The sequence below is a fragment of the Ornithorhynchus anatinus genome, chromosome 7 (assembly GCF_004115215.2).
Source record: "Ornithorhynchus anatinus isolate Pmale09 chromosome 7, mOrnAna1.pri.v4, whole genome shotgun sequence".
In the NCBI taxonomy this organism is placed as follows: Eukaryota; Metazoa; Chordata; class Mammalia; order Monotremata; family Ornithorhynchidae; genus Ornithorhynchus; species Ornithorhynchus anatinus.
The window spans coordinates 55,501,861-55,646,039 of NC_041734.1; the positions used below are offsets into that span (position 1 = coordinate 55,501,861).

Below are 144,179 nucleotides of genomic sequence, written 5' to 3' on the forward strand. Positions count from 1 at the left end.
AGCACAGGCCTGGGAGTCAGGTCCTGAGTTCTAATTCTGGCTCGGCCACCTGTGCTCTGTGACCTTGGGCAAGTCGCTTTACTTCTCTGGGCCTCAGTTACCTCATCTGCAAAATGGGGGTTGAGAGTGTGAGCTATGTGGGACAGGTACTGTGTCCAACCTCATTACCTTGTACCTGTCCAAGCATTTAGAACAGTCCTTGGCACATAGGAAGTGCTTAACAAATACCATCATTATTATTATTTTTATAGACAAGACTGATCCTTAGGTTTGCCCCTCCCTTCCCTGACACCCACCCTACTGTGCCCGTGCCCCTCCACCTTCCTTTTTCCAGTGCCTCCATGTCATCTGGGAACTCAGTTCCTAACACCCCTTCCCTCCTAGCTGTATGTGCACCATTCACAGACAATACTCTTAATTAACTTGGGTTTAATGTTTAAAGGCGATGTTTTTCAAAGGGTCAGAGGACTCTGAATCAACTTGGATTTTTGGCATCTTCACTCCCAACTTCCTATGTAAAAAATAACCAGCAATAAAGTTCATTTTTTTTTATTCATCACACACACACAATGCAAAATGAAACAGGAAGAAAAGCCTAGGTTTGGAACACACCGAATCTCCTTCTTTCTGGACTGCTGGCACAGGGGCTAACAGTTTCTTCTTTGGTCCTTTCTGCCGCCTCACTCTGGCCCACCACTTATGCTCTAGTCCTTTAAAAAGTCCCTCCGAATCCCCTCAAAAGTCCCTGGAGACCTCACCTAATCAAACCCAACCGACCAACTCCTGTTTTTTGAAAACTAAAATAGCTTAAAATTTTGGTGTTTTAGATTATCTGTAGATGGAGTGTAGACCATGAACTCCTTGAGGACAGGGATCCTGTCTACTAATTCTACTGTACATTCCCAAGTGCTCAGTATACTGCTCTGCACACAATAATAATAATGATGTTAGTATTTGTTAAGTGCTTACTAGGTGCAGAGCACTGTTCTAAGCACTGGGGTAGATACAGGGTAATCAGGTTGTCCCAACATGAGGGTCACATTCTTCATCCCCCTTTCACAGAGGAGGGAACTGAGGCCCAGAGAAGTGAAGTGACTTGCCCACAGTCACACAGCTGACAAGTGGCAGAGCTGGGATTCAAACCCATGCCCTCTGACTCCCAAGCCCAGGTGCACAATGGGTGCTCAATAAAAACTATTCTTTAACTGAGGTACTATGAATGTACAGTACAGTTCTATATTTCTTTAGGTATTGTGTTAAATTTTCTGTGTGATTTTTATATCAATGATTACTATTTACAGTATAAAAGACATTGATTTAGCTTTTCTATCAATCTTAGATTGTGGTCTCAATTCTGGATGGTTTTGGGAAAAACTGAGTACCAGGGCTTAAATCAGGAACTCATAACCCACATGTAAAATTAGGTCTCAAAGATGGGAAAATCACTTCAATTTAGGTTTCAACTTAACTAGTTTCTGAAAATTATATTTTGATTTATAAGTCTGTGGCCTGCCTGTAAGAGCGATAGGGGGAGTGTGTTTATAGGACAGAGTGAGTTCCAGGTTCCTCACCCTGCAGTAACCACAGCCTTAGCCTGGGCATTCTGACTTTTGGGAAGGCTGAGAAGACCTCATCGATCTGTCAGTCATCCATCGACCATATTTATTGAGTGCTTCTTAGGTGCAGAGCATTGTACTAAATGCTTGGGAGAGTACAATATAACTGAGTTGGTAGATATGATGTATGCCCACGGTGAGCTTGATGAGAAGCAGCTTGGCCTAGTAGACAGAGCATGGGCCTGAGAGTCAGAAGAAGCAGTGTGGCTTAGTGGAAACGGCAAGGGCTTGGGTTATGGGTTCTAATCCCAGCTCCTCCACTTGTCAGCTGGGTGACTTTGGGCAAGTCACTTAACTTCTCTGTGCCTCAGTTACCTCATCTGTAAAATGGGGATTAAGACTGTGAGCCCCACGTGGGACCACCTGATTACCCTCTATCCACTCCAATGCTTAGAACAGTGCTTGGTACATAGTAAGTGCTTAACAAATGCCATTATTATTATTATTAGAAGGACCTGGGTTCTAAGCCTGGTTCCACTACTTGTCGGCTGTGTGACCTTGGGCAAGTCATTTCATTCCTCCGTGCCTCGGTAACCTCATCAGTAAAATGGGGATTAGGACTGTGAGCCCCATGTGGGTCATAGACTGTGTCCCACCTGATTACCATGTATCTACCCTAGTGCTTAGTACAGTGCCTGGGACAGAGTAAGGACTTAACCATTTGCTGTCCTTAATAATAATTGTGGTATTTGCTAAGTGCTTACTCTGTGCCAAGCACTGTCCTAAGCAGTGGGGGAGATATAAGATAATCAGGTTGTATCAATCAATCAGTGTATTTATTGAGCACTTACTCATAAGAGCACTGTACGAAGCATTTGAAAGAGCACAACAGAACAGAGTGCTTGGGCTCTGCACACTGTAAGCACTCAATAATTATGATTGATGGATTGATAGCTGGTAGGCACACTCCCTGCCCACAGGGAGTTTATAGTCTAGAGATTGTACACAGTCCCTGCCACGTAGGGCTCATAGTCTAAGGAAGAGGGGGAACAAGTATTTAATTGAGGAAACAGTTACAGAGAAGTGACATGCCCAAGACCACAGAGCAGGCAAGTGGCAGAGGCAGGATCAGAAGAACGTAGGCCAACTTTCAGACATCAGCTCTTTCCACTATGCCATGCCGCTTCGCCCTTCCTAGACTGGAGTAGAGGCTGATGAGACGCGCCATGGTGCGGTGGCTAGGTCAGAATATCTTCTAACTACTGCTGGGCTTAACACAGTGTTTGGCACAGAGTATGCACTTAATATCACAATTGAAATTAACAGAAAGTTCACCCCCTTGATTGCCTAACCCAACCATTCCCTCAAAAGTTTACCAATTCAACCAGTTAAAGCCACTCTCACCATGTGACTGGACCTTTTAAAAGGGCCATTCCTAGGGACAAAGGCAGCAAGAGTGGATTCAAGATAGGCTCAGTCAGAAGGCAGAGGCAGGACTGAAGTCCCAGGTGGCAGCTTTGAAACCACCTACCTCAGGAATAAGAGTAAAGATCTTCTGAGAGATTTTGCCATTGCTGGTTCCTGTTGAGAAACTGGAAACTGTCTTTTTTCTCCTAATTCACTAAAATTTTTACTTCAGTTCCTTACTCCATCCAACAAGAGGTTTGAATGACTGTTTCAGAGACACTGCGACCCAACAGGGAGACAATTTATTTGAAAATGAATGATGGTGGTACTGCTGACTTAACCTAAGAATCTCTGTCCAAGAACCTCATCTAATTTTGATTATCTGATGTGTCACTGAAAGTTGCCAAAAAGATGCCTCCATCTTAAAATCTTAGGATGAAAATTAATGCATTTTTTTTAAAAGATTAATTTTGAAATACGACTGAAGAAACTCTGACAGAGGAGTTCAAAGGTAATCAATTGATCATGTTTATTGAGCGCTTACTGTGTGCAGAACACTGTACTTGGCGAGGACAATATAACCGAGTTGGTAAACACATTCCCTGCCCACAGTGAATTTAAAGTCTAGAATCTCCAATCCTCAGTCACAGATGTCGAGCAATCTACGATTATCTTTCCTACTCAAAGAACATGCAATTACAGAGATGGATGCATGTGTAACTAGAAAGCCATAGTCCTGGCTGCACTGTGCACATAAAGACTTGTAACTCTTTGTTATTGCCTTCGTGTTCCCAAGCGTCACAAAACTCAGGCTCAAAAAGAGCCCTTCTTTTCTTAATGGCAGTGCATCATTTTGGGCTTTCTGCCAAAATTGACTGTTTTCAGCTGTGATATAGCATATTCTGAGGTTTTGCTTTGCAGTATAAGGTAAAACCTTTCCTGTTTTCCTTCTTTTGAGTGACCCAATTTCAGCCCATCAAACAACTTCTCTGTGCCTCAGTTACCTCATCTGTAAAATGGGGATTAACTGTGAGCCTCACTGGGACAACCCGATTACCCTGTATCTACCCCAGTGCTTAGAACAGTGCTCGGAACATAGTACTTAACAAATACCAACTTTTTTTTTTTTTAGCTCTTTAGCCATCCTATCATTTTTCTCTCGTGCCCAACTTAATGTGTGTTCAAGTGAGTATCATTTCAATGTGAGGAGACTGACTTCATTTCAGGAGTTGGATGTTTGTGACCCTGCCTTGCCATCTGATGCTGAGTATAGCCCATAAGTGACACTGATGGACTTGCATGTGGGACTGTGTGGATTCAGGTAGGACAGAAAGTGGGCCAGGACTACAGCTCTCTTGACTTTTTGTTTGCTTTGAAGGATGATACAGTGTTGCTACCAGATTCTGACAGCCTCTCAAAGATGTGCTGGTCATCTTCATTCATTAATAATTATGGTATTACTACATGCCATGCCCTCTACTAAACACTGGGGTGGATACAAGCAAATCGGGTTGAATACAATTCCTTATAATGATAATGTTAAGCTCGGGTTCAATACAATTCCTTATAATAATAATGTTAAGCCCTTACTATGTGCCAAGCACTGTTCTAAGCACTGGGGTAGATATGGGGTAATCAGATTGTCCCACATGAGGCTCACAGTCTTAATCTGTAAAATGCTTAGAACAGTGCTTGGCACATCGTAAGCCTTAACAAATACCAACATTATTATTAATCCCCATTTTACAGATGAGGTAACTGAGGCACAGAGAAGTTATGTGACTTGCCCAAAGTTGCACAGCAGACAGGTGTGGCGGGGATAGGAATCCATGACCTTCTGGCTTCCAGGCCCCCACTCTATCCACTATACCACGCTGCTTCTTGTCATTCATTTATTCCTTCAATCATTTTTTTTGGAGCACTTATGTGTGCAAAGCAGTGTAATAAGCACTTGGGAGACTATAAGGTAACACCACATTCCCTGCCCAGAATGAGCTGTCTGGGGAGGGGACATTAATATACATAAATAAATGACAGATATATACATATGTGCTATCAGGATGGGAGGGAGGATGAATGAAGGCAGCAAGTCAGGGCAACGCAGAAGGGAGTGGGAGAAGGATGTAGTCAGGAAGGCTTCTTGGAACAGGTGTGCCTCCAATAAGGCTTTGAAGGGGGGGAGACGAATTACCCGTCTGATAGGAGGGAGGAAATCTTGACTCTGTTTTGACTCTCTTGTCTACCGTTGCATCATTTGTCTGTGGGCTGCCTTGGCAACGGAATTCCGAGGCATTATTTAACTGTTTTGCTAACGTGGAGTTTTGGCTTGGTGTAGACTGATGAATCATTTTGGTTTTCTTTGGACTTACCGTTAGCCTGAAACACCTGGGTGATTCGACCAAGTGTGGCCTTTAACCCCCTGGGGAGATTCAGCCAAGAAGTTTACAATCATTTGCATGTCTTCTTGGATGTGTACTTCTAGGTGGCAGATATCTGCCTACAGCAACTCTCAAATGACTGTTTTATGACTTTGGATAATGTCTGAAGTCTGTTGAGTTAGGAGAAATTATTCCAGCCAAAGCATATTCTAGCACCTGAATCCAAGTTTCTAAGTGCATTTTCCAACATGGCTGCATAGACTAAGTTGAACAGGACTGATCTCATTATGCATCTCTGCTTTACTTCACTGACAGGGCGATATGGATTGGACAGGGTTACTTTGGCTCAGACCCCGCTGGCCCCGTTGTCATGAAGTAGTCTTAGAATCTTAATGAACTTTTCATGGCATACAAATCTGCTAAGCCATTTCCAGATATGTTGATGGTACCAAATGCTTGTTATTACTACTACTGGGATTTCTGTTAAGCGTTTATTAAGTGCCAGGTGGTGGGGTGGCTACACCCAAATGAGGTTGGATCCGGTCCCTGTCCCGCACGGGACTCACAATCTTAATCCCCATTTTACAGATGAGGTAACTGAGGTACAGAGAAGTGAAGTGACTTGCCCAAGGTCATACAGCAGACAAGTGGTGAGCTCTTTGTGGGCAGGGAATGTGTCTGTTGTACTGTACTCTCCCAACTGCTTAGTGCAGCGCTTTGCAAACAGTAAGTGCTCAACACATATGACTGAATGAAGTTATGGAGCTGGAATTGGAACCCATGATCTTCTGATTCCCAGGCCCAAGCTCTATACACTGTGCCATGCTGCTTCAGTCTCACTGCACACCCCTTGCCCACGTCCTCCCTTTGGCTCGGAACTCCCCCCCTTCCTCCATACGACAGACCACTACTCTCCCCAACTTCGAAGCTTATTAAAATCATATCTCCTCCACAAGGCCTTCCCCACTTTAGCCCTCTTTTCTCCTATTCCCTCACCCTTCTGTGTCACACTTGGATCTGTCTGCACCCTTTAAGCACCTGATATTCAGTCCACCCCTAGCCCCAAAGCACTTATGTACATATCCATACTTTTTTTAAAACTAACGTCTGCCTCCCCCTCTAGAGTGTAAGCTCCTTATGGGCAGTGAAGGTGTCTACCAACACTACTGTACTGTACTCACTTAAGTGCACACAATAAGAGCTCAATAAATACCACTGATTGACTGACAAAAGTCTTGGCGCTCTTCCCTGCACTTTGCCTGTACCTGATGTTGTAAAAATGATGTCTGAGGTGCCAAGTTGTGATCTGTAGCCCCTCTGCAATTCCAGGAGCATTGAGCTGACAATATTCTTCAGTAGTTGTTCCAGAAGTTCTTTGGCAGGACTCTTGCTGGCAGTGGAGGGTAACGTGGTATACAACAGATGACACCAGACCTAAAAAGAGTCTTCAAGAGGAGTCAGAAATAGAAAGCTGGCAAGGGAATTGGTGAGACCACTTGATGATGATGGTATAAAAGGTGCATGCAGGAATGCAAAGGCGATAACTGCGGCATTTGTTAAGCGCTTACTACGTGCCAAGCACTGTGCTAGCCAACGAGGTAGACACAAGACACACATACAGTCCCTATCCCACCTGGAATTCACAGTCTGAGGGCAAGGGAGAACAGGTAGTTAACCCTGATTTTACAGATGAGGAAACTAAGTGACCTGCTCAAGGTCACACAGCAAGCAAGTGGTGAGCTGGGATTAGAACCCAAATTCTCTGATTCCCAGGCCCATGCTACTTTCTACTAGGTCACAGTGCTTCCCTGAATCAGTTTTTATTGAGGAAGGTAATAGGGAGAGTCCACAGCCCAACTTTTCTCCACAGCTGACAAGTCAAACTGATGGATCAAATTGTGATTTACACACGGTATTTTAGACCAGAGATTGTTTGCCCAATCTCTCATCCTCAGGGGAGCTACAGAACCCTAAAGAGGGTACAACCATTATGGTAACCCTGGTTTTTCCTTAACATCTGGAACACTGAGGAAATGCCACAGGATATGAAGGATGTCATCATCATCATCTTCAAGAAGAAAGGAGACTCCCCGAATTGTCAGTGAGCCAGAGTGGACAGTGGCGACCCTGAGTGTACCTTTCTCCTCTCTCCCTTCCTCTACCCTTCCCTTCCTCCCTCTCCCCCCCTTCCTCTCTCCCTTTCTCTCCACCTAAGAGTTCTGAAGATATCTGGAAGGCAAATTAAGAGTACTGAGAAAATGTGGATGCTCCATTGTTATGAACTGCCTCTTTCCCTGAGGCCTGGCAAATTGTCATTGGAGAAACGACCCTGGGCAAGATGGAAAACTGCACAACCGATCAGGGAGCTTTTGGAAAAATGAGGGGAGGAAGGTGAGTACCCAAGGACTTGAGTGACACCGAGGTGCTGAGGTGGCAGATGGGGCAAACCGGTTGGGGAGATGAGCGATTAATCAGGGAAGGCATCTGGGAGATGTAATTTCAGAAGGGCCTTGAAGATGGCAACTGCAGCGATCTGAAGGGGGAGGGCGTGCCGGGCAGAAGCGAGGGCATGGGCAAGAGTCTGGCCAGAACAAGGAGGAGGCCTTCAGGCTGCTACGCCGATGGACCATAGGATAGGGTGGGTGTGGACAGATTTCTGATAAATTGCGTCCTGTCCAGGTTCCTTGTTGCATTCTTGAGTGTGACTACAAATAGTAAATTAGCATAGGACCTACTTCACGTTCTTGGGTTCACCTCATTAGCTAAAGGCAGTGGATTGCACGGCGCTCTCCTAGATCTAACGTAGCCAGCTGTACCACTGTGAAGCAGTCTCAGAATTTTTAAGGGCTACCTCAGGACAGCCACTTCTACTGGGGATGTCGTGTCTGTGGGGGAGTGGGAAGAACCCGTGTTCTCAACTCCAGAGAAGGCTGGATGGATTTACAGTTCTGAAGACTTTTAGTTTTGACAAATCCTACCATTATACTGCTGCCACCCTCCTCGATAATCATCCACAAGCTACTGTAACCTCCCAAGTGCAGGGCTCTGGTACAGTAGGTCGATTGACTGCATTGCTGGTTTGATTAAATTCATATTACTTTTCCAGAGACTCTGGAGCCTATCTGAGTGAATAACAATTCCATACATACTTGTACCTTGGTTTTATATAGCGCTTTTGCTTTTTGTTAGGATGATGCCCAACCTTTTGTTGGCCTTTTTGGCTGCCGCTGCACAGTGGACTAACAATTTAATAGAACAATGGCCAGTGTCACCAGTATTTTTTTTTTTACAAATCCTCACTCATGGCTCTGGGTCTCTTGTGGAGTTGTGGCTTGGATTATTTTTCCCTTGTTCATATTGTCACAAAGAAGCTCATCTAAGAATTTTTTGTTCAGTGGCTCAGTTTGATCATTTTCTGCAGTTTATGTACATTAGTATTTCATCACGCATCATCTGCAAACCACTTATCATTTGCTTAGCAACATCTACAAATGTGGAGATTTCACTGCTCACTCTTCTTTATGAAAACGTTACATAAAATTGGTTCTGGCAATGGCACTTCGCCAGTGCTCCATGTTATGGGCTGTTGGATACAGGGTGTTTGGGTAAGTGTGGATGGCTCACCACAACCCATCGTCACTACTGAAAACCTCAAGTGCGGATATTACTGCACTTACCTTTCCCTTACCCTAAAAAATCCCTCCACAAGCAGAAAGTTCTAGATACGATTGAATGAATGGTTGGATGAATAAAGATGCCGCGGTGCTATTTGGCAATTTCCTGACTGACCCTATTTCAGAAGGAAAAACAGAAAAGGTGTCCGCACAATTGCCTGCTTCAATCAAGCTACATCCATAGTAGGCCACGACCGGTGAATCGCACAACTGCAGGGCCAAGACTTATGGAAATAACTTTTTTAAAAGAACGCCAGGTTGTGGAACATCAGGATCCTACATAAAGATAAAAAAAGTTAATCTTAAAAAATAACAAAGATTGTATCATAAGACCTCACTAGAATGGACAGTGCAGTGCTAGACTAGAAGCAGTGTGGCTCAGTGGAAAGGACCCGGGCTGGGGAGTCAGAGGTCATGGGTTCTAATTCTGACTCTGCCCCTTGTCAGCTGTGTGACTTTAGGCAAGTCACTTCACTTCTCTGGGCCTCAGTTACCTCATCTGTAAAATAGGGATTGAGACTGTGAGCCCCACGTGGGACAGGGACTGTGTCCAACTCGATGTGCTTGTCTCCACCCGAGCGTTTAGTACAGTGACTGGCACGCAGTTAAGCGCTTAACATAATTATTATTATTATTATAAAAGTTTCACCAATTACAGTGGCCTACCCGCTTTATAGCAATCCACTCGGGGATTGGTTTTGCAGTTTTGCCAGTCTTCTAGATGGTTCCTACGGAGGTGAGATTTTAATTATCAAATTTGTGAAATCTGTCGCCAGCCTGCAAACTCTTCCATAGAAAATGTAGGTGGCTTGTGGTCAGGGATGGTGTTTACCAATTCTATTGGTTTGTACTCTTTCAAGCGCTTAGTGCAGTGTTCTGCACATAGAATTTAATAAATGCCATCGATTGATTTACTGTTGGAAAACCATCTGGGACACTGAAGATGAATGACTTGTATTTTACATCACCTTGCCAGTTTTTTTCCTTCCTACTACATAATGTGTGCTTTTTCTTATTTATCATCTACTACAGTTTTATACTCCTGAGTTATGACCTGTAGTGATTGACATAATACCTCCTGAATTTTTTTTAAGAGTACTGGTAGGCTGCGTTTGCAGTTGCCAACATAGGAGAAATTACTGTTTGAAAAAAGGAAAATCCACTAGTGAAGCCCCCAGTGTTTGCTAAGTAACATGAATACTACTCTCATTTCTACTACTTCATTTTATTATCCTATGCTATGATCCACACCTCCTTGGTTCTATGGTAACAAACAGGTCAGAACTCGTCTTACAAAATATTAGCATTTGAGCCTAGGGACATACTAGGTATTTTGTGATTAACAGAATCACTTTTGCCATCCCTATGCACTTGGGTCTGTACTTCTTAGGCACTTAAATTTTCTTTCGTTTAGTTCTCTGTCTCCCCCATTTAGACTGTGAGCCCGTCGGTGTGCAGGGATTGTCTCTATCTGTTGCCGAATTGTCCATTCCAAGCGCTTAGTACAGTGCTCTGCACATAGTAAGCGCTCAATAAATACGATTGAATGAATGAAATCCTCATAATCTGCCACTTCCTTTACCTGTAATTTATTTTAATGTCAGTCTCCCTCGCTAGACTCCCTGAGGACAAGAATTGTGTTCACCAGGTCTGTCGTACTATACCCCCACGTGCTTAGAACAGTGCTTGGCACATAGTAAGCGCTTAACAAATAGCATCATCATTATTATTAGTACAGTGCTCTGCACCCAGAGTGCTCCATAAATATGGATGGATAACCTAAGGCTTAATGGAAAGAGCCTGGGCTTGGGAGTCGGAGGACGTGGGTTCTAATCCCGGCTCCGCCGCTTGCCTGCTGTGTGACCTTGGGCAAGTCACTTCACTTTTCTCAGTTACCTCTTCTGTAAAATGGGGATGAAGACTGTGAGCCTCACGTGGGTCAACCTGATTACCTTGTATCAGCGTGGCTCAGTGGAAAGAGCCCGGGCTTAGGAGTCAGAGGTCATGGGTTCTAATCCCGGCTCCACCACTTTTTAGCTGTGTGCCTTTGGGCAAGTCATTTCACTTGTCGATGCCTCAGTTACCTCATCTATAAAAAGAGGATGAAGACGGTGAGCCTCACGTGGGACAACCTGATTACTCTGTATCTACCCCAGTGCTTAGAACAGTGCTAGGCACATAGTAAGTGCTTAACAAATAACATCTTTATTACTGTATCTATCCCGGCGCTTATAACAGTGCCTGGCACATAGGAAGCGCTTAACAAATACCATGATTATTATATCTATCCTGATGCTTAGAACAGTGCCTGGCACCTAGGAAGTGCTTAACAAATACCATCATTATTATTGTATCTATCCCGGCGCTTAAAACAATGCCTAGAACATAGGAAGCGCTTAACAAATACCATCATTATTATTGTATGTATCCCAGTGCTTTGAACAGTGCCTGGCACATGGGAAGCAATTAACAAATACGATTATTATTGGATCTATCCCAGCGCTTCGAACAGTGCCTGGCACCTGGGAAGCGCTTAACAAATACCAATCATTATTATTGGATCTGTCCCAGAGCTTAGAACAGTGCCTGGCACCTAGGAAGCGCTTAACAAATACCATCATTATTACTGGATCTATCCCAGCGCTTCGAACAGTGCCCGGCACATGGGAAGCGCTTAACAAATACGATTATTATTGGATCTATCCCAGCGCTTAGAACAGTGCCTGGCATATAGGAAGCGCTTAACAAATACCATCATTATTATTGGATCTATCCCAGAGCTTAGAACAGTGCCTGGCATATAGGAAGCGCTTAACAAATACCATCATTATTATTGGATCTATCCCAGAGCTTAGAACAGTGCCTGGCACATAGGAAGCGCTTAACAAATACGATTATTATTGGATCTATCCCAGCGCTTAGAACAGTGCCTGGCATATAGGAAGCGCTTAACAAATACCATCATTATTATTGGATCTATCCCAGAGCTTAGAACAGTGCCTGGCACATAGGAAGCGCTTAACAAATACGATTATTATTGGATCTATCCCAGCGCTTAGAACAGTGCCTGGCATATAGGAAGCGCTTAACAAATACCATCATTATTATTGGATCTATCCCAGAGCTTAGAACAGTGCCTGGCATATAGGAAGCGCTTAACAAATACCATCATTATTATTGGATCTATCCCAGAGCTTAGAACAGTGCCTGGCACATAGGAAGCGCTTAACAAATACGATTATTATTGGATCTATCCCAGCGCTTCGAACAGTGCCTGGCACCTAGGAAGCAATTAACAAATACGATTATTATTGGATCTATCCCAGCGCTTCGAACAGTGCCTGGCACCTAGGAAGCGCTTAACAAATACGATTATTATTAGATCTACCCCAGCGCTTCGAACAGTGCCTGGCACCTAGGAAGCGCTTAACAAATACCATCATTATTAATAAACAATAACGATGGTATCTGTTAAGGGGCTCCGAGGTGCCAAGCACTGTTGTAAGCGCTATGTGCCCGGCCTGTTAGAGGAGCGAAGGCGCGCAAAAACAGCAAGTTTCCAGGACGCTTTTTAAAACTGTTCCCGGATTCGGCCTAACGGGGTGGGGGTCCTCGGTGCCGGGCTCCGTCCTCGGGTCCCCCGAGGGGGAGCGGACGCCGAGCCCGGGAAAACGGACAAATGGCGTCAGGGTGGAGGGAGGACCTGCCCGTCCTCGGGGCCTCCGTCCTCTTCCCTTACCTTCCTCCCCCAGCGCCCGCAAAACGGAGAGCTCCAGAAATGGGGGCTCGAAGGGCATCGAGTGGCGGCGGCAAGGGGGAGGCGGAGAGGAGGGGGGGGAGGAGGAGGAGGAGGAAGCGCGACGGGAGGCTGCGGCCGGGCGCCATGGCGGCAGCGACGGCCGAGGGGGAAGCGGCGCCTGCCTGGCGTCGGATGCCTCCCGCCCCCGCCCCCGCGGGCACCGATCGGGCACCTCGGACGCCGCCGTGCTCTCCGCGGTGCCGGATGGAAGGGCGGGCCTTCGCTCGGCCGCAGATGGGCGTCCGCCCGCCTCTCGTCAGGGCGGCGGCGGCCATTGCTCGGCGCTGAGGAGAAGACGGGAGGGGAAGGAGGGGAGGGGAGCGCGCGCCCCCGCCCCCTCTTACGTCCGTGCGTGCTCGCTCGCGTGCGGGGCGGAGGGGGGAAGGGTCGCCTCTGTGGCGCGCGCGCGCGCGCCCTCGCGCTCCCTCGCTCCCTCCCTCCCTCCCTCCCTGTCGGCGGCGGCGGCGGCGGCCGGGGCTGCGGCTGCGGCTGGGGCTGGGGGCGGCGGGCGGGCGGGCGACGCGGGGCGGTCCGGCGGGTTCAAAGAGGAAAACATGGCGGAAAACAAAGGCGGCGGTGAGGCCGAGGCTGGCGGCGGCGGCGGGGGGACCGGCGGCGCGGCGGGGCCCGCGGGGCCGGAGGCGGAGCCGCCGCTCGCTGCGGTGCTTGTGGAGGAGGGAGAGGAGGAGGAGGAGGAGGAGGGCGGCGGCGGCGCGGAGGAGGGCGGCCCGGCCGGGCCCGAGGACGCCGCGGCCTCCTCCTCCTCCACCTCCACCGCCGCCGCCGCCGCGTCGTCGTCGTCGTCGTCTTCGGCGGCGGCGGCGGCGGCGCCTCCAGGACCGGCGGCTCCGGCCCCGCCGGCGGGGCCTCCCCCCGGGCCCCCGGCCTCGCTGCTGGACACCTGCGCCGTGTGTCAGCAGAGCCTGCAGAGCCGACGCGAGGCGGAGCCCAAGCTGCTGCCCTGCCTGCACTCCTTCTGCCGCCGCTGCCTGCCCCAGCCCGAGCGCCAGCTCAGCGTCCCCATCCCCGGCGGCAACAACGGAGACATCCAGCAAGGTGAGCCCGGACCGCACTCCCGGACCCCGCACAATTGCGGGCCGGCCTCCCCCGGTCGCGGAGGGAGGACCCACCCGAGGCCTCGGGGCCGTGACATCCAAAGTCCGGCTCCCCGAAAAAATCACCTCTCGGGCACCTCTGACATGGTGAGGGGAGGGCGGGGAAAAAAAAAAATCCGCTTTTCACTCTTCCCCCTCCCCCCCTTCCAGCCTCTCCAGAAAGAGGGAGTGGAAGTGGAGGAAACGCAACTTGTCAATCGACCGCCCTGGATCCGGAACCACGCGTTTTAACGTGACCCGACCGGGCCCCTCTTCACATTTTGGGCCGGGATGGTCTCTGTCTGGTGCCGGATTGTCCGGTCCAAGCGCTCAGTATAGGGCTCTGCACATAGTAAGCGCTCGCCGATTACGATTGAATGAAATTGGGAGTGGCGGGCCTAGAAAGGAAAATAACCTTTTTTTTTTTTCCTCCTCCCCAGTCGATCAACACCAGGTATTGAATGCTTTGCGTGTGCGTGGAGCACTGTTCTAAGGGCTTGGATGAGCGCCGTGGAATTGGCGGACACGATCCCTGCCCTCACAGAGCTTACAATCTGATAGAAAAAGCAGGGGCCGGGAGCAGGATTTGAATCCTCCACCGACACCGCGTTGGATTTTGAGTCCCCCACCTTAGCCACTCAGCCATCAAAACAACCAGAATGAATTGCCTCCCTGTGTTCAGTTTTTCTGCCCACCTTTTTTTTTTTACGGGGATATCATTTTCTAGTTACTGTGTTAGGTTCGTGTCTCTAATCACTGGAGGAAGTCAGGGCTACAACATTAGGGAACCGAGAAAGGAATGGGGGGGGGGGGGGGCGTTCAACCTAAATTTCTTAGGCTTGTTCCTTTAGTTGAGACTTCAGAGAATTGCCTCTTCCAATTTCAGAGGTTGCCTTTTTCAGTTTTAGAGGTCTTTCAAAAAGTAAACAAATGCAACTGAGTCGATCATTTTACAGTCCCTATTATAACAGTAAATCTGGATGGCTCGATAGGGCCACCGCTAAAATCTGTTTTAGATTTCAACTTAGACCATCCCCAGGGGCCCATATACCTGCTAAAATAGTAGAGTATCTGAAGGTAAGGCTTTTGATCTCAAATGACTCTCACCAACTCTCAAGGACACATGGGAGAAAGGCCTTTATGGTGGTTGTATGACTCTGAAATGGTGCATTCCTCTTACACCTCTCACATCATACTCTCTTTACAGTCTTCAGTTTTCACAGATTCCCACTATAAAATATTATTTGCCCCCCCCCCCCAACTCTGCCCATACATTAACCTGTCACCTTAGGTTTATTGGGTGCAGGGTGGTGTAGAATCTTGAGAAAGAGGAAACTTGGATACTAAGGATCCCTCATCTCCCCCCACTCCCAAACACACATTATGTGCATAATCTTTCAGTCTCCAGTGGAATGGATGGGGCATCTGTCCCCTCTTCCCCCCACTTACACTGGGAGACCTGGGCAAACAGGTGGACACGGACTGTGTCCAATCTGATGATCTCATTTCTACCCGAGCAGTTAGAACAGGGCTGGGCACATAGGAAGCACTTAACAAATACCATCGTTATTATTCAGCAAGAGGTAGGTCTGGTCAAGTTCACCCAACTCTGGGTTCTCCAAGCTGCCTCCTTGACTGTATGTGCGTCCCCCACTTCCTGTATATTTTTTATGTGGGCATCTAGATCACTGGTTATGGTAAGGTGAGAGGTCGAGAAGGAAATAAATTGAAATGATCCCTCATCTTAAAAGAAGCCATAATAAAACTGAGAAAAATTGCTTGGGAATAGACTGCACAGAATTTAAAAATAACATGCAAACATTGCCCAGGTATGTTTGTGGACCTCCTAAGATTCAAATACCTAGGTCCTACCTTCAGGAAAAATCCTCCTGGAGAACCACAACTCTAGGAAGGTGGTTAGAATTTTAAAAAAAGAAATCAGTTTTAATTGCTTGATTGCTTTTGTTTCTCAAAATGTCATTTAAAACAAAAATATTTCAGTTGGGTTAAGTTGGAGTTGTTACTTTTGGAGTGCATTTCCTGAACTTCTGATTAGAACTTCTATAGTTTATTATCAGAGCTACTTGGAGTATTAAAACTGGGAACTTTTTCGTGCCACGTTTGGTTTAATAAAAAGAGGTTTATATGTTCTTTCTGGCTTTATAATTCATGTTTATGTAGTCATAAAGTTCTGTCAGTGTAGAAGGATTTGATCTCAGAAGCTGTCAGACTTTTTAGATACTTCGGATTTTGACTACACTAAGCTAGGATTTGCAAAAAAGTTTTTAATATGCCATTTGAATTTGGAGAACTTGCAGTTTTAAAGAGACTATTCATGAATTTTTGTAGGCACTCCCCTTTTATGCTTCCATTTTTTTATGGTGATGTTAGTATTTCAATTTAAAAAGTCCTATTTTCATGGCTTTTAAATTCCAAAAAATCAAAGACAGAGTCTGATGTGCTAAATTTTTGATTCCAGTATGAGTGCGTTGTCAGTTTAACTGCTTACTGTGAGTAAAATAAATGGGAATTTAATCATCCGGTAGCAGCCCTAATTATTGTTAAAGGATAAAATTATGCAGCCATATTTCTCAGGAACGTGCAACTGGAAAAATGTTCTTAGGTGAAATCCTCGAGGCTGGGGTGTTTCTCCAAGTTCACAGGGGACATTATTGTAAAAGTGCTTTTCTGTCGGTGGGGGAATTGAGGGTTAAAAGTGATTTTAATGGTCAGGCCTTCCTTAGGTTCATTTTTTGTATGGTATAACTTGCATTGTTTATCTCTCAAAATGCCTATCTTATGAAGAATTGATTTGCCCTTCCCTGAGGAAAAGTGCTCCCTCACGTGCTGAAGATTTTATTGGTACTTAAGTGGGAAGAAAATGACCCTAAGTATTTACTTTAGTATGCACACCCACTGATATAACTGCTGCATCGCTAATAACTCAGAGAAACAGCATCCATTTAGCTGGATTTTGACCACCTTCATTTCTCTCTCTCGGTCTTTACTTCTTGCCACTGTTCAGAGACAGTGGACACTCCTTATTTGTGTTGTGAGATTAATCCCTGAATGAGAATTTAGCTGCTGTGGCAGAGGTAGGCCCAGACGATTTTACTGCAAGTTGAAAACTTAGGGAATCCACATATTAATGAGCTGACTAGTTCATACTAATCAGCTCTGTTTAGAAAGATTTGATCCTGGTTGCAGTTCATGTTGGTAGGGCTTAAAAAGCATTTGGTTGAGCTGAGGGAGAGGTGGAATTTTTCCAGGAGATTGCAACCTTGAGGGTCCCTTATTATTGGCCCACCAGTTCCCTGGATTGACTGCTGATGTCTTGGGGTGTTGGAGAGGGTAACTAACAAATCAGGGGTACTTCTCCATCCCATCGTCAGCGTATCAGGACTCTCTGGACTACCTCGAGGGTAGTGGGGAGTCTCTGCAGGAAGTAGAGACAAGATGGAGACTGGAAAAGCCCAAACATCTGCCAGCCAAATAGAATGTTCTGGCATCAGAGTATTCCAGGAGGGTGGGGAGATGGAACTAATGGCTTAGATTCCAAACAATAAATCCTGTGTGGTATAATACATGCTAATGTCCAGTTGGCACCCAACTTTAGGTTTGCTCCATGCAGAAATCAGAAAAACATACAGGTTTTTTTGTGTTTTTTTTTTTTTTACCAGAAAATTCCTTTCCCAGGCAGATAGGGTCAGTGTATAAAACTTGAAACTGAAGGCTTATGAGGAGGGATATCAAACTATTGGAGATAGAGCCCTTTTTCCTATCCGATTCTTTCACCCTGAGATGGATTTATAAAAGAATCTATCAAATTCTTTTTTTTTCTTTTGAATACCACCCTCTCTCCTAAAGGGGCATTTCCTGAGCCCTTTCCCCCCACATACTCGTTGAAATTTTTTTTTTCTTATAGCAGATAAACTCTTCAGGGAAGGTTCATGTCTTTCAAGAAAGAGTCCGTCAAGCCTTTGTTCGGTCTTTGACAGACAAATTCTCAGAAGATCACCTTGTTAGGCGGAATTGTAATAATAAAAGTTAGTCTCCATATGGAAGAATTCTCTTTCTGTGAATACCGGGATTTTGGGGGTTGAAGAAATGGTGAAGGAATACTTTTTAGAAGCTACATTGGGGAGATGTTTCCTCTTTTATTACTCCTAAAAACTTGTACATTGAGATGTGTGAAAGGAATAGGTCTACCAGCATTGGACGGATTGATTTCCTGGCAAAGCCTTACTGCACCATCTCATGCAGTACCTCTTATATTTATAAATATAGCAAAACAATTATAGATTTGGTCCATTGTTTCTCATGAACATGAGGTAAAAATGAGAAAAGTGGAGGCTTTGGGCTGCAGCTGAAAGGTGGCTGCTGCCAAACGAGGAGGATCCCCTGTTAAGTTAAAAAAAAAAAAAAAATACATAGACATAAAGGGGATAAAAATGATTGAATAAATGAAACAGCTGCATGTGGTCTGTGGATTGCAGCTGTAAGGAGGCTTCCCATTAGGCTAAGAAATACATAAATATGAAATGAGGCAGCTGCAAATTAGTTTTTCCTCATTCAACTGACCCTGAATTGAGATAATGGGTAAATGGAGACCATGGCTACCATCATCCCATAGGTGTTGAGGTAGTTTGGTCTTGCTAGAGAAGTAGAGACAGGGCCCTGTCTGAGCTGGGGGGTGTCTTTCTGTGGGTCACTGATTGGATTGGTGCATTACCTCAGTTTTCATACATTTACACATATATTAGGACCCCTTAAAGCTAATTAGTACAGGGAATTTGCATACTATTAGGGTCTCTTCGAGCTTAAAGATTAAGTTTAATAGCGGTGCGTGTAGAAAAAGTCTCCATTTAGTACACCACAAAGTACAGAAATTTCATCTTAAAAGTAATTTAAGCCATGATCATTTTATCAAGAGCTAATGTGCAGTAGTAGAGGCTCAGAAAATGGGGTATGGAATGAAGAATGTCAGCCATGAAGCTTTTCAAAAAAATGAATCATCATCCCATTGATCAAGGGGCTTTATTAAGCACCTGTGTGCGAAGCACTGTTGTAGGTATTTGGGAAAGGTACCAAAAAGGTACATTGTCCCTGCCTTTGGGTCGTAGATTCTAATGGCAAAGCTCATTGTGGGCAGGAAATGTCTCTTAGGTTGTTATAATTACTCTTTCAAGCACTTAGTACAGTGCTGTGCACATAGTAAGTGCTCATTAAATGATTGACAAATAAAAATTGCAAAATATGCGGCAAGTACAAAAGAGATAAAAATGAGCAATTACACAAATAAGATATCATTGATAGTATTTATTGAGCACTTACCGTGTACAGAGCACTGTACTGAATGATTGGGAGAGTACAGTACAACAGAGTTGGCAAACCCATTCCCTGACCACAACAAGCTTAGAGTCTAGAGGTACACATAAGTGTTAAGTTGGCTGCTGAAATGATGGGATGTTTGTCCCGGGACCTGGGACAAACCAGGGCCCGTTGAAGGACCTTCATTATAGGCGGGTTTTGAAAATGGGGAGAGAGCTTCCTGTGGGGAGAAGAGGTGTGCTTAGTGGGTCTGAAAAGGGAGTTACAATTAAAAAGTTAGCAGGGGGAGCAAAGAAATGGAGCTGGGGTGTAGCAGGAGGAGAATGTGGATACCTAAGAGGGGATGCAGCTGGAAGGAAACTTTGAGGGCAATGGTTGGATGTTTTGTTGTGTGAGAAGAAATTGGCAGCCAGTGGAGATATTTGAGAAGGGACTTAGTGGTGTTTATTGAGTGCTAATGCCTGCAGAGCACTATGCTAAATGATTGGGAGAGTACAAGTCCTTGAGGAGCTTAGAGTCTAGTGGGAAGTACTGATTTCTGAATAACACTTTAAGAAGATGTGTGCCGCCGAATCTAGACAGACTGAAGAGAAGAGGATTGAGGTGGCGGAAACCAGTAAAAATGCTCTTGGAATAGTCAGCCAATCAGTGGTTTTTATTGAGTGCTTACTGTCTGCAGCCACTATTAAGCCCTTGGGAGCGTTCAGTACAATAGTTGGTAGCTATGTTCTCTGTCCACAAAGAGCTTACAATGTAATGGAGATGAGGACAAAATAAACTAAGATCAAGGAAGCAACACAGTATAAGAGTATGTACGCAAATGCTGTGAGGGTTGGGTGAATAGTGAAGAGCTCAGTGAGTGTGGGCATAGGAGATGCAAAAGGGAAGGAGAATAGGTGAAAGGGGCTTTGTGGAGAAGGTGATTTTAGAAGGGCTTTGATGATGGGGAGAGTAGCGGTCTGTTGATTATTAAGTGAGAGGGAGTTCTGGGCAGACAGAGGGTGTGAGCTGGGGGCCAGTGGTGAGAGAGGTGAGTTTTGAGACACAGTAAGTAGGTTGGCTTTAGAGGAGTGAAGTGAACGTGCTGGACTGTAGCTACTGAGGAGCGAGGATAGGAGGGAGAGAGCAGAGTGAGTATCTTAAAGACTCTGGTGATGATTTTTTGTTTGATATGGAGGTGGATGGGCAACCATTGGAGGTTTTCAAGGAGTGGGGAGATGGATTGAACGATTTTTCAGAAAATTGATTTATTCATTGTATTTATTGAGCACTTACTGTGTGCAGAGCACTGAACTAAACGCTTGGAAAGTACAAGGCAGAAGAATGAAGTATGGCCCGGATGAAGGGTGAGACAGGAGGCGGGAATGTCAACAAGGAAGCCGATGCAGTAGTCAAAATGGGAAATAATAGCTTGGATTGGTAGGGTAGCAGTTTGGATGGAGAGGAAAGGTTGAATTCAAGAGATATTGTGAAGGTAAAACTGACAGGATTTCATGACATTGATTGGGTGGGCTGATTGGGAGAGATGAGTCGAAGATAATACCGAGATTATGGGCTTGTGAGACAGGGAGGATGGTGATAGTAAATTCAGGGGAAGGACAGGGTTTGAGTGGGAAGATGAGTTCTGGTTGGGACATTGTTAAATTTGAGGGGTCCATGAAGGCAGGAGGAAATGTGAGATTGTGAAGGAGAGAAGTTAAGGTTGGGAAAGGTAGATTTGGGAGTCTATGTGGAGATGGTAGTTGAAGCCGTGGGAGAGAATGAGTTCTCCAAAAGATGTAAGTGGAGAATAGAAGGCGATCCAGAACTGACCTTGAGGGACCCCCACAATTAGAGTGTAGGAGGCAGAAGAGGAGCCTGTATGTGAAAGACCGAGAATCAGATTAGTTTGTATCTTCCTCAGTGCTTAGTGTTTGGATCATGGTGAGCGCTTAACAAATTCCATTTTTAAAAAAAAATAAGAGTGAACAACAGAGATAGGAGGACCAGGAGAGGACAGAGTCACTGAAGCCAAGGTTAGATAATGTTTCCAGGAGAAGAGGGTGGTTCATCGTGTCAAAAGCAGGTTGCGGGTCGAGAAGGGTTAAGAATGGAGTAGAGTCTCTGAATTTGGCAAGGAGGAGGTCGGTGGTGAGCACGGAGAGGGCAGTTTTGAGGAGAGGGGGAAAAAGAGGGCAGGAGATCTCTTGAGATAACGGGGGGGGGGGGATGAGGTAGTTAATGAGGAGAAGGGTGGAGGATGTGTGATGATGAGAATAGTTAACAGGATTAATAGTGGAAAGGATAGGGTGGTTAATGAAATATGGAGGCTGAGCTGAATTCTGTTCAGTCTCTCTCCACCTCTACACTGCAAGCTCCTTGTGGAAAGGGGATGTATCTGTTATATTGTTCTCCCCCAACAGCTTAGTACAGTGTCCTGCACATAATAAGTGCTCAATAAATGGAGAAGCAGCGTGGCTTAGTGGAAAGAGCATGGGCTTGGGAATCAGAGGTCATGGGTTCTAATCCCAGCTCCGCCACATAGCTTTGTGACTTTGGGCAAGTCACTTAATTTCTCTGGGCCTAAATTACCTCATCTGTAAAATGGGGATTAAGACTGTGAGCCCCATGGGGGGCATCCTGATTTCCTTGCATCTACTCAGCTCTTAGAACAGTGCTTGGCACATAGTAAGTGCTTAACAAATACCATAATTATTAATTATTTTTAAATATGATTGGTCGATTAACATTTACAGCATGATGGTGTACTATGAAATTTAGTAGATTTTTTTGTGACTTTTTGGAATTCTATATAAAAGGACCTAATAATATGTAAAGATTCAAAAGTTGAAGTTTCTGTAACATGACTAATTTCCCTACTGAACCCTTTTTCTGATGCTCCCACCATCTAATCATATAGACCTTGGTCTCCTTAAGAGCAGGGCTTATGTTGTCTATCTCAATTTTATTCTCCCAATTGCTTAGTATAGTACTCTGGACAGAGTTAGCACATAATAAATACTATTGATTGATTCATGAAGGCCCACGGAAATGAGAAAGAGGAGCCAGGGTTAGATGAGGAGAAGATGGCAGCGTCAGGAAGAAAGCCTTGGAACACCTCTTGATTGATCAAGAGGATTTGGCCGCCTCGTCAGAGTTTGGGGAAGGAGGAGGTGTTGTCGGCAATAATTACAAGCTGAACAAAACAGGCTGCCTCAGATTTTTTTCCTAATTAAGAGGCTGGCTTAAGTGTGGGGAGGGAAAGAGGAGATCAGAAAAAGAGTGGAAGGAGGTGTCAGATGTACTGTCTACATCATGCAGATTCAATCACAGATCTTTTTTGATGTTTAACAGGGGGCACTGTAAAAGGCAGATGTAGTATGCATCCAATCAATCAATGGTTTTTATTGAGTGCTGACTGAGTGCAAAGCACTGTACTTAATGCTTGTGAAAGTACAACACATCCAAGGTAGTAAATGTGATTCCCTGCCCATGGGACCTGACAGTTTATAGGGGAGGTTACTGTCTGGTTAGAGAAGCAGCACAGCTAGGGGAAAGAGCAAGGGTTTGGGAGTCAAAGAACATGGGGTATAATCCTGGCTTGGCCACTTGTTGATGTGTGACCTTGGGCAAGTCGTTTAACTTCTCTGTCCCTCAGTTACCTCATCAATCAATCCATCAGTGATCTTGAGAGATTACTCTGTGCAGAGCCCAGTTCTGAGCACTTTGGATAGTACAATGCAACAGAATTAGCAGACACATTCCCTATTTTATCCATGAAGTAGGGATTAAGACAGTGTGTCCAACCCGATTATCTTGCCTGACACATAGTAAGTGTGTAACAAAAACCATTAACCGCCCTCTTCCCCCCCCCCCCCAAAAAAAACACACTAGATGAGGAGTATGACCTAGCGGAAAGAGCACTGGCCTGGGAATCGGGAAACTGGAGGTCTAATTCCATTTCTACCATTTGCCTACTGTGTGACCTTGGACAAGTCCCTTAATTTCTCAGGGATCTCCGTTTCTTCATCTATACACTGGGCATTGAATACTTGATATCCCTCCTGTTTAGACTGGAAGCTCCAGGGAGGGCAGGAACTGTGTCTGACTTGATTGTCTTGCATCTCTACTAGTGCTTAGTACAGTGCCTGGCATATAGTAAGTACTTAATATTATTATTAGGCAGTGTCAAACCATAGCATAATCCAGCTGGCATCAACTCATGACCCCGTGGATGACTTCAGGGTTTAAATCCTCACCCCAGGATTGGGGAGAGCACCCCAACAGTCATCGTGCAAGTTTATATTGAGTGCCTACAGGGTGCGTAGTCTTAAAACTAGTTGCTCGGGGTATGTGCTAATCAGTCTGTCATATTTATTGAGTGCTTATCATATGCGGAGCACTGTACTAAGAGCTTGGAAAAGTACAATATCACAATATAACAGGCAGAATCCCTGCCCACAGTTAGCTGCCATCTTGCCCTCAAAAAATGAACAATATTATAGGAAAGACAAAATCAACTGAAATATGTTTGTATAAATATGGAGATTGCGTTGACATGGTTAGTGTCTGCTTGGATAATTGTATTCTGAATGCTGTAAATCTTCTTTATGACTTCATTTGGCACAATCTTCCTTTTTTTTACTTCATTTAAAGAAGCCATTATTTGTTCCCTCTCCCTAAATCTTATAATTAGTGGTACTGCACCCCAGCAGTTGCTGCATTTCAAAGTTTGTCAGTGGTCTGGCAGGGAAGGAATGGCATTCATTTGGATGCACATCCATTTACTTGCTTTCTGAATGAATGACTTATATTACTCTTGGTGTATAGTTAAATTTTAAAAATGCTCTGAAGTTCTTAATTAGTCTCTGTTCTTGTTAGGTATTGGTTGTTAGACTCCAGAATAAATTTACATATTAAAGAAAGGCTCTAAATTATACACAATGATGTAAATTGAATAACCGGCAATAAAATTTTCCATAGCTAAGCAACTAGAGAATCTTGCTGAAGTAGTTAACCAAAAAAGAGCTACAACTTGTAAGAATCAGAGTTAATTACTGTTTTTCATCATTTTCCATAAAATTCAATAGATGTGTGCCTCCATATTGTAGCTCAGAAAGTTTTAAACTGAGAAATATTTTTGGTAACCTGTTATCTTTGCAGGAGTTGCCTATGATTTTATGTTTTCTGGCTGAAAGCAAGCATGTCAGTGGTTAACTCCTTGAGGGTGGGAATCATGTTTATCTACTCTTATTGTATTGACCTTGTCTATGGTATTATTATATACTTGTTAGGTGCTTAATCAGTCAACGGTATTTATTAATAATAATAATGATGGCATTTAAGTGTTTACTATGTGCCAAACACTGTTCTAAGCGCTGGGGGTGGTTACAAGGGGTTCAGGTTGTCCCACATGAGGCTCACAGCCTTAATCCCCATTTTCCAGAGGGGGTCACGGAGGCACAGAGAAGTTAAGTGACTTGCCCAAAGTCATACAGCTGACAAGCAGTAGAGCAGGGATTAGAACCCATGACCTCTGACTCCCAAGCATGGGCTCTTTTCCACTGAGCCACACTGCTTCAGTGCTTTATTGAGTGCTTACTATGTGCAGAACACTGTACTAAGTACAGCTAAACTAGCAGACTCCCTGTCGGTAATGAGCATTCATTCGTTCATTGAATCATATTCATTCATTCATATATATTGGTCGCTTACTATGTGCAGAGCACTGTACTAAGCGCTTGGAAAGTGCAATTCAGCATAACGAGTTTACTATTTGCCTGGACCTGTACTAAGTGCTGGGGTAGGTATATGTTAATCAAATTGCACACAGCCTCCGTCCCTTTCCCACATGAAGGTCACAGTCTAAGTAGCAGGGAAATAGCAGACAAGTGGAAGGGCCGGGATTAGAACCCAGGTCCTCTGATACTTAAGCCTGTGCTGTTTCCACTAGGCCACACTATTGTACTCTCCAAAGAGCTTAATACAGTGCTCTGCATGTAATAAACCCTCCAGAACCATTGATTTAATTGATTGAAAAGTACAAGAGACCAGATCTAGCCAGTCGAATTCATTTCTATGGGCGTGGAAATTTGGTGGCTTCAAATGAAGGTTGTAATTTAACTAATTCATTAAATCAGTTGTATTTACTGAGTGCTTACTGCATGCAAAGCATGTATTAAGCGCTTGGGAGAGTGCAATATAACAGTAAATAGACATTTGTCCTGCCCACAACAAGCTTACAATCTAGTTACTTCCCAATTAACATAGTGCAGCTGTGAAATTTATGACTCGGTTTCCGGAAACTGCGTATTAAGTTGAAACATTGTAGATCATGAACCGAGGTTGGGCACCCTAAATGTTCCTAAAATTACCCAGAATTGTGTAGCAAGTCAGTTAGACGAGTACTATAGCTACGCGTTTGAAAATATTCAAATTGACAGAAAAATCACAAAAAGTAAAAGATAAAGTACAGAAAGAAATGTAGGACAAAGCTGTACTTTAGTGTTTATTACCTCTACAAATGGTTTTAAAATACCCTAGTACTATTAATATTTGGCAAAAAATGAGCTCGCTGGTGGATCTGACTGGGTGAGAGTGTGTGAGAAATAGGAAAGGAGCTAGATGGGAGTGAAAGCTATTCCTGGTTGTTTTTATTTAAGAAGTTCCAGGGTTGTTAGCCACACATGCAAAGGGTGCCTTTACACGATAGAAGATTTGTTAAAGACATTGTTATTTTAGATATTACCTCTATGTCTTGAGTTCATCAATCAGTTGTATTTATTGAGCGCTTACTGTGTATAGGGCACTGTACTAAGCATTTGGGAGATGACCACACAATAATATAGCTGACATATTCCTTGCCCGCAATAAGCTTACAGTTTAGACGAGGAGACAGACATTAATATAAATAAATAATTAGTGGATATGAACATAACTCTGGAGGTGGGTGGCGAATAAAGGGAGCAAGTCAAGACAATGCAGAAGGGAGAGGGAAGGCTTAGTCAGGAAGGCCTCTGGAGGAGATGTGCCTTCATTCAATAGTATTTATTGAGCGCTTACTTTGTGCAGAGCACTATAGTAAGCACTTGGAATGTACAATTCGGCAACAGATAGACAATCCCTGCCTAATGACGGGCTTACAGTCTAATCGGGGGAGACAGACGGACAAAAACAAGACAACATAATCACGATAAATAGAATCAAGGGGATGTACTCCTCATTAACAAAATAGGGTAATAATTCACTAAGGCTTTGAAAGTAGGGAGAGTAATTGTCGGATATGAAGAGGGAGGGCATTCCAGGCCATAGGCAGGATGTGGGTGAGTGGTCGTCGGTGAGATATTGAGATCCAGTTCTCATTCATTCAGTCGTATTTATTGAGCTCTTATTATGTGCAGAGCAGTGTACTAAGCCCTTGGAATGTGCGATTCAGCAACAGAGACAATCCCTGCCCAACAACGGGCTAACAGTGTAAATGGGGGAGACAGACAACAAAATAAAACAAAACAAGTAGTCTGGCATCAGTACCATCAAGATCAATAGAATCATAGATATATACATATCAACAAAATAAATAGAGTAATTAATATATACAAATATGCACAAGTGCTGTGGGAAAGGGAAGGGGGAAGAGCAGAGGGAGGGAGTAGGGGGAATGGGGAGGAGGAGCAGCAGCAGAGGGAAAGGGAGGGCTCAGTCTGGGAAGGCATCCTGGAGGAGGTGAGCTGGTTGGCCTTTGAGGAACGAAGAGTGTGGGCTGGGTTGTAGTAGGAGAGTGGTAAGGTGAGGTAGGAGGGGCCAGGGTGATTGAGTGCTTTAAAGCCGATAGTAAGGAGTTTCTGTTGGATGCGGAGGTGGATGGGCAACTACTGGGCAGCATGGCATAGCAGGTAGAGCAGTGGCCCGGGAGTCAGGGGGTCATGAGTTCTAATCCCAGCTCCACCTGTCTGCAGTGTGACCTTGGGCAAGTCACTTCACTTCTCTGGGCCTCAGTTACCTCTTCTGTAAAATGGGTATTGAGACTGTGAGCCCCACATGGGACGGGGACAGCGACTCACCCGATTTGCCTGTGTCCAGCCCAGTGCTTAGAACACTGCCTGGCACATAGTAATCGCTTAATAAATACCATAATTATTATTTTCATCATTATTCCTGAGGAGTGGGGGGACGTGGACTGAACGATTTTATAGAAAAATGATCCGGCAACAGAGTCAAGTATGAATGAAAACATTCCCTCTCCTCCTGGTTACTTGGAGGGCCAGGCCTTTGGATGTGTTGGGGAGTGGGCTTCCCCAGTGTTGTGGGGGTGGGGGAAGGGATGATGCCAGCCGATTTCAGGGGAGGGATTGAAGTGGTAGAAAAGAACCTGTGCATCTAAAAACACACCAAAGCAGCTACCTGTAAATGGGTGTAGCAGGAAGGGAGAGTGTGAGGCAACATCTTGGAATTGAATTGAATTACTCCACCTGTGGTGAGAGGCAGCCTGCTTAGTGGAAAGAGCCTGGGAGTTGGGGGACTGGCTCTTTTACTTGCCTGCTTTGTGATAGTAGACAAGTCACTTAATTTCTGTGTGATGCAATTTCCTCATCTGTAAAATGGGGATTAATAATAATAATTATTATGATATATAATAATCATATATTATGCAACCATGTGCAAGGCTCTGTACTAAGCAGTGGGGTGGATACAAGCAAATCAAGTCGGACACAGTCCCCGTCCCACGTGGGGATCACAGTCTTCATCCCCATTTTACAGATGAGGTAACTGAGGCCCAGAGAAGTGAAATGACTTGCCCATGGTCACACAGCAAACAAGTGGCAGAGCTGAGATTAGAACCTATGACCTTCTGACTCCCAGACCCATGCTCTATCCACTATGCCATGCTCCTTCTAATTTAAATACTTGTTCTCCCTCCTGGCTAGGTAGTAAACCCCATGTGGGATAGTGACTGTCTGATCTGCTTATCCTATCAACCCCAGGACATAGTACAGGGTGCTTTGCCCATTGTAAGCGCTTAACAAATATTTGTTAATATTATTGTTATTGTTATTGCAGTGAGGAACTCTAACCCTAGGACCCCCACTCCCAAACCCTCCTATTTAGAGAAGCAGCGTGGCTCAGTGGAAAGAGCACGGGCTTGGGAGTCAGAGGTCATGGGTTTGAATCCCGACTCTGCCACTTGTCAGCTGTGTGACTCTGGGCAAGTCACTTAACTTCTCTGTGCCTCAGTTACCTCATCTGTAAAATGGGGATGAAGACTGTGAGCCCCATGTGGGACAACCTGATTCCCCTGTGTCTACCCGAGCGCTTAGAACAGAGCTCTGCACATAGTAAGCACTTAACAAATACTAACATTATTATTATTATTATTATTATTATTATTAATCAGCTCCATAGGGAGCCAGAAGAAACAACATTAAGCAAAGCAAATGACCTGGATAGGAGGAGGATCAGCAAAACCAGAGGGACAATCTGGGTAGGGTTATATAATGGGTACTTTTGGAGTCTGGTATCCTCCTAAAGGTGTATCTGCTATCAAAAACTTGAAAAAGGTGTAAATTCAAGAAGGAGTGTGATCTAATGGAAAGAGCATGAGCCTGAGAGTCAGAGGACCTGGGTTCTAATCCTCCTCTGCTAATTATCAGCTGTGTGATCCAGGGCAAGTCACTTATGTTTCTCAAATTTCCTCAACTGTAAAATGAGGATTAAGTCCTTTTTCTCCTTAACATTAACTGTTGGAACTATTTGACAGTACTAACCAAAGAGTCTCCGCAGTAGTTTAAATCAACCGCAGTTCTCAAAGTAAAAGGACAAGGTTATGAGATAAGGGAGAAAAAGGACTTAATCCTCATTTTACAGTTGAGGAAATTTGAGAAACATAAGTGACTTGCCCTGGATCACACAGCTGATAATTGGCAGAGGAGGATTAGACTATGAGCCCCATGTAGGACAGGGACCTGTGTCCAACTTGATTAACTTGTATTAACCCAGTGCTTAAAACAGTGCTTGGCACATAGTAAATGCTTAAAAAATATAATAATAATAAGGGTGGTGGTAAAAAATTAATAAATGTCCTCTAAGATCCTTTTGTTGTAATATGGATGGTAGTTAATGGAGGCCTTCCTGTAGCTTTGTTTGCAGTTATCTCATAACCCTGTCCTTTTGCTTTGAGAAATCTGGTTGATTTAAGCTACTGCAGAGACTCTTTGGTTAGTACTGTCATATAGTTCCAACAGTTAATGTTAAGTGAATACACACTAAATGAAGAATATTTTCCTGTAAGGAAGAAATGTAAAGTGTAGAAATGCAAGCTTAAGATCCAAAATAAAGTCAATAAAAAATAAAAACATGAAAAATACAATGTAGTTACGATTAAATACCAATCAGTGTAAACATGGGCTAATCATATATTTTAAATTAGATGTTATAGATTTACATATCTAAAATTCTTATTTTCAAGGTATCTTTTTCGGCCTATTAGAACTACATTTTGTGCCCACAAATTTAAGATCTATCATTAATCAAATAGTAGTAGTGAGGGGGAGGGAGATGGGGCAAGGGGGCTCAGTAACTGGGGATGCAGAGTTGGAAAGGGGCAAGGAGTTGTCAGGGCGGGAGAGATGGACATAGAAAGAAGGGAAAGATGGAAAAGAGACTGTGAAGGTGTGAGCGGGGAGTGGAGTGTTTTCTGAGGTTGAGGGTGAGAAGGTTAGTGGGGCAGGGGAGTGAATAGGAAGTTGAAGGTTGAGGAGCAGAGGACAATGCACAGAGGAAAGGGGGAGATGAGGAAGCTGAGAAAGGGAGATGGGGTGGAAAATGGGAGGAAGGGAAGGGGCACGAGATGGGTTGGGGGACGGAGGGAGGTTGAAAGAAGACCTGAGCTACAGAAAGAGAGAGAGAGAGGATGACCTGGGAATAGCCACGTGACAGAGGAGGGTTGATGGGGAGGGAGGGAAGATTCAGAAACAAAAAGGAGGGAGACCAGAAAGCTGGGATAGAGAAGGATGCAGACTGTAGACTGTCTCCTCTAAACTGTAAGCTGGTTGTGGGCAGGGAACCTGTCTATCAACTGTATACTGTAGTCTCCCAAATGGCGTAGTACAGCGTTCTGCTTAAAGTGCGCAAATACCATTGATCATGATAATATTAGCAATTACTGCTTGCAGAGCACTGCACCAAATACTGGGAAAGGATGCATGGATGGAATTTAAGGCGTGAATCCTGGTCCTCAAGGGGTTCCGGTTCCCTAAGCTAAGAATGTCAGGTGGGGAGAGGAAACTGGTGACAGACAACCTGAGGAGTGGTAAAAACAATAAACTACTTAAACAATAGAAAAGACAAACATGAAAAAAACGTAGAGGGTTGTGGCTAGAGGAGCAGAATTTCAGGCTCCTAGCAGCTCAAAGCCCAAGTCCCAGTAGGGGCCATAAGGGACCGCTGTAGCAGCCACCACTGCTGTCCCAAGGTTTTGTGGAGGCCATGAGTTACGGTTGCTTTTCTCTTCTCCCGGTTGGGATGGAGGCTCCTGGGTGACGTGGGGCAGACCTGGTGTGAGTTTGCAGGGAGGCAGCATGACCAGCCTTCAATGGGGAAGACACTGACCTTGCACTGCTTTTTAATTTATGTTCAGTTCAGGTACAGAATTCTACAATCCCCCGATTATGTTACTGAAGGACCTATTGGTATGGGAAAATCCTATTATGGTAGCCATTAGTTTAATGGAAATTAATGGAGTAGTGGGACCAGTGGGTCAAAGACACCTCTATTACTGCATTTTTGAATATATATTTCTGGATTGTTAGGTTCAACACTAGCAGGATATTTTACTTCCATGTTACTCACCGCTATTTCACTGTATTAAATAATGTAAAATTGTAGTGCTGTACACTGAGGCAGAGGCTGGGGGGCATACCAGTAGTATACCTTGATAAGTAATGCTGTGTTCATATGCACAGATGTTTCTTCTACACTGAATTTACTTGTCCTGACTTGTAATACCAGAAGAGTCTCATGTTATCAGATGATCCCTAAATCTTCCATCATGTTCAATTTAAACTGTGCAGTGAAAACACAAGTGATGGTGGGTATGCCTCACATGTTCAGGAGGGGGAGGTGTTTGAGCCAAGGTAACTGCAAAAACCAAAGCATTATTCCGTCATTCAGTCGTATTTATTAAGCACTTGCTGTGTGCAGAGCACTGTACTATGCATTTGGGAAAGTACAATAAAAAAACAGTGACATTTCCTGCCATCATCAAGCTCACAATCTAGAGAGGGGGAGACAGACATCAGTACAAATAAATCAAATGAAAGAGCACTCCACCAACAGTAAAATTCTCATCATTCAGTCGTATTTATTGAGCAATTACTCTGTGCAGAGCCCTTGGGAGAGTATAATACAACAGAATTAAAAACGTTCCCTGCCCATAACAAACTTACAGTCTAGTGGGGGAGACAGACATGAATATGAATAAACAGTCTATCATATGTGATTTAAATATGTGTACATAAGTACTGGGAGTTGGCGGTGGGACGAATATCATATATCCCAAAGTCTCAGATCAGAGTGCACAGACGACACAGAAGGGAGAGCTAACTGGGGACAAGAAGGCTTAACTGCATATCATTGCCTGGAAAGAATGCTAAATAAAGAGCATTATAATGGGGAATACGGTGTGTGAAAGTGTGAAAACTGTCATATTTCTTATAGAAACACAAATTTTAGCTAAGTATGTTAGGTGTCAACCTTATGCTGTTGTGTGTAGCTTTGAAATAGAAAGATTTTGGAACAGTCCCTCTTTTGTATGAAAAGTGGTTTGCAAACCAGATGGAAAATCATGGTAAATATGTTAACATATGTAACAATTCACCTCTTTTATTGGATTATTTATTGCTTTGCGGTCTCCCAAATCATTAGCAGATAATGAAATCCCTTATAGTAGGAGTAATAGTATTTATTAAGTGCTTATTGTGTTTAGAGCGCTGTTCTAAATGCTGGTAAAGAATACACAGGTGGGGAATTAGACCTAACTCCTATCCCTTTGTGGGGGCTTCATGATCCAAAAGCAATTTCAGAACACAGACATTGAAGAGTAAAGTATTTTTTATTGACTTTCTATGATTTTTAAGAATATCAGTTTTTACCAAGCACCTTTTGAGGCAGAGCCCTGTGTTAGGCACTTGAGGAACAGACAATGGAAGACAGAGATGTGGCTCTAAGTTTCTACTCTAATAGGAAAAAACAGAGTTACTCTCTCCTCCTTCACAGCCTTATTGAAGGTACGTCTCCTGCAAGAGGCCTTAGGAGAAGCAGCGTGGCTTAGTGGCCTGTCAGCTGTGTGACTGTGGGCAAGTCACTTAACTTCTCCGTGCCTCAGTTACCTCATCTGTAAAATGGGGATTAACTGTGAGCCTCACGTGGGACAACCTGATTACCCTGTATCTACCCCAGCACTTAGAACAGTGCTCTGCACATAGTAAGCACTTAACAAATACCAACATTATTATTATTATTATTATTATTATTATTAGTGGTAAGAGCACGGGCTTGGGAGTCAGAGGTCGTGGTTTCTAATCTTGGCTCTGCCGTATGTCAGCTTTGTGACCTTGGGCAAATCACTTTACTTCTCTGTGCCTCAGTTCATCTGTAAAATGGGGATTAAGACTGTGAGCCCCATGTGGGACAACCTGATAACCTCGTATCTACCCCAACATTTAGAACAGTGCTTGGCACATAACAAATGGGAAGAGAAGGCCCAGCAATTCAGGAGATTTGGGTAGAGAGGAAGACTTGAACATCATTTAACTAGCAGGGTGTTTAGGATATAAAGGTACGATCCTTCTCTACAGTTATAATTGCTGTGTACCCCAAGCATGTGGAGTCATTGGGAGCCATTAATAAAGGGGAGCTGTCCTGAACTATAATCCTATTGTGCAGACCCTTCAGTAATTTTTTAAATGGTATTTGTTCAGCGCTTACTATGCTGTTCTAAGAGCTGAAGTAGATACAGATTTATCAGTTTGGACACAGTCCCTGTCCCACATGGGTCTCACAGTATAAATTGGAGAAAGGAGAATTTAGTCCCCATCTTGCAGATTAGGCACAGAGAAGTGAAGAGATTTGCCCAAGGTCACTGGGCAACCTACTGGCAGAGCCAGGAATAGAACCCATGTCCTCTGACTCCCAGGCCTAGGGTCTTTCCATTGGGCTACTCTGCTTCCCGTGGAATTGCTACCCAATCCTCTATTACCCAAGCGGGACAGTGATAACAATAGCCTTTTCTCTCCAGAAACCCCAGCTGTTTCTAACCTTCCCACTATCTTCATTCCCTATACCCTCTAAGCTAACCTTTTCTTACCTGTACCTCACTCATGACTGTCCTGTTTCTTATCCTTTGGACATGCTCTTTCCCCCAAAATCCATCAAAGTCCCCTTAAAAAATAATAAACCCCATATCTTCAGCGTTTAGAACAGTGCTTTGCACATACTAAGCGCTTAACAAATGCCATCATTATTATTACCTCTCCATGCCATATTTATTAGGTGCTTATTGTTTGCAGAGCACTGTACTAATCACTTGAAAAAGAAAACAACAGTAAAGGGTGACAATCCTTGCCCACAACAAACTCACTGTCTATGGTTGGGGGGAGTAGAAGATAGACATTTCAATACAAATAAATAAAATTACAGATATATATGTAGGTGCTTTGGGGCTGAGGGGGTGTGAGGAAGGACAGCAAAGGGAGCAAGTTGTCAACGCAAAAAGGAGTGGGAGATGAGGAAAAGTGGGGCTTAATCTGGGAATAATAATAATGATATTTTTTAATATGATGATAGTAAACTCTTAAATAGAAACTATTAGTATTGCTACTACTAAGTTTCTTGATCATCAAAGAGCCCTGCAGGTTGAGGAAGTTCCTCCTTTTTGAGGATGATAGGAGTCCTTTAGTGTGATGAGGAAATTCCTCTCTTTGATGATACAAGGATTCCTTATTCCTCCTTTTTGACGACGAGTGCTTGATAAGACAAACAGTGGCGGTTCCCCGTCCAGTAATGGCAGCAGTTCCACCACAGACGATTGAGTGAACCAGGGCGGCAGCAGGCTCGGTGTGCTGTCTTGTTGCCATTTGGGGAGTTGGTCTTCCACTGGACCTCTGCTAACAGCTCTCCATCAGAGGAGGCAAGTGGAGTGTTCTTATGGGCGTCATAAGAAGATGATGCCCATAGCTGAGAAACTGGGGACGGACAGACCACTGCAGCAGTCCATCTAAGAAGCTATACAGTTGTCTTCTCCAGAAACGGTGGATGTGAGAGATATTATGGAGAGGAAAAAACCCCACAGGATTTAAAGAGCATCTGAATGTGGGAGGTGAAAGGCAGAAAGTAGAAATCCAGGTTGTGAGCTTCTGGGGTGGGAAGATGGCGGTTTTGTCAACTCTAAAGGGCAAGTTAGGATGGGGAATAATAGCTTCATGAGGGAAGGCCATGAGTCCAGTTTTTGCCTTATTGAGTTTAAGATGTTGACAGATCATCCATGAGGAGATATAATGGGGAGAGAAGTAATTCCAAGATTGTAAAGCAGGTGAGAGGCCTGGTTGGTGAGGTAGATTTAGGCATCCTCTAATACTGTAAGCTTGTTGTAGCCAGGGAATGTGCCTGTTACATTGTTATACTATACTCACCCCAGTGCTTAGTACAGTGCTCCACGCTCAGTAAATACAATTGACTGAGTTATCTGCAAGATGGGGAGGCAGAAGAAAGTAAATGGATGAGTTCCCCGAGAGGACGGATATAGAGCCAGAAGAGTAGAGAACTCTAGATTGCCTTACGGGATAACCATTTATATCCTTTATAGTTAAAAGGAGGTGGAGTGGCCAGTAAAGGCCACTAAAGGCCACTATTAGCCAGGAAAGAAGACTAATACAAATATATAGGAATATAAAGTAGAACAACACCCCAATTTTTTGGAGATTTTTAAAGAATGTTATTAGTAAACCTTATTTTAAGGAAAAATAAGCAATTCAATTGTTTTAAAACTGTATCAGATTCAGAATTTCCCCCCTTAACACATTCCAACTAATTTGAGTAAAGCCTTCAAAAATTGAGATTAAACATTTTTTATTAGTGATTTATGTAACCAAATTACATAATCTTGCCCAAGGCAATGCTATTTTAACATTCTTGAACCCATACTCATTTTCTTTTAACAAATTGTTCTTGAATTAGTGATTATCATTATTAAAATACATTTTATGTGGGAAATTTTGGAAACTTTATTACAGGATTGTGAATATTAAAGTACTAGTAAAAGTTTTGCTCTGGCTTTAAATTTAGTATAGAAAACATTAAATCGATGAGTTTCCACATATTAGAGATTCGTAATGCAAGTATCTTTGTTCTTGAATAACGGAAATATTAGAACAGTTGCCTTGATTGTGAGCTATTGAAAGATAGAAAATATTTTAGAGGGGAAAGACGTATTGGAAATATGACTTTTATTTTTTGATTGAAATTCAAAATTGAATTTTTAACATTTTACAGTGATTGGCTTGTGTTAGAGAACTCTTTGGACTTGGATGTGTCTTACTTATGTTATACTCTCCTGAGGGCTTAATACAATGGTTAGGCCTCAGCTGCTCAATAAATGTCACTGATTAGATTTTAAATTTATAAATAAATTTTCTTATGTGTTTGAGTTCTTTGAATTTGCAATGGGAGGGAAGGTATATGTGACAGAATGTGGACAGTTATAGGTTGAATGGAATGTTTATTATACAGAGATAGGTATTTCTAGTGTGGTTTGAGGTCACTAATTACTATTAATTCACAATGTGTCCCTTTGCTCAGTTTCCGGTTATTAATGCAGTTGATAGGTGTGAGATCTCTGAATATCTGTCCCTTATTTTTCAGTACAGTGGTAGTTTTAACAATAATAACAATAATAATATATTAAGCAATTGTGTGTCAAGCACTGTACTAAGAACTGGACAAACAGGTTGCAAGCAGTCCCTGTCCCTCATTGGACTCACAATCTATATAAGAGGAAGAACAGATACTGAACCCCCATTTTAAAAATGAGGAAAGTGAGGCCCAGAGAAATCACATGACTTATCCAAGGTCACACAGCCAGCAAATAGGGCTAGGATTGGACCACAGGGTGTCTGACATCCAGGCCTTAGCTCAGGCCAGAATGGCTACCTTTTTATTCATTCATTCATTCATTCATTCAATAGTATTTATTGAGCGCTTACTATGTGCAGAGCACTGTACTAAGCGCTTGGGATGAACAAGTCGGCAACAGATAGAGACAGTCCCTGCCGTTTGACGGGCTTACAGTCTAATTGGGGGAGACGGACAGACAAGAACAATGGCAATAAATAGAGTCAAGGGGAAGAACATCTCGTAAAAACAATGGCAACTAAATAGAATCGAGGCGATGTACAATTCATTAACAAAATAAATAGGGTAACGAAAATATATACAGTTGAGCGGACGAGTACAGTGCTGTGGGGATGGGGAGGGAGAGGTGGAGGAGCAGAGGGAAAAGGGGAAAAAGGGTTAAGCTGCGGAGAGGTAAAGGGGGGATGGCAGAGGGAGTAGAGGGAGAAGAGGAGCTCAGTCTGGGAACGCCTCTTGGAGGAGGTGAGTTTTAAGTAGGGTTTTGAAGAGGGAAAGAGAATCAGTTTGGCGGAGGTGAGGAGGGAGGGCGTTCCGGGACCGCGGGAGGACGTGACCCGGGGGTTGACGGCGGGATGGGCGAGACCGAGGGACGGTGAGGAGGTGGGCCGCGGAGAAGCGGAGCGTGCGGGGTGGGTGGTAGAAAGAGAGAAGGGAGGAGAGGTAGGAAGGGGCAAGGTGATGGAGAGCCTCGAAGCCTAGAGTGAGGAGTTTTTGTTTGGAGCGGAGGTCGATAGGCAACCACTGGAGTTGTTTAAGAAGGGGAGTGACATGCCCAGATCGTTTCTGCAGGAAGATGAGCCGGACAGCGGAGTGAAGAATAGACTGGAGCGGGGCGAGAGAGGAGGAAGGGAGGTCACAGTAGTCTAGCCGGGATACGACGAGAGCCCGTAACAGTAAGGTAGCCGTCTGGGTGGAGAGGAAAGGGCGGATCTTGGCGATATTGTAGAGGTGAAACCGGCAGGTCTCGGTAACGGATAGGATGTGTGGGGTGAACGAGAGAGACGAGTCAAGGATGACACCGAGATTGCGGGCCCGAGAGACGGGAAGGATGGTTGCGCCATCCACGGTGATAGAGAAGTCTGGGAGAGGACTGGGTTTGGGAGGGAAGATGAGGAGCTCAGTCTTGGTCATGTTGAGTTTTAGGTGGCGGGCCAACATCCAGGTGGAGACGTCCCGGAGGCGGGAGGAGATGCGAGCCTGAAGGGAGGGGGAGAGGACAGGGGCGGAGATGTAGATCTGCGTGTCATCTGCATAGAGATGGTAGTCAAAGCCGTGAGAGCGAATGAGTTCACCGAGGGAGTGAGTGTAAATGGAGAACAGAAGGGGGCCAAGAACTGACCCTTGAGGAACTCCAACAGTTAAAGGATGGGAGGGGGAGGAGGCTCCAGCGAAGGAGACGGAGAATGACCGGCCAGAGAGGTAAGAGGAGAACCGGGAGAGGACAGAGTCCGTGAAGCCAAGGTGAGATAAGGTATGGAGGAGGAGGGGATGGTCGACAGTGTCCAAGACAGCAGAGAGGTCAAGGAGGATCAGAATGGAGTAGGAGCCATTGGATCTGGCAAGAAGGAAGTCACGGGTGACCTTAGAGAGAGCAGTCTCGGTAGAGCGGAGGGGACGGAAGCCAGATTGGAGGGGGTCTAGGAGAGAATGGGAGTTAAGGAATTCTAAGCATCGATTGTAGACGACTCGTTCTAGGATTTTGGAAAGGAAGGGTAGTAGGGAGATAGGGCGATAACTGGAGGGGGAAGTGGGGTCAAGAGCGGGTTTTTTTAGGATGGGGGAGACGTGGGCATGTTTGAAGGCAGAGGGGAAGGAGCCCTTGGAGATTGAGTGGTTAAAAATAGAAGTTAAGGAAGGTAGGAGGGCAGGGGCAATGGTTTTAATAAGGTTTAATAAGGTTTTAGTAAGAAGTGAATAGGTGGGAGAGTATTTTCAAGCTTGAAATGCTTTAGTAGGGGCTTAATAATAACAATATTGGCTATTTAGGTGGGGACTAGGGAAGTTGTAAGGAAAATAATTTCTTGTGAAGGAATTTAAGGGCAGTGTTTATAGGCTTGTAAAGCAGTTTGTGAATTTAGTGGGGGTGAAGCCAGCCTAACGATATTTAAAAACAGCTGCTGGTCACCTTGGGAGTAGACGGGATCTAGAGAGAATCTCAAACCACACCAGAACTGGTGTAGGCATACAGAGCAGTTGGGAACTGTTCAGGCCATTGCTGAGTCCAGGAAAGAAAAGAAAAAAAGATCAAAAGACCGGAAAACAAAGAGCTAGTGGAATGTTTGGGAAGCCTTTTGAGGTGAGGGACTTAGGTTTGCAGGTTTGACAGAATATCAGTGGAGGCACTCTTAAATAAATTACAGTTTAGGGAGTAATAGAGTTCTATAAAATGTGACCCCGAGGGCTACGGGGGCCGTGATGGTACTGAAGGGCCGAGGTGGCTGTAAGCTCACTGTAGGCAGGGGATGTGTCTGTTATATTGTTATATTGTACTTTCCCAAGTGCTTAGTACAGTGCTCTGCACACAGTAAGCGCTCAATATGTTCAGTTGGCTGACTGAATAAATGTTGTAATTATTATTTGAAAAAGAAAGTTTTTCAGGTTCAGGAACAAATAACACTCCTATGTCTGTTGATTTTATCCCTCTTACCTTCTTAATATTCTTGTTTCTCTGCCCCTTTTTAGTGGAAATTCCTAGCAATCATGGAATGTGTCACTTCTGTAGTTTCCAACAAGTCTTTTTGAAAATACGGTACACCAAGTGGGTTGCTCAGTAAATGCTCCATTTCCTCATGGGAAACATAACCTGGAATATAGAGACTCGAGGAGACTAAAGCTTGAACTCCATACAGACAGACCTGAGGGGCAAAGGAGAAAGAGGAAATTGGGTCAGATAATAATAATGACATTTGTTAAGCACCTACTATGTGCCAAGCACTGTTTAAGCTCTGGAACTAAAGAGCTTGTGTTACGAGCAAGGTATTGAAGATGGAGTGGTGCTCAAAAGAGGTAACGTAAAGTCTTCTATTTGATTTGCAAAAGGATGATCTCCACTGAAAAATGTTGCTGCCTTGTCTGTCACTACACCCATGAAACTACAGTATCGTTCCTTTTCTGGTCTCTTGCTCTTCAGGATGAGCATTGCTTAGCTAAAAACAGAGAGGGTCAAGGTGTGTTTTTATCTCCTGCAGAACATGCAGTTTAGTTGTTTGCTGAGCTGTGCAAACTCTCACCTGTTCCCTCCTACGCCCAGTGGTGCACTCTGCAAGCCAGATGGTAGGGGGAATGGGAGCAGTGTGTGGTCATAGAATATCTCTGAGGCTTCCTCTGGTAACTCAGTTCATGTTTCTCCGCTCCTCAAGAACCTCCAGTGGTTGCCCATCCACCTCTGCATCAAACAGAAACTCCTTACTGTCGAATTTGAAGCACTCAATCCCCTTGCCCCCTCCTGTCGCACCTTGCCACTCCCCTACTACAACCCAGCTCGCACACTTTGCTCTTCTATTTCTAACCTACCCACTGTACCCCGATCTCGTCTGTCTCACCGCCAACCTCTCCACCACGTCCTTCCTGCTCGTATCCAACAGACAATGACTTCCTCCTCCTCCATAAGCCTTATTGAAAGTACATCTCCATAAAGAGGCCTTCCCTGACTAGCCCTCCTTTCTTCTTCTCCCTCTCCCTCTGTGTTGCCCTGACTTGCTCCTTTTATTCACCACTCCCCTCCCGGCCCCACAGTACCTGTGTACATATCTGTAATTTATATTAATGTGTCTCCCCCTCCAGACTGTAAGTTCGTTGTGGTCAAGAAATGTGCCTGTTATATTGTGTTTTAATGTCCCAAGCACTTAATACAATGCCCTGCACACAGTAAGGACTCAATAAATACGACTGATGGATCGATAGTCACTGTTGAATAGGATATTTAGAGTGGTTTATTAAAGATGTGATGTCTCTTCCCCTTTTTGAAAACACAAATGAAAAACAGCATTTCCCTCTACTTGAAATTCCCGGCCATTAGCTTCAATCAAGACTGTACACTCTATATCTCCTCCTTATGTAGCCCCTGTCCAACCAAATTTGCTCGTATCCACCCCAGTGCTTATAACAGTGTCCGGCACATTGTAAGTACTTAAGAAATCCAGCATTTAGTACAGTCCCTGGCACAAAGTAAGCATGAAGCAAATACCATCATCATCGTTAAACCCTAGTTCACACTCTTCACTCCTCCCAACCTAACCTCATTATAAGAAGATAATATAATAATAATGGCATTTAGGTGCTTACTAAGAGAAGCAGCGTGGCTCAGTGGAAAGAGCCCGGGCTTGGGAGCCAGAGGTCATGGGTTCGAATCCCAGCTCTGCCACTTGTCAGCTGTGTGACTCTGGGCAAGTCACTTCACTTCTCGGTGCCTCAGTTACCTCATCTGTAAAATGGGGATTAAGACTGTGAGCCTCACGTGGGACAACCCGATTACCCTGTATCTACCCCAGCGCTTAGAACAGTGCTCTGCACATAGTAAGCACTTAACAAATACCAACATTATTATTATTACTATGTGTCAAGCACCATTCTAAGCACTGGCGTAGATATAAGGTAATCGGGTTGCCCCAAATGGGGCTCACAGTCTTAATCCCCATTTTACAGATGAGGAAACTGAAGCACGGAGAAGTTAAGCGGCCTGCCCAAGGTCACACAGAAAAGTGGCAGAGCTGGGATTAGAACCCAAGGCCCCTGACTCCCAAGCCCTTGCTCTTTCCACTAAGCCCCGCAAGATCTCAACTCTCCCATCCCAAACTCATTGCACATACCCATAACCCTTCAAATCTACTGGACAACATTCAGTCATATTTACTGAGTGCTTACTGTGTGCAGAGAACTGTATTGAGAGCTTGGGAGAGTACAATGTAGCAGAGTTTGTGGACAGGTTCCCTACCCACAGTGAACTTACAGCTTAAAGGACCACAACCCTCTCCTCCAGAAATAATTTCCTAACTAATTTTGACTGCCTCTAGTCCTGTTCTCTTGTCTCTACCATTTGCCTGAGTGAAACCCTGGGCAAATCACTTATGTTCTCTGTACCTCAGCTTCCTCATCTGTAAAGTGGGGATTCAGCACTTGTTCCTCCTCTTTAGACTGTGGGGCAGCGATGGTGTCTGACCAGATGGTTTTGTATCTACCCCAGTGCTTCCTACTGTGCTTGACACTTAGTAAGCTCTTAATACCACAGTTATTATTGTTCTGCCATTTTAGCAGGCTCCTTTAGCAGTTATGTATATTTCAACTTAAGTACTGCATTTATTTTTCCGTTCTCTTGCTCCCAGGTGAATCTCTTCCTCCTGCATGTATGCCTTATAACTGAGCCCATCTTCCCCCATTAGATTATAAAATCCTTGAGAGTAGTTAGTGTCTTTTGCTTTTATCGTACTAGTCTCTCAAGTGACTAGAACAGTGCTCTGAGCACAAGCATCCAATAAATAAACATTTTTACTATCAATGGTTTGGGATCACCTGGCAGAAAGTGTTTCTAAATGATGCCCTAGAGGAATTGGCCCTGGGATTGGTGTTATTTAATATCTTTATCAATGACTTGGACCAAGGAATTAAGGACATGTTCATCTGATTCGCAACTGGCAGGAAATTAGGGCAGCTAACATTCTGGAAGACAGCAGTAACATTCAAAATGACTTAAGTTGGAAATATCCCATGAAAATAGTATGGAATTCAGTAGGGACAAGGGAAACGTTGTACACCTAGGCTCAAAAACCAAGCACATTTAGTTCTCTTGTAACATAGGAGTTACATTCTTGCAAAACCCTGTATTAAGTTAATACAGCTACATGTCGTTGTATTATTGGTGTCCAATGCCTTGCACACACTGATTTTTTTGTGGCATGCTCATCCCAAAAGGCTTACACGGAAGAACATTCTATGATTTCCTACCAGTGTTTTAGTCAAACTACATAGTAAAACAACATAGTAAAAACACTTGGAGGCAGAACCGAGTGCACCACAAATACCGGAAAATTGGTTGGTACAAGTAACATTAGAGATCTGGAGGTCTTTGTTGACTACAAGAAAAGAATGTGAAAAATTCCCTTTGGGTAGGTCCATGACCCATCAAAATCCGGGATTCCTTCTCTAACTTAGGTCACCAAGGGCACTAGTGGGATGGTAAAACCCGGTTAACATCGGTCTTCCCATTTTGGGGTGCGTCACCTAACTTTAACTTTTGACCATAATACCTCGTCATAGGCCCATGAATCTATTTAGGCCCTTTTCAAGCATCCCTAACTTTTCCCATTGCTCCTCTTAACTTACCCAACATCTTCTTGAAGCTCTTTATATTTTTATCTGCACAATTTCTCGTCTTAAGTCAGTATGTTCACCACCACTTGTGGTGAACCCATTTTGAATCCAGCACCTTCAAGCTTAAGCGACTGCCTCTTAGTCCTGATGGTGACAGCAATTCAGGGTTCTCATGTGTGCGTCCAATAGCCACTTCTAGTACTGATGTCAACAGTGAGTCGTATCTTAAGCCCTTATGGTTATAGGTATGTTCAGTTGTTCTGCTTTCGCTATTTTCAACCAGTCTGTGTGTATTCCAGTAGAGTGTGGAGTGTCTCTCTTGTACTTTCGTTAGACTTTCCAAGCACTCGGTGAGTGCTTAGTAAATACCATTGCTCCTAGTGTATAAGTAGATCAGTGTCAGCAATTTAGCACTTCTTTGAAGTCAATATAGGCATGGCGTGTATTAATAGATGCGTTTCCGCAAAGGCTGCCCAGTATTTCTTCCGTTGTGCTTATGCCCCCATTGGCGTAATAATAATATTGTTATTTAAGCGCTTAGTTTGTGCCGAGCACTGGGGTAGATACAGGGTAATCAGGTTGTCCCACAGGCTCACAGTCTTAATCCCCATTTTACAGATGAGGGGACTGAGGCACTGAGAAGTTAATGTCTTGACCAAAGACACGCAGTTGGCAGGTGGTGGAGCTGGGATTAGAACCTATGACCCCTGACTCCTAAGCCCATGATCTTTCCACTGAGCCACGCGTATCATGCCCAGTTTGGTCACTGCATTTCAGAGAGGATGGTCACTGGTGAAAGGGAATTGTTTTGGGATTGCTTGGGGGATGAAAAATCAACAGCATGTAGGCTTGCTGTGGGCGAACCATAAGATTCTTGAGAGTAGTGGCTGAATCTACTGACTCCTGTACTCTCTCGAGTGCTTGGTATGGTGCTCTAGAAAGAGTAAGTACTCAATACATGTGATTGACTGTGGATAGGCATGGTTAATCTAATCTTATTGGGGTGGTGTATTGATGTTAGTACTTTAATGCGAAATATGGTACACTGATAGTTTCCAATTAGGCTAAATACAATTCATTTGTATAATGTGCATTCACATTTCTGAATGTAATACTCATCAGTCAGTGATATTAACCATCTATGGGAGTTATAAATTGCTTTGTAAAGGCAAAGGTCAAAATAAGCAGTGTGGTTTAGTGGAAAGAACATGAGCCAGAGAGTCAGAGAACCTGTGTAATACTGTTGTATTGTACTCTCTCAAGCGCTTAGTACAGTAATCTGCACATAGTAAATGCTCAGTAAATACCATTGACTTACTGACTAATCCTGGCTCTGCCACTTGCATGCTGTGACACCTTGAGCAAGTCACTTAACTTCTGTATGCCTCAGTTTCCTCATCTGTATTTAGACTGAGTCCCAGGGACTGTATCCAGCCTGATTAACTTGAACCTGCCCCAGGCTGAGAACACAGTGCTTGGCACATAGTGCCTGATGAACACCACAGTTATTTTTTTTATAATTATTACTAGTGTGGAATTTTGTATCTAGACTGTAGGAGTAAATCAGAAAAGCAGCGTTTACTTATTCAAATTTAAAAGTGGCTAGGGGGTGCACACATTTTATCCAAAATGAAACTTGACAGTGAAAGTGCCCATTAGAGTGAGCTGAAACTTCCTCCTACGGTAGGGTTGCCCTGATGGAGGACGTGCGTTTGGGTGTATATGCGTGCAGATGCGAATGGATGTGTTTGGAGATAACTTGCCTTTTAAGAAGAGGAAGAGAAAGGGATATGAGTTGCACCATAGCCAGTTAAGACCCCAAAACTGGACACATTCCCCATCTAGAGAGACCTTCTGTAGGCCAGCCCAGAGTCTGGGGGTCGGGTGAGGGGGCCCAAGGAACCATGAGTCGTAGCAGTCTTGTGAGTGAGAGCTGCGAATCAGGAAGGTAGTGACTCAGTGCGTTCTGAAGGGTACTGATAAAAGACTGAGAAGGCCTTCCCCTCAGCAGGAAACTCCTGAGCACTTCCCAGTCTTTCCCAGTGCTGCTCCTGGCCCAGAGCAGTCCAGGCCCGGGGCCGCCTCCTCCGAGCGGAGATTGATGGTGTGGGAAGATGGGTGTTTGTCGTTACAGAGTTGACACGAAGAAATCTCTGGGCTTGATTTAAAGTCTTCAAATTTGAAGAAGGCCTGCATTACTCTGGGTGAAATTCTTCTAGTTTGTAAAAAGGCCAACGCAGGCAGGACCCCTACTTTGGGATATGTTGTGCTTACAACATCCTCTGTTAAGTTGGGGTCTGCTTAATGTATGTAGTCTCTGGTACTGGTTTCTCTTTTGACTCCCAATCTCAATTCCTTGCCAAGCTTTTGCTTGAAATAATCAGTCCTTGGTAGTGACATGCTGTAGCAGTGGTCAGTTAGTCCATCAGTTATTGAGGCTATGCTCTGTGTAGAGCACTGCGCTAATTGCTCAGGAAATCAATCAACTGAGCACTTTACTGAGCACTTAATGTGTGCAGAACACTGTACTAAGTGCTGGGGAGAGTACCATGCAACAGAGTTGGTAGACATGTTCCCTGCCCACAAGGAGGTTGCAGTCTAGATGGGGGAGAGATTGAAATAAATTACAGGTAGGAAAAATAATAGAGTATAAGGATAGGTACATAAATGCTGTGGAGGTGGGGTGCGTTATCAATGTACTTAAGGGGTTCACAGCCAAGTACATCTTGATGCAGAGGGGAGAATGGATAGAGGACATGAGGTCTTAGTCATGGAAGACTTCTTGGAGGAGATGTGATTTTTAGGAGGGTTTTGAAGGACAGTGGTGGAGAGTGGTGTTCATTTATATTAATGTCTGTTTATTGTTTTATTATACTCGTCCGAGTGGTTAGTACAGTGTTCTGTACTCAGTAAGCACTCAATAAATACCATTGAATGAATGAAATGGAAGGGAGTTCCAGGCCTAAGGAAGGGCACGAGCAAGGGGTCAGCGGCGAGGTAAACAAGATTGAGGTACAATGAATACAATTTTTTTTTAATGGTATTTGTTAAGCACTCACTATGTGCCAAGGAGTGTACTACTTAGTGCTAGAGTCGATACAAGCTGATCAGGTTGGACGCAGTCCATGTCCCCCATAGGACTCTCAGTCTTAATCCCCATTTTACAGACAAGTTAACTGTGGCATAGAGAAGTTAATTGACTTGCCCCGGGTCACAAGGCAGATAGGTAATGGAGCTGGGATTAGAACCCAGGCCCTTTTGAAACCCAGGTCTGTGCTCTAACCATTAGAACACATCTGTTGTATATGCAGAGCACTGACTTAAACTCTTGGGAGAGTACAACAGAATTAGTAGGTAGGGCAGCTAACCTCCAGGAGCTTACCATCAAGCATTGGAGCCAGACACTAAAATTAGATCAGAGGAAGAAATAATAATAATGATGGTGTTCGTTAAGCGCTTACTTTGTGCCAGGCACTTATAAAGTTGTGCATGTGGTCGGCGGGAAGAGACAAGCCTTATTAAGGTCACATCTTCAAGAGGCCTTCCCCGATTAAACCCTCTTTTTCTTGACTCTCTCTCCTTTCTGCATCATCAAGGCATTTAGATCTGTGTCCTTTGAGCACTTGGTATTTACTCCACTGTCAACCCCATAGCTTCTCTGTCTCTCTTTAGACTGTAAACCTGTCTACCAACTCTTGTACTCCCAAGCACTTAGTACAATATTCTGAGCACTCAGTAAATACCATCGATTGACTGAACCAAGGTGAGGTACTTTAATTTTACCGGAATGACTCTGAATTGTGTACTCACTCAACTAAATGAGCAATATAGCTACTTGAGCGTATTTCCTATTGTAAACAGCTACCCTCTTGACCTAAAATATGATCGATAAAATCACAGAAGTTAAAAATACAGTATTGCATTGAACAGCCTGTGTTACCTCTACAAAGAGACCTAAAACAGATTTTTAACCCTTCTTTAATTGATAGGCGTTTGGGTGAAGCTTCTGGAACACTTGGAGGTGGTTCCAAAAAGACTGCTTTTTTGACAGTGGAGCAACCTTTTCATTCATTCAGCTGTATTTACTGAGCGCTTACTGTGTGCAGAGCACTGTACTAAGCACTTGGAAAGTACAATTCAGCAACAGAGAGAGACAGTCCCTGCTCACACCTGGCCTACAGTCTAGAAGTGCGGAGACAGACATCAAAACAAGTAGATAGGCATCAATATAAATAGAAGTACTTATTAAAAATAAAATTATTTTTATATATGTGACTTGCTGATTTTTGTACTTGGTTGCCAAACCTGGGGTTTGGGGGTGGGATTGCCATTTACACAAGAGCTGAAGCTCCAGTGACCCCTAGGAAGTGGACTAGAGCATGGAGGGTTGGGATGGGGCAAGTCCGATTCCCCCGATTAGACTGTAAGCCCGTCAAAGGGCAGGGACTGTCTATCTGTTACCGATTTGTACATTCTGAGCGCTTAGTACAGTGCTCTGCACATAGTAAGCGCTCAATAAATACTATTGAATGAATGAATGGGGCTAGAAGGCAAAAAGAAAAAAAAAATGTCTTTGCCAACAGCCTGGAAGAGAGAGAGGTTCTGAGGAGTTTCCAATCTGGATCTGTTTCACTCGTTTGATATTTTCTTTCTGCTTCATTTTATGAGTGTGTGGACCTACGAGTGTGTGTTTTGATCATTTAAGGATGAATTTTATTTTTGCTTGTGTTTTTATTTAGAATGGGGGGGACAGGAGGGGTGCTGGGACCCAGAGTTGATTGTGCATCAATAAAGAGATGTGCTATGGGTTACACTGAGGACCTAGCTAGAGGGGAAGGGATGTTGGGAGGAAGATCCCAAACCAGGAAAGGAGGACACAGCCTGACTGAGTTTCACAGGAGGGACTGGATAAACAGCGTGGCTTAGTGGAAAGAGCCCGGGCTTGAGAGTCAGAGGATGTGGGTTCTAGTCCTGGCTCTGCCACTTGTCTGCTGTGTGACCTTGGGGAAGCCACTTACCTTCCCTGCATCTCAGTAACCTCATCTGTAAAATGGGAATTAAGACTGTGAGCCTCACGTGGAACCACCTCATTACCTTGTATCTACCCCAGCACTTAGAACAGTGCTCAGCACATAATAAGCACTTAACTACCGTAATTATTGGGAAGCGGCATGGCGTAGCAGATAATAATATGTTAAGTGTTTACTATTTGCCAAGCATTGTTCTAAGTGCTTGGGTAGATACAAGGTCATCAGGTTGTCCCACATGGGGCTCACAGTCTTAATCCCCATTTTACAGGTGAGGTAATTGAGGCCCAGAGAAGTGAAGTGCCTTGCCCAAAGTCACACAGCTGACAAGTGGAGGAGCCGGGATTAGAACCCACGACCTCTGACTCCCAAGCCCGTGCTCTTGCTGCTAAGCCACGCTGCTTCCCAATAGAGCACAGATCTGAGAGTCAGAAGGTCATGAGTTCTAACCCCGCTTCCGCCACTTGTCTCCTGTGTGACCTCGGGTAAGCCACTTCACTTCTGGGCCTCAGTTCCCTCATCTGTAAAATGGGGAATCAGACAGTGAGCCCAACGTGGGACAAGGACCGTGTCCAACCCGATTTGCTTGTATCCACCCCAGCACTTAGTACAGTGACTGGCACATAATAAGCGCTTAACAAATGCCATGATGATGATGATGAAGGAGGAGGGAGAAGTTAGGAATGTGGATCGCATCAAAGCGTTCTTCTGTCACTTGTAAATGGAGGGCAAGGGCAGGGACAGCTTTGAAACAAATTCCTCCTATCTCCAGTGAGGGAGCCTGGACAGGCCAGTGGTTTTCTGCTCACCCCTTCCATTTTCTGCCACCCATTCCATCCCCAGTGGCCCCTGCCCTCCGAGTTGGACCAAACTGGGCTGTGAGGTAAGACGGATCTGCCCAAAGATCCTTGCAACTGCTGCTGCTGCTCAGTCTGCTATTGTCAGGGAAGAAGGGGACGGCACAATAACCCCCCGGCTGCTGACGCTGCACCTGCCTCACCCTTCCGCCCCCAACTCCGTCCCCTCTCAAATTAGTGCCTCATTAGTGGGGCAGCAGCAAAAATGGTATTTATTGAGCGCTTACAATGTGCAGAACACTGGACTATCAGGAAGAGTACAGTACAAGTGGCTTAAGAGATACATTTCCTGCCCATAATGACCTTACAGTCTAGAGGGAAAAGTGACATGAGGCGGGAGTTGGTTGTGGAGGACCTAGAGACAGGATGAGCAGGGTAAGAGACCAAGAAAGCCATTAAGGCGTGAAACACGGAGGTTGTCTAATATGCACCTTACAGCTCGATGTGGTAAAATTGGATCCAGCATCATAAACCTGAATCAGGGATTGTCCTTATTTGGGTAGTCATAAGTTTAGCCACGATTGTCAGTTTGAGTTGAAAGGAATTTTTTTTAAATGGTGTTTAAGTGCTAATGGTGTAGTGAGAAGCAGCATGGCATACTGGATAGAGCACAGACCTGGGAGTCATTCAGTTGTATTTATTGAGCACTCAGTGTGTGCAAAGCACTGTACTAAGTGCTTGAAGTCAGACTTTAAATCAGAAGGTCACAGGTTCTAATCCCAGGTCCTCCACTTGTCCGCTGTGTGACCTTGGGCGAGTCACTTAACTCTCTGTGCCTCAGTTACCTCATCTGTAAAATGGGGACTGAGCCCAACCCATGTGAGATAAGGGACTGTGCCCAACCCGATTTGCTCATATCCATCCCAGCATTTAGGACAGTGCCTGGCACATAGCACTTAACAAATGCTAATATCATTATTATGTACCAGGCACTTTGTTGGGGTAGATAACTAATCAGCTCAGACATGGTCCATATCCCCATTGAGGCTCACAGTCTTAATCCCCATTTTGCAAATTAGGTAACTGAGGCACAGAAAAGTTAAGTGACTTGACCAAGGTCACCCAGCAGACAAATGGTGGATCTGGGATTAGAACCCAGGTCCTCTGTCTCCCAGGCCTGTGCCTTTTCCACTAAGCCACGCTGCTTCTCAGGGGAAGGGGGAAGGCATGGAAAGGAAGTGTCCTTATTGAAGCCAAACTGGTTCACTTAGCCTTTTCATGGGTCTATCTGAACCTCTTTTGGATGAATTTAAATTTGTGTTGTTGTGGGCAAGGGTGCCAGCTTAAATTTTGAGCCCGGGTTTATATGTGGGTCAGGGTTCCCAATAGGGTGAGAGAGAGGGGAAAAAATTGCAGTGCAGACACACCCAAGAGTAGCCTACTTTATTCTGGTGTGTCTCAGACAGCTGATGATACAGGCAAACATCTTCCTCATTCTTGGAGGCAGGTGGCCTAACTGGCCTGGGGCCCAGGCCATAGAAGGTGATGGCGGTGCAGGCTTGTGCTACTGACTTGTAGATTCCTGGTCCAAAGTCTTCACCACTGGTCCAAGACTCAGTCTGTTGTTGGCTGTGTGAAACTCCATCATCCTTGTCATCATCTTCATCAACTGCTGGCAGGATACAAAGGAAACAAATCCAGCCCTCTTCCCCCACTAATATAGGTGGAGTGGCTAGCTCCAGCTGCCTATGAGGCCCCCAAAGCTATGAGGGTAATGACCTCTTGTTCCAATCCCAATGGAGGGATGTCCCCCACCCCCATTTTCCCTTTGGAGCTGGTGATGGGTGAGTGGGGAGGAATCTGGATTTGTGGATCTGTGTCGGTCTGTCTTCATGGAGTAGGGTTCAGTAGAGGATTGCAGGGCAACTGCAAAGACAGGGGAGAAACATGGAGAGGGAAGCAATCCCTTCTTGATGGCAGGTTGGTTGGATCAGCTTCGCCTGTTCCTGTCATGATGATGAAAGGGCTAGGGCTGGCTTGCTGCTGGTATGGCAAATGTGACTGCTTTTCCAGTGGTCTGTGAGGTGAATGAGGAAGGAAAAGAATGGAGCTATCCTCCAAGCCGATTGGCCGTGCAGCCCATCACCCTTGGATCTTTTAGCAACGTGCTTGGACTAGTCCATAACCAAAATGGTACATCTTACACTGGGATCTTTATTCTTCTAGCTAAAAAAAAATAACCTTTATAGGTTAATAAGGCCTTAGAACTCCTTTGAATCAAGCCACACTTCAAGGCACAGATTATCTTCAACTCAGGACCAGATATTATCAGCGTGAACCTTTCTAATTACATTTTTTTCTCATTGAGTATTAACATTTCAAAAGTAAGCCTTAGATGATGAACCTTATATCCCGTAATATCCCACTCAATCTTAAATAATTTTTTATCAATATGAAGTGTTGATCTGTGTGATCATTTGCAGTCATTGGTTATACAGCGGACTTTATCATCTTTGCAGTTGTTTCCTGGCAGAGTTGACTCTGAGGAGATTTTCAACTGTTGCTTGCCATTGTCTTCTTAGTCTGAATAAGTGATCATCAAAAATCAATTCCATTTTGGAAATAGTAGTCCTTGCCATCGATATAAGTTACTAGATCTTTGTCTTGGCCCTGTGTGTAGCCTTGAAAATACCTTAACCCAGGAAAGGGTGGCTTTTGGTACGAACAGATGACAAGGAAAGATCTGTTAATAAAAGGAGATTGTTGGCTTCTTTGCCAAGCTGCAATTCAAAAAGAAATTTTTCTTTGAGACATTAACACCTGTCTCTATTATTCAACATTATCATTCTATAGCACTCTTCACAATAATATTGACTAATTACTAAAGTTATTTTGACCAGTGGTGCCAACTGTTCATTTTAATAATATAAGCAGATACAAGACAGGTTGAGCATAGTCCCTGTCCCACAGAGGGTTTAAAGTCTGTTAGGAGGGAGAACAGGTAGTCAGTCTCCATTTTCCAGATGAGGAAACTGAGGCACAACAATTAAGTGGTTTGTCCTAGGTCACGCAGCAGGCATGTGGCAGAATCAGGATTGGAACCCAAGTCCTCTGTCTCCCAGGCCCATGCTCTTTCCAGTAAGCCAAGCTGCAGCTTTTGAGCATGAGGTAAACTTGGGGTGGGTCCTTGAGGGCATTAGGGATTTGAAGTGATGGGGAAGAAAAAGAGAGGGCGAAATAGAAATGGAGAACATATTTTATATACTTTCCTGCTTCTTCTTTTCTCTCTCTCCCCTCCCGCCCCAGCACGCGCATGCGCACACACACACACAGGCCATATGCTAAACAGCTGAGGACTCAGCCCTGGTTTACCTGTGCCAAAGGGTAGGCAGTTAATAGTAATAGTAATAATAATTATGTAACTTGTTAAGCACTTACTATGAGCTAAGCACTTTTCTAAATGCTGGGGTAGATACAAGGTAGGTTAAACACAGTCCCTGTCCCATATGGGGCTGAGTCTTATTCCTCATTTTACAGATGAGGGAACTGAGGCCCAGAGGAGGTCAAGTGACCTCCAAAGGTCACACAACAGACGTGGTGGAGCTGGGATTAGAACCCATGACCTTCTGACTCCCAGGCCCGTGCGCTCTCCACTAAGCCACGCTGCTTCTTATTTAGGGACCTTGCCAACACCACAACAAAGCAATATTTGTGTAATTGTTTATATGCTATCCGTATTAATTGTTTCTATAATTGTCAGTTCCTCTTTCCCAACTCTAGATTTTGAGCCTGTTGTGGACAAGGATGGTTTTGAATTAGATTTTTCTTTAGGATATACACCCTATAAGCACAACTGATTTAAAACTCCCAATCAGTGATTTTAATGATCTTTCTGGATGTCTGTTGTAGGAATAAGCTTTCACTGCCTTTTATCTCAGGTGTTTAAAATAATGTTCTGCACGTTTTCCCACTCCTCAAAAGCTTCTAATGATTGCCTGTTCCTCTCCACACAAAACAAAACTCTTGACAATTGGTTATAATGCACCTTTAATCCATTCTCTCCCCACTCTTTTGTCCCATTACATCCAGGCTTTCACTCTCTCTTCCTCTCAAGCTAACCTACGCATTGTGCATTACTCTCATCTCTCCTATTTTACCTGTTACTCATGCCCTCCCCTCTGCGTGGAACTCCCTTTCACTTCACAGACCACAGATCACAACATCCACCATCTTCCGAGTCCTTCCGAAAGCCCCTCTCTTCCTGTTTAATTTCTAATCTACTTTATATCCCCCAGGTCCCACCTCAGTTCATTAAAGTACTCTCAGCCTTTTAGAGCACCCACGGTACATTTTTTATATACTCTTATTTTCTCCTATCTATAATTTAGTTTAATGATCTGTCTCCTATGTTCTAAAATGGTTGAGAGCACAGATCTCTGCCAAACAACCAGCCATCAGTGGTATTTATCAGGCTCTTAATGTGGGTAGAACACTGTTTGCTCTTCGGAGAATACAGTACAACAGAGTTGGTAGACATGTTCCCTGCCCATTAGAAGCTTACAGACTAGAGGACTGTACTTAGTAGAGTGCTCTTCATTTAGTAGGCACTCAGTAAATACCTTTGATTGCTATATATTAGAATCCCCTTAGCCATGGCAGTATGTTTAATACTTTGCAGGCCACATATTTGTGTTTGAAAATCAAAATATGCCATCATAGTAGGTATTAAATGCCTTTGTGCAGAGCACTGTTCTAAACATTTGGGGTCATACAATAGAAGTAAAAGATGTAGTTCCTACCCTTGAGCTTACATGCTAACAGTGATGATAGACAGAAGACACAGCTATACAGTAATTTATTTGAGGGCAGGGATTGTGTCTACTTATGTCATTTTACTCTCCCATGTGCTTAAGCACTTTGCATACACTGAGCACTCAATAAATACCATTGATTAATTGGGAAGAGTAAAAGTAAGTAGATGCAATGGATAAAAATAAAAGTAGGCATAAAAGCAAGCAAATGGAACAAGCAGATATACATATGAGTCCTAAGGGAGGCGGCTGGGAATGACATGAACAGGGAGATGGGCATTATTTGGGGACTGCATCATGGAAGAGGTGGTATTTTAGAAGGGCTTTATAAATGGTGGGGGGTGGTTGGGACGTTTGAAGGAAACAAGTGTTAAATCAATTGAGTGGGGAGAGGTGTGTAGAATGATTTTATTTTTAAAATCAATGTTCCACTGAATCAACAGCTGCCCTGGGAGTGAAGTGCTTAGGATGTTAGTATGTGCATAAGTGGTTATTGGGCTGACATGATTTGGAATGGAGGGATTTAATCCCCAAATGCTTCCTGGTGAAGATGGGATTTCAGGAAGGCCTTGAAGATGGTGAGAATTCTGGTCTGACAGAATTGTATGGGGAGGAAGTTCTAAGGAAAGAGATTGGCATGAACAAGAGTTCAAGTGTGGAAGAATTAAGAGCAAGACCCACTCAAAGGCTATCTTGAACAGAGCTGGAGAGAAGTGGATGAAGAGACCAGACATTAATTCAGTCATATTTATTGAGTGCTTATTATGTGCCGAGCACTGTACTAAGAGCTTGGGATAGCACAGTACAACAATAAACAGGCACATTCCCAGCTCACAACAAGCTTACAGTCTAAATGGGGGAGACGGATATTAATGTAAATATAAGTAAATTACAGATGTGTACCTAAGTGCTGTGAGTCTGGGAGGGGAACAGAACAACGGGAGCAAGTCAGGACCACAGAGAAAGGAGAGAGAGAAGAGGAAAGGGGCGCTCAGACAGGGAAGGCCTCTTGGAGGAGATGTGCCTTCAGTAAGGCTCTGAAGGAGGGGAGAATAATTGCCTGTTGGTTTTAAGAAGGGAGGGTGTTCCAGGCCAGCGGCAGGATGTGGCCAAGGGGTCGGTGGCGAGATTGATGGGATCGAGGTACAGGGAGAAGGTCAGCATCAGAGGAGCCAAGTGGGTGGGCTGGGTTGTAGTAGGAGAGTAGCAAGGTGAGGTAGGACTGGGTAAGTTAGCGGAGTGCTTGAAAGCCAGTGTTGAGGAGTTTTTCTTTGATGTGGAGGTGGAGGGCAACCACTGGACTTCTTTGAGGAGTGGGGTGCTGCATCCTGAATGTTTTGTAGAAAAATGATCCGGGCAGCAGAGCCAAATGTGGAGTGGGGAGAGACAGTAGGCTGGAAGGTCAGCATGGAAGCTGATGCAGTAATCCAGGCAGGAGAGGATGTGATCATATTTATGTGGTAGCACTTTGGATGGAGAGGGAAGGGTGGGTTTTTAATGATGTGAAGGTGGGACCGACAGGATCAGTGATGGGTAGAATGAGAGAGAGAGAGAAGTCGAGGATATCACCAAGGTTACAGGTTTGTGATACAGGGAGGTTGGTAGTACTGTCTACAGAGCTGGGAAAGTCAGGGGGAACAGGGTTTGGGTGAGAAGATAAGGAGTTCAGAGAGAGATCAGGGCTGGAGAGTAGATTTAGGGATCGTCCACAGAGAGCTGTAGTCGAAGCCATCTGAGTGAATGAATATTCTCCAAGGGAGTGGGTGTAGCTGGAAAATAGAAGGGAACCCAGAACTGAACCTTGAGGGACACCCAGAACTGAACCTTGAGGGACCCTCACAGTTAGGGGGTGGGAGGCAGAGGAGGAGCCCATGAAAGAGACTGAGGTTGAACAGCCAGAGAGACAAGAGGAGAACCAGGAGAGGACACTGTCAGTGAAACTAAGGTTGAATAACGTTTCCAGGAGAAGGGGGTGGTCAACAGTGTCAGAGGCAGCTGAGAGGTCCAGGAGGATTAGGACGGAGTACAGGCCGTTAGATTGGGCAAGAAGGAGATCATTGGTGACCTCTGAGTGGGTGGTTTCTGTGCAGTGAAGGGGATGGAAGCCAGATTGGAGGGAGTCAGGGAGAGAATGCAAGGAGAAAGGTGGAAGGAAACCAAGGGTTAGTAGTTTCTCCTTGCTACAAAGGGAGGTGGGTAGCCACTGAAGGTCTTTAAGGTATTTAAGGTGGAGGGGTAGAAAGAATCTGGAGAGCCTAGTACAGTTACAAGAGGGGAGAGATTGAAGGTGGGAGACCAGTGAGGAGGCTATTGCACTATTCTAGTTGATGACAGGAAGGAATATGAAATTGAAAAGCGGGTGGAAGGTTGAGGGGCATAGTTGATAGGTGAAGCCAATGAACCAGGAGAACTCCTCAGCGTGACTGTATAATCAGAAGAGTAGGGGAAACAGGGCAGAACCTTTTGGGACACCTGCAGTTATGGGATGAAATGGAGAAGAAGAAAGAGCTAGTGAAGGAGACTGAGAAAGAGCTGCCAGAATTTTAAGAGTTCATTATTGGCCTCTTCCACTAGTAGGAAGTGACCTTGAAAACTTCATCCACACTCAATGTCTTTCTTTCCACACATTAAAATGATAAAATCCAATCTGTAAAACACACCTGCATGTTTCTTAGCTTCCTGCATGTCATGGCACGTCACAGGTTCAGTCAGCCTTCTTTTTTGTTATCACAAAAAGGTGGAAGATGTTGATGAAGTCTTTCTTGCTTTTCTGAAAATTGTCTTTAAAAATCTGTCATTTCCTTCAAAGGAATCAGTATTACCTTGATGGTACAAAGTATCTCTCAAAAAAGCCCACATTTTCTATTCTCATTTGTACTTGTACCTGTGGTTCCTTTTCCACAGAAGACCTTCAGATTTATTTCATTCTCCAAAACCTTCACATCTTGAAAGTTTGGGGTTTCTTTTGTGGTATTCACACTTGGAGTAGTAATATAGACATCCACAACTCATGATGCAGTCCAGTCTTCAGAACCTTGCATGGCTCTGATGATCTGCATATTTTTCAAGCTCTGCTACTGGATGTTGATGTTAGTAACAAAAGGGTTATTGTTCACCCCTTGGGTGCATCCATGATAACTTCCAGTGGGAAGTAGGAGATCATATTTGGAATTATGTATTGAAGTTTGGCACACTCACTGACCAGAAGTTAAGTATGGCTGTTCAGCATTCTGATCCCATGTAGTGCAATGACAGTGATTTGCATTTTGGAAGCATTTCACGTGTTCGGTGACAGATATGCATGAAAATGCAAGGAAAGCAGAGCAGTCGATGCCAGCTGCCACAGAACAATAATAATAATAATTGTAGCATTTAAGTGCTTACTATGTGTCAAGCAGTGTAATAAGTGGTGGGGTAGGTCCAAACTAAGTCAGACACAGTCCTTGTCCCTCATGGAGCTCACAATCTAAGAATTGAATATGATAGGCGTTGCTTAGGACTGCTGAATTTAACATTTTAAGCGTCTTTTACCTTTTGATACAGCTTGCTTGCTTGACAGTTTTCCTTTCTGAGTATGTAGTTCTTGCATAATTCTTCAAGTTGGATTTTCCAGATTCCTAAGGGCCACGATACAGTCGTCTTTGAAGTTAATTGTAGGTCTCCCCACTCTTTGCTTTGTTCTATATGTTTCTTTTAAAGAAAACCTTTTATTACAATGTATACACTTCAGGTGTACCTCTGGTACAGAGTTGAGGTATTTCAAAGAATTCCATTCCCTGAAATTCTAAGGGCAATAATAATTATGGTATTTGTTAAGCGCTATGTGCCAGGCACTGGACTAAGCACTGGGGTAGATAAAGGTTGTCAAGTTGGACACAGTCCCTGTCCCCTGTGGGATTTACAGTCTTAATCCCAGACACTTGACTGCAGTGTGGTCTTGGGCAAATTTAACAACTTCTTAGTGACTCAGCTCCCTCATCTTAAAAAATAGTGATGATATATTTTTCTCTTAGATTGTGAATCCTATGTGGGATAGGGCCCGAATCTGATTTGCTTATATCAAATCTGCCCCAGTGTTTCACACAGTGGACTGTACACTTAAAACACATGCATACAGAGTTACCAGTGTTTTCAGAAACCGATAAATTGAGAACTTTGCACAAAACACAGATTTAAGTTTAAAAACTTTTGCTTGGCATTAAGAAGAATAGAGATCCTCTAGCTCCACTTAAAGTATCTTAAAAGTTTTTTCTATGCATGTTAGAGAGGCTTTAACATGGTAACTTTTAAATAGTGTCATGCAGTTATAATCTGCAGTTAGATGCTGAAATCTACCTTTTGCTCCAATTTTGCCACCTTTATGGCAATATTCATTCATTCTGGCAATTATCGGAATACCAGACAGATCATCAGTAGTCGGTTTTGAATGCATACTGTATACAGAGCTTTGTACTAAACACTTGGAAAGATGAAATGCTATTTATGGAAATGCTGTCATTATGTGAAGATATATAGCTAAACTGTGACTATATTCCTGATGAGTTAGAGTGATAGTGTATGTTCTTTTGAAAAAATATAATATGGAAGTGAAAAGGGGGACTTTACATATATTTCAGGGGAAGAACCCCAGGTAGGAAAAACAAGTTAGACCATCCTATTATTAAAAAAAATAGATATCCCAATGGAATCATAATTTCATTTATTAAACATCCATGGGCTCATGACTGCTAAAAGCTGCACAAATTTTAAAGTAAAATACAGCCTTTGGCTACTGACTTCATAATCCAATTAAAGAACACATAAATGAAGTTCATATGTAAGTATTGTGAGTTATATATAAACATAGGGAAGGCTAACAATATTTTTGTTTTTAAGCCATCATATTTTAAATAATTTTGTTGTTTAGAGGGGACATGGTTTCATGTCCTAGCAGAAGTCTATGGGGAAGACAAAAAAGAGCAAAATTGTAACTGAGAGAGGGAGGGAGATGGGGAGGGGTGGGGGAGGATTTGGGGCAGGCATGGTGAGGGCACCAATTTCCTAGGTCACATTGCTCCCCCTTCCCCCAGTGGTACGCTCTTCTGTGGTTGAATTACCCTTGTTTTTAGAGCTGTAGAGACCCCTGCATTGATCCACTAGAAAGACCAGTGCCTTGGGAATTAGGCACCCTTTTGCCTCCTTGGGCTGTGCCATCATTGGTGAAAGTTTCTTTCTAAAGAACCATCTAAAGTGTTCTACAAGGGGGAATTGACCCAGTGGGGACATGATTGGCTCTGTGCAAGGCACTGTCATTTTAATCAATTCCTCTGCTCAGGTTCTTGGTCCTCAAGTTTCAAGATTGAAGCTCACCTGCTTTGTCGTTGACCTCCCTGGCTCTTGTCTCTTCCCTCTCCATTCCATACCTCACTCTGCTGCCCAGAACCTTTTTTAAAAAAAAAAAAATAGTTCAGTCCATGTCTTCTCACTTTTCAAAAGCCTCCAATTGTTGCCCAACAGCCTCTGCATCAAACAGCAACCTTCCTCAATCAGCTCTATCCCTTCTACCTTCTCTCACTGGTCTCCTACTGCAACCCAGCTCACTCTGCAAACCCCTTGCCCACATCCTCCCGAGCTTGGCACTCCCTCCCTCTTTGTGTCCTAAATACCGTTTTCTGCTTTTTCTTTCCCCACTGTCATAAACTTTCTAAAATCACATCTTCAAGAGGCCTTCCCTGGCTAAGCCCTCATTTTCCCTACCTGCCCTCCCCTCTGCACCACCTATGCATTTGAATTTGTACCCCTTAAACAACTTGATAATCACCTCACCCATAGCCCCCCAGCACACTTAAGTACATATACCTGTTCTTTGCCATTTTTCCTGTCTGTAATTTGTTCTTTGCCATTTCTCCGTTCTGTAATTTGTTTGTCTCCCCATCTAGACTGTCAGCTCCTTGAGGGCAGAGATTGTGACTACCAACTCTACTGTAGTATTCTTTCCCAAAAGCTGAGTTCTGTGCTCTGCACAGAGGAAGTGCTCAATAAATACCATTGATTGATTGAGGTCTCCAGGGTCAGGTGGCTCCTGCTCCACCCAGCTTGCAGCAGGGCACCTGTGGCCAGAGATGGGTTTTGACTATTTCCCTTTGGCTGGCTGGCACATGGAGCAGGACTACCTTCCTTGGGCAGGTGGTGGTGTGAGATTCCTTGCTTAATGGTGCAGTGTGGACAGTCCGAGCATTGGTCAAGCCCCTCCCCCAACTCCAGGCCCTATAGCCCCCTGGGGTTTCCAGGATGGGGCTCTGGATCTACGGCCTTTTGGAGGTTCCCATCCACCTATTCCTCCCAGTTGTGAGCCCCACAGGGGCTATCTGTTGTTCAACCCAGCTCCCAGGGACTGGGGGCTATCGGTTGCCACTGCCCCAGCTCTAGCTGTCCAGGTAACAGTGATCACAAGAAGGTTGTAATCAAGATCCTAAAAGAAGGCTGCATCTGCAAGGTAAAGAAAATAAAGGTCAAGAAAGCAAATTTTAACAGGCTTTGGGCACTGATAGGAAGGACCCAGACTGTGAGCTCATCATAGGTAGGGAATGTCACCGTTTATTGTTATATTGTACTTTCCCAAGTGCTTAGTACAGTGTTCTGCGCTTAATAAATACAATTGAATGAATGGAAAGAAAGCCAAAGGGGCAGAGAAATCTAAGAAAGCTGGTTGTTTTTCAGAAAGTCTTATAATCATGTATCTATCCCAGCACTTAACGCAGTGACCACTTAATGAACGTCATTATTATTTTAAAAAGATAGTTCTGCGTGTTCGGCAGCAAATAACACTCATAGGTCTGGTCAATTTATTTTTATCCCTTTCTAAATATTATTATGTTTGTCTCCCTTTTTAGAGTGTATATTCCTTGTGAACATGGACTGTGTCACTCCTCTAGACTGCAGACTCCTTGTAGGCAGAGAATGTGTCTACCTGTTCTTTTGTATTTTACTTCCCAGGTGCATAGTACAGTGCTCTGTGCAGTTACTGTTGAATAAATTCTATCGATCGACTGATTCCTTACTTGACACTCTGTCATCAGAGCTGCAAATCAAATATAGAGGAAGGGTCGGTATTTCTTGAGCGCTTACTATGTGCAGAGTTCTGTACTAAGCACTTGGGAGAGTACGATACAACAGGATTAGCAGATGTGTTCCCTGTCCATAAAAAAGCTTACAGTCTAGAGCTGAAAACAGACATTAATATGAGTAAATAAGTATAAATAAGTAATTTATAATATAGAATTTAAAGCTGTGTATGGAAGTGCTGTGGGGTTGATAGTGGGATGAATATCAAATGTCCAAAGGTCACAGATCCAAGTGCACAGATGTCGCAGAAGGGAGAGTGAACTGGGGGAAAAAGGCTTTTGGGGAAGGTGTGACTTAAACAATGACTTGAAGATGGAGAGAGTGGTGATCTGGCATATATGGCAGAGGACAGGGTTTGGGTGGGAACCTCCCAGATAGTAATGATTCAACTTGCAGTGGCCCTGACACCTTTTCCTCACAGAGTCAGTGGTGAATTTAGAAAGTAGAAAATGAGGTCTAGTTAACAGGAAGTTTGTAATTTGTTGTCAGCTCTTTCTGTCTATATTGTGCTGCGTCATGTAACATGTTTCCCATGGAATAAAATTTGCAGGCCAGAGCTTGGCTCCACCTCTCCTCCCCACTTAAGGTTCCCAGTTGACTTTGAAATCGGGGTGGAGTGAGGATATGCCAGGATAGGCTGTTCCTGGCTGCCTCTGTTTGAACTGACCCATTCCTATCTGACTAGATTCATAGTTTAATATTTAATATGGATAAAACAATTTTATACTTATTGCTGCTTTGTCAAATTAGTTTTAGAGTAATCTGTGGTACTCATCACCTCTTCTGGACACTTCTGCTGAACCCAACTGCTTTTAGTGCATCTGGGATGCCCAGTAATTGATCTCTCCAATTCTAAAAGTGGTATTTGAGTAGTTTGTAGGTTAGGGGCTGTGTGGCTCACTCCCTTTCCCAATTTTAGAACTGGTCTCTGTGCCAGGAGTTGGAGATTGTTGGGACAGCGCAGAGGACAGACACCATAAATCTCAGGAAAAGCCTTCCACCTCAAGAAGGAAATGAAAAAATGGGAGGGGAGAGGAGTGGAATGAAAGGGGTGTACTGCGGGGCTGGGCTGGCAGAACCTTGGAGCTCAACCGTCCTCTTGGTGGCTTGCCGGCCCATCCTCGAGGCGATTTGAAACCGGGAGTTGATTTCTGTTTCCAGGAGTGGAACGGTCTGGTCCCTCCACTCTCCAGAGGCCAAGTTACTCTGTCAGTGAGCATTAGATAACACAAGAAAAGAGAGTACACTGCTTAGCCAGCATTTTTTTTTGGGGGGGGGCAAATTGTGTTGTTTCGGGACACTTGTAGCTAATGATTTCCATGAATTTCATGTTGCAGTTGGTGTGATCCGGTGCCCAATATGCCGCCAAGAATGCAGACAGATAGACCTTGTGGATAATTACTTTGTCAAAGACACATCGGAAGCACCCAGCAGCTCTGATGAGAAATCAGAACAGGTATACACGGTGCTTCCTTACTGTTTTTGTTCTATATCGTGAAATAACTCAAAATAGCAGATTGCCTCTGCATGTTCCAGGATTATGAAGAGATATCAAGCAGGCACAGAAGCAGGGAATAAAAGCAAGAGCCAGTATTTTGGTGATGGGTTAGCATTTGTAAGAGCAGCTAAGAGGAGAAATTCCAGCCACTGGTATCACCGGTATGACAGCTGGAGTTCATTCTTTCCTGCCCCTGCCACTCCACTCTTGCTCCATTTTCCACGTAAACAGAAACTTCAGAAATAGTTGCTGCTGTGTTGGTGCTGTGCTTATTGCTGTGCTCCCTGGCATCCCCTGCTTTCAAAAGCCCAGCAAGAAGTGGAATGTCAGAGATAGTCAAGAATAGAAACTACAGATACTACCGGCCGTCATAGCCACAGAGCCTGAGGACCTTGGGATTTTGTCAAATGCTTTTATGGGCAGTTTCTTGGGAGGGTATAAAAATCGTGTCCCAAATTGTAATTTGGGCACAAATAAGACTTCTAATAGAAACCCTAATGTACATAGCAGTTTAGAGCCTTGTGTGGGCTGAAATTTTGTGGATTTATAGATTGATTCTCCGTGAGGAGAACCGCTGTGCATTCATGAGTTCCTACATGTCCTGTTGTCCCAGGGAGCAGTGACGCATATGTCGTACCACCAGCACATAAAAACTTCCTGACCTGGTATACGGAGAGTGGAATCATCACACAGAGCTCTGATTTAAGCTAAGATCCAAACTCTCCAATCTTTTGATTTGGAACGGGGATATTGAAAGAAAATAAAGACGTTTGAGAGCAATCAGTTGGACATTGCTTTTCCTAAACAGTTTTTGGCTCATCCAGGGCAGTTGTAAACAGAAAGTGAGATTTGAGAAAACAAGTCAGTGTGCCTTTAAGAGCAGATTTGCAAGTCCCTCCGATTTGTCTAATTTGCATTGTTACATTTTAGTGTATCTGGCCTCCCTTCCTATTTCCAGGTGTGTACTAGTTGTGAAGATAATGCTAGCGCGGTTGGCTTTTGTGTAGAATGTGGGGAATGGCTGTGCAAGACGTGCATAGAAGCACATCAGCGTGTAAAATTCACTAAGGATCACATGATCAGAAAGAAAGAAGATGTCTCAGGTAAGGAGTAGGCGATTCTCATTACTCTTCCACCTACTGCCCAGCTGTCACCTTGTATTTAGGTGGGTAACGTGATCTAGGGCAGCCATTCAGAAGCTGACACTTGCCAGTGACAGTTGTCATAAGGCAGCAGGTGACTTCACTTGCCTTTTTGACATCGTTTGATGGAAAAGCACTAACTTTGACATGCAAATCTCTAAGTGTGGACGATTAATTCCAACTCTCGGGACTCAACATTTGAAATGAATATGCATTTATCAGGCTTTTTAAGCCTTTTAAATTGGCCTTACCTGATGAATTCTGAATTTCAGTATGACATTAGCAATTAGAAATCCAATTAAATGTCGTAAACTTAATTTAAAATTTTTTCAATGATTTATTTTACAACAGAAGCTGTGGGAGCATCTGGTCAGCGTCCTGTTTTCTGCCCTGTCCATAAACAAGAACAATTGAAACTTTTCTGTGAAACGTGTGATAGACTGACATGTAGAGACTGCCAACTATTGGAACACAAGGAGCATAGGTACAGATGTTGAAATTCTTCACTTGATTAGCTGGAGGCTTTTAAATCATTAAGCATATGCATTTGCGTAGCTGGGAGTTTTTGACCACTAGGTCTCATCTCACCGCGATGGGATTGAATTCAAGTCCTGACCTAGGGCATAAGAGCAAGTCATCCTTTGTTGCAAAGTGGTTATTTTTTCCATAGTTTTAATAAAACCATTTTGAAAATCGATTAGTGGTGGTCAGAAGTAACCTTTGCTACTAGACTGTCTTTCCATCTGAGTCAAATTTTACTGGTTGTTTGCAACCAGGATTCTTTAAAAATGCTCTTTTAGTGACTGACTGTTGGATTAAAGTTCATAAAGGTCAGTAATATTTTAGAAGCCTTCCTCTATTCTGCAATTAAGCTCTGTTCATTAAGAAGGCCATTACCAAAGATGCTTCTTAATGAAATTTCAGATAACCCTATAACTTCACTGCCAAACTCCTCTCCTAGGTTCCTTAGGCACTGATGATGACTGTTCAACAAGCAGTTGACCATTGACTGGCTTTCCAAAGTCTTAAAAAGACATTAGTGAAGAATTGTTCTAAGTTCTGTTTTCTGAAGCTCAATTAAATCACATCCGTTTTCAGTTATTAGCATCACTAGTTTAGTAAAACTAAGCTATTAGCAAATTTGAAATCGGGCAACTCTGCTTGCTCAAAGTTCTTGTTCAGGGTTGTTGGTCTCCAGAGTACTTTTGGAAATGCACTTTCTGTATCTTGGTTTGAGTTGTACTTGGAAGTTACAGCATGGATGTGGTTAGTTACATCTAGTTCTGTTTACCTAAAGTCCTCCTGCAGAGGACTCAATTGATAAAAATCACTTTCAGAATATGCCTGCCTAGCGAATGGCTGCAAGAGACCATAAGAGGCTTACCACATTCTTACAATTCCTTGAATTTGTACTATGCTTTCATTTTCCAAAGTACTTTCGCATGAGCTGTTCCATTTTGCTCTCATAGCAGGAGATGAAGATGTTATCCCTTGATTACAAATGAGTAAACGGTGACCCAGAGTTTAAATGGCTTCCCCAGAGTTACCCAGCTGGGTGAAGAAATCAGGTTTTTAATTATTGGGTCCTTTCCACTGATAACACAGTGTCCCATCCATACCAGGCACCACTGCATCCCATATGCGGTTTTGGGAATACCAAAGACATTTTAAATCAGTTTTAACACCCAGCATATCTGGCTCTCAACTGTTCAGCATTGATGTCTTAGTCATTTTGTGATATAGGTAGTTATGAGCTGCCTTTTTGGGTGCAATCCCTCTATCTAAACTCCACATATCTGGAAAACTGTTATCCAGACTTGTGGGGCCTATACATGAGATTGATGTTAGACATTGCTGTAATGAAGCTTCTTCTCTAACGCTGAGTAAAACTTAAAAGTCCTGTTTAGAAAGGCAGCATCATCTAGTAGAAAGAGCTCGAGTTTGAGAGTCAGGAGACCTGGATTCTAGCCCTACGTAGCTTTGCCACTGACGGGGGGGACCTTGAGGAAGGCACATTTCAGATGGGGGAAACTGACTCGGAAGTAAAATCTGAAAATCACCACTTTCACTACCTTACAAAGATATTGTGAGGATGAAATGAAGTAGCCGATGTGTGAACACTTTGCAAAAATAAAAGCATGTACAAATTTAAAGTGGTAATATTTGGTGCTATTTGTAATCCTTTTCCTTCCCAAAGGAAATCTTGAGTGTATTGACTCATTACTCTTTGGAATGAGACCAACAATAACACCCAAATAAATATTACGATATTTTACTGAACACCAGGGTCCCAGAGCTAATGGCAGAAGGATTGAGAATCCCGATGGTGTCCAGAGAGACCTTCAGCTCTCCATTTTATTCCCTTTCATTCAACCCTTGGAGAAACACCCCTGAACAGCAAGGGGTGGTTTGGTGTCCAGCCAGCCATCGTCCTTCCCAAGGCTGGCTGCACGAAGCTCAGAGGAGTCTTCTCTTCCTCCCTCGTCTTCCTAGACCACTTCCCTCTGGGCGTTAATAGAAACGTTGAAGGGATTATTAATGTCAGTGAAATAATCCAAAAAATGTCTTTTCCCATCCTGTAACCCTTTCCCCTCCATGGGACTCTATGTACCTCCCTGAAAGAATCCTCATGCACACATTCCTTTGGTCCGTTCCCCTTAGCCTTTCTTGGGGAATCCCAGGTTTCAGGTTCACCCTCTCCCCATCACTTCAGCTGAAATTGCGGTAGATTCTCATGATGGTTTCCCCACTTAATGGACGGAGCTACACTTCTCAGTGGAACTAGTCTTTGGAACTCAACCTAGAGAACCTTTCTCCCACATCCTCTCCCCAAGATTGCTTGGCCCCGACTCTAATTTTAAAATGGTTGAGGGGCTGCGCTTCCCCAATTTACTAGGCTTCTTTGACCACTCCTCCCCTTAGAATGGCTGTGTTCCAGGTAGAGCCACCAGCTAAGTACCTTGGAATTTAAGCAGATTATCTTTCCCTGGTAGGGAGAGGAGGAGGCCTCAGGAGGGAGTATCTGTTTGTCCTGCAACTTCTAAAGGTTGCTGCCCCCAACCCACCCTCTGCCCTACCACGCAGTCCCAGCTGTATGAAGTCATAAATTTGAAATTTGGTCTTCTGCCAAGTCAAAATGAGAGACAGTCTGTGAACTGATCGTGTACTTGCCCTAGTGCTTAGCCCAATGCTTCACACACATTAATCACTTAATGAAACAATAACTACATATATAGAAGTGTAATATTTACCCTCGACTGTTCAAAACACAAAGGGCTCCTAGTTTCATATCACCATTTTATATACGAGAGGGGACTGCTTTTGATTGTGGGGGATTTTTTTTATTTTTTGTTTTTGAATCATGTGACAGTCTTTGTCACGGTTGATTATTAGTGGATTTTTGTAAATAAAGAGCTCCCATCTAGTCCAAAAAATCTCTATTGTGCTTAATCCTTAACTGGCCTATTTTAAGCAGGTGAAGTTGGAATAGTTACCCTTATTAGCCAGATGCTTCTGGCAACCCTTTTTAGGTTAGAAGTTTTTCCCAGCAATGTGGAAACCACTAGCATAATATTTATCTTTGTCTTTAAAGAACCATTCACTCTGAACCTGAAACGGTGCCAGATTTGAAGTTGGCAGCAGTCTTAAGCGTGCTATTCCTAAGTATAGGAGACCACAGAAATACCACTTAAAGCACCTAATACCTTAAAAAAAAATGTGAGATCTGTAAATATTTTAAAATATGCATAATTTTATTAGGATCATGCTCTACAGGGCTGGTCTGTTATATTAAAATGAATAATAATAATAATGATGGCATTTAATTGTGGTATTTGTGAAACACTTGCTCTGTGTCAAGCACTAGATGAGTAGCAGCATGGCGCAGTGGATGGAGCCCTGGCTTTGGAGTTAGGTCACGAGTTCTAATCCCAGCTTCTCCATTTGTCTGCTATGTGACCTTGGGCAAATCACTTCTCTGTGCCTCAGTTACCTCATCTGTGAAATAGGGAGTGAGACTGTGGACCCACATGAGACCGGGACTGTATCCAACCTGATAAACTTGTATCCACCCCAGTGCTTAGTACAGTCCCTGGCACACAGTAAGCGCTTAACAAATACCATTATTACTATTATTATTATTATTACAAAGGACTAGGGTAAATAGCCACAGTCGATTCCCCATATGTGGCTCACAATCTAAGGGGTCGGGAGTGGAGAACAGGTATTTAATCCACATTTTATAGATGAGGTAACGGAGGCACAGATAAGTAAAGCGAGCAGTAGAGTGACTTGACCAAGGTCACATAGCGGGCATGGGGCACAGCCAAAGTTAGAACGCAGGTCTGATGACTCCCAGCCTTGGGCTCTTGCCATTAGGCCACAGTGCTTCTCTGTTAGCCCAAAGCACATCTCGAACTCTATTAAACGCTCCCACCTGCTTAGTTCAATGCTTTACACTGTAGGTACTCAGATACTATTGATTGATTTCTGATCTCCAGCTTGCATTTGACAGTGCAAGCTGCTTATCACCTGCACTTCAACTAATCCACTTTGATTTTTGCATAGCAATTCTGGTAAAAAGAGGTTGGGAAGGAAGTTAAAACAATGACTGAAGTAAGGCATTTCTGGGTTTCGGGATTTTAATTCTCTGATATCCTGTCCCATTCTACAGTCGGTTAATTGTAAGATCCCATGTTTGGAATCTGATGAAAAAAAAAATCTTATTTGCAGGCTCCCAAAAATGGTGGAGGTGGCACGGAAAATTATCTTCCTTAGCTAACCTTTTAACTGAACAACATTGAATTATCTCCAGAGATCCTAATATAAAAGAGAAGCTCATGACAACATTAAGAATATCTTGGCTTAATAACCACAAGGAGAACACAAAATCCAAGGCCTTATCCTTTTCAATTTTTATTTAGTTTTAAGGCAGATCATCTGTCCTCGGTCTCCCATATTGTTAATTAACCATAAATGAGCCTATAAGTAGGCAATATTTTTTCCCAACATTTCCCACACTCACCCAGGTCTGTCTAAACTCAGTAAACGTAAGAGGTCCACAAGTATTAAGCAACCTGAACAACCATAGCATAGGTGCTGCAGGCAGTAAATTTCAGTATATTAGAAGCCCAGCTTGAGGAGCATTGGCCTTCCCGCTGGAGAGACGGTCCTTGTGCTGATGTCCTATCTAGATTTGGCTTCAGGTGCCCTACCCTTGCCCAACTCTTGAGAAAACTGGGAATTCTATGTGGGACAGGGACTCTGTCCAACTTGCTTAGCTCGTATCTTCCCTAGTGCTCAGAACAGTAGTCGACATATAGTAAGCACTTAACAAATCCAACAGTAAAGGTAATAAGTTATACACTAGCCTACAGTCTGATTTTTAGGTCAAGTTCACTCAGTTGTTTTGCTGCTGAAATGGTTGATGATTACATTTTTTCCTACAATTATATATATAAACTGTATATTACGTATGAATATATACATGTATTCATATATAATATGCATTATATATGTGTGTATATATTATATATAGTCATTCAATTGTATTTACTGAGTGCTTACTGTGTGCAAAGCACTGTACTATGCTTGGGACAGTACGATATAACAACAAATGGACACATTCCTGCCCACAGTGAGCTCACAGTCTAGAAGGGGTGACAGACAATATAAATAAATAAATAAATAAATAAATAAATACATAAATAGATAAATATATTACAGATATATGCACGTACATACAGATACACATGCTTTTTTCATTGTTTTCTTGAATAAACTAAAAATCCCCTGGATTATTTGCCAGTAAGTGTATGAAGGAAGAGATAATTATAACAGAAAGGGAATAAAACTAACTTCTTTTAAGTATTATCATAGTTAATGCCCTCTTTTTAAACTAATATTAAAGGTTTTAATAGACTATACGTGGGATAGTGAACTTATTCTCTGCTATCAAAATTTCATCCTTTCAATATAATTATTTGAAATGTACAAGCTGTTTTGAGAAATTTTTTTAAATAGTAAATTGGCTTCTAGGAGGAACTGTATTTTATAACAAATTTTAAATTTAAAATGATTATAGCTTCCTTGTTTTCCACTTGTTAGTTTTCCCTGTAGCTTCTTTTTGGAGGATGAAGCTGAAAAACATTTACTATCTAATATTAAAATATTTCCACAGTCAGTATTTTTCTGGGCAATAGTTGAAAGAACATCTACGACCCCTGCTTTAGAGGATTTACTGGATGATCCATTTCCCTCAGTAGGTAATTGGATTAGCCATAGCAAAACTGAAGGGACTGCTGGCTTCCCTATGCTAGGTCTCCTTCAAACAGGGTCACATCTCACCAGGAGATGTCCTTCTGTCAGTCTTCCCCTTGCCCTTGCCCTTCCCCTTCCCCTACCACCCATAAGGAGAAATTCCAGCCCAATAGTTGTGGGGCCTCAGGAAAAAGGAACTTCCAAAGAAAAGGGAAAGAGAACAGAGACTGTTGAGAAGGGGAGTGGGGAGGAAGTGAACTGAAATCGAGAGGGGAAAGAAGAAAGAGGAAGGATGGGAAAGGAATAAGGGCTAGGGAAGGAGAAACTTGCTAGCCCCTTCTTTCTCCTCTCTCTCTCTCCCCCTCTCTCTCTCTCACACACACATATAACTTCTCCCTAACAGTAACTGAAGGGGGAAATTTTAGAGCTGATTGGAGTTTTCAGTCTATCAGACACTTCCTTCCTAATGGTGTCCTTCCCCTTTTGCCCTCCATGCCACTGCTTGTTACTTCCATCCTGATTATAGCCGTAACGTTGCTGCAGGGCGTGTTGTTATATACCTGGGGACGGATAAAGAAGGTTCGGGTGGCTCAGGGCAGCACATTTCTAACACAATAGAAACAACCCAGGAGACCAGTCCTACTAACAGCAAGATATTCTTTCTCTTTCCCTCCAAACTCCCAACCTGAAGTTCTTTAAAAAATAGGCTGCTGAAGAAATAGTGAGGCTCCTTCACCGCATTTTTGGTCTCTAAGCAGCTCTCCCGAGTATGCCAAATTCACATGCTAGGAAATGTGCTTTACCATATTTTTTGTGTGTATAGCCTGTCCCTTGGTGTCACTTGTAGTGATGGTGAAGTCCCAGTGGCATTGGCTTCAAATTAGAACAACGCCTATATACTATATTGGAGGGGACAAAAAAAAATTCATCTGCTTGGAAAATCAATGAGGTTGAGAATTTTAGTAACTGTATGTCCAAAGTCTTATCCTAGTCATGCTCATTAAAATCAAGTTCTATTAAAATTGGATTTGCACCATTAAGCCAATATTGCAAATTCATTTCCGTTAAATAGGGGGGCAATGAATTGGCTATAAGGCCCCTGTCAGCTCTCCACCTCACCCCTCATCTTACCTGGTTGATCTTCTACTGCAACCCACCCTGAGCCCTTCACTCCTCTGTGGCCAACCTACTCACTGTACCGTGATCTCGTCTTTCTCACTGCTGACCCTTTGCCCACATCCTCCCTCTGGCCTGGAACTCGCTCCCTCTTTGTATCCGACAGACCACCACCCTCCCCACCTTCAAAGTCATCCTAAAAGCACATCTCCTCCAAGAGGCCATCCCTGACTGAGCCCTCATTTCCCCCGCTCACTGTCCCTTCTCTGTTACTTATGCATATAGATCTTTACCCTTTTTGCACTTGGTATTTACCCCATCCTCAGCCCCACAACACTTGTGTACATATCCTTTAGCCTGCCATTTCCCCTCTCTGTAATTTACTTCAGTGCCTGCCTCCCTTCTGGGCTGTAAGTTCCTTGTAGGTAGGAATCATGTCTACCAACTCTGTTGTATTGTACTCACCCAAGTGCTTACTCCAGGACTCTGCCCACAATAAGCATTAAATAAATCCCAGTGATCGACTGAATAAATGTGACCAATTTCTGATGCTTTCTGGTCATTTCTGATAGTTTCTCATAGTCAAATTCACTGATCACAAAAAGGATCCTAGATAAAAATGAATGAAATTGATCTTGAAATTCTTACCTTGATAATAATTTAACCAATTTGTTAAATGAGTTTAAGCTAAACCCATTTATGTTTATTCTAGAACCATCTTTTTTTTAGGGTGGAAGATGCCTCCTTTCTATGTCAGTTTTGAAGGAACTTTAATTCCTTAAATATCCTGTTGAGCGAAAAAGGACTCTCATGATATCCTAAAAAAAAGAAAGGTGACTGACAGATCAGGAACTAGCTGATTAAGGCATTTTGAAGAAAAGCCCCTAGCCTAATCTTTGTTTGTGATCAGTTGCTGATTAATTAGCTTCATCCTACAGGTATTTATGTTTGAGCACCTTGACACATGTTGTAGAGTTTCAAAGGCCCACATCAGGTGGCTTTTAATTATCCCACTTTGACCCAGGAAAATTTTTAGAGCCTAAATTAAATGGAAATTTTCAGCTGTTTGTGTTTTTCTCCTCTAATTCCTTCTCCTTAATCCCCTTTTGTCTTTCTATTATTGTTAGTCAGCACTTTCATCCTCTGTCGTGTCCTTCCTCTCTGAATTTCCAAAATTTAAATCTCTTCTGTCGGCTTTCTTCTCCTTTAACCCTTTTCCCCATTCCCTCGAGGTCACTTTTCTTTGCTAATTTCTTCTGGTGCAGCAAGCCCCCCGTCCCAGCAGACACTCAGGAACATGCCCAGATGCTCATTTCCGGCTGTGTGACCTGGAGTGAGTCACTTTGCCTCTCTTTGCCTCAGTTCCCTCATCTGCAAAATGGAGATTCAATACCTGTTCTCCCTCCTAGACCGTGAGCCAGACCACTCCTAACCTGTACTGTTGAGTTGGATAGTAAATTAAATTCAGTTGGATTCAGATTGGCTCAGATAAGCAACAAATCTCTTGGAACTCTTTTCCTCTTTTCTTTCCTCCAATCTATTTCAGGAGTATTACACATGGGGGGCAGTGGGATCATCAAACTGGTGAAGAAGTTATCCCTTACTGTTCTACAGTTCCTAGTAGTCTCCTGGGCAAATGCATATGTATAGAAATGCCTGGAACTGAGCCTGGACATTTCTGCTTTAGCCTGGTCTAACTTCCATTCTGGTTCATTGCTTAGATGACGTGGGCTAGTGCCAGGCATTAGGTGGGACTTGAGTGGGCTTAATGTTTCTGGCTTGTTCAGGATGCTAATTCACATCCTGTATTAGGAATTTGATTATTTCATCCTTCAAGGTGCTCCTCTCAATCCCAACAATAGGGAGCTATCTTTCCCAACCCCTTCCAAATTTCACACAGTCATAATCACAGTGACGCATCAGCTTCAGTTGAGATAGGCGCCTCTAGGACAGAACCAGCAAGACAGGTGGCCACTCTATGCCATTTTGTGCTCAGACCAAAGGACTACATACTTAGCACCACCTTTTCCTAGGGATGCTGTCGCTTCTATGTTCTGGAGTGTGTGCTTGATAATGTGTCTATGGCTATTTTAAGTGGATTCTCCATTTCTTATCACCTCAGGTCACATTCCCCTGACTTGTGCACTCCCCAAACAGGGCTGATGTTGAAACTGCATACATATTTGCCGTTGACATTGCAACTATGTAGGTTTATATTTCCTGTTATCAAGTTTGGTGTTGGTTGTTCTGTTTAGTCAAGTTATGTATGTGGGGACAGGGGCGAGGGGAGGCTGGGAGAAAGACATACTGACAACCTATCTTGATACTAGTTTGAAACAAAACTTGAAAGCTTTAATTGCAAATCTTTACGCTATTAGTAAAGGGGGTTATGTCATGCTTTTAAAGGTATCAGTTTTTGGAAGAAGCATTTCAGAATCAGAAGGGTGCAATTGAGAATTTATTGGCCAAGCTTCTTGAGAAGAAGAATTATGTTCATTTTGCAGCTACTCAAGTGCAGAATAGGTAAGTTTTATTTGTTTGGTCTGGAGCTATTTTTAAGTTTCACCAGATTATAGAAGTGGATTAAATTTTATAAAGCCTCTAAATTGGACTCATCCTAGTTTTTTGGATGCTGCTATAAAATAATTTTAAAAGTTTATAATTACTGACTATACTAAGTTGGATATTCTTTCTCTTCCTTAAGATACAGATTAGAGTGTACCTAAAGTTGCTATTAAGATAATTTTTTTTCCAACATTACTTTTATTCTAGGATCATTTTAATTCTGTGAGAAGTACTGAGATTTCCATTTTTAAAAAAGGTTTTGTTTTGGCTATCTTCAGCCTCCAGATTCCAGTGAGTAAAATGAATGACGTTAGCGTTCATTTTAGCCTAAGGAAAAGAGAATGTAGTGTTATTAATGGAATCTTGAAAAGGGTGAGTGGAATTTTAATCACTTCCTCTTTTCCACTCCCCTCTGGGATTACATTTATGGTATCAGCTGAAGGAGATCACCTGAGGTTCCATATAAAAGAGGATTTTTTTTTACTTTGTGAAGGAATACGGTGGTGATCTAGGCAGCTTTCCCTGGATGGGTTTTTCTCCTATTGTACTCTCCCAGGTACCTAGTACAATGCTCAGCCGTGTTCAAAAATACTACTGATTGACATGTAAATAACTTCATATTATTCTCCATTTAATGAATCCAGCCCTCGCAAATTATGGAAAATTCAGTTCAGTGACTTTTATAGTATTTTCTCAGACCCCTGGAATTTCAGAGACGTGGAATAAAGTGGTAACCTAATGCTGCATCTCTCTTTTCAGGATAAAAGAAGTAAATGAAACTAACAAGCGAGTAGAACAGGAAATAAAAGTGGCCATTTTCACCCTTATCAATGAGATTAATAAGAAGGGAAAATCTCTCTTACAGCAGCTTGAGGTACATCTCTTCAGCTCTCTCTCTCTTTTGTTCTGGCAAGTGCCTATTGGAAACTTGGTTTCAGATAAGAGGGGTTAGGGAGGGTTGCAAAGTAGACACATTTAAAAAAATGAGCTACATAAAAGTAAGTAGTCCCTAAACTTTGTACCCTTTAGGAGAGACCCCTATTTGAGTGATTACTGGTGCCTTTGCTCACTCTTTAAATTTTGTGATTCAGTTCCAAATTAACAAGCACCTCAGCCTCTGAAACCAAGTTTATTGACATCGTTGGGTTAGAATTGTAAGCGTGGTCATGCAGCAGCAGGCCTCTAATGGTGTCTCGGTTGCATTCTTTGGACTTTAGCGCTGTAATTAGAAAAGTTAATATTTAGGTGCAAATTTCCACATCAGAGTGACGTCTGCCTATAAAATCTAACCCAGTTTAAGACTGTGTTTGAATCAAGTATTTCTGGTGCATGCGGTTGAGTGGCTGTTAAAAGAGGAAAGGCTGTTCTTTGAAAAATTGCCGTATTTCAAAGTAAATATGCCCAAGGAAAATATTGCTGTTAACAAATGAAACAGCTTTATTTTATTTGGAGACATTTTAAGTTGAAATAGTATTTCCTTGTGTCTCCCAGCTTCCATTCATGTCCAAATTCACTCTGATGTGATTTTCCTCAGAGTAAGCATATCCATATTTCCATAAGACATTGTGGAAGCCTTCAGCACCTGATTACGGTCAAAGGAAGCCCTGCTTTTGGTCTAGCGGAACCAACCCAGTTGTTGGAGCCAAAGACCGGGCTTGTAATCCTGGCTCTGGCGGGGTACCACTGGGGCCGTACCATTCATAAAGGCAAAGGTTTCTGAATGAAGAGCCACGTAGGATGAATGGGGAGGTGGACAGACCCAGTGGGACTCCCAAAAAACCTGGCTTACATCGACAGTGAAGACCACAGTGGTTCCCGAGGCACGGTGCTGTAATCACTTTGACCATAAATGAGCCCTCCACATAGTTTGGGGGGAAAAAAAAAAGACTGCACCTTTGCAGGGCACTTTGCATTGGTACTTAAGCCCTGCCCATCTGCTCCCTTTTGCACAACTGGCAGACATGAGGGAGCATGAGGGGTGCTATGCAACCCACCTTCACTTCACTCACTTCCTTTGTTCAGGTTCTCGCTTGGTCCTGAAGTCTCAGGCCTGTGCTGGCTCGTCCAGGAGACTGCGTTACATGAAAATGGGGGAACTTAGTTTTGCAGGCTGATCTGCCACTAGCTCAGTGTGCTGCCACAAGTAGATGTGAAGGATCTGGTATTTCTTACAGGTTTTTATCTTTGGTGTGGCGAATTGGTTTTTAATTAAAATCTAACAGTGGGCTTAAAATGCTCTACCTCTCCTGTGACGAAAAGTGTTCGTTCATTGTCCTTGCCCAGTTTCTATCTGACCTCCCCGCTGCCCACCTTCTTATCTGTTGCACCAGAACCCCCAGTGACAGGGATGAGTGAGTTGGAGGGGCACTAACTGAACAAACCACTAGAACTACAATCAGTTCCTTCACACAGGTTCTTGTTTCAGAGGCTCATCTGTCATTTAGGAAGAGAGACTCCATTTTAATGGACTCCTGCTTTTGTTGGCTTTCATGCCTTGTGAATACTCTCTAGTTGTATCTCTAAGAATGTTTGAAGCCCTGTGAGGATTCTCTGAATTTACGAGTGCCTCGTAAATGTGATTATTGACTCAACCTAATGCTGTCTATTCTGCTCTCATGCCTGTTACGTAAACCAAAACTGCGTTTTTCCTGAAATGACTTGGTGCTGTTCCTTATGCACGTTATTGACTGGGGAAACGTCCATTATGATATACGCTCTCTAGATGAGTTCTGCCTTTTGCGGCTCCTTAAGTTGCAACCTTACAAAATGGGGATGCTGTTGTGTCAGAGGTGTTTATAAACGCTCACATTGTCAGTGATTGTGTGAAAATGAGAAAATTTTGGTTTAACATAAGCAATGGTACGTTTTATTGCAGACTGTTACAAAGGAAAGGCAAATGAAGCTGATACAGCAGCAAAATGATATCACGGGCCTCTCACGACAGGTGAAGCACGTGATGAACTTCACCAACTGGGCAATCGCGAGTGGTAGCAGCACAGCACTGCTGTACAGCAAGCGACTGGTGAGGAATTCTGTGGGACGTCGTCAAAACGATCCATTGTCTGCAAAGGCGAAAATTTCAGTATTCTCATTTGATTGCTAACGTCTGACTACACTAGCTCTCTATTACAGATTGATTATGAAGGAGAAGCTAGATTGTCAACTCCTTGAGGGCAAGGATTGTGCCTTCTAGCCCTAGTAAACTCTTCCAAGTACCTGGTGCAGTGCTTTACACAGAGTAGGCCATCAAATACATCAAATACAAATGACTTCTGACTTTGACCTTGCATTTGACAATGACGTGATTGTTTTTTGTACTAGTGCACCTTTTTTCCTTCATCACGTTTGGTCAATAGCGAATTGATGTTAAAATTAATGTTGATGCATTTTTGTTTCCCTTCAGATTACATTTCAGTTACGGCATATTTTGAAAGCGCGGTGCGATCCGGTCCCAGCTGCTAATGGAGCAATACGCTTCCATTGTGACCCCACCTTCTGGGCGAAGAATGTAGTTAATTTAGGTGAGAAAATTTCTGTTCTGTGGGTTTACCATCGTCGGGGAAAACATCACTCAACTTAGCTTGATCCTGCAGGAAAGGGGAAGGTGAAATAGTTAAAAGGGGTTACTGTATTTAATTTGTGAAGGGTGGGGTTTAGATTTTCTAAACCTCCAGATATGACCTAATGCAAGGAAAATTTCCATCTGTAGACTCTTGCTAAAGATGATCTTTGGTCGCCTTAAGTGGGTTTGCATCTCACTCTGAAAGAACAGCTTTTTAGCCTTGCCAGTACTCCCCCAAGAAAATGTCTCAACAGCTTGGGTAGATTCCTCCAGCTCTGGGTATCTCTAAGCATGTTACCTTTTTCTCGTAGATTAACATCAGAGGGCTTTTATGGAGTGTTCGTCTCTATTGCCGTGCCCACACATACATGTGCTCATGTGTGCACGCATGTATAAACCCCCTTCTCCCCCCCAGCATGGAGGAAATCACAAGAAAGGAGTCTGGATTTTTTTGGTCTCATAACTGTTCTGTAGCATCCCTCCTCCACACTTGCTGTTCCAAGGCTTACCAACCTTCTAGCTTTCTATATTTGCTGCCATTCCTTGGCATAGCGTGCTTACCAACACCCTTAGACACAGTAGCTTGGTAGTAACTATGCCCAGAGGTATCCATGGTAAATTGGTGGTGCCTCTTGTAATAATAGTAATTCTGGTATTTATTAAGCACTTACTGTGTGCCAAGCTCTATATTAAGTGCTGAAGTAGATAGAAGATAATCAGCTCTCGCATGGGGCTCACAGTCTAGGAGGGAGAACAGGTATTGAATCCCCATTTTGCAGATGAAGGAACTGAGGCACAGAGAAATGAAGTGACTTGCCGCAGCTCACACAGCTGGTAAGTGGAAGAGTTGGGATTAGAACCCTGGTCTTCTGACTTTTAGGCCCATGCTCTTTCCAGTAGGCTTCTCAAGTGTGAGCTTTGTCTAACCAGGTCACCTCCATAGGTTTCTCCCTGGGTGCTCCTGTCTCAGAAACACGCTTGTCTTCTGGTCTTGCTTTGGTTGCCTGGTGAGAAGAAACAACTTTGTCTGTGCCCAATTCTTAGCCTGGTTTTTTGTGGCACTGGCATCAACCTTTCTCCCTTCTCCCACAAAAAATTGAGCTCTTAGCACTATTATGATTTTTGCTCCTCTCTTACCTTAGTTATTTCAAAACCTGGTGATTGAAAGCAGAAGCCTTGTAAGCATTACTAGTGCTCCTTCATCTTCACTGTTGCATGATCTTTCAGCACTTAACTCCTTTTCGCATTTACATCAAGTAGCCGGAGATCCGTAAAAGCACAATTCTAGCTCCTCTTTCTTCAACCAGAAGTTTTTTCTCTCCTCCTTCTCGTACTTTGCTCCCAAAATAGCCTACTTCGCCCCCAAAATAGCCTAACTTACTGGTTCAAGGAGAATGAAAAGGAAGTGATGAGAGGGGTGCATTTAGTCAAATTGCCCTCATGAGGAAGGATTCATTCAACAGAACAGTAATATTTTTGGTATTTGGTAAGCAATTACTATGTGCCTGGCATTGTGCTGAGAGCTGGGACAGATTACAGTATAATGAGGTCAGGTCCCAGCCCTGCATGGGGCTCACAGTCTAAACAGCAGGTGGAACGAGTATTTCATTCCCATTTTAGAGATGAGGAAATGGAGGCGCAGAGAGGTTAAGTAACTCAGTCCAGAATACACAGCAAGCAAGTGGCAGAGTTGAGATGAATATCTAGGGCTCCTGATTCCCAAACCTGTGCTCTCTTCAGCCCCGCTGACTCCCAGAATACTTATTCCCTGTCACCTCTGGGCACTAAAAAGGAAAAGCGATCCAAACAAGCCATTGGCCTCAGTTGTTTCTGGTGAAGTGGTAGCTAAAGGCCAACCGGTCCCAGTACAGCCTGTACTTCTTTTTGGTTATATTAAGTCTCCCACCCTCCTCGGTTTTTTTCCTCTTTCAACCCCTCAGGTAATCTTGTTATCGAAAGTAAACCAACTCCCGGCTACACTCCTAACGTGGTCGTCGGACAGGTTCCTCCAGGGACGAACCATATCAGTAAAACACCCGGGCAGATTAATTTAGCCCAGCTTCGGCTCCAGCACATGCAGCAGCAGGTGTATGCACAGAAGCACCAGCAATTGCAACAAATGAGGCTACAGCAACCAACAGCAACTGTAGCAGGAACAACCACCACCCACCCTAGACAAGCAGCCCCTCAGATGCTTCAGCAACAGGTACGGTCTTTATCCATCATCCAGAATTCAGTAGTCCGCTGCTGTACAGAAAGCTGAAGTCCACGCTGACGCCTTGGGTTTCAGGGCATTGTTCTCAAGATGGAATAGTTTTTATTTTGGTAGATGTTGTCCTTGCCCCGAAAGGTAAAAGGGTGGTTGCTCATTTTAAGGGGCAGTGACTCCTTCAGCTACCATCATGCATCAGAAGTGGTCATTCGTGAGACGGACACCCCCTTGGCCTGGAAAAATGTACACATCTCACACCCTAACCATTCATTACTTAAAGGGCAGAGCATCCCATGTTTAATATTAAGCGTGCTGGAGAAGCAGGTTGACCTTTGATGCCCCAGGAGATACTAATGTGTTCTTTCATCATTGATAAAGATGGATTTTATTTTTCCATGTTAGACCTACTGTTACAAGAGATAAGTTAAGTCTTGGGTTGTATAGAGAACGAGGCCTAAAAAAACCCAAACCCTCCCTCTTGCAGCCCCCACGGTTGATCAGCGTCCAGACGATGCAGAGGGGCAATATGAACTGTGGGGCTTTTCAGGCCCACCAGATGAGGATGGCACAGAATGCTGCTCGAATACCAGGGATACCCCGGCACAGTGGACCTCAGTACTCAATGATGCAGCCACACCTCCAAAGACAAGTATGCCCTGCATTGTGTTCCTCATCTTAGCTTCACTGCCGGCCCCTCCAGGGTCTCCAGCTTTTCATTTTGGGTGTGCGGACAAACCCGGAGGGAGGGAGAGCGGGTTTTGAAGGGCAGGAACGTTGGGATGGGGAGGAAGAAGGAAGAAGTGGAGGGAAAGGGAGAGGAGGGAGGGCCTGGAAGAAAGAGGGGAAAGAAGAGGAAGTAAGTGGTGCAGAAGGTGCCTCTCCTCCTTTATTGTCTCACTGCCAGTCCTCACCAGACAGGGCACAAGAAGCTCCTTCCACCCGGTCTTGGACTCATCTGTCCACCTGCCCCATCCCAGGCAGATCACATGCCACACGAGACCATACAAGCCCCATTGCCATGGCAGCCACGATGCCAATTTAGGACTCTAGCTTGCATCCAGTAAATTCCGTGGAGACCATGGTCCCACTCCTGGCTTGAAAACCCAGCCTGCCTTCACACCATAAGGCTCCAGCCCCAGCACCAACCGTGGAGACCCCGGCTCCAGATGGCCGGGGGCAAGTGATGGAACTGCCATTTTGACTGTGCCTCTGCTACTTTCCCAAATCCAAGGACTAGCTAGGTTACCCTTCCTGCCCAGAAAAACTGGGGCTTTGTGGGGGGGTTGTCACAAAGTTGGTGTCACCCCAAAAATGCCAAATCCAGGGAATCATGGCTCATTGGAATGGGCACCTGTAAGCCCCTTTATTTTTAAAGGATTGCTTTGTAAATATTGAGTTAAATAGCAAGGTGGTTAGATGTTTGCGTTATGTACGTGTCCATTTTTTGTATTTCGTACCCTTTTTTTCAGGAGGGATGGAGGAGTAACTAACGTTCAAAATAAACACATTTACTTAAAAAAAAATCACTCTTGCCTATCCCCCCAAATATATGGCTAATAACACATACATAGTTCCATATTTCTTTGTTTCCCATGCAGAATAGCTATTCCTAGACATTAAGTTGGCCTTCTAGTGGTTACTGCAGTAAATGTTGCATATTAATAGTGTGCATCAGTTTGCACTCACAATTTGAACTCCAAAAATGAATATTAAATATGTAGCTCATAAAGAAGTAAGTGCAGTAGGATGAACCGTTGCTTTGACCACCATTAATATGTTGTCCTCTCTTCCCCTCCCCCTCCTCCCCCCGCAGCATTCTAACCCAGGACATGCAGGGCCCTTTCCAGTTGTTTCCGTGCACAACACCACAATAAATCCAACTAGCCCAACTACAGCAACCATGGCCAGTGCAAATCGTGGTCCCACCAGCCCGTCTGTTACAGCAATAGAACTTATCCCATCAGTAACAAATCCAGAGAATTTACCATCCCTACCAGATATTCCGCCAATTCAGGTTAGTGAATTGTGGGGCATTTAAAACTTACAATGAGAAATACTGGGCTCAAGATTTCGGTTTCACCTTACGTTAGAACACCTTAATCTTGATTCAGATTTCTCGTTTCCTGTGGCTTTAGCTTGAATACTTAAGCAACGATGTTACTTAGTTTCACCGGTACGATATTAAGTTAGCTGTTGGGAAGAATTTGGCATGCTTAATTAATGTTTAATTACCCTAGTGTCATTGACAGTATTTCTGCTTTATAGCCTTGTTGGTTTCATATATTTGGCATACGTGAGTGGTTTTAATATTTTATTTCTGAGAAATTGGCTTTTTAAGGCACCATCCCACATGCAGAGTCAGATGCAGAGCTGCTGGCAATTGTAAACAGTGAACACACCTCCTGACTGACTCAGCTGGAACCTGTTTTACTTGCTTTTCAGAGTCAGTTTGGTCCCAATCCTGGTTAAGCTGACAGTCATTAGGTCACTGCTAGTACTTGATTGATTAAAGGAACAATGGAACCCTTCAGAGTGGAGGGGAGGAGAGTCATGGCATTAATTTTGTCATGAGACAGACTTGTTGATATCCCTCAATGAGTTCATAATAATAATAATAATGTTGGTATTTGTTAAGCGCTTACTATGTGCCGAGCACTGTTCTAAGCGCTGGGGTAGACATAGGGGAATCAGGTTGTCCCACGTGGGGCTCACAGTCTTAATCCCCATTTTACAGATGAGGGAACTGAGGCACAGAGAAGTTAAGTGACTTGCCCACAGTCACACAGCCGACAAGTGGCAGAGCTGGGATTCGAACTCATCATAAGAGGTTTTCACTTACCAGTCTACACCTTAGGTTCTTCCCCTTTAACATTAAGGAGCAGTTCTGATCAGTAGAGTTTCGATAGGTGTTATGGAGTGGGAGGCTTAAACTTTCTATAGAAAACAACTTCCCAGAGTTCATACGTAGTCTAGAAAAAGATAAAGCAGAGCCAAAACGAATGGATATAAAGCAACTTAAATTCTAATGTATGTTGGTGAGATGCGAGGGGGAACTCAGTACTTATTTTGCATAATCAAGAAAGTAGTCCCCAATGAAATATCCCTGAGTGTTGGGCTTAGAAATTTTGGTAAAGAGATAATGGGATGGATGGGAAATGGGCTTAAGATGATGTGAGGTTTGGAATGGTTTGGATGGGCTCTGAAATTAGTTTGAGAGAATGCTAGAGGTGGTGAATAATTTAGCCCATCTGGAAGGAGCAAGAAGTGGTAGCAAATGAGAAACGCAGAATGGGTAAGAACTCAGATTTCAACTTGGAGAAATATGATCATTTTAATGCGTGCATGTAAGTCTTTGATTATTCATTAGTTTTTAATATTTATTTAGTGTCTTCTGTTTGCAGAACCTTGAACAAAGCATTTAGGGGAGTATAGTAGGCATAATTCTTGCCTTCGAAGTGTCAACAGTGCATTCATATTCAGCTAGGAAACCTCCAACGCCCTTCTTGACTGTAAGCTTTCTCTAGACTGTAAGCTCGTTGTGGGCAGGGGATATGTGTTATATTGTTGTACTCTTCCAAGCAGTTATTACAGTGCTCTGCCCACAAGCGCTCAATAAATACAACTGATTGACCCTCTCTAATCAGTTTCCTCCCTCTTCCAAAACTGAGTTCCTTCTCCCCAAGATCACTAATGACCTTCTTGCCAAATCTAATTGACTCCGATCTGCCCTAATTCTCCTCAACTTCTCAGCTATCTCTGTCCTTGGGTTGCTTCCTTCTACTGGAAACACTTTCAAACCTTGGTTTTTCTTTCTCCCTTTCTCCTCTCTCTCAGGTTGATCTTTTTCAATTGTCTTTGCCCACCCTTCCACTATCTCTCACTCCATAACAGGACATATAGTTGTCCTTCATATTCAAAGAAGGCACCACTGATGGGGAAATTCACCTCTGGGTGCGTGTTTGGCCAAAAGAACAAATGCGGGACACTCAGTTCCAACCCCCTGGGCACACAAAGGCTTTTACTTGTTGTGTCGGCGTGCTTGATGTTTTCAGAGCTTGGCACTGTTTCCTCTTGGGCCTCCCTGTCCCATCTAAAGCTTTTGCTCAGGGTCACTTCTTTCTTGTTAGCACGCTAGTCTATTCTCAGAAGTTGACTCCAGTTTTTAGCTAGGATGCAGCCTTCCCTGGGCCTTTGTTTTATGGTGTCCTTAAAATATTTCCTTTGGCCCTCCCTTGCTTAGTTTCCCAATTTCAGTTTGCCACACAACAGTTGTTTGGGTCTCCTGCTGTGGCTCATTCTCTTCTCTGATGAATTTCTCATCTTCTCACCATATAATCCCTACTATTGCCATTTTGGCCCTACCGGATCACCTGGGTCCTCATACCCCCTCTCCCTCCTTACCACTTTTGTATTTGTCTTTATGTTCCGTTACTTCGTCTGATCTGTAACTTACTGTATGCCTCTCCCCTGCTAGATTGTCAACCCTTTGAAGACAAAGATTATGCCTGCTACTTATACTGTACACCCCTAAATGCTTTGTTCAGGGCTCTGCTCACAGGAGGAACTAAATAAATATTATTTATGAAAGCCTCATGAATAATCAAAGATTTAAAATTCAATTAATATTTGAATTTTGTCCATGCATGAATTGAATATGCTTGATGATATTTGCAGCTGATAAATAACAGATTCTCATTCATTTTAAGCATTTTGTGCCTCACTAATCTTGGCAGAATTTGCTTAATTAGTCAGCTTGAGTTGTATTTTTGGGTGCTGATTAAGTGGCAGAAATCTCCTTTGAAATACCAGTGTCATCTGAATGCAGTATTACTTCATCAAATGCAAAGCCAGACTGTCAAGTCTTCACTTTTCTCCTTCCCCACATCCATGTTCTCTTCCATACCTGCTCCTGCCCAGGGGTGATCAACTGCCTGTTTTTGAAAGCTAATTTCTGCCTCAGCTTTGGCCCCTATCTCCTCTCACCTCTTAAAATCGCTCGTTTCCAACCTCCTCCACTCTTACTGTTACCTTGAACCTTTTAAACTCACTCTTCTGGCTCAGCCTTCAAACGTGCCCTAGTCTCTTATATGGGGTGAAAGAAATATCTTAAACCCAGCACACCTTTCAGGTACTGACAGTTTTCCACTTTCCCCTTCCCATTTAGAACTCCTCAAAAGGGTTGCTTACCCACAGTGCCTCCTTTTCCTCTACCTACTTTCTTCAGTACCTCCTATAACCTGGATTTCACTCTTCATTCTTAAGACTCATGTTCACCAAGATTTGAAATGGATTTCTAGCAAAATATAATTGTCTTTTTGCTGCTTTCAATAGTTAACCATTCTTTCCTCCCACCCGCTGACTCTGGCCTTGATTTTACAGACACAGCATTCCAGTGGTTCTCATTCTAACTTTTCACTGCACCGTCTCGAGTTTCCTCTGCTGGCTCCTTTTCCTCTTCTTAGGTTTTGACTGTCATGTTCCTCAAGATTCTCTTCTGGTTCCTCTGCTCTTTGCTAACTTTCAATTAGTACTTTTTTGTGGATGATTCCAAAATCAGATTTCTGATTGATTTCTCACCTGCTTTGTGGATTTGTATTTCCTCCCGCTTTTGTGTACAACTGCACCTCCATCTTCCCCCCGTAAACCCTCTCCTCTGACACCTTTTCCTTTGTCAAGCTCACAGTTTAGTGTCAGCACTGACTCCTTTTTGATATTTGCTTACAAAATTCAGTCTCTCTAGAAATCTTATCATTTTCCCTTCAGTAGTATTTCCCAGATCTGTCCAATATGAGCCCTCATCACTTCCTCGTTAGATTTCTTGGATTAGGCTCCTTGCAGATCAGCTTGTCCCTTCTACAGTTTATCTTAAAGCTGCATTCATCATCTTTTTAAAAAGCCAACTAGAGCATATCATTCCCTTTCTTCCCTTACCTCCCCCCCTTGTCTCTCCTTAACCCCCTCCCATCTTAAAACTCTACATTCATTCCCCATGGGTTTTTTTCTTGCTTGCTTATCATATCACAGTTTTTTCGCTGGTCTCCTGCCTCCAGCCTCTCCCCCTTCTAATCTATCCTATACAGTGCTGTAGGCATTTCAGATCAGTTTCCTGAAGCATCATTCGGCACATATCTCTCCATTGGCTCCTAGTGTTATTCATTCAGTAGTATTCAGTAGTATTTATTGAGAGCTTACTATGTGCAGAGCACTGTGCTAAGCGCTTGGAATGTACAAATCGGTAACAGATAGAGACAGTCCCTGCCCTTTGATGGGCTTACAGTCTGATCGACTGTGTGTCCCTCTGCATCAAGCAGAAACTCCTCACAATTGGTTTCAAGGCTATCCACCAACTCTCCCCACCTTACACATCTGCTCTCCTCACCCTTTCTCCCCAACCCACTCCCTTCATTCTTCCTAAGCTAGGTTTCTAATTGAATTGGACCTCATTCCGACTCTCTCCCCTCAGTACCCTTTGTCATGTTGGGTCCCTGGCTTGGAGCTTCTCCAGTCTGATAGATCACAGCCCTCTCTATGTTCAAAGTCTTCTGGAAGCCTACCTGCATCCCAAGTTATATCAACTTATCAGCCATTGCTCACACTTATTTATGTCCATCCTTCAGTTGTGTATTTTGCTTACTCTGTAAATACTTTTTTGTCTGTTTCCCCCTTCAGAGTATAAGTTGCTTGTGGGAAGAGAATGTGTCCCCTTGCTTGTTCTGTACTTCCTAAGCACTTAGTATAGGGTGTTGTACCCAATGGATACTCTGTAAATGCTGTTATTACTAAAACAGTGACTCCTGCTCACTGGTTTACTGAGACATCTGTTTTCTTCTCATACTCCACCCCAGCATGTGCTTTTTGCTCTTCCCAAGAGGATCTCCTAATCACGCTTCACTCTTGACTCTCCTTTTCTCTGCCTCAACTCTCATACCATTTGTCTTTGCATCTCAACTTCTCAAACCACGTCCTCCCCCCCACCCTCAAGATCTTCCTTAAAAACATCTCAGTGAGGCATTGTCTGATTACTCCTTCCACCATCCCATCATGCCACTCCCCTAGTCCTCTCGGCACTTTGTAAGTGACTTCTTTTTTCATTTACATTTGTTGTTTTTACCCAGTAATAATTAGAAGAGTGCCAAGCACTTTACTCAGTGCTGGGTAGATACAAAATAATCGGCTCAGACACAGCCCCTGCCCCACATGGAGTTCACAGTTTAAGGCGGGGGGAGAAGAAGAGATATTTAATTCCCATTTTACAGATAAGGAAACTGAGGCCCCAAGAAGTTAGGACTTAACCATGGTCACACAGCAGGCAAGGGGTAGAGCCAGGATTAGAACCCCAAGTCTTCTGACTCCCAGGCCTGTGTTCTATTAATTAGACCGTGCTTCTTTTCTGTTGTACTTGTAACAGTTTTAAGTGTCATCTCCAGAAGATAAATAGCCCTGTGAAGACAGGCATCTCAAATCCCATTTTCTCCAAGAGCCCTACCCTGATTAAGCCCTCATTTCCATTCCTCGTTTTTCTTTCTGTGTTGCCTATGTATTTGGATCTGAATCCTTTAGGCACTGGGTATTCACCCTACTTTCAACCCCACAGCACTTGTATCCATATACTCTGCCATTTCTCCTATATGTAATGTATTTTAAAGTCTGTCTCCCCCTCTAGACTGTAAGCTCCTTGTGGGCAGGGATTGTATTGTACTCTTCCATAGTATAATGCCTCACACAGAGTAAGCGCTCAGTAAATGCCCTTGATTGGTTGACTGTAAGTACTCCAAGCACTTACAATACTCTGCATCCAGGTTTTTGTTAGAATTATTGGAAATATTAACCACTTTCCTATCCCCAGCAATTAAAAAGCTTCTGAATCTCCAGGATTAACTGAAACATGAGGTGATTTCCATGGTGAACATCATGGCACTACATGGTACTATTATTCACCTGAAAATTTTCCATTTAGCCATACAGATGAATGATTTAAGGATTCAAGTGGAAAATAATTTCACAAGTATGAATGAAAACTGACCAAAAGTAGCATTAAAAGTAGTGTTACAAAAGTAGTCCAGTGGTCTTTTGTGCATGCTTTCTCTTAACAGTTTCCTCTGCCAAAATGGCAGACCAATTAGAAGCAATTTATACTGATTGACTTCTTTCAGCTTTTGGGGCAGGGAACTCTCCTTTAATGATAAGTGCAGATTGTGTTGAATTTATCATTTCACCCCTACGGGGTTAAAAGGGATGACCTGTTTCTCTTTTTTTTTTTTCTTTTTCTTTCCTCTTAGTTGGAAGATGCTGGTTCAAGTAGTTTAGATAATCTACTAAGTAGATATATCTCAGGCAGCCACCTACCCCCTCAGCCTACAAGTACCATGAATCCCTCCCCAGGACCCTCAGCCCTGTCTCCAGGATCGTCAGGTAAAGGGGACATAAGTTGTGATCGTAACTAATTGTGAAACACTAAAATTAGTCTGACAAACTCTTCTAGCAAATACCTTGTAATACCAGGCAACAATTTTGCCATCTTCCTTTTTTTGATTGATTTTCATTGCTATAGTATTGGTGTAACCATTTGGCAACTATTTTGTTGTACTGCCAATGCTTAGAATCAATAATGATTTTCGTTGTTGCACAGACTTACAACAAAACATTTTTGCCGCAGCCTTTCCGTTTTTGCTGTTGTGTTTGTAGATGGTATTTGTGGGCACTGATACTTACACACTCACAGTTCCCAGAACTGTTATTTTCCCTTTTGTGTTTTGGGTAGAATACAGATAGGGAATCGCTGACCATTCTTCCAACAGTGCACGTCTTATCTGGATAGAACACGATTCAGTTTCAGAAGAAATGATTGTGCACTTGTCTGCAGAGTCAGTCATGACACACATGCTCTAATGCAAGTTTTCTTTAATGTGGGATGTGCCAAGAGTGCTTCCCCTGTGTTATAGGAGGACAGAGTGCACCTTGTAATTAGAAAATTAATTTGCTTCAAAGAAATTTAAAAACAAGGTTCCCTAAAAATCAAATGGGAGGTTATAGATTAAAATCTTTAACAATGCCTTATTTCTCTCAAAAGCCTGCATTTACTGAGGTTTTGTAATTGTGATGTAGAATTCACTCCCAATTTCCCAGTCTTAAATCAGAACCTAACCTCCTGCTCCCAGTTCATTTGATGCTATAGTTCTTGAAGGTGATGGCAAAGATGGCTTCATGGTGTACAGCAGAATTTGCAAGAACATGGGCCTCTTGGTGCCAGAACTGACAATACAATACAGGGCTAGAAGCCTCCTTGTCAGACAAGAAGGAAAAGGCGTTGCTCTGTTGCTCTGAAGTCATAACAATTCATGCTTCCAGGGGAGAATTAGAATGTCATGTATTTTACAAATAGCACCTGAATTCCCCCAAAGATATGTATAAATCCATCCCTAGTTTGACAATTTGGATTGCAGAAGAGGATGGAGTTTGATGACGAATTCATGTTAGCATTTTGGCATGGATTTAAACCAAGATTAGAACACTCATATGCCTATTGCTGTCATGATGCTTGGGATTTTAACAGAAGGATTCCTGGGCATTTAAATGAAAAAGCAATTGAGAGACCAAGTGAGGTGACTTACTAGTGAGTGGTTTGGGTGTTACCAGGTAACTTAGGAGGGTTTCTGATGTTCAGTAATTGCTACATTTAGCAAAGAAGTGGAAATACTAAGCCTCCTTGTATTTTTGCCTTTGGCATTGCCTCTCTCCCGGTTTTTCAGGTTTATCCAATTCCCACACACCGGTGAGGCCACCAAGTACCTCCAGCACAGGCAGTCGAGGCAGGTGAGTGTATTCTACCTCTTTGGGAATTGGGTTGGGCAAAGGATAAAATGGAATGGAATCATTTGACACTTCCGAAAGGGTAGCAGAGTTTTTTGGGGTTTTGTGGGGTTTTTTAGCATTAAAGCCAGTGATATATCTGTGTTTAAGGTGTATCTAAATCAGTCATCTTAATTGAATGGTGTGGAGAATGCCCAGACGTCTCTGAGGAGTGGCCCTACTAGATGATTTTATTTTTTTTTTTGTAAGATTGGTGGACATTGATGGGGAAATGATGATGAGATGGATAGTTGCTGAGTTGTGCAGATATTAAGATTTGTTTTCGAAACATCAGTGATTTCTCTGAGCCGTGATGCATAACTTTCCCAGTAGCCTCATAAATCACTAATCCAACCTGAGGAGTCCATTTGCAACCTTGGCTGAAGTGGATAAAAGCATGATGTCTCCAAAAGCTTGACCTACCAAAAAGTTAGCAAGTTATAAAAGTTAACACTTATAATTTGACCAGTTGATTTCTATGAGGGCCCAGTCAAATGATTGGGCTATGCCCAGGTTTGATCTAGTTCTTTAATATATGTTACTTTCAGAGAAATATGAGCACTTTCACAAAGTCTGGGCTCTATTGGAAAAATCCACTCGTGACAGGATGCAGTAAAGCTTCCGTTTGGGACCTCTGTAAGATTAGTAACATTTGAGTGGTCTTCACCCTAATGATGATTCTGGTGGTCATGCAATTGTGTATTTGGATTTGTGTGCCAAACACTCAGACGTGTGTGATTTTTAGCTGCGGTTCATCTGGCAGAACTGCTGAGAAGACAAGTCTGAGCTTCAGGTCTGACCAGGTGAAGGTCAAACAAGAGCCCGGAACCGAAGAAGAAATATGCAGCTTCTCAGGAGCCGTGAAACAGGAGAAAACGGAGGACGGCAGAAGGAGCGCTTGCATGGTATAAACCTACTCCGTGATGCCCTGTGGGGCCCTGTGTGTCTGAGGGGCATTTTAAATGTGCCCAACTGAGTTCTCCGCCTGTGAAGCTTTGGACTGAGGGCATCTGAGGCACTTGTTCCGTGGTAATTTATCTGGGGGCTTTCCGTTACTCATTTCTGGCACAGGCCAAATCGAATAGGGCACAATTACTCAAGAATCAACTTCAAATACTGAGTGGGAGAGCTGGTCTTCAACTTCTGCTGCCTTTTGGGAATTGAATGATGGACAGCAGTACATATTATAAGGGAGAGTTTCCAAATGCTCTCTGAGCTGCATGGTTGTCCATTCAGGTACCTGATGAGAATTAAATGTGAAGAACCAGCCTCATTTGTCTTAAACCCTCTCAACTTACAATGTGACTGGGTTGCCTGTGAACCATCAAAGGATAAAAGTTAATGACCCACGGTTGCCTTGTTTTTACACTTGACAATAGATAAACATATTGCAACTTGACCACTTCAAAGTTGTTTCAAAAGCAAGGGTGAATAGACTTCTCTCATTGCAGAATACCTCCCTCATAAATTGTTTCAGGGTCATGCCAGTCTGGCACCGTTTGTAGTTAACCTTGGGACTGACAGTCCAAAGCTAGGCTGACTCATTGCTTTTTTTGGTTTCTTGGGTCAGCAGTTACCATTTTCAGGTTTCATGGCCACTGCTGCCTCTCTAACCCATGGGTTGCTGGATTCAAAAGGATTTTCACTCAAATTCCTGTCCAGAGGACTAGGGTGGGATTGGGTGAGGGGCTTCTTCCCATTTTTCTAAAATTTCCACAGCAGGAGGTGGAAAGATAGTCAGAAATCCACTTCAGGTGCATGTAGGGAGGACAGTGATTTGTGTAGAAATATCAGGCACTCATCAAAAACGTTAGGCAGCTAAATTAAGATTCATAATGAATTCCGGAAAGTAAAATGGGCAGCAAGTTAGTTCAGAGGACCTATCTGTGAGTCTGTAAAGAGCCTGAATTACCAAACGAGGGATTAGGTGATTCTGTAAAGTGGAGCCAACTGTATGGATTTTCATGCCATTATTTTGTTTTAGTTGAGCAGTCCCGAGAGCAGCTTGACACCTCCTCTGTCAACAAATTTACATCTGGAAAGTGAGTTGGATGCATTAGGGAGCCTGGAAAATCATGTGAAAACTGAACCTATGGATATGAATGAAAGCTGCAAGCAGTCGGGGCTCAGTAGCCTGGTCAATGGGAAGTCCCCAGTGCGAAGTCTAATGCACCGATCAGCTAGAATTGGCGGGGAAGGCAACAACAAAGAGGATGACCCGAATGAAGACTGGTGTGCTGTATGCCAAAATGGAGGGGATCTCTTGTGCTGTGAAAAGTGTCCTAAGGTTTTTCACCTCACTTGTCATGTTCCAACTCTTCTCAGCTTTCCAAGGTACTGGCAGTCATACCTACTCTATTCTACAAAACTTTATTGCCTAAAAATTCTCAAAGGTAACTCATCATGAAAATAGAATTCAGTTGCCAGAATCGTGATTCCTCAGCCTAATTCACTGTAATACTGACTGTCTTCCAGAGCTGACTCCTTCAGAGACCCCCATGGATGTACCCCACTTAATAGTAGTACTGCTGATGTTCAGTATGCCCTTTGTCCGTTCAAAGCCCTCTACTAAGCTCTGAGAAAGAAGTATGTAGATGTAATCTAGACAATGTAAGAATAAGGCGAGTGAGTATTGATGACAGACAAATATAGAAAAATGAAACAAAAATGTAAAAGGATGACAGCTAATGGCAGTCTCCTATCGCATTAGTTAGCTGGAGAAAGAGAGCAGCACAATTTTCAATCAGTAGTATTTATTAAGCACTTACTCTGTGCAGTGAATTGGGATAGATACATCCTAAACATGTCGAACGCAGTCCCTGTCCCACACGGGGCTCTCAGTCTTTGGGGAGGGAGAATGGATATTTAATCCATTTTACAGATGAGGAAATTGAGATTGAGAGTAGTTGTGACTGACTTGCCCACGGTCATTCAGCAGGTATATGGCAGAGCTGAATTTAGAAACCAGGCCCCCTGACTCCCAGGCCTATACCGTTTCCAGTAGGCCACGTAGCACTTTAGAAAGATCAGTCAGTCAGTTGTATTTATGGAGCGCTTACTGTGTGCAGAGCATGGTACTAAGTATTTGGGAGAGTACAGTATGCCATTTTAACAGACACATCCCCTGCCTATAATGAGCTTACAGTCTAAGAGAGAAGAGACAGACATTACTATAAAATAATAAAATAACTGCTAGGCACTGGGATAGTGCCTGGCACCTAAATAGACCATGTGTCTCATGATTCTCAGAGTAATGCCCAGTTGACACTGTACCCTTCTATAAAACAATTGCAAATTCCACTAAAACACCTAGAATTCCCCTCCCCCCGCCTTTCCTGTCTTATTGTTGACTGGAGAGTTTCTGAGAAACCTGGCAACTTCCTGCTTGGTTCTCTGTCTGCCAACTCTGTTGTACTGTACTCTATCCCAAGTGCTTAGAACAGTGCTCTGCCCACAGTAAGTGCTCAATAAATTGCTTGATTCTTTAAAATGTATTTGGATCAGTGTTAAGTTTTGGCATTCTTGGATACAGTATTCCGGTTTTCAGAATAAATGCTTGAAAGCCAGCTGGGACATTCCATTTTAATGCAGGGAAATGTCTCATATGGTTTGTCATGTGGTTAACTTGGGCAGAGTTTTTTGAAAATCAAAGGGTAATTTGGAAATTTCCCAGGGGGAAGCTTAAAGCCTGGCTTTACTGTGTTCAGCCACATGCCATTTGGAAAGGATGGGACTCATATAAACAGCGGTAGCAGCTAGAAATAAATCTCTGAAACTTGCCCAAGAAGTGGTAACATGGACTAATTTTGTGTCTTTTTATTTAGTGGGGAGTGGATATGCACATTTTGCAGAGATCTTGGCAAACCAGAAGTTGAATATGATTGTGACAATTTACAGCATAGTAAGAAGGGAAAAACTGCACAGGGCTTAAGTCCCATGGACCAAAGGGTAAGTACCACATATTGTCTGTAAGCTAACTTCATTGATGTTTAGTTGTGGCTTTTGTGGGGTCAATCTTCATAAAACCTTTTCCATGTAATATTCATTCAGCGTGACCCACTTAGGTTCTCTTGATGGGCAGCAACCCAGAACTCTGGATTTAATTTCTTTCCAATAAGCTCAGCTTGGGCATGCTGAGTAATGGAACTGATTTCGGGCGAACGTGGAGCTGGTTCTATGAAAGTAGATAACATTGGCCAAAATTAATTGCCCTTCTAGAACCATTCACCCATTTGGAAATGGATTTTGTCTGAGGGGAAACAGTGGGAAAGAAAAGTGGAAAAAGTTTCTCCTGTGACTTGAGAGCTAAAGAGAAAGCTGTTTCTCCTCCTCTAAACTATAGAGAGAGTTGAGGTACAGACTTTTAAGCCAGGTACCTGGTTTAAAAGTTGAGGCTATAATTTACTGTCACTCTTTCTCAAACCTTTTCATTCATTTGTATTTATTGAGCGCTTACTGTGTGCAGAGCTCTGTACTAAGCGCTTGGGAGAGTGCAGTGCAACAATAAGCGGTCACATTCCTGGCCCACAACGAGTCCACAGTGGTCTAGAGCAACCTTTTGGTGTTTGGGCTACTTGAAAGGATAAAAAACGAGCCTCTCTCCTCAGGCTATTTATTTCAGTGAAAATCTCAAGCAGATTTCCTAAGCATGCACTCTATTCTGGAGACTGTAAAAGTGCTGATATTTTGTATGTAAGAAAGAATGTACAAGAAAAACCTGCTAAAAAATCTAACATCCATCTTTTCCCCCTCCCCTTTATAATCAGAAATGTGAACGACTTCTGCTTTACCTCTATTGTCATGAGCTGAGTATTGAATTTCAAGAGCCAGTCCCAGCTTCGGTGAGTTTGTGAGCTGCATGTGCAGTTGATACCCTTCAGAGGTCAAAGTTTTAATTTGAAGTAAGATTATGGAAGAACGTTAGGCAGACCAAGTTAGTAAAACCACAGGTTCTTATTGTTATAGCAAGCTCATTTGGGAGGTTTACAATAAAGCAGCTATGCAGGTTAGCACAGACCCACAGTCTTTGGGCTTGTAAGGAGTCACACATGAGGCAAATCAATCTCTCAATTGTACTTGAGTACCTGCTGTGTGCAGAGCACTGTACTAAGCACTTGGGAGAGTTCAGTACAATGACAAACACACGTTCCCTGTCCACAATGAGTTGACAGTCTAGGGACGGGAGACCGACATTAATACCAATAAATAAATTAGAGATATGTATGAGAGTGTGGGGCAGGGAGGGGGGATTAAAGAAGAGAGCAGAAGGGAATGGTAGAAGAGGAAATGAGGGCTTAGGGAAGGGCTCTTGGAGTTGATGTGCCTTCAATAAGGCTATGAAAGGCAGGGAGAGTAAGTGTCGGATACGCGGAGGAAGGCCGTTCGAGGCCAGAGGCAGGACGTGGATGAGCGGTTGGCGGCGAGGTAGATGAGATCAGGGTACAGTGAGAAATTTGGCATTAGAGGAGCGAAGTTGGTGGGCTGGGTCAAATTTAGAAAGTGGTGAGGTGAGGTAGGAGGGGGCCAGGCGACTGAGTGCTTTAAAGCCAATGGTGAGGAGTTTCTGTTTGATGCAGATGGCCTAGTGGATAGAGCACGGGCCTGGGAGTCAGAAGATCATGGGTTGTAATCCTGGCTCGGCCACTTATCTGCTGTGTGACCTTGGGCAAGTCACTTCTCTTCTCTGTGCCCCAGTTACCTCACCTGTGAAATGGAGATTGAGACTGTGAGCCCCATGGGGGACAGGGACTGTGCCCAACCCCATTTGCTTGTATCCACCCCAGCGCTTAGTACGTTGCCTGGCACATAGTAAGCGCTTAACAAATGCCATCATTGTTATTATTAAATTCATGGTCAACCACTGGAGTTTCTTGAGGAGTGGACAGACATGGCCTGAACGGTTTTGTAGAAAAGTGATCTGTAGAGTGAAGTATGGATTGGAGTGGGGAGAGATGGGAGGCAGGGTAGTCAGCAAGGAAGCTGATAGAGTGATCAAGGAGGGAAAGGATTAAGTGATTGGATTAACATGGTAGCAGTTTGGATGGAGAGGAAAGGAGTTGGTAGATATGTTCCCTACCCAGAAGGAGTCTAGAGGCAAATAAGTTTCATAAAAATCCATAACCGTGTCTTAATTCAAACAATTAATACTCACTATACCTATGTGCATAGTTATTGAGATATTCAGTGACTAAACTACTGGGAAGTTTTCCAGCCTGGTAGGTTAAAGCAAAATTGAACTTCAAGATAGGATAATGATTTTGAGATGTTTTGGTCAGTAAGAGACAAGCGCTACTGAATAACTGGGATATTATTCTGAATTAACCATTATGAAATTTAACACATTTTCTCTGTAGGGGGTCACAGTACTTCTCAGTTATCGACTAATCATGATATATCCATTTTGGTAAATCTTGTTAAATGGCTTGAAGTATCCAAATCCCAACTCCACTGTAGCGCATTTAGAAAAAATTAGGAGTTTTAATAAATCTCTCAAAAGCTCCGTGAGTGGCTCTGGAACAGCCGTGAAACGTCTAATGTATACTTTGAGAGAGGCTATCTCAATGCAGTATTCACAAGCACTAATTTAATTAGCATGGAGAAGCAGCCTAGCCTAATGGATAAAGCAAGGGCCTGGGAGTCAGGAGGACCCAGGTCCTAATTCTGGTCTGCCACTTGTCTGCTGTGTGACTTTGGGCAAGTCACTTAACTTCTCTGTGCCGTAGGGGTTTAAGACTGTTAGCCTCATGTCGGACATGGACTGTATCTAACCTGATTTGCTTGTATCTACCCCGGTGCTCAGTATAATGCCTAGCAAAAGAAAGCACTTAACAAATACCATTTTAAAAAATCAGCAAAGTTTGGAGTTCATGGAGAGAAAAGAAAATAATTCACCAAAAGGTGAAAACCCCGGCTTTTCTGGTCTAAGCTTTCCTATGCAATATGAACAAGATAGTTGAAAGCAAGTTCATGTTAAAAGCTTATTCCCAGCATGCCAGCAGAGAAGAAAATGAATGAGTTCTAAGCAGAAATTTTGGGAGGCTTTGCTATTTTTGGTTCCTGTCCAGGAACAGGAAGAAACTTCTTTTATGTGTGATAAATATATAGGCAAATTCCTTTTCAGTGTAGTCCCTTAACCTCTCCAACATACGGTTTGAGAGGCTGTTTGGAAGACAGTACAACCCAACATAATCTTGTAGCAAGAATTTAAATTCTGTTGGGCCGGAATAAGTAAAACTCTAACCAGTTATCAAGTGTCTGAGGAAGGCTCCATAAAAATAATAATAATATGATCACCATCCAGAATGTCAAGTCTGTTCAACTAGAGACAATGATTCTCAAATAATTCCTTTTCATAGGCTGCTCAGATAGATTATCTTAAATCGCTTCAGTCGTATTTATTGAGCACTTACCTGGTGCAAAACACTGTACTAAGCACTTGGGGGAGTACAATACAACAACAGACACATTCCCTGCCCACAGTGAGCTCACAGTCTAGAGGGCAGCTCACACTTGAAACCTTGTTCCCCCAGATCTGGTTTCCACCTTATGATAGATAGTATCCAAAGAACACTGTTAATGCCTCGTATGACTCATAATGTATATAGCCTTGCGTGGGCCAAAAATATAGCTTAGATTCTGCCATGATCTTCCTTTTAGAAAAAAGCATTATATGTTTACTGACTCTTCTGTACTACTCAGGCTTTAGTTCCCCAAGAGTTGAAGTGCAGAGTGCTAAACTGCCCAATGAATTTCTCCCTCTCCCCATATGTTACTGTGCTCCACTGCCTCCTGGAACTAATAGGAACGGAAGGGGAAGCTGCAAGCCTTCATTCCCCTCTTTTATTTTTGGCTTGGTCAAAACCCATGTAAGGTTTAAACTCCAGGTTGTTGTGGGGAATTTTGGGCATGTTCTTTTTATATATATATATATACACTGGTGTTAGAAAAAGGTTCCGGAGCATTTGATTTACGTCAGCTATAATAATACCATGATTTTTATTTAATCTTCCGGCCTCCAAAAACAGATAGGCATTTTCTAGGTTTGGGTTGAATAAAGTTGTTTAGGGAGTTGTATTTTAAAGGTAAATTTTTCTTTACAGATACCAAACTACTATAAAATTATAAAGAAACCAATGGATTTGTCTACGGTGAAAAAGAAACTTCAGAAGAAACATTCCCAACACTACCAAATTCCAGATGATTTTGTGGCAGATGTCCGGTTGATCTTCAAGAACTGTGAAAGGTTTAATGAAGTATGTTAGCTTCCAAGCCATAGAGCCATAGGTGGTTTTCCAAAGGTTTTAAATAACTTTTAAAAAGAAAATTCTTCTTTTTCACAAAAGCTAAAATCAGGTCTGGATAGCGGTCTGAAGGGGCAAGAACAAAGGTCTGTGGGAAGAATGCCTCAGACGATTTCAGATTTCTGCTCTCCTCCTGGGCTGAATAGTGGACTTGAAACTGACAACAAATTCATTGCACCCCAAGGGGTTCTGAGCTCAACATTTTCATGTAGGTAGTAGGAAGTGCTAATGAGTGAATCCCCCTTCATTTGGGGAAATTCACAAAGACCCCTGGTTTAACTGCAAAGCATCTTTACATTTGTCTCTATTTTTATTCTTCTGGTGCCCTGTCGTAGTCCACACTTCTCCTCCCCAGGCCCAGAGTTTTTAAAACAGTGAATCTGTCTTTGAAATCTAAGAGGCCCAGCCAGATTTTAAAGTCACAGTAAACCTTGGGCTCCGCTTCAGAATTCTTGGGATCTTATTGCTCTGGTCCCCTCTCTAGGATATGGCCAATATAAAGAAATAAAGACAGGATGACGTATCCGGAGTCAATGAACAACTTTGACCAAGTCCCGATTCACAGAATTCTTTTCCAGAGCACGGATTTCATGTTGACTTGGGGAAGAAATCTTATCCCCCGTTGTCTTCAATAAAGAACCTTTAGTTGAGGAAAATGGAGTTCCAAAGAGGTTTCTGCCTCTGACTCTGGAAACCTCCAGTGCTAACGAGGTCTGAAAGTTAAAGAATAGATGCAAAGAGTCCGACCGGATTTCTGCTGCATGCAGTTGTACTGGCCTCTGGAAGCGGTTGGAGTAGAATGAGAAGATTTGATTTGTGTGATCAAAAATACAGAAAAAAGATGAGTATGTTGTGTGACTGAGTTGCGATTACTTTTGTAGAAAACTTGTGTTTTTGGTTGTCTTGAGGGTTATTATAATGTTGTGATGTGCCTGGAAAGAAGGTAAAGTACAGTATGAAAATACAACTAGCCTCGCTAACGGAGCCCAATGAAGAAAGTTGGCTATACATTCTTTTGAACCTTAGAAAGCAATTGATCTGGTCATAACAATCTGTTTTCCCCGTTATGGCTGACTTTAGTCATCCAACCCTATGCAATCTCATAACTTTAGAAAGGATTATAATTTCCTTTTTTTTGACTCTGGTATCCTTTTTAGATGATGAAAGTTGTTCAAGTTTATGCAGAAACACAAGAGATTAATTTGAAGGTAAGCGTTTCAGACCGTGCACACTTGGTGAAGGGCCGTGCATTACCATCAGGTGAATGTTGCTATCTTTTGCTTGCAGGCCGATTCAGAAGTAGCACAGGCAGGGAAGGCAGTTGCGTTATACTTTGAAGATAAGCTCACAGAGATCTACTCAGACAGGACCTTCCCACCGTTGCCCGAGTTTGAGCAAGAAGAGGATGATGGCGAGATAACCGAGGACTCCGATGAAGATTTTATACAGCCACGTAGAAAACGCCTAAAATCGGATGAGAGGCCAGTGCATATAAAGTAACCTGACGTGGACCTAAATCAATTGTAAAAACTGTTATTTAAGTGTTGCTGGAATATCATGCCTACGGTGGCCATCTTCTTGAAGAAGCTGATAGCGTTTAGACAGTATTAGAATGAAAAAAAAATGTTTGGACAGAAAACACATTCTTGTCAAAAGGGGAGAATCAGTTGAAGAGATTTTTTTTTTTTTTTAAAGATTTGAAATCCCTATTTTTTACCGAGGAGGGCGGTCTCTGTGTTCTCACAGGTCGAGATGGGTGAATGTTGAGGATCATGGTTTTATTTGTTTTGTTTTGTTTTCTGGTGTAGGATATTGTCTGTACAGGTAAATAATTGGAGTCCCATTGCTTGTTAATTTCTCCCTTAGGACTGGAACAGTACAGTTACCGAATCAACGTTTTTCAGCACTGGACTGTTGTCTGGTCATACTAAAAGTGGTGTTGACCAAACCCCCCTCTTAACATGGACTCAGTTGTATGTTGAATCATGTTTTTCTCATTTGAATGCTATTGGGCTTAACTGACTTCTGTAATTCAGATCAATCCGGTTCCTTTCCCAAAGCCTGGGTAGAGGAGATTAAAAAAACCTCTGATCACGTATCAGTAAACTTTCAGGGACTAGCAGGCACTTGAACTGAGCACTGCAGTTTTGGGTTAGCCATAGTAACTTCTAGGTCGTGGATCATGCACGTTGATAATGGAATCTTACCCAGACACACTCCCGCGCTGTTGACCGTCCCGTTGAATTTGTCGGATTCTATTGTCCCCGTGAAAGAGGCAGAATGTTAGCTTCGATATTAGATATTTAATCTTGTGTACTTTTAAATTTTAGTCTGAGAAGGTAATAACTGGCGGTAATCCAGTCTTCCTTCGTATCAGTTTTCTGATGACCACTATTGGCAACAATCGATCAACTACCAAATGTGTAAAATTTCCTGTATTTCACGTTGTCTTATTTGTAAATAGTGGACTGAAACTTCTGGCAGATTAGCAACATTTGCTAAGCCTGTTTTTTTAAGCTAATATGTATTCTTACTAATGTTCCTATCAAGAGTGGATTTGTAATATATTCCGTCTATTTCTAACATTACATTCATATTTTGAGGTTCTATCTTATTTTCATAGAGAACAGACTTCTCAAAGACTACTTTAAAGGGAGCTTCTGAATGAAACGTCTAACACATTAAGAGTCCTATTGGGGTTAGGTTACTCATCCATCTTCAGAGCATGCGTGACATTTGTGTGAACTAGGACCGAAAGAACTTGGAAGCCCTCTGAGGGCATATCCTGAAAACGAGCCAGTCCCTCCTCAAGGGAGCACTGGGCGGCACACCCACCTTCTGCCCCAATCTCAGGAGCCCTGGACAGTTCAATCAACGTGTAGCTTTGGGGAGGCTCGCTCGTCTTTCCTTCATTTGCTTCAAATGTTGAGTTCCACGATGGGCATTATAGCTAGCCCTTATACAGGCTTTTTTGTTGTTGTCGTTGGATTGAATTAGAAAACTCCTATATTTGTAAGGATACAGGACAGATTACAGTGACCAAAATAGAAGAACTTGCCATCAGATATTTTTCTCGAATGCTATAGATCTGTGGCAGATCACTTGCCTTTATTTACATTCAGCATGAGCAATTCATGACAGACTATTAGTAGGATATTATTTGACTTCTCCATTCGGTAGAGGGCAACGTTTTAACACAGTATTTTGAATCACTACCATTGATTGATCGACATGTATAGAAGTACTCTAGGGAAATCTTTCTGCGAATTTCTTTTGTTTTTCTCTTCTGAGAAGAAGAATATTAGGGATATGATTCAGAGTATTGTTTAAGTTCAGTCATTTCTGCTATAACCTGTATTTTTTCGCCTCACGATTTGAATGTGACATGAGTTTGTTCTGGGTATTGCATGATCCACAAGTTGGCACAGGTAGATTCAGTGCTGGAAGAAACGGTTGTGCACTTGCATGGGGTGTTGGTGAAGACTTGTTGCACCTCTGCCTCAGCTTTTGTGTTTCTCTGTGACTGTGTAACTTTATAATCTTTAATATAGTAAAATAACAATGAGTGCCAAGAATATGAAGGCTTTCTGCTCCTGGTGGATTAACACTAATACGGGATTTTCTGTCAAATTTCAATCATGGCAATATTCTCAAAGAGTAATCTTTATCAGTAGTTTCTGTAATGTGATTTTCTCATAGTTATGTGAATCTTCAGGGACCCAATTACTGGCTTATAGCAAAAATGACTTGATTTCAGAGAAGGCGTCAAGCCGTTCCTTGATTTTTGTCTAGTTTAGTCTCCCAAGAACACTTCCTCCCAAGGTGAAAAATCCAACATGAATCCCATTTGTTGGAATGTAAAGATTGGTTTCTCCCGCCTGCAAAATGAAGCGTGTCTTGGGGAAGCCCTTTGGCTGTAGGAAGAATTGACATGGGCGTTCTAATTTCCTTTCTAGTGACCATTCCCTTTAGTATGACAGTTCCTTTCATATATGCCTTTTATCATTTTTAGTTGTTCATTTCATGAGCAGTTTGGAAAATATAATTTTTTCAAATTATATAAGAGTTTCCCCAATATTTATGGCATTTAAAAACACAAGTTTTTCCCAACATGTCCCACCTCATCCCAACAGTTCAGCTTTTAGACTAAAGATTTGCCGTTTCCAAATGTATTGAGTGTCGTATTCAGAAGGTCTCTCTTTATATCTTCAGTAGGTTGTAAGCACGATTCTTTGTGCTAGGAAATGATCATTCATGCCACTGTGGAGTAACTGTTGAAATGACAGACTTGTAAATTCCATTCCAAGTCACCACCAAGCCACAATGCAATTTGGACCTATTCTCGTTGTGTTTTTGCATGCTGATCAGTATGCTATTACAAAGGTAGTTCTTTTAACCCTCTGAAATTTATTTATAGACTGTGGTAGAAAATACAGCATCGGACCTTTTGTGTAAAATCTCACAATCTTACAAGTGTTCCCAGGAGCTTGTGCATAAATAACATTAACATTTGAAGGTTGAGGTTTTGTTTGGTTTGACTTGAGAAGCTAATTTGTAATTAGTCTTTGTAAAAGAGTCAGTGTTTTGAAATTGACTTGGTTCCACTGTCTCTGAAAATCTTATCAAGTTAATGTGCTACACTCAACTTCTGCCCTCTCACAGCCAACCCCCCTCCCCCCAACTTTGAACAGAAAGTAATTTACACCATGTTTGGTAGCCAAATTATCTTTGCAATGTTGCATCAAAGGGTCCAGTGTGCTGTTTGGGGGTTTTGAGGAATTTTCTTTGCATGATAGGATGCATGTAAAAGTTCTGAGCCCAGTGGAATTTAGAACGAGCCTTATATTAGAAATATACCTTCAAACCAGCAGCCGCAGAGAGAGGACCTCATGCCTGCTGCAGGGCTCATCAGTTGCAATGTTTGGTATGATATGTGTTACCTGGTAGTAATGTATTCGGTGGCAGAAAATTCCAATTTCTCCTTTAAAGGAATTTAAACACTTTTAAAAGATCAGTCACATCTCACTTTTTTTTTGTAACTGGTCCTGAGATTTTTTTTAAGTTAATCCAAAGAAGTAAAGGCAACTTGCTTGGAAATCGAAGTGAAGAGTATATAGCGTGTTAATTGTGGACTTCTCAATTACCTCAGCAGGTATCCTGCCATGTAATTACTAGTGATTAGTGCTATTAATTTAATCAGCTAAATAGATTCAGGTCTCTTAGCTGTGCCCTGGGTTTAAGTGGCCTACCGTGTAATATTTAGGCTGAGTTGCTATCCAAAAAGGGGGTATCATTCCCTCTCTCCCCTCTCCCAGTTTTAAAAGTAGATGTGCTCCGTAAATGTAGATAGCTCATTTCTTGTCAAAGGTCAGCATTCAATGCCACTTACTGTGGCGTTGACTGTCAGCATACTCAACACTGGATCAGTGAAATATTTTAAAAACTTTTTTTCTCAGCTAGAACAAACTAAACTCTTAAAATGAATCCACATCCAACATTGTCATAGAAATAGCTTTTCTTTACTAGTTGACCCTTTTAAGACTTAGGTAATGAATGGCAGCAATGTTTTCAAGTTTCATTTACTGTATGGTGATGTTCGGGACCCAAGCGCTCCTTTTTCTTTTTCTCCCAGTTCTCTTCCTCAAAAAAGCAATAAAACTGCTTTAAGTCTGTTGCCTAATAGCATGACATATGAATCCTTTCCTTTGGATAGTGGTTTTATAGGAAAGTTTGTATGCATATCACCAAGTCTAGCTTTTAAAAAAGTTGAAAAAAAAGTGCAGGAGTTATTGACACTATAGTGTGGCATTTTATTTTAAAAATTGGGGAAAGTTACATATTTTTTTAAAAGTAGGTGTTTGAGTAAATAATGGAGGTACTTTTTTTAAGAAAAAAATTTATATGCCACAGTTTACATAGACATATTTCAAACTAACATATACAGTGTAACTGTTCAGATATGGTGGTTTCTTTTACTCTGTCAAGATGCATGTACAGTAACTCTTCCATAGTATTTCCTTGTGATTGCCTACTTAGTCCTTCTTTATATGCTTTTTAATGTATCTGAATCAAAATAGTTTTCCAAAAAATTGCATTAATTTGGATATATTTATTGTAATTAATGAACTGCTAAACGTATGAAATGCAGTTTTGCCCTTTTCTAACTGATCTTTACAATTGAAGACACTGTTCTTTTGAAATCATTAAATTTGTACATGGGGCGGCACTCGTAGAATTTTATAAGTGCCCTCGCAGCGTTCCCTTTAAGAGTGTGACCTAAATTTCACATATAAAAGAAATGCATGTCCGCTACTGGTCTGAAAACTGTAGGCATTTATGATGTTTAAAACACAATGAAACATGTATATAAGCCTATAAAAAAAGATTTGTGCAATTGAAAGCCTGTTAATTTTGTATGTAAACATACCTACACATGGAAGGGTTAGACTCACAGCATTCTTAATGATGGTTTCTGGCTTCCAGTATTTAAACTGGTACTTTTTTTGCACATAGTTAACTTGATTCATCCTTCAATATGATTCTTCAAAAAAAAAAAAAAGTGCTGTTTCTGTGGTATTGTATTCTCTGAATAATCATATTTAATTTTTTAACGAGGTTACAGTTCCTAATTGTTCCGTTCCTGTGTTTTTTGCTGGTGTGTAATAAAGGCAAGTTTTTCTTTTCATGGTTATTTAATACATTAGCTGCCTGTAAATATTTCTTGTTAAAATGCTCTGGAATGTGTTGTAGAAGTTGTATTAGATCAGTTAAAAGCATTGTTTGAAAACCACTTTGTTTTGGTTATTTCTATTAAATTAGAAAAACGAAAAGTTTTCCAATTGTGAGATTTTTCTAATTGAGCTGGGTATCTGTTTCATTGTAGAAGCGGTTAAATTAATAATTGTTTTTTATTACAAATAATTTTCACATTTTTGAATTGGGCACAAGTTTTGCTTCGAAATTAGCCAGGAGATGATATATAAGACCTTTCTTTATAAGGATTTTCTGAGTCACTCTCGTATTTATCTTCATAGCGGATCACACAGACTGTATATTCGTGTCCCGCAAACATCTCTGTGAAGAAGAAAGGGACAGAGAAAATTAGCCCCATTTAAAACACAAAAAACAAAACAGGCAATAGACTGAACAACTCACCCAAGGACACCCAGGACTAAAACCAAGTTCTGACTGTTGGTTTTGACAGTCAGAACTAGAGGGTTCTCAAATGCATCCACCAACCAAATAAAGTAATAGGTGTTCTCAAAAATGCCAATTTTGGGCTGATAACTCATTATTATTAATATTATTAAGTTTGTATTTGCGTAGACAATTTCAACTAACAACATTTTGTCATTAAGCACTTTGATACCCCAACCCCCCCAGTACCTAATGTAAATATTCTCTAACTTTACTATTTTCTCTATCCGTATTCTGCTTTAATGTCCGTCTCCCCCTATAGATCATTAACTCTTTGAGCGCAGGGATCCCATCTACCAACTCGTTTGAACTGTACTTTCCCAAGCTCTTGGTACGGTGCTCGGCACACAGTAATCGCACAATAAATACCATTGGTTGGTAGGTATGGAAAGGTGAGGCTGCGGTAGATAGAGCAAAATTGTATTTGAAAACCTCTTATCTTTTCAGTTGATTATGGAATCATCCATAGATCTCCTTGGTTCATCCGAAGGCATTTCATGATTCCCGAAGTCAGCACTAAAGATATAAGAGCTTCGATGCAGACTCCCTGTTTTTCATTTTATAACTAGGTGTTTGGGGAGTGCTCTAGCTCCAGAGCCATTGGTTTCTGAAAGCTGTCAGATGAGGGGTGCCCTCTCTGTACCGGCATTGTATAGTGTGTTTGTTCTACCCAAATTTTAATAGGGATTTTGTCCCATACTGAAGTCTGAATACTTCCGGGTGAGGCCGGTTTTTTAGCGTTCCGTTAGTCTGTTTAGAGGTGACCAACGATGCTAGAGACAGAATCAGAAACCAGCTGATCTGTAACTGGAACGTTTAACATTCAGGAAGAATCATCAAGTAATTTCCTTTTCTGGCAGCAGGGCTATTTCACTGGGGAGGACTGAATTTCTTCTCGGTCAAAACTTGTTGCCTTCGAGACAGAGTAAGGGCTCCTGCAGAGCCTAATCTGAATACGCTCCCTGCATTTGCCCAGGGCTCAAACTGCCCCAGGTGTGGCAAATGTGAAGACCCCTCTCAGCATAAAAGTTTATTGACTCAGGTTCAATGAGGAATGAGGGCCTAAGTGTTTAGTACAGTGCTCTGCACACAGTAAATGCTCAATAAATACGATTGAATGAATAGAAGTAATAGGTCCTGTCCCGTACTGTCCCACCCTTTCCATTTTCATTCTGGCAAGGGCCTTGAGCTACTGCCTTAGGTTTCATGGTTCTAAATTGCTTTTTTTTTTTAATTTGGAAGGGGAAACTGAGTCTAGCCAATAATACCAAAGAACTGAACAGGTGTCTCCAGCCTTGGCTATTTCCATCACATCCTGCAAGGCCTGGAGTGACCTCTGGGCCTTCCTGCTGAGAGAGCTATTCATCTAGCTCTGCCAGAACAGGTTGCATTTTGATTAAGTTGTTTTAGTTGCTAGGGAATTAGGGAATGTGTAAGTTTAACAATGAGAGCCGGTTTGGATACGGGGTGCTGCAGTGTACACGCGCAGACACCGTGAGTTCTGCAGTAAGGTTTCCTGACTGGGATTGTGTGAGAACATACCATCTTCATGTTAAGAGAACCAGGTGTGCCATGTGTCCTCGTCTCCTCTCCTTCCTCTCCCCACTTTCCACACGCGCCCTCCCCCCACCCCCTGCCCCAATTCACCCTTGGGGGGAAGACTATCCAATACCGAGGGACGCATCCAAGTTTCTAAAACCCTGAAGAAGCTGAATGAACTCAGCAATGAAGTGGAAAGCGGAGACGCAACTGAAGTTCGTTAAGCTCCGTATTAATGATGATGGAAACAATCTCTCAGCTTCTGCTCAATTCACGCAGGGCAGCCTGCCGCCCAAGGTAAAGAGGAACCTATCCAGAGTTGTGCCACCCTCAGGGAATAATTCATCAAGGATGGCATGGAAAAGGTCTTCCAAAGCTGACCAGTTTGCTTGAGGTGAGAGGTAAAGTCTAAGTGCGTCTAGCCAACTTCTTGTAAGATTGCGATCCATTGGTGTCCAGTGTTGAGTACATCACCTTTGATAAAGGTCACCTCTTGGAGCAGAGCGTGCAGCCCATCCTTCAAAACGTCCTGAGCAGGAAGGGTGATTTGTTATGATCCTCATCCGTTCCCTATACAATGACTTGGACAGAAACAAGAGGTTTCACAACAGCATCCACAACAATTTGAGAAACAGGACCCGGCCTGAACAAAGACTTGGTAAGAAACTGCTCATGAACATTTGGGTACGTTCACTTCCCCACATCCCTACCTCCTCCTCCACTCTAGCATTTAGGTACGTGTCTTTAAATTTAGACTGTAAGCTCACTGTGGGCAGGGAACGTGTCTACTGACTTTGTTTTATTGTACTCTCTCAAGTACTTAGTACAGTACTCTGCACACAGTAAGCACTCAATAAATATGATTGATTGACTGATTAAACTCTTGCTTCCCTTTACCTCTAAGTTATTTAAGTGTCTCTCTTTCCTGCTAGATTAGTGCCAAGCTCCTTGAGGTCAGGGATTGTGTCTGCTAACTCCATTGTATTCTCCCAAGCACTTAATACAGTGTTCCACACAGTATGAGCGTTCAGCAAGTATTGATTGATTGGAAGCCTGGGAAATAGTGAGGCCTAGTGGAAAGAGCTCAGGCCAAGGAATCAGAGGACCTGGGTTTAATCCCAGCTTTGCCACTTGTCTGCTGTTTGACTTGACAAGTCACTTAACTTGGCTCTACCTCAGTTTCCTTATCTGTAAAATGGGGATTAAATCTTCCTCCTACTCAGACAGGGACTTTGACCCGATTATCTTGTATTTACCCTAGTGTTTAATACAGTGCTTGGCACATAGTAAGCAGTTAATAAATGCAGTGGGGGGAAAAAATATAAGTGCCATTTCAATCGAGACAGAAGCAGTAATAGCAGATAATTTGCCAGTCAGGACCAGCACTGGGAGAATGTTCAGCTGCACAACCAGGCAAGGAACATCTTTCTGAACCCACATCAGTTTATAGGGAAGTGTCAAGGATGTGCAAGCAAATGGACACATAACTGACTGCTTCATCTTGTCATCCCAAACATTGCGTGAAGTTCAGATGACAACAGACCATTAAGAAACCTCTGTTGCATCAAAGATGCTAATGCTACTGTAAAGGAATGGGGGTCTTTCTAAGTTAGAGCCCATTGAGCCCCTTCCTGAAAAACAAAAGGGATGAGAGTCTATTTTTGCTTTTTCCAGTTTTTATGGCATGAGGACATCCTGGACCTACAAAGAAAAGAAAATCCAAGATGGTCTTTACAGGAAATCTTGGGTAGCTAGAGAATTGACTTTGCACTCAGAACATTTTAGACATCTACATCTCTCTTCCACACCCCCATCCCATACGTAGACCCTTGAAAAACCTTCAAGAGTCCACTTGAAACACTACCAATGCGAAGTAGCGTTTATAGCCTAAGCACTGAAGTGCTTTGGTGTGTTGTATCGATCCCACTTAGAGATGATTAAACCCCCCTTCCGGCCCAAGACCTTAATCATTAAGACCTTAAGTGGGGCCCGACTTAACACAAAGCAGATAAAGGCCTCTCTCCCTGCTAACCAAGCCAGAGACATCTAGGACATAAGGGCATTATGTTCTGGAAATCCTTAGGATTGATGGCAGTGACTCTAGGGGTCATGCCCCTGAGCAGACCTCAAAACACGCAGTGGACCCAGTAGTCACAAGCATTTCGACCACTAACAACAAAAATTGGAATAAACAGTCACTTCACTTCTCTGTACCTCAGTTACCTCATCTGTAAAATGGGGATTGAGACTGTGAGCCCCGCATGGGACAAGGACTGTGTCCAATCTGATTATCTTTTATCCACTCCAGCACTTAGTACTTGGCACATAGTGCTTAACAAATGCCATCATTATTATTATTATTAATCCTAGCTGTGCCATGTGCTGTGTGACCTTAGGCAAGTCACTTCTCCGGGCCTCAGTTACCTCATCTGTCTAATAGGGATTAAGAGTGTGAACCCCATGTGTGATAGGGACTGTGTCCAATCTGCTTGACTTCTATGTACTCCAGTGCTTAGAACAAGGCTTGGCACATAGTAAATGCTTAACAAGTACCATCATTATTATTATGATTTTTGACTGAGTGAATAAATAAGGGTGGGGAAAGCTGAGAAATTTCTGTTTGAAGCACAAAGAGAGAGTCACTGAGGAGTTTGAGGAGTAGGAGTATGTCTGCAGAACAACCTTTTAGAAAAATGATCTGGGTAGCAGAGTGAAATATGGGCTGGAGACAGAAGAAAGGCAGGAAGGTCAACGAGAACTCTGAAGAGGTCAATCCATGAGATTTTAAGTGGTGTGGTGGCTATTTGAATGAAGAGGAAGGGGCAGATGCTGAAAATGTTGGGGAGGAAGAACTGATAGGATTTGGTGGTAGAGTATAGTAGTTTAAAGAAGGAGAGGTTTTTACAGGCTTAAGAGACAAGGAGCATGGTGATCTTGTCAACCGTGATGGGACAGTTAAGTGAAGGAGAGGATTTCTCAGGGAGAGGAACATCAATTATGGATACATTGAGTTTGAGATGCCAACAAGACATCCCCGTAGAGACGTCCCGAAGGCAGAAGGAAATGCAAGATTGCAGAGGAGGGCAGTCGAGGCTAGCAAGATAACAGAGATGTGCATAAAGGTGTGCAAAACTGAGTACTAGACACTGGGGAAAATATGGGACTAGTGAGGGATGTGGTACCTGCTCTCAAGGAGTTTGTGATCTAATGAAGAACCTTAAACGCCCTAGACAGAATAAGACTAATCTGCCACTAGAAACAACTTCATACTGTGTGATCCACATGACAACCTGCGGCCAACAGAACCCTCTAGATATCCCAGAGAATTTCTCAAGAGAATTGAGAAGCAGTATAACCTAGTGGAAAGAGCTCGGGTTTGGGAGTCAGAGGTCCTGGCTTCTAATCCCTCCACCCTTGTCTGATGGGTGACCTTGGTCGTCACTTCTCTGTACCTCAGTTACCTCTTCTGTAAAATGGGGATTAAGACCCTGAGCCCCAGGTGGGATAGGGATTCTGTCCAACCCAGTCATCTTGTATCTCCCCCAGCGCTAAAGTACGATGCCTAGCACAGAGTAAGTGACCAATGCCATTAAAAAAATTACACCTCTTGCAACAGGGCAGGCACCCAATTTGCCCCCAAGAGAGCCTATTCCATCAGGACCAACTTAGCAACATTCCAGTAAGCAGTACAGCTAAACAGCATCCCAACTGCCTCCATTTGGCAGACTCTTCTGCCTGAACCCACTCAGCACTTCAGAACCTATTTCAGTAACAGCTTTAATTCCCTGACTCGGGAGCTTCATTGTGTTGGACAATCTACCTAATTGATGGGCTGACAAGACTTATACACAACTTTGAATGAAACAGAAGTTACCCAAAACCTTGATTCTCATTAAGTGTGGGGTCTCATCAGTTCCGCTCATCCTGCCTGCAATGAGACCAGGTTGGGGATGTATGTATGTGATATATTTAACCTATCAGATGTGTTCTTTTTGGTGTTCAACAACCAATGATATTTTCTTTTTTAATGGTATTTGTTAAGGGCTTATGTGCCAGACACTGAACTAAGCGCTGGAGTAGACACAAGACAATCAGTTTGGACATAGCTGGACTAAGCAGGGGAGTAGGCACAAGACAATCAGTTTGGACACAGTCCATGTAACACATGGGGTTCACAGTCTTAATCCCCATTTTACAGATGAAGGAACTGACACACAGAGGTGTTACACTGAGGTGTTAAGTGACTTGCCCAAGTTCCCAAAACTGACAAGTGGTGAAGCCGGAATTAGAACCCGGTCCTCTGACTCCCAAGCCCATAATCTTTCCGCTAGGCCATGCTGCTTCCCCATTTATTATATACTTGCTATATGCAAAACATTGGACTAAGATGTTGGGGAAATACAATAGAGGTGGAAGACATGATCTTGCCCTGAAGGATCTCTAGTAAAGAAGTTTACAATCTAGTGAAACAAATTGCACTCACTGGCTTTGTGCCCAAGGAGGAGAGGGCAAGGAAGGCCTATCCTGCTGTGCCTGGTGAGGACAGGGTCCAGTGGTTTTCGTGGGACAAGCCTGACACTTTTGCCCCTTCAAGTCCTCCAGCATACCCTGCTGTGATTACCTCTGATGGGCTGGTGAATTGACACATGCCTAAATCAATCGATGTTAATTATCGAGTGCTTACTGTGCAGAGCACTGTACTAAGCCTTTGGGAGGGCATGATGCAAAAGAGTTGTATTTGCATTTATTCGTTACTGAATTGTACTCCCCAAGCGCTTAGTACAGTGCTCTGCACACAGTAAGCACTCAATAAATATGATTGAATGAATGAACGGAGTGGATAGACACCATCCCTGCCCACAAGGCGCTTACAGTCTAGAGGGAGAGACAGATATTAAAATTATGGATAAGTACCTCAGTGCTACGGGGCTGAGGGTGAGGTGACTATCGAATACTGAAAGGCATTTTAATCCGAGTGAGGCAGAAGGGGAGGGAGTTGGGCTTCTTGGAGGAGATGTGGTTTTAATAAGGTTTTGAAGGTGGGAAGAACGATTGTCAGTCATATAAAAGGGAGGATGTGGGCAATGGGTCGGCAGTAAGAGATGAAATCAAGATATGATGAGTAGGTTGGTGTTAGAGGAGGGAAGTGTGTGGGTTGGGTTGTAGTAAGAAACTAGCAACATAAGGGTGGAGGGTGCAAGCGGATTCAGTGCTTTAAAGCTGACAGGAGTGTCCGTTTGATATGGAGGTGGATGGGTAACCACCCAAGATTCTTGAGGAGTGGGGAAACAGACTGAACTTTTTTTAGAAAAACGATCAGGACAGCAGAGTGAAGTAAGGACCGGATTAGGGAGAAGCAGGGAAGTCAGCAAGAAGGCTGAAACAGTACTCAAGGCAGGATATGATAAGTCGTTGAAACAGCATAGTAGCAGATTGGATGGAGAGGGAAAGGCATATTTTAGCCATGTGAAATTAGAACCGACAGGATTTCAAGGCAGATTGAACATGTGAATTGAATGTGAGAGATGAGCTGTGGGTAATGCCAGGGTTACAGATTTGTGAGGCAGGGAGGCTAGGGGTGTTATCTACAGTGATGGAAAAGATGGGGACAGACAGGATTTGGATGGGAAGATGAGAAGTTCTGTTATGAGCAAGTTTGAGATGTTGAGGAGACATCCAAATAGAGATGTTCCAGATGCAGGAGGAAATGTGAGTTTGCAGAGGAGGAGAGAGGTCCAGTGTTGGAGAGGTAGATTTGAGAATCATCTGAGTAGAGATGGAAGTAGAAGCCGTGGGAGTGAATGTGTTCTCCGAGGGAGTGGGTGTAGGTGGAGAATTGGAGACCTGTAACAACCTTGAGGATTAAGCCTAGACCCCTCTAGACTGTAAACTCATTGTGGGCAGGGAATGTGTCTGTTTATTGTTGTACTCTCCCAAGCGCTTAGTACAGTGCTCTGCACACAGTAAATTCTCAGTAAATGTGACTGAATTAATCCTGTCATCTTGTCTTACGCTGTCAAGTCATCTCTGACCCATAGTGACGCCATGGACACATCTCTCCCGGAGCGCCCCAGCTCCATCTGCGATTGTTCTGGTAGTGGATCCAAAGAGTTTTCTTGGTAAAAATAAGGAAGTGGTTTACCATTGCTTCCTTCCGTGCAGTAAACTTTAGTATCCACCCTTGACCCTCTCCCATGCCGCTGCTGCCCAGCACAGGCAAGTTTTGACTTGTAGCAGATTGCCTTCCACTCTGTAGCCACTGCCCAAACTAGGAATGGAATGGATATGCCTCTGCTTGACTCTCCCTCCCATGGTCGCTACTGGTAGACTACCGGAAACTCTCCAGGTGTGACCCTGAGAGGAGAATCCAAATGCTTACTACAGTGCTCGTCACAGGGTAGGCTCTCAATAAATGCTATTGATTGACAGGTAAGGAAGTTTAACTACGTTTTCTATATCTTGCCTGATGCTGAAAGGCAATGGTAAAGTTAGGAGAGAGATCAGGTCTTCTATTTCGGTTGAGTAGTTGAGTTCTCCTAAAATTGTCTACACATTTATAGCAACTGCAGCTGGCATCTTGAAGAAATATGGTGTAGGATCAGTTTTGCTGTGGGTGGAAGCCAAACTTGGTTTCCCTGTAGCTGGGTATGGGGATAGTATATATACCGATGCCACTGTCTACCTGATCAAAGCAGTTACTTCTAGATAGAGAAGCAGCGTGGCTCAGTGGAAAGAGCACGGGCTTTGGAGTCAGGGCTCATGAGTTCGAATCCCAGCTCTGCCACTTGGCTGTGTGACTGTGGGCAAGTCACTTAACTTCTCTGTGCCTCAGTTCCCTCATCTGTAAAATGGGGATTAAGACTGTGAGCCCCACGTGGGGCAACCTGATTCCCCTATGTCTACCCCAGCGCTTAGAACAGTGCTCGGCACATAGTAAGCACTTAACAAATACCAACATTACTGGAGTCTGTTGTAGTTTGAAGGAGGTGGGCCCGATGGAGATGATAGGAGTGTTCCAGAACTGTGGATTCAGTGGTGGGAGATCAGGGTTTCTCATAACAATACACCAAAGGGCTCCTCTAACATGGGACCTTGACTCTTGCAGAACTCTAAAAGAAAAATCACAGTGTAAAACTCACTGAGTCCAAAACTGCACATGTGCTGTATCGGACAGACTCACGTCGTTCAACGGTGCCCCAGTTCTTCCGCTTGCCTAGCCTAAATGTGTAGTGAGTATACTTGCTTGTATAGCACTATTTTTACTTTCCAAAGGCATTTTCACATCAGTTATATCATTTTATCATCACAATGTCCCTGTGAGGGATGTGATAGCCCTATTTTACAGATGAGGAAACTAAGACACATTAGGAAAATGACTTTTCCAAGTTCCCACAGTAGACTAGTGCAGAATTGAAACTGGAGCCTAGGTATCCTGACTTGCAGCCACATGCTCTTTTCACTTGATCACTGCCTGATTTATCACAGCCCCTCCCTTTTGTGCTGGTTGAACTACTGACCCCTTAACTCTGCCATCTGGGAAGGACCAGATGGACTGGATTGACACTTGGTTTTTACCTTCTCTAGGGAAGATAGATCAAGAGAGAACTTGACTCTTTTCCTCATACCCTGACCACAAAAGATAACCACTCAACCACACCTGGGGATCTCGTTGATCTGGAGCCCCTTAGGTAGCAAGAGATGAGAGTCAGCTGGGAATCAGTGTAGCCTGATGGAAAGAACAGGGACCAGGGAGTCAGGGAACCTGGGTTCTAAACTCTACTCTGCCTCTCGCCTGCTGTCACTTAACTTAACCTCGAGCAAGTCACTTAACTTCTCTGAGCCTCAGCTTTCTCATTTGTACAATGAGGATTCAATACCTCTTTCTTCCCATCAAATTGTGAGCCTTAGGTGGGACAGGGACCTTGTTTGACCTGCTATCTTCTATCCACCCCAGCGCTCAGTACAGTGCTTGGCACACTGTAAGCACTAAGCAAATGTTACTATTATCAGATGAGATGTTCAAAATAGGAATTCAAAGTGGGGAGGCAAGGCGGAGTGTCCCAGGGAGTGTTTGGCCATTGAACGGTGACCTGAAGTTGCTTGACCATTATTGTTGATATGTTTTCCAGGCTGGACACATCAGCTGATCATTCTAACCATATGGCATTTCCAGCCTCGTTCCCAGATCAGCCCCTAGCCTTGACTTGGAGCCTCAATCTACTTTGCTATTTAATATAAGCAGACCAATATAAGGAAATAGAAAGCCAATATGAACGATAAGAAGCCAATGCTAAGCTAAGCTTATAATATCTAATTTGCCCGTGGTGAACAAACTAATAGTGTTGCATTAATCTATTAATCAATGAAGAATATTAAAAGCAAACACAAGGGAGGCATATATAACCTATATATATATTATATATATATATATCCTCAACTTTATTGATTCTGATGACAGAGAGAGAAGTAACATGGCCTAGTGAAGGGAGCACGAGGCTGGGAGTCAGAAGGACCTGGGTTCTAACTCTGGATCTGACACTTGCCTGCTGTGTGACTTTGTGCATGTCACTTAACTTCTCTGTACCTCAGTTACCTCAACTGTAAAATGGGGATTAAGACTGACTCCCATGTGGGATGTGGAGAGGGTCCAACCTGATTAGCCTGTATCTACCTCAACATTCAGTACAGTGACTGGTTCATAGTAAGCGCTTAACAAATACCGAAAAAAAATTAAAAAGGCAGAGCAGTCTTTGAATTTTATTGCTCATTATTAAAAGAAAACAACAGTCCATTTTAGCCACTTGTATTCCAAAATGACACACACCCCAGATGGTCCAGAGGGCCAATTGAGAGCATTCTTCACTTGAACTCCAATAAATCCTCTGGACATAGGGCATTCTAGGTGCAATAACATTCTTGATGTCAGCCAAGAGGCTGGTCCCTAGCCTGAACTTTATTTCTTACTAATATAAGCAAACCAATGAATAAAGAGCAAACCTGTGTATAACTGAAGTTATCCTATACTTTCAAGAGAATGTGCAAAGGGATTAAGTTTACAAGTTTTAAGGCCTTTTGGCAGAATGCTTCCTGAATATCTCCAGACCTGGCAGCCCTGGGCACGTCTTCTGGCCATCTAGAGCGCTTTGGATAGGAGAGGCATATCTTTTTAAGTGTAGGTATTGCTTCCCTGGATTATCATGCTTTCTTTGTGCTACGCTGAACACTTCTGTTGTTAAAAAAGACTGCACTAAAATCACAGTAATTGAAATTGCATCATATTCGCCTAAACCTTTTAGGAAATCTTGGAACTCCTTGGTCTGTCGCTGTAGCTTTCCAGAAGTGATAGCCCTGTGGTTCCTCAGGCCATGTGAGGTGCCCATGGATGAGGACGCTTTGTTCCAGACCCAACCTCACCATGCTGTAACGTACAGTCCCTTCTTGACATGCACTGAGCTGATTGCCAGCCTTTGCCAGCCCATCTGCTCCTACTTCTGCCAGCCCATCTGCTCCATCTCCTACGGAGCTGTTCCTTTCAGTTGCTGCTGGACTCTCATCTGTCATCTCTAGCATTCACTCCCTCCCCAGCTGTCTCTTAACACCCTCCCCCAGCCTCCCAGGAAACAGCCAGACTTCTTTTCGAATTCTCAAATTGTGTCATCTCCATGGCAAATTTTAGCATCCTCCCTCTTTATCCATCTTCCCTTGGTTGAGGTTTAGCATTTCTCCACAGTGCTCAGGCTCTATTGTTCAGAATTCACTGTCAGATCTCTTGAACGACAAAGCTCAGTTTGGTTATTCGCCCCTCTCCTGAATCCCTGGGCCTGGTTATTTGGAAGATGAGGAAACCGAAGTCTGAGGAACTAAGTTATATTCCCCCAGATATCCGCCTGTTTTCCAAAGAGTCTAAGCTCCTGATCAATCAATTAGTCATATCTATTGACTGCTTACTGTGTGCAGAGCACTTGTACTGTGTACTAAGCACTTGGGGTCCATGCTCACAGTGAGGGATCGCATCTCAAGCTTTCATTGTACTTTCCCAAGCACTTTAGTATTGTACTCAGTGGAGGTTTAATGGGCAGGGAACGTCTGCTAATTCTACTCTCCCAAGTGCTTAGTACAAAGCTCTGCACAGGGTAAGCGCTCAACGGATACAATTAATTGATTGATTCTATTACTCGATCCCAGAGGGTTTTAAGATTGGGGTCCAATCCTTGTTCTCCAATGAGTCCTTTGGCCAGAGAACCTTATTAGCCCTAACATTCCGGCTGATGTTGGACAGGCTAATCACTAGTCTGAATTTTATTTCATAGTAATAGAAACATACCAATAAGCTGGTAGCAAAACAATACACATAAAACAAACCTATGTATAACTACAATTTTTTTTGTTACATAGGGAGAAATCATCTAAGGAAAATTCTTGCATAGGGGAAAGACATGGGCAGGGAATGTGTCTGCTAATTCTGTTGGATTGATCTCTCCCAAGTGCTTAGCATCATGGCGTAGTGGAAAGAGCGTGGGTCAGAGATCAGAGAGATCAGAGAGAGTCAGAGATCGTGAGTTCTAATCCCGGCACTGCCACTTGTCTGCTGTGTGACCTTGGGCAAGTCACTTAACTTGTGTCTCAGTTACCTCATCTTTAAAATAGGGGGTAAAACTGTGAGCCCCACGTGGGACAATCTGATTTCCTTGAGCACAGTAATAATAATAATAATGATGGTATTTGTTAGGTGCTTGCTTGCTCTGCACATATTAAGCACTCAATAAATACCATGACTGATTGATTGGATTAATCGGTAGCTGTTATCCCGGTTCAGTTTGAGTGCTTCCAGTGTCAGAACCATGTCTGAGGCAAAAGATATCAAGTCTTAACCATCAGTATCCATTGTGGATCACCCCTGGTCCCTCTTTGGATCACGGCAGGATATAAGTACTTACACTTATACACAGTTGAGGAATGAGCCAGGAGAAGAGTATTCCCAACACTGGCATCTAATCACCCACCAACCAAATCAATGAAATTCTTTTCATCCTGCCTGGGAACAGGGTACTAATTACTAACAGTTTATCTTTTGCTGTAGAGTCGTTTCCGACCCATAGAAACTCCATGGACACATCTCTCCCGGAACATCCCACCTCCATCTGCAATTGTTTCGAGTAGTGTATCCATAGAGTTTTCTTGGTAAAAATACACAAGTAATTTACCATTGCCTCCTTCCACGCAGTAAACTCTAGTCTCTGCCTTTGACTCTTTCCCATGCTACTGCTGCCCAGCACAGGTGAGTTTTGACTTGTAGCAGATTTCTTTCCACTAGCCACTGCCCAAGCTAAGAATGGAAGGGGTATCCCAATGCTTGCCTTTCCCTCCTGTAGCCAAGATTTGGTAGAGTACTGGAAACTCTCCAGGTGCCATCATGAGAGGGTCACTAACAGTTTACCTTCACAATATCTAGATGAGCCCTATGTAGATCAGATTAATCCGTCCAACTTGATTAACTTGGATCTAACCCAGTGCTCAGTATACAGTAAATAATATCATTACTTTTGCAAAAACACTTATTTTTGATCTATAGTGATATATGAAAATCAAGAAGCAGCCCAAGATAAGGTACCACTTCTCTAGCAGTAAATATCATGATTTTAGGGATTAGGGAGACCCAACCTCAGCAGATTATTAACCAAAGCTTCCTGCCCATATTGTAATACTGACTTCCAGGGTCAGACTGTCCAGTTCAGCTCAATAAGTCTGATGTCTTTAGAAGTACTTTAGTCTGCTGCTCTTGTGGGGTTCTGAGTGTTTGCTGGTTGTGAGGATTGAGGATTACCTGGGTTTCTTTTTCCCAGTTGCAAGGATCTGGGTGATAGAGCTATCTCTGTTTTGGTTCCCAGCAGAGAATCAGACACCCCTTCTGGGTACAATACTAAACCACTTCATTAGTTGGTTTATCATCTCCTCTGATTCCTTAAAACAGTGATTCTTAAACCACTTTAGGACTTCTGATGGTGTTTGAAGAGCAGAAGCATATTCTGACCCCTGTATCCAGATCTCTTGTTTCACCTGCACAGAATAAATTCAGCAAGACTCCTTATTAGATTGGAAGTCCCATGTGGGACAGGGACTGTGTCTGACTTAATTAACTTGTACCTCGCCCAGCACTTAGAACAGTGTTTGACACAATAAGTGCTTAACAAATACCATAAAAAAGGATTGGGTTCTTTTTTTAAAAAATGGTGTTTCTCAAGGGCTTATTGTGTGCCAAATATTATGCAAAGCAAAGGAGTAGATTCAAGATAATCAGGTTGGACATAGTCCCAGTCCCACATGAGGTTCCCAGTCAAAATGCCTATTTTACAGATGAGGGAACTGAGACACAGAAGTTTTAAGTGACTTCCCCAGGGTAACACAGCAGGCAAGTGGGTCCTCTGACTCCCAGCCCCTTGACTTTTCCACTAGGCTGCTTCTCATTACACATTCCAGCTTTGCCCAAGTGGCTTTGGGAATGGATCAAATGGGACCCACCTGACTCTGATATGGCCAGCCTCCTCCCAGGATTTAATGAACTTTTCTTGGGCAACCAGATTTACAAAGTAATTTCCAGAGTTCAGATCTACTTATAGTGTCAAATGCTTTCATAAGTTATTAGAAAACACATAGTGATCTCGATGCAGTTCCTTATACCTTTCCTGTATCTGACAGACTGCAAAGATTATGATCATTGGGCCACGCTGTGATTTGAAGCTATATTATGATTATACGGTATTAATTATCATATTAATTATTTGATATATTAAATCATGTATTTATATTTTCATATTGTTATGCAAACTAAAAATAATAAGAGTGGTATTTAAGTGCTTTCTATGTATCAAAGAGTAAATACAAAATCAAGTGAGACTCAGTCCCCTGTCCCTCATCAGGCTCACAATCTATGTATCACATTGGGGTTCTAATAATAATAACGGTAATTATTATTATTATGGTACTTGTTAAGCTCTTACTATATGCCAAGCAATGTTCTAAGGGTCAGGGTAGATACAAGTTAATCCCTGTCCCACTTGGGGCTCACACTCTTAATCCCTATTTTACAGATGAAGTAACTGAGGCCCAGAGAAGTTAAGTGACTTGGTAATTGAGGCCCAGAGAAGTTAAGTGACTACTTGCCCAAGGTCACACAGCAGATATGTGGCAGAGCCAGGATTAGAATCCAGGTCCTTCTGACTCCAAGGCCTGTGCTCTATCCACTGTGTCATGCTGTTATGGGAGCGATCGATCAACAGTACCCTTCAGTGGTTGATCCAGGAGTACTCTGGCTAGAATCTTTCTCTGAAAGTAGAAAGTAGTGAGATCCCACAATCTCATCTTTCACCTCTTTTTTTTTGTTTGTTGGAAGATGATGAGAATGGGAGCATCTTTGAGATCCTGTGGCATCTCCTCACCCAAACGTTGAGGAAGACCATGTGTAAGTGTTTAAGCAGGGCATTCCCTCCATTGTTGAAGAGTGCAGTGGGTATGCCATCAGATCCATGATCTGAGTTTTTCATTCTTGTGGTCCTGACTGCTGTTGTGACTTAAATTAATGGTATTTATCGTCATCAATGGTATTTGAGCACTTACCATGTACTTGGGAGAGAACAATTTTTGAATACTATTTATTAAGCACTCACTATGTGCCAGGCACCGTACTAAGCACTGGGGTAGATACAAGTTTATCAGGTTGGACACAGTCCCAGGTCCACAAGGGGCTCACGGTCCTAATCCCCACTTTATAGATGAGGTAATTGAGGCACAAAGAATTTAAGTGATTTGCCCAAGGTCACACAGCAGACAAGAGGCCGAGCTCAGATTAGAACCCCTCGGCCTTCTGATTTCCAGGTCTGTGCCCTAACTGAGCACTGTATGCAGAGCACTGTACAAAGTGCTTGGGAGAGTAAAGTAGAGTTGGTAGAAATAACCCCTACCCTCAAGGAGCCTACAATCTAGTTGGGGAGATAGATGCTGAAATAAGTTACAGATCGGGAAAGCAGCAAAGTGTGAGGATATGTTCACAAGAGCTATGGGGTTGGGGGCGGAGGGGGAGTATCAAAGTGCTTTTGGAGTAAATGCCAGGTCTTTGTATCTTGGAAGGTTTTGAAGGACCTCATTTTCATTAAAAATTTTGACTTTCCCTACTACCTCTGCCTTTTCCTTGGGGTAAGGGAGATGGTCCTAACTTTGTGGGTGGCAATCAGAGTTGCTTTATTGTGTATTTTGATCAACCGTATTTATGGAGCTCTTTGACGGTTCATTGGCAATGATCTACACTTTGGGTTCCTTCAGTAGTATTTATTGAACACTTACTATGTGCAGAGCACTGTACTAAGCACTTGGAATATACAATTCGGCAACAGATAGAGACAATCCCTGACCAATAATGGGCTCACAGTCTAAATGGGGGAGACAGACAGCAAAACAAAACAAAACAAGACATCATCAAGATAAATGGAATCATGGAGATTTACCCCTCATTAACATAATAATGATGTTGGTATTTGTTAAGCGCTTATTATGTGCAGAGCACTGTTCTAAGCGCTGGGGGAGATACAGGGGAATCAGGTTGTTTCTCATGAGGCTCACAGTCTTAATCCCCATTTTGCAGATGAGGTAACTGAGGCACCGAGAATAATAATAATGTTGGTATTTGTTAAGCGCTTACTATGTGCCGAGCACTGTTCTAAGCGCTGGGGTAGACACAGGGGAATCAGGTTGTCCCACGTGGGGTTTCACTGAGCCACGCTGCTTCGGTCACACAGCTGACACGTTAACAAAATAAATAGGGTAATATATACAAATAAGCACAGTGCTGAGGGGAAGGGAAGGGGGAAGAGCAGAGGGCGGGGTGGGGGGAGAGGGGAGGGGAGGAGGAGCAGAGGGAAAGGGGGGGCTCAGTCTGGGAAGGCCTCCTGGAAGAGGTGAGCTCTCACTAGGGCTTTGAAGAGGGGAAGAGAGTTCGGCAGATGTGAGGAGGGAGGGTATTCCAGGACAGCGATAGGAAGTGGGCCAGGGGTCGACGGTGGGACAGGCGCGAGCAGGGGACCGTGAGGAGGTGAGCGGCAGAGAAGCAGAGTGTATGAGGTGGGCAGTAGAAAGAAGGAAGGTGAGGTAGGAGGGGGCAAGGTGATGGAGAGTTTGGAAGCCAAGAGTGAGGAGTTTTTGTTTCGTGCCAAGGTCGGAAGGCAACCACTGGAGGTTTTTGAAGAGGGTAGTGACATGCCCGGAGCGATTCTGTAGGAAGATGATCCGGGCAGCGGAATTAAGACTAGACTGGAGTGGGGAGAGACAGGAGGAAGGGAGATCAGAGAGGAGGCTGACACAATAATCCAGTCGGGATATTATGAGAGCTCGTACCAGCACGATAGCAGTTTGGATGGAGAGGAAAGGGCAGATCTTGGCAATGTTGTGAAGGTGAGACCAGCAGGTGTTGGTGATGGATTGGATGTGTGGGGTGAATGGGAGAGCAGAGGGTAGCAGGGGATACAGAGTGGAAGTTCGTGCCAGAGGTGGATTTTTCCTTTGGTGACATTCAGAATTTCTCTTCCACGGTTCCGATGCTTCATTGTTCAGAGGCGGTTGGAAAGCATTTGGAAAACACAAAGCACGGCATGATTATCCACCCCTACCCCCAGTCCCTGGGTTTGGCCATTTGGTGGATGGGACACTGAGGACTGTGTTAACAAGTGATTTGCCTGAGGTCAGCTGGTCAGTCAGTGAATTGTGTGCTGGCTTCAAACCATGCTGGTTGTGGGATCACTGGAGCCCCAAACCCATATGTTGTTTAGGATCCGTCTGCTGAGATGAGACAACCGCAGAACTTGTTGCCGGGGGAGAGAAAGTGCCAGTTTTCTCAGCCCTATTCATGAATGCAGTGGGGAGCCCCTGTGAAGTCTAAATCTAGGATTTAGAAATGTCACAGTTTTGAAAAAAAATTCAGGAATTTTTTCCTGATTTCCTTAGGAGCAGGAATGCTTTTAAGCATCATCATGTCAGACAAACGTGCCCTCAGACAAATGTGCCACCAAACCCCTATTAAAACTTGTATTTATAATAATGATGGTGTTTGTTAAGCGCTTACTATATGCCAAGCACTTTTGCATTTGTTAAGCACTTCCTTTGCTCAGACTTCTTTGAGGACAGGTCCAAGAGGAACCTGTGACCCTCACTCACACATATCGCACACTCTAAAGATCAGGAGAGGGAGGGGCCGACGACCAGCCAAGAAGAAAGAATTCTATAATTCTAGTGGTCGATCAATCGGTTGCATTTATTAAGCACTTAGTGTGTGCAAAGAAAAAGTAAACCCAATAAATTAAATCAAAGATCACAACAAAAACAATAAAAGCCATGGTGCATCATGACTAATGGAATGGTTTTTCACCTCTCCATGGCTCTGGCCGGACTCACTTGGACCAACAGACAGAACCTTCCTGATGTTCTAAATGCTGTAGATTACATGCAGCTTCCTCTCCTCCCTCTTCCACTCCTGAAGGACCGGGCTTTTTCTTTCCTTTCATTCATTCATTCATTCAATAGTATTTATTGAGCGCTTACTATGTGCAGAGCACTGTACTAAGCGCTTGGGATGAACAAGTCGGCAACAGATAGAGACAGTCCCTGCCGTTTGACGGGCTTACAGTCTAATCGGGGGAGACGGACAGACAAGAACAATGGCACTAAACAGCGTCAAGGGGAAGAACATCTCGTAAAAACAATGGCAACTAAATAGAATCAAGGCGATGTACAATTCATTAACAAAATAAATAGGGTAACGAAAATATATACAGTTGAGCGGACGAGTACAGTGCTGTGGGGATGGGAAGGGAGAGGTGGAGGAGCAGAGGGAAAAGGGGAAAATGAGGCTTTAGCTGCGGAGAGGTAAAGGGGGGATGGCAGAGGGAGTAGAGGGGGAAGAGGAGCTCAGTCTGGGAACGCCTCTTGGAGGAGGTGATTTTTAAGTAGGGTTTTGAAGAGGGAAAGAGAATCAGTTTGGCGGAGGTGAGGAGGGAGGGCGTTCCAGGACCGCGGGAGGACGTGGCCCAGGGGTCGACGGCGGGATAGGCGAGACCGAGGGACGGTGAGGAGGTGGGCGGCAGGGGAGCGGAGCGTGCGGGGTGGGCGGTAGAAAGAGAGAAGGGAGGAGAGGTAGGAAGGGGCAAGGTGATGGAGAGCCTCGAAGCCTAGAGTGAGAAGTTTTTGTTTGGAGCGGAGGTCGATAGGCAACCACTGGAGTTGTTTAAGAAGGGGAGTGACATGCCCAGATCGTTTCTGCAGGAAGATGAGCCGGGCAGCGGAGTGAAGAATAGACCGGAGCGGGGCGAGAGAGGAGGAAGGGAGGTCAGAGAGAAGGCTGACACAGTAGTCTAGCCGGGATATAACGAGAGCCCGTAATAGTAAGGTAGCCGTCTGGGTGGAGAGGAAAGGGCGGATCTTGGCGATATTGTAGAGGTGAAACTGGCAGGTCTCGGTAACGGATAGGATGTGTGGGGTGAACGAGAGGGACGAGTCAAGGATGACACCGAGATTGCGGGCCTGCGGGACGGGAAGGATGGTCGTGCCATCCACGGTGATAGAGAAGTCTGGGAGAGGACCGGGTTTGGGAGGGAAGATGAGGAGCTCAGTCTTGCTCATGTTGAGTTTTAGGTGGCGGGCCAACATCCAGGTGGAGACGTCCCGGAGGCAGGAGGAGATGCGAGCCTGAAGGGAGGGGGAGAGGACAGGGGCGGAGATGTAGATCTGCGTGTCATCTGCGTAGAGATGGTAGTCAAAGCCATGAGAGCGGATGAGTTCACCGAGGGAGTGAGTGTAAATGGAGAACAGAAGAGGGCCAAGAACTGACCCTTGAGGAACTCCAACAGTTAAAGGATGGGAGGGGGAGGAGGCTCCAGCGAAGGAGACCGAGAATGATCGGCCAGAGAGGTAAGAGGAGAACCAGGAGAGGACAGAGTCCGTGAAGCCAAGGTGAGATAAGGTATGGAGGAGGAGGGGATGGTCGACAGTGTCAAAGGCAGCAGAGAGGTCAAGGAGGATCAGAATGGAGTAGGAGCCATTGGATTTGGCAAGAAGGAGGTCATGGGTGACCTTAGAGAGAGCAGTCTCGGTAGAGTGGAGGGGACGGAAGCCAGATTGGAGGGGGTCTAGGAGAGAATGGGAGTTAAGGAATTCTAGGCATCGATTGTAGACGACTCGTTCTAGGATTTTGGAAAGGAAGGGTAGTAGGGAGATAGGACGATAACTGGAGGGGGAAGTGGGGTCAAGAGCGGGTTTTTTTAGGATGGGGGAGACGTGGGCATGTTTGAAGGCAGAGGGGAAGGAGCCCTTGGAGATTGAGTGGTTAAAAATAGAAGTTAAGGAAGGGAGGAGGGCAGGGGCGATGGTTTTAAGAAGGTGAGAGGGAATGGGGTCCGAGGCGCAGGTGGAGGGGGTGGCACTTGCGAGGAGGGAGGAGATCTCCTCTGAGGATACTGCAGGGAAGGATGGGAAAGTAGGGGAGGGGGTTGGTGGGGGGGAGGGGAGAGGCGGAGGGGTGACTTTGGGGAGCTCAGACCTGATCGTGTTGATTTTCGTGAGGAAATGGGTGGCCAGATCATTGGGGGTGAGAGATGGGGGAGGGGGAGGAACAGGGGCCTAAGGAGAGAGTTAAAGGTCCGGAAGAATCGGCGGGGGTGACGGGCATGGGTGTCGATGAGGGAGGAGAAGAAGCTTTGCCTGGCGGAGGAGAGGGCAGAGTTAAGGCAGGAAAGGATAAATTTGAAGTGTGTGAGGTCGGCTCGGTGCTTGGACTTTCGCCAGCAGCGCTCAGCAGCTCGAGCATAGGAGCGTAGGAGGCGGACGGAGGAGGTGATCCAGGGCTGTGGGTTAGTGGAGCGAGAGCGGCGGAGGGAAAGGGGGGCGAGAGAGTCGAGATGAGTAGAGAGGGTGGAGTTGAGAGCGGAGACCCGCTCGTCGAGAGTGGGAAGAGAGGACAGGGCGGCGAGGTGAGGAGAGATGCTATTGGAAAGACGGATGGGATCGAGAGAGCGGAGGTCTCTGTGGGGCAGTAGCGAAGATTTGCAGGGGGAGGGAGTGTGAGAGATGAGGCAGGTGAGAAGGTTATGGTCAGAGAGAGGGATTTCAGAGTCGGTGAGGGAGGAGATAGTGCAGCGGTAGGAGATGACGAGATCGAGGGTGTGACCGAGTCGGTGAGTGGGCACGGTATGGTGGAGGAGGAGGTCGGCAGAGTCGAGGAGGGATAGCAGGCGGGCGGCAGAGGAGTCGTCGGGTACATCCGTATGGATGTTGAAGTCTCCAAGGATCAGAGTGGGCAGAGAGAAGGAGAGAAGGAAGGTGAGAAAGGGGTCAAGGTGGTTGAAGAAGTCGGAGGTGGGACCGGGAGGGCGGTAGATGACAGCGACAAGTAACTGGAGTGGGTGGTAGAGGCGAATGATATGGGCTTCGAAGGAGGGGAAGGAGAGGGAGGGGGGAGGAGGGATAGTGCGGAAGCGGCAACGGGGCGAGAGGAGGAAGCCGACGCCTCCTCCCTTACCGGTGAGTCTGGGGGAGTGGGAGAAGGAGAGGCCTCCGCTGGAGAGAGCGGCGGCGGAGACCGTGTCTTCGGGAGAGAGCCACGTTTCCGAAAGGGCGAGGAGGAGGAGAGAGCGGGAGAGGAAAAGGTCATGGATGAAAGGTAGCTTGCCTGTAACAGAGCGGGGGTTCCAGAGGCCACACTTGAAAGTAGCTGTGGGTGCAAGGGGAGGAGGGGGGGAAGGGTGGGGGGAGGGGAGGGTTTGGATGGGAAGGAGGTGGCGGGGCCCTGGACGAGGAGAGGGGGATGAGGGGTGGCGGTGGGACAAGAGGACTGGGATGGGGCATGGGTGGGGAAGAGAGAAGGGGGGAGGGGGTGAAGAGGGGGTTTGGTGGGGGGAAGAGTAGGGGGAGGGGGAAGAGGGGTAGCGCTGGTAAAGTGGGGTTCTAGGGCGGGAGAGAGGAGGGGGGGAGGAGACAGAGGAGAGAGCGGGAAAGAGCTGAGCGAGAGAGGGGAAGGGGAAGGGGAGGATAGGAAGGGGCGGGAGGGGGGAGGGGGGGAGGAGGGACATGGCGAGGCCAGAGAGGTGGGTGGCGGCACTGACAACAATAAACAGTAATAAACGAAATCGGTAATATAGCAACATGATACAATATGATACAATACAGTAGTGCTAATATAGCAACATGATACAGTATGATACAATATAGTCGTGTTAATAAAAGGGGTGATGATCAGGGTCGGGGGTAGACTCGATTAAGGGGCGACCTGATCAAATTCAAAGTCTGACGACAATAAACAATAAAAAGCGAGATCGCTAATATAGCAACATGCTACAGTAAGGCACACTACAATAGTGTTAATAAGCAGGCGATGACCAGGGTCGGGGGACGAGCCGACCCTACCCGATCAGACTCAAAGTCAAGCAGCCAGCGGCCGAGAGAGTCCCAGAGCTCATGACCAAATAACCCTGTGGCGGCGGGGGGGCCCTGAGGTTGTCTGGGGTGGGTGGGGGCCGTAGGCGGCGGCTAAGGTAAGGTAACATGGTGAGAACAAGGACGTCGTCGCCCGGGGCGGGGGCGGGAGAGATGAATCACCTCAAGAGGGAAGAGGGAGTGAGGCCTTCCCAAAATGGCCACCTCAGGCAGAGTGGGGGCTTCCCAAAATGGCCGCCTCGGGCAGAGTGGGGGAGCGGTTGGGGAGCACAATGGTTTAGGTGAAATGAAATGAAACCAAATGGTTTCATTTGGTTTAGGACTCATTTTTCAATTTGTGAAATTTCAATTGAAATTTAGGTGAAATGAAATGAAACCAAATGGTTTCATTTGGTTTAGGACTCATTTTTCAATTTGTGAATTTAACACACTGTCAAAAGAGCCCTTTCAGTTTTCTCCTAATTCTTGGCCCCTCATCTGGTTTTCTCCTTTGACAAGCCCTTGAGCGCATTGTCCTCATCCGCTGTCTCCATGTCTTCTCTTCCAATTCTCTCCTTACTCCCTGCAGTCTGGCTTCTGCTTCCTCCCTCCATGGAAATTGCCCTCTCCAGGATCATCAGTGACCTTCTTTTCTCGACAAGTCCAGTGGACTCTACTCCATCCTTATCCTCCTAGATCTCTCTGCTGCCTTTGACACTGTGGCTGCACCCTTCTTCTGGAAATTATAATAATAATTGTGGTATTTGTTAAGCACTTATTATGTTCCAAACACTGTACTGAGCACTGAGATGGGTATGAGATGATCGGGTTGGACACAGTCCCTGTCCAAATGGGGTTCACAATCTTAATCCCCATTTTACAGATGAGGTAACTGAGGCACAGAGACATTCATTCATTCAGTCGCATTTATTGAGCGCTTACCATGTGCAGAACAATGTACTAAGCTCTTGGGTAAGTACAATACAACAATAAGCAGTGACATTCCCTGCCCACAATGTGCTCACAGCCTAGAGTGGGGGAGACAGACATCAATATAATTAATAAAATTGCAGTTATGTACGTAAGTGCTCTGGGTCTGGGAAGGAGGAAGAGAAAGTGAGAAAATCAGGGCAATGAAGAAGATGAAAAGTGGGGCTTAGTCTGGCAAGGCCTCTTGGAGGAGTTGTGCCTTCAACAAGGCTCTGAAGCGGAGGAGAGTGGTTGTCTGTCAGATTAGAGGAGAGAAGGCGTTCCAGACCAGAGGCAGGACGTGGGCTAGGGGTTGGTGGTGAGAGAGGCGAGAGCGAGGCACAGTGAGAAGGTTAACACTAGAGGAGCGAAGTGCGCGGGCTGAGTTGTAGGAGAGAAGCGCAGTGAGATAGGAGGGAGCAAGGTGATGAAGTGCTTTAAAGCCAATGGAGAGGAATTTTTGTTTGAAATGGAGATGGATGGGCAACCACTGGAGTTTTTTGAGGAGTGGGGTGACTTGTCCAGAGTGTTTTTGTAGAAAAATAATCCAGGCAGCAGAGTGAAGTATGGACTGGAGTGGGGAGAGACAGAAGGCTGGGAGGTCAGCAAGGAGCCTGATGCAGTAATCCAAGTGGGATAGCATGAGTGATTGTGTTAACTTGGTAGTAGTATGGATGGAGAGGAAAAGGCAGATTTTAGTGATGCTGTGAAGGTGGGACCGACGGGATTTGATGATGGATTGAATATGTGGGTTGACTCTAGCAATCCCTGTAATCTGCCTGCGGAAGTCTTGGGTCTATCTTTTGTGCAGCACTCACTTGGATTTTACTTGAACCATGAGATCTGACTCCAGCTGGGCCTGGTAGAGAGCAGCAGGGTACCAGTTGCACAGTCTATTGGGCACAAAGCCACTTATTGCTTTCTGACACTTCCATTTTAGGGGAATCAAGAGCAGCCCAGTTCATTACCAGACCTGGGAAACAACTGGGTTAAGTAGAATCGGAAAACTCCTGCAGCCCTGGGTTTCTATGATTCCAGGATCCAGTCTGTTACCGGACTTGGTTAGCGGAATCTCGGCTTCATCTCCCTGCCTGCGGGATTCTGCCCTTTGCATCCAAACCAGATCTGTGTGCGGCTTATGTGCAGCGATAGCACCCGGGCTCTGAGGACGCTTGAAACACTCATATCTTGGTGGGGTGGCGAGAGCCCCCGGACTTCTGTTTCCCCCCGTCGGACGAGGAAATCTGCAGCGGGAGTGAGGTGACCAGAGATCTGGCAGTGTCAGTTTGTTTTGCCCTGTGGATGGCAGCAACAGACCAGCTGCTCAAACTGAACTGCAGCCCCGAGCCAGCTGGGCCTTCCTCTGCCTTTGTTCGCTGAGGCTCCGCGGTTGGCTGGACAGTGGTCCGTGACCTCGCCTCCAGGGGAGAGATGAGCCTGAAAACTCCTGGAACTGCATGGGCGGGAGGGGCCCAGAGGAGCTGTTCGAGAAAAGGTGGCATCTGGTAGGCTCGACCATCCTTTGAATGAGCTCAGGGGACCCGGTAAACCGCGGGTCAAAGTTCTGCTTTAAGTAAGTCTGCCAGACTTCAGTTTTGAGAGTATGGGACCTCAGCCCACACCCCACAGCTCTGCGCAGAACCGGGTGGGATGATAACATGTCCCTTCCCAAAACGCCCGTCCGGCGAAATGCCGCAAGGCAACAAAGTAAGGATTAGCGGCCCTATTTGTGAAATATATTCAGCGGCCGGACTCGGTGAATAGTGCCACCCACCGACCCACCCATCCATCCACTCAACCCTCCTTCCAGGCTCATCCCATGCTGATAGCTTCATTGTGTGTCCATCCCTGGGCTCATTTATTGAGCACAGCTACTGCTTCACTCTCAGATTTCACAGGGGATCAGTTTACTTTCTTTTTCACTTTCATTTTTAAACAAATCTTTTCCCATTCGCCATTATTGGCAGAGGCTACTGGACAGATTTTGGGGCACCTGGGCTCTTGGCAACCATATGACACCGTGACAAAGTTTGTCCTTCCCCTAATCATCCTTCCATCAGGGTCCATTTCCTTTCTAGTGTTCAGCTGAAGATGGAAAAACCAATAAGAAGCACAGCCTGCTCCTCCCACTGAAATCCGCCGGAGGCTTGAATTACTCAGAACTGGTTAAAGTTGAAGGACTTTTCAAGATCAGGATTGGAGGTCAGGATAGCTCAAGCTACAGGCGAGAAACAGTTCAATACATGGAGCGGTATCGTTGAGCAGGGATGATAAGTTCAGGACTTGTTATAATAATAATTATTATTATTACTAGTAATGATGGTAACGTTGTATTTGATAGGGACTTACTGTCCATGCAGTATAGAGAAGCAGTGTGGCTCAGTGGAAAAAGCACGGGCTTAGGAGTCAGAAGTCGTGGGTTCTAATCCCAGCTCCGCCACTTGTCAGCTGTGTGACTTTGGGCAAGTCACTTAACTTCTCTGTGCCTCAGTTACCTCATCTGTGAGCCCCATGTGGGACAACGTGATCACCTTGTGTTCCCCCAGCTCATAGAACAGTGCTTTGCACATAGTAAGCACTTAGATACTATCATCATTATTATTATTATTATTACTCTACCAAGCACTGGGATAGATACAAGTTAATCAGGTTGGACACAGTCCCTGTCCCACAAGGGACTCATAGTCTCGGTACCGGAGAAAACGGATGCCGAATCCCCATTGTACAGATGAGGAAACTGAGCCCCAGTGAAGTGACTTCTCCAAGGTCACAGAGCAGGCAGCTGGCAGAACCGGGATTAGAACCCAGGTCGTCTGACTCCCAAGCCCATGCTTTTTCTACCCAGCTCTTAGAACAGTGCTCCAGTGCTTAGAACAGTGCTTGGCACATAATAAGCGCTTAACAAATACCATCATCATCATTAGGACCTCCATCCAAATCCTCCTGGACCTTTCAGCTGCCTTTGATACTGTTGACCACTCCCTTCTCCTGGAAATATTATCCCACCTTGGCTTCACTGCTGCTGTCCTTTCTTGGTTCTCCTCCTATCTCTCTGGCTGCTCATTCTCAGTCTCTTTTTTCTCTTAATGGTATTTGTTAAGCACTGACTCTGTGCCAGGCATTGCCAGGTCTGGGGTGAATCCAAACCGACTGGGCTGGACACAGTCTCTGTCCCACATAGGACTCACAACCTCAATCCCTATTTTACAAATGAGGGAACTGAGGCACAGAGAAATGAAGTGACTTGCCCAAGGTCACACAACAGACTGGTAGTGGAGCTGGAATTTTAACCCATGATCTTCTGACTTCTAAGCCCATCCTCCATCCATTATGTCATGCTCCCTCCCACCCTTTAACTGTGGGAGTCCCTCAAGGTTCAGTTCTGGGTCCCCTTCTATTCGCCATCTACACCCATTCCCTTGGAGAACTCATTTGCTGACATGGTTTCAACTACCCCCTCTCATCTCTCTCCCTCTCTGCATTCTCACATTTCCTCCTGTCTTCAAGACATCTCTACTTGAAAGTCTTTCCATCACCTCAAACTTAGCATGTCTAAAACAGAACTCCTTATCTTCCCACCCAAACCCTGTCTCCCCCCTGACTTTTCCATCACTGTAGACATCACCACCAACTTTCCTTTCTCACAAGCCCACAACCTTGGCATTATCCTTGACTTTTCTCTCAATCAACCTCCATATTCCATCAGTCACTAAATCCTCAGTTTGACCTTCACAACATTGCAAAAATATGCTCTTTCCCTGCCATGTAAGCGGTTACACGTTAATCCAAGTACTTATCTTATCCTGCCTTGACTTCTTGAGAAGCATTATTAGAGAAGCAGTGTGGCTTAGTGGAAAGAGCACGGGCTTGTGAATCAGAGGTCGTGGGTTCTAATCTCAGCTGCGCTACTGATCAGCTATGCGACTTTGGGCAAGTCGCTTGATTTCTCTGTGCCTCAGTTACCTCCTCTGCAAAATGGAGATCAAAACTGTGAGTCCCACAGGGGACGACCTGATAAGCTTATATCTACCCCAGCACTTAGAACAGTGCTCGGCACGTAATAAGCGCTTAACAAATACCATCATTATTATTATTACTGTATCAGCCTCCTTCCTGACCTCCCAGCTTCCTGTCTCTCCCCATTCAAGTCCATACTTCACTCTGCCTCTTGGATCATTTTTCTACAGAAACTTTCATGCCATGCTTCCCCTCTCCTCAAGAACCTCCAGCGGTTGCCCATCCACATCCACATCAAACGAAAATTCCCCACCATTGGCTTTAATGTACTCAATCACCTTGGGCCTGCCTACCTCACCTCCCTAGTCTCCTACTATGACCAGCCTGCATATGTCTCTCCTCTAAAGCTAACCTTCTCACTGTACCTCAATCTCATCTATTTTGCTGCCAACTTCTCGCCCACAGCCTGCCTCTGTCCTGGAATGCCCTCCCTCCTCATAACTGACAAACAATTACTCTCCCCTCTTCAAAGTCCTGTTGAAGGCACATCTCCAACAGCCCTTCACTGGCCAAGTCCTCTCTTTCTTTTCACTCCCTTCTATGTTGCCCTGACTTGCCATTTATTCATGCCCCCTCCCAGTCCCTCAGCACTTAGGTACATATCCTTACTTTATTTCTATCAATGTCTATTTCCCCCCAGGCTGTAAGCTCATTGTGGGCAAGGAATGTGTCTGTTTATTGTTAGAGAATCAGCGTGGCTCAGTGGAAAGAGCCCGGGCTTGGGAGTCAGAGGTTATGGGTTCTAATACTGGCCCCACCGCTTATCAGCTGTGTGACTTTGGGCAAGTCACGTAACTTCTCTGTGCCTCAGTTACTCATCTGTAAAATGGAGATGAAGACTGTGAGCTCCATGTGGGGCAACCTGATCACCTTGTATCCTCCCGAGTGCTTAGAACAGTGCTTCACACACAGTAAGTGCTTAACAAATGCCATTATTATTATATTGTATTCTCCCAAGTGCTTAGTACAGCACTCGGCACATAGTAAGCACTCAATAAATACTACTGACTGACTGTGCTGGCTGCCTCTCCCCCCATCTCCTCCCAGTTTCTTCCCTCTACTTACCACCTTCAGCTCAGACTCAGCTCTCTTTTCAGCCTTGTCGCTTCAGCTCTGCCTCTCTGTCTGGGGTTTGGATTGTCTCTTTCCCATCATTTTTTTTTGGCCTCTCCCTTAGAAGCACCACCTCATAAATCTTGTCCCCTCCATGCCAGACCCTTAATCCCTTCCCCTGACCTTCAAAACGATAACCTGGCAACTAATACCTTATGTATTCAGAATTTGATTTCATTAACTCTACTTGTCTCAAAAAATTTAGGAGTCAGAGGAGCAGGGTCTCTAGGTCTCTTTTTCTTTCTCTCTCTCCCTGCCTGCCACTGGGGTTTGATCGGGTCCTGTCTTTCCCTGACTGTTGAGCAGCTCTGGGTGTATGGTAGAGAGTTGTCCTGCTTCTCTTGGATCTTCTCCTTGGTCAAATTTTGGGGGCCCATTGTTACAGTCTTGTGTAACATCCATTTCCCTAGAGTTCTAATACCAGTGACTTATCTTTCCTGATCTTCTCCCTGTGCTGGAGATGTAGCCATCAGGATCGTCGGTACATGAGAGCTTTTCATACGCATACTTTCTGTGGCCTCATGGAAAGACCAGGCCTGGGAGTCAGAGGACCTAGGTTGTAATCCCAACTCTGCCATTAGCCTGCTGTGTGACCTTGAGAAGTTACAAGTTCTCTGTACCTTGGTTTTGTCATCTGTAAAATGGGGGTAAAAAAAACCATTCATTTTCCCTCTCCTCTAGACTGTAAGGCCCGTGTAGGACAGGGTCTGTGTCTGACCTGATTAACTTGTATCTACTTTGTTCAGTGCTTGGGGAATAATAAGTGTTTAAAGAATACCATTATTATTATTATTATTACAATGATACATAGCTCTCTCTTACTTCATTCATACACACCTCGAGGAGTTTTGTTAGTACCATGTTCAAGTGTATGAAATAGGTCAGAATCGCAGTCCTTAAAATAAGCCTTTGCAGAGAACTCTCTCGTTATATAACTCCTTAGGTTACCCTCTGCCAGATGATTTTCCATATAAAGTTTAAGATTGCTACTCTTGTAAGATGTCCCTTCTGCGTTTTCTTTTCTCTGTTCCTTCTCACCATCACTAATGTGGGAAGAGAGTGAGGGCTCCAGAAACAGTTGCTGGATGACTGGAAGATTTTGCTGAAGGCCAAGGTTGACATGGGACATGTGGGCTGCCTTGTAAGCCAACTGGATTCAGCTCTCACTTCATTCAACCCACTTTTTGGCTCACATATTGCGATCCACTGGGGGAAGTGTGTGTCTGTCTCTGTCTGTCTGTCTCTCATAGAGTAATCTAGGTAATCAGAGAATCAGATTACCTCTGAACAGAGACTGAAGTTGTGATGACCAGGCCCCAGAAGAAGACAGTGAGCCACATAGAATAATAAATGTGGTATTTGTTTAGGTGCTTTCTATATGCCCAAAGCTGTTCTAAAAGCTGAGGTAGGTACAAGTTAATCAGGTTGGACACAGTCTCTTTACTACATGGGGCTCTCACTCTTAATCCCCATTTTACAGATGAGGTAACTGAGACCCAGGGAAGTTCAGAGACTTGCCCAAGGTCACACAGCAGACATGAGGCGGAGCCAGGATTATGACACTCTTGGCTTCCCCGCGTTCACTGTTACTTGGCACCAGCTCCTGAAACCCGCTGGGCCACGGCAGGGGCCATCTGAGCTGATGAGGGTGGCTTCTGACATCCAGCTGGGAATCCCCAGTGTGTGTTTGGAGGGCAAGGTCCCCAGCTCACAGGGCTACAGCTGTTGTCTACCCCAAACTGCCAGCTGGGATGAGAGAACTGGGGTAAGAGTTGGGGGGCGGGAGCATCCAGTAAGGCTCTAGGCAGCTCTTAAGCAGAGAATAAGCTGGGAGGGAGTGCTAATGATTTTTTTCTGGGTAAGGAAAGCTGGAAGTTTCCCAGCAGATTGGGGTGGGTTGAGAGTGGGGCAGCGGAGCATGTGGACATGAAAGGCATCAGCCCAAGTCTTGGCCTTCTGCTGGAGGCTCCAGGGAACTATAATGCTTTGTTCCTACACGGATTCATTCATTCCTTCAACTGTCTTTATTGAGCGCTTACTGTGCGCAGAGCACTGTGCTAAGAGCTTGGAAAGTACAATTCAGCAACAGATAGAGACAATCCCTACCCAACAGCGGGCTCACAATCTAGAAGGGGGAGACAGACAACAAAACAAAGCAAGTAGACAGGCATCAATAATCTTTGTACATCATTAGTAAAATAGAGTAATAAATATGTACAAATATACACAAGTGATGTGGGGAGGGAAAGGGGGTAGAGCAGAGGGAGGGAGTGGTGGTGATGTGGGGGCAGGAGGAGCAGAGGGAAAGAGAGGGCTCAATCTGGGAAGGCCTCCTGGAGGAGGTGAGCCCTCAGTAGGGCCTTCAAGAGGGGAAGAGAGTTAGTTTGGCGGATGTAGGGAGGGAGGGCATGTTTGAGGAGAGCAGAGCCATGATATCTATGAAAGTGTTTGAAGAAAATGTGCCATTTTATTTGCCGTTAACCAAGAGAGGGTCTTTCAGCTGAATCAGTCAGTCAATTGTATTTCTTGAGCACCTACTATATGCAGAGCACTGTACTAAGCACTTGGGAAAGTACAATATATCAATGTAACAGACACTTCCCCTGTCTACAGTGAGCTTACAGCCACCTCAGCCCTTCCGCACCACCACCTCCCCAGTAGCCCTCGGGGTCTCATTTCATATAACTCTAATCAGTCTCCAGACGGTCACGCATGGTGGCCACATCTACAAGAAGAGATATTAGCTCTTCCCTCTGGGATTGGGGCCCAAGGAATCTTGGATACAGCAGGGGCCTGGAGTCAGGAGGACCTGCGTTCTAATTCCACCTCCACCACAAGTCTGCTATGTAACCTTGGGCAAGTCACTTAACTTCTCTGGGCCTCAGTTACCTCATCTGCATCATGGGCATTAAGAGTGTGAGCCCCATGTAGGATAGGAACTGCATCCAACCTGATTAACTTTCATCTACCTCAGCACTTAGAACAGTGTTTGGCACATAGTAAAAACTTTACAAGTACCATAATTATGAATTATCATTATCATCTCAGCACAAGCACAGAGCCCAGGCTTTGTCAATTAATCAATCTATCTACCTACTGTTTTCAGAACACTGTACTAAACTCATGGGAGAGTTCATTTCCCTGGAGTTAGTAAAAGTGATTCCTGCTTTCAAGATAGATTTCACAATAGATTAAATAGATAATTAGATTGATAGAGAAAATAGGCATTAAAGTAGATGAAGCAGCAGAATTTAAGGAAATGTACATAAGTGCTGTGGGGCTTGGGGTGGGATGTTTTAAAATGCTTAGGAGGTTTAGACCCAAGTGCATAGGTGATGCGGAAGGGAAATGAATAAATTGGGGAGATGAAAGATTAGTGAGGAAAGGCTTCTTGGAGGAGATAGGATTTTAGAAGGGCTTTGAAGATGGGAGAGTGGTGGTCTGTTGAATCTGAAACGGGAGGGAGTTTTAGGCAGGAGGGAAGACACGAGCAAGGTTGTCAACTATTAGATGAGATCGAGGCAAGTAAATAGGTTGGTATTAGAGGAGCACAGTATGCAGGCCAGATTACAGTGGGAGAGGAGGGAGGTTAGGTAAGAGCGGGAAAACTGAATGCCTTAAAGCCAGTGACAGAGAGTTTCTGGTTTTGATGTGGAGCTGGATGGTGAACTATTGGTGGCACTAGAAGAATTGGGAAATGTGCCCAGAAAATCATTTTGAGAAAAATGATGCATTCTGCAGAGTGAGGTATGGTCTGGAAGCGGGAGAGCCTGGAGGTAGGGGGTGAGTGAGGAGGCTGATGCAGTAGAGAAGCAGCATGGCTCAGTGGCAAGAGCCCGGGCTTGGGAGTCAGAGGTCATGGATTCAAATCCCAGTTCTGCCACTTGTCAGCTGTGTGACTGTGGGCAAGTCACTTAACTTCTCTGTGCCTCAGTTACCTCATCTGTAAAAATGGGGATTAACTGTGAGCCTCACGTGGGACAACCTGATTACCCTGTGTCTACCCCAGCGCTTAGAACAGCACTCTGCACATAGTAAGCGCTTAACAAATACCAACATTATTATTAGAGAAGCAGCGTAGCTCAGTGGAAAGAGCCCAGGCTTGGGAGTCAGAGGTCATGGGTTTGAATCCCGGCTCTGCCACTTGTCAGCTGTGTGACTGTGGGCAAGTCACTTAACGTCTCTGTGCCTCAGTTCCCTCATCTGTAAAATGGGGATTAACTGTGAGCCTCATGTGGGACAACCTGATTACCTTGTATCTACCCCAGCGCTTAGAACAGTGCTCTGCACATAGTAAGCGCTTAACAAATACCAACATTACATTATTATTAGTTGGGGTGGGATGTGGTAAGTGCTTGGACCAGCGTGGGAGCAATTTGGAAGGAGAAGAAGGGGTGGATTCTAGAGATGTTGTGAAACCTTAAGCAAGACTTTAGACATTTAGTTGCCCTGAGTTGACTGCCTCTCACTATCTGATGCAAATCCTGGACCTTGATGGACAGTATGCTTCATTCTTTTCCAGACCACTTTGACCAACCAATCATCCAAATATTTCCACCTGTTTCATGAGATACACAAACCAAGCTATAAACTAAAGCCTAAAGTATTACCCAGTGCAGTGATACCATTTCATTTTGAGGTGACAGATTACCGGAGGACTTCCAAAGAGGACTAGAAGAATCTACAATTAAGTCACTTTTGGCCATATTTCCCGATTTGGGCCATATTTTTCAGTTTTTCTCATCCCAATTTATTTCATTTCTGGAGTTTTCCTGAGGAGTACTCCTGAGGCTTTACAAAAGTCTGAAAAGAAAATTTGGAATCCAACCCACTCCTGGCATTTACCTCCCTTGTTCAAAAATCTTCAGGAGATAAAGGCATCCGGCTTGTTAAGGCGTAGGTGGGTGAAATAAGTGATCTGAGTAATTCCAAGACAAAAGTGGTCTGAAAATGAAAGGAATTATTATTCTTATTGTGCCTTGTCAAAAATCAAATAAATGGGCATTAAAAAAACACACAGATTTAAGAGTCTTTGTATACAAAGGTCCATAATGCAACAGGAATTATGTAACATAGCATTTTTCTCTCCCACTGCATTGACAATAGCTTTAGTTTTGAAATAGGTACAGTTTCATTTAATTGTAATTCTTTTGTATTAGTGACTCAATAGCTACCGAATCGACAATGAACTCTGGGAATTCCCTTCTGTAAAAAGGTTTCAGAATAGACTATTTAATCATCACAGTGGAGTTTTTTTTCATCTCTTCCTTCAGATTTCCACAATGAGGGATTTAAGGAATAGAAAAGACCAAAGTGAAAGGGAGAGAAGTGCTTTGCTTCTGCTGCTTTTACTGTTACTAAGAAAAAACGATTGGGACAATCATACTGGAAACAAACTCTTTCATGCCCAAAGTCTCGTGGGACCAAACAGATTAGCAATACTTCAAGGTGGAAATTCCTGGTTTGTCTTGCTTTATGCCGTCGAGTTGTTTCCGACCCTTATTGACACTGTGGACACATCTCTTCCACAATGCCCTGCTCTTCATCTGCAATCATTCTGGTAGTGGATCCATAGAGTTTTCTTGGTAAAAATATGGAAGTGGCTTACCATTGCTTTCGTCCGCGCAGTAAACTGGAGTCTCGGCCCTTGACTCTCTCCCATGCTGCAGCTGCCCAGCACGGGTGAGTTTTGATTGGTAGCAGGTTGCCTTCCACTCGCTAGCCACTGCCTAAGCTAGGAATGGAATGGACAGACCTCTGCTTGACTCTCCCTTCCATAGCCGAAACTGATAGAGTACTGGAAACTCTCCAGATGTGACCCTGATAGGGTCCTGGCTTTTAGTTCAAGGTAAATAATGATAATTGTGGTATTTGTTAAATGAACATCACATTAATTAATTCATTCAATCACATTTATTGAGCTGTACTGTACTAAGCGCTTGGAAAAGTACAATTCGGCAACAGATAGAGACAATCCCTACCCAACAATGGGAGCCTAGTACTATGCTCTGGGATAGGTAGAAGATAATTATGTCCAACACAGTCCCTGATCTACTTGGGACTCTCAGTCTAAAGGGGAGAGAAAACAGGTATTTAATCCCCATTTAACAAATGAGGAAACTGAGGCCCAGAGAAGTTGTGACTTGCCCAAGATCACATAGAAGGCAAGTGGCAGAACCCACTTTAGAAACCAGTCCTCTGACACCCAAGCCTATGCTCTTTATGCTAGGCCAGTGTATTTTGATTATTGCAGGGGAAAATGTGGTAATAGGAGGAAAAAATACTGCTATTACAGCGACAAACAATTATCGTTACTGATATTTCTTAGGCATTTATATTTTGTCTCACTGCACTAAGATCTCTCTCTGCCCAGCTGCCTCAACTGACCCAGACCATCTTACATCAGAACCACTCACCTCCTACCATCCTACCAATGTGGGAGAGATTTTGCTCCCACATTGGTACGATAGAGAAGCCTCTTTTCTTTAATCTTCCCTGTCCCTGCAGTCCCGCCGAATCCACAGTGGAGAACAAAGAACAGGTGTGGCTGTCTGACACCCTGATGACAACTCCCAAATTTTTACATATCAACAGCTGCCTGCCTTTACATCATCCAAGCCCTCTGTTTACTCCTAAACATTTGCCTTTTCACTCTAAAGGGCTCAATATCCCACATTCGGGTAGCAATTTAATCACGGAACTACTGGATTAAACAGTTATTGCTGATGACATCCTCACCTATAACCCTTAAACTTCTCTCACCATGTCCTCTCAGTCCCCTCCCGCCAATCCCCCCATCCTCATTCTCCCTTCCTAGCACCCTCCCTATTTCCCTCCATCCAACCCCTCCCCCCCACCACTTTCCTCCCCCAAACCATCCCTATTATTCTGTTCCACCACAGCCCCCATCCCCCTCCCCCGACACTGCCTGCCCCCCATCAGCTCACTCCCATCCAAGCCCTCACCACCCCTCGCTCCACCCTTCTCGCCCCCCACACAGCCTCAGTTGAGCGCGGCTGTGCACTCCTCACTCCATTATGAGTTTTCTTTCATCATTGACACGCTCCTGATCTGGACCCTCCTCCTCCTTACCATCACTGAAATCTGGCTCTCCCCACTAACGCTGCTCTATCCCCTGCTACTCTATCTAGAGGGGGCCTCATCTTCTCCCACTCTCCTGGTCTGACTGGGAAAGGTGGAGGAGTTGGCTTCCTTCGCACTCCCCATTGTTGCTTTTGCATCGTTCCTCCTCCCCCAACCCTCTCTTTCCCTTCCTCTGAAACCCATATCATCCACCTCTTCCACCCACTCCAGATTCTACTAACGGTCATCTACCACCCCCCAGGTCCCACTTCCAACTTTTGAACCATTTCGATCCTTTTCTCTTTCTCCATCCCTATATTGATCCTCCCAGAATTCAGTGACCATGTGGATGTTTCTGATGAAGCTTCCACTGCCTAGTTTCTATCACTCCTCTACTCCACTGATCTCCTGCTACACCCCTTTATTCACCCCTCAGTCCCGAAGCATTTATATACACATCTGTAATTCATTTATTTGTATAAATATCTGTATTCCCCTCTAGACTCTAAACTCATTGTGGGCAGGTAATATTTCTATCAAATCTGTTATAAATTCATTCGTATTTATTGAGCACTTACTGTGTCCAGAGCACTGTACTAAGCACTTGTTATATTGTTATATTGTACTCTCCCAAGAACTCTTCATACAGTAAGTACTCAATAAATGTGATTGATTGATTGATTGACACTGGGAGAAAACATTACCATTGATTCAGGCACTGTGAGTATAGCCCATAGAGGCTTTCAGTATGAACTAGGATGAAGGGTACACAGAGAAGAAATACACAGGGATCTTTCAGAATTTCACAGAAATAAGTCAAAATTCAACACAGCAGCAAGGCCTAGTGGAATGAGCCTGGTAATGGAAGGCAGGAAACCCGAATTCTAAACCCAAGGACACCACTTGTCTGCTGTGTAATTTTGGGCAAGTTACTGAAATTCTCTATGCCTCAATTGCTTCATTTGTAAAATGGAGATACAATTTTTCCCTCTTAGACTGTGAGCCTCATGTGGAGCAAGGATTGTTCTGATTCGATTATCTTGCACCAACTATAGAGCTTAACACAGTGTTAACTGCCAAGTAAATGCCATCATTAATTCACCATCCTCTGCACTTGAAGCTTTGGCTGAAAGCAGAGCAGGGGGCCTGGGCTCCCCACCCCTTCAGCCACCTTGGTGACATCTGTCCATTGCTTCTCAGTATCCTGAGTGAGCTGATGGTAGCTTTTTGCCTGTCCTCCCTTGAGGCTCCTCTGCTGGAAAGTTTTTTGGAAACATTCTAAGAATTCTTGTACAGATCGGCTAAACTGAGTTGGCAACAAGTTGGCAACAGTATTTAAAATTCAAACCTAAACACATTTCCTTGATTACTGTGTAAATGTCTATTTGCACACAATAATCATACTTTTCATTTGTGTGTGATTTTGTTTTTTCAAATTGCTTTCATCCCAAAGATCTAATTTTATTCTTACAACATCTAGGAGGTAAGAAGAAACATATATTATGATCTTCATTTTTCAGATGCAGAAATTGACGCTCCAGAGGGTTGAGTGACTTTTTCCTAGTTTACCCAGAGGGTTAGCAGGCAGAGTTGGACTAGAAATCCGATCTCTCAACTCCCAGGCCGTGCCACCTCCCTAAAGATAATTAGAATTTTCCCTTTGAAGCTTGTCCTTGTGATGATATTCGTTATACCGGCACATAGCAGGGCCTTAATAAATACCATCCCTAACTATATTTCTGTTTCTTGTCCAGATGTCAAAAATCTAGTTGGTGACTGCGAGAATTCAATTCCTTTTCAAGGGACACAAGCTCCCTCTTGTGGAATCTGATAGCAAATTCATTACTTCCTAATTACGGTCGGCATTTTTGGGGTTTTTAAAAATGTTTATACAGTACTTTGGGAGATGATTACCAGAGGTTGAAGGTAGGGGACGAGAAGGAATAACTCAGGTAAAAAAAAGTTGTTTTTTTTAATTCAAGTTTCATTTTTATGATTCACATACCACATCTGGGAGGCAAAGTTTGTGATAATAATAATAATAATGTTGATATTTGTTAAGTGCTTACTATGTGCCAAGCACTGTTCTAAGCGCTGGGGTAGATACAAGGTCATCAGGTTGTCCCAAGTAGGGCTCACAATCTTTCTCCCCGTTTTATGGATGAGGGAACTGAGGCCCAGAGAAGTGAAGTGACTTGCCCAAGTTCACACAGCTGACAAGCGGCGGAGCTGGGATTAGAACCCATGACCTCTGACTCCCAAGCCCAGGCTCTTGCCACTGAGCCACACTGCTTCTCCTAATGCAAATGGTTAAATGAATACTCAACATCTCAACTACTTTATGGCTAATAAGAGCACTGTAAAGGCAACCATTCTTAATTAAGGACAGCTGATTCTTAGGCAAACATAATATCCAAAGCTTGGCTTTGAGGAAGGGCTGAATATCAGAATGAAAGGAACAATGACACCCACAAAAAGATTAGCAAAAATTGCCCAAGAGAACACCGGAGTCTTGGGGAGAGTGTGGGGAGAAAGGGAAACATGCTAATAATTATTATTATTATCGTGTTCGTTAAGAGCTTACCATGAGTCAAGCACTGTTCTGACTGCTCTTCCGAGCACTTGTACATTCAAGTTAATCAGGTCAAACACAGTCCCTATCTTATCAGGGGTTCACAGTCTAAGTAGGAGGGAGAACAGGTATTTAATCCCATTTTACAGATGAAGAAACGGAGGCAGGGAGCACTTGTGATTTGCACAAGGTCACACAGCAAGCAATTGGCCAAGCCAGGATTAGAACACAGGTCCTCCGACTCTCGGACCTGTGTTCTTTCCACTAGTCCCAACTGACCAAATCTTCCAAGTATCACATTTCAAAATGCATGTCAATTGTATTGAAGACCGGAAATACTGGCAATTAATCATAGGTGTACTACACTGACTAAAGTTGAAAATACCAGAATTAAGATGCATTCATAAATGGACATGTTGACTGTGTCAGTAACAACATTGAGAAAATTCCAATAATTGAAACAAATTAAATCTTGGGGATGTTTTTGAGTTTAGCACTAATTAAAAATATAATTTAGAGACTAGAAGGCAGGTTAAATTGGTTAAAACCCTAAAAATCCATGCCCTATTCCTAATACTTCTCTGGCATGGCATTGTGACTCTAAAACTGGATCTAGTTCGAGAAGGATTGTATGAAAGTCAGCCTAATTACTCGTGGGTGACCGAGTGAAGAAGTGAGGGATTTCTGGTCCCGCGTTCACACGTGAATGCAGATTCTCCCGGAAGCTTTTGCCGCCCTTTCCACCTCTCCATAGTGGAATGGTGATGGATTTGATGGCAGGGAGCCTCAGGAGTTTTGATGAAGTAATGTGCCAATGCGGTGACATTTTTACTAAGATTGTATCTTGTCCACTGCCTGACTTCTTTCAGGCTGCGGGCAACTAGAACTGTGCACGTTTATAACCCTCGGAGATACTGTGAAATCATATAATATCAGTCACCGAGTCACAGGGAAATCAGGGCGGGAGCTATTTAAATGTCAGATTTACCATTCTAATAACACTGACACTTTCCTGAAAGAGGCAGCATGGTCTAGTGGAAAGAGCATGGGTCTGCCACCCAGGAGTCCGGGTTTTAATTCCGGCTCTGCCCTCGCCTGCTGCGTGACTTTGAGCAATACACTTAACCTCGCTTGGACTCAGTTTCCTTACCTGTAAAATGGGGATAAGGCACCTGTTCTCCCTACCTCTTAGTCTGTGAACCCCTTGTTTGAGCAAAGACTGTGACCGGTCTGATTATCCGGCATCCACATTACCACAATACTTGTCAAATAGTAAGTGCTAAATAAACATAAACTAATAATAATAATGTTGGTATTTGTTAAGCGCTTACTATGTGCAGAGCACTGTTCTAAGCGCTGGGGTAGACATAGGGGAATCAGGTTGTCCCACATGGGGCTCACAGTCTTAATCCCCATTTTACAGATGAGGTAACTGAGGCCCAGAGAAGTTAAGTGACTTGCCCACAGTCACACAGCTGACAAGTGGCAGAGCTGGGATTCGAACTCATGACCTCTGACTCCAAAGCCCATGCTCTTACCACTGAGTCACGCTGCTTCAATAGTTACTATTGAACTTCAACTATTAGTTGAAGTTGAACTTTAGTTGAATAGTTGAACTTCAACTATTACTACTAATAGTAATAATAATTTTTAAACACTCTGGAGGGTGGAGCAACTCCCCCTCCCTCAGAAGTCACCTGAGGGATGACAGCCACTCCGAGCACTTTATATGTTTTGTGACTGAAAAAATAATAATAATGATGGTATTTATTAAGTTCTTACTATGTGCCAAGCACTGTTCCAAGCACCAGGGCAGATAGGAGGTGATCAGGATGTTCCACCTGGGGCTCACAGTCTAAAGTCTTTTAAGTCTAAAAAATGCAAACCATTGCTTCAACCACTGAGTTGCCAAGGGGCTGTAATCTTTCTGGGCTCCTATTGCACTCATTGGCAATAGAGACAACCAAGGCCAACAATACTTGGGAACACAGAGGGCCTGAGGCCCATGATGTTTCAGAGTCCCCAGCGCTTAGTACTCGTTCATTCATTCATTCATATTTATTTAAACCTTACTGTGTGCAGAGCACTGTTCCAAGCACTTGGGAGACTGCAATACAACAGTAAACAGACACATTCCCTGCCCACAGTGAGCTTACAGTCCAGAGGAGGAGTGGGGGAGTGCCTGGTGCACAGTAAGCACTTAACAAATACCAGAATTATTATTATTATTACCCCGTGTCTGTCAGGAAATCTGGGTGGTCCCGAGAGCCTCTCTCAGGGGGGATTGGGGCCGTG

General features: G+C 43.9%; 1 protein-coding gene and 2 non-coding genes across 4 annotated transcripts; 1 reads left to right on the forward strand and 2 right to left on the reverse strand.

Annotated features, from left to right (window-relative positions):
• Nucleotides 1-13,338: 13,338 nt before the first annotated feature.
• On the forward strand, nucleotides 13,339-103,780 carry TRIM33 (tripartite motif containing 33). Of its 2 annotated transcripts, XM_001506349.4 has the most exons (20): nucleotides 13,339-13,870; nucleotides 61,782-61,900; nucleotides 62,901-63,045; nucleotides 63,436-63,568; nucleotides 72,865-72,981; nucleotides 73,783-73,897; nucleotides 75,899-76,045; nucleotides 76,427-76,544; nucleotides 78,526-78,791; nucleotides 79,282-79,446; nucleotides 80,611-80,811; nucleotides 87,077-87,209; nucleotides 88,547-88,610; nucleotides 89,392-89,551; nucleotides 90,631-90,980; nucleotides 92,471-92,594; nucleotides 93,413-93,487; nucleotides 96,746-96,898; nucleotides 98,104-98,154; nucleotides 98,234-103,780. In XM_001506349.4, the coding sequence occupies exons 1-20, from the start codon at nucleotides 13,369-13,371 to the stop codon at nucleotides 98,444-98,446; spliced, it is 3,351 nt and encodes a 1,116-aa protein (XP_001506399.3). In that variant the 5' UTR covers nucleotides 13,339-13,368; the 3' UTR covers nucleotides 98,447-103,780. The 2 variants fall into 2 exon arrangements, with proteins under 2 accessions (XP_001506399.3, XP_028924387.1); XM_029068554.2 differs by lacking the exon at nucleotides 98,104-98,154.
• Nucleotides 103,781-111,908: 8,128 nt separating this feature from the next.
• Nucleotides 111,909-112,046, reverse strand: LOC114813603. Its single transcript, XR_003761320.1, has one exon. It is a non-coding gene; the product is annotated as a small nucleolar RNA SNORA7 (small nucleolar RNA).
• A 25,875-nt stretch (nucleotides 112,047-137,921) lies between these two features.
• LOC114813515 lies at nucleotides 137,922-138,059 on the reverse strand. The gene has a single exon (XR_003761232.1). It is a non-coding gene; the product is annotated as a small nucleolar RNA SNORA7 (small nucleolar RNA).
• Nucleotides 138,060-144,179: the final 6,120 nt, after the last annotated feature.

What these genes read in the sequence shown, in the direction of transcription:
- TRIM33 (XM_001506349.4), top strand. Translation starts at nt 13,369, where the DNA reads ATGGCGGAAAACAAAGGCGGCGGTGAGGCCGAGGCTGGCGGCGGCGGC. An exon ending in CTCTCTTACAGCAGCTTGAG is followed by an intron (nt 73,898 to 75,898) that starts GTACATCTCTTC and finishes GTTTTATTGCAG; the next exon opens with ACTGTTACAAAGGAAAGGCA. An exon ending in CACAAGAGATTAATTTGAAG is followed by an intron (nt 98,155 to 98,233) that starts GTAAGCGTTTCA and finishes TTTTGCTTGCAG; the next exon opens with GCCGATTCAGAAGTAGCACA.